The sequence below is a fragment of the Sphaerodactylus townsendi genome, linkage group LG02, assembly GCF_021028975.2.
Source record: "Sphaerodactylus townsendi isolate TG3544 linkage group LG02, MPM_Stown_v2.3, whole genome shotgun sequence".
Taxonomy (NCBI): Eukaryota; Metazoa; Chordata; class Lepidosauria; order Squamata; family Sphaerodactylidae; genus Sphaerodactylus; species Sphaerodactylus townsendi.
In genome coordinates, this window is record NC_059426.1 from 92,191,722 (window position 1) to 92,335,900 (window position 144,179).

Here is a 144,179-nt window from a genome sequence, read left to right on the forward strand (position 1 = left end):
CCCAATGATTTTCATGCATGATCCTTTACCTGGGACTAAAGCACAATCCTTTACCTGGGAGCAAGCTTGGTTGCTGGCAATGGGGCTTGCTTCTGAGTAAACCCTCCTAGGGTCATGATTCACCCGTTGGAAGAGTTGCACGGTTGCTTCAAAGCAGAGCCACCGACTACTACGAAGCTTACGCCAACCATTTTTTTCTAAACTAAAACTTCAGCATTCAGGTTAAATTGCTGTGTCGGCACTTTGCAATAAACAAGTGGGTTTTGGGTTGCAATTTGGGCGCTCGGTCTCGAAAAGATTTGCCATCACTGGCCTATGTGAAACTAGTTAGGTAGACAGAAAGCTATAAAGTCTGTTCCTTTGTTTGAGCACATTGCATCATGATGCGACCACGAGGTGGTAAAGTTTAACTCAGTGTAGTTCTATAGAAAGATGTTCTTAATTTTCTTCCATGTAACCTTCCCTAATAGTTAGTCAACTCTTTGATAATAAAACCAGCAACTGTGTATGGGTCTCTTTTATGCTACTCTGCATATTATATTAAGTTCAATAAGTCAAAAATTGCTGATCCCAAGCAGATCAGCTTCTGGTCAATGTCTGCAGACATCCTGGAAATCCTATGTGTGAATTGCCTTAAATTCCACAATGAAAGAAAGGGGGGGGGGGGATATTGTAATCAGTGAATAAATAAAAGGAACTATGTTAGAGTGTGAGTGCTACTTTGTACCTACACAATTGTCATCTTAAAGTCCATGACTTTTGTCTTGCTGGTGTGTGACCTTAACAAACTACCTGAGTTTTTCCTGAGAATAGGTCCAACCAAGTTAGCCTCTGCATCTAAACTGAAAATTTATTATTTGATATCACAACTGCTAGTTGTTTAGCTGGTTGTCCTTTCATTACAATTTGAGCCTCATCCAGAGGTCTAAGAAGTTGTAAAATATCAGAGTAGTGGCGTAGTATTCATGCAGATCCCAGCAGGGCTGACCTCTGAATCTGACAGATGTTAATTATTATTATAAAAGTAATGCAAATTGAAACATTAACAACATGGTTCTGAATGTATTTTCACACTTTGCAGTCTGGGTTAGAGTTCCAGAATGTTATTGGAAAGAAGGTTATATGAGAAGATATTGACTCTGTGAAGATGGGACAGGAATTTTTTTTAGTCAGCAAAGTTACACATAGATCTTGTCACAGAGTACTTCACTGATAGGCCTTCCCCTCACATTGCAGGCTTACTGACTTTGCAAGAACTTTGATCAGATTTGCTATAGGTCACAGAGGCTCATATTTCCATGTTACACTGTTCTCTTTTGTGCTGCACCTGCCGGTATGCAGGTAGTCATTGCTATAGACTGATAGGAGGGAAGGTGAAAAAAGCTGAAGTTGTTTCTTTGGTCTTAAGCATTGATACAGATGCAGGTTATGTGTGTGTGGGGGGAGGGATAGAGGCAAATGGGAGTATACTTACCCCCATTCCAGATGCTACATAGCATGTATTGAGTGTGTGTATGTGCACACTAAAATCAGTGACAGTAACACAAGAAATAGAGACAAATAGACATATTGTAAAACCACTCAAGATGTGACAGATCAGTGATGTTGATCTGAAATTTGACATCTTTAATTTGCCTTAGAAGCATCGATGGAGAGCCTTAATTTCTAGGGGGTTAACTCTTTCCTCTGTTCAATCTCCCCAATAAAAATCTCCCAGCGTCTGTAGCACCACTGAGGATGGGGGAGAAGAGATAAAGACAACCTGTTAGTTATTTAAGCCGAGGGTGAAACTCCTGTAGTTCCATGAGTTACATTCACATATAACTGACAAGGATTGGGGCCCGTATTAGATGATGACGAAGATGATGATGATGAGGAGTAGTGGTTTGGATTTATATCCCCCTTTCTCTCATGTAAGGAGACTCAAAGGGGCTGACAGTCTCCTTTCCCTCCCCCCCACAACAAACAACCTGTGAGGTAGGTGGGGCTGAGAGAGCTCTGAAGAACTGTGACCAGCCCAATGACTTTCTCAGTGGTGGTACCAAGGTTATCCAGCTGGCATGTGTTGTGGTGCACAAGTTAATTTGCTTCCCCAGATAAGCCTCCACAGCTCAAGCGGCAGAGTGGGAAATCAAACCTGGTTCTCCAGATTAGAGTGCACCTGCTCTTAACTATTACACCATGCTGGCTCTTTTAGAAAAGGATCATACAGGACAGAAGAGCTACAGTCTTCTCCATTTGTACCTTACTTTACTGTTCTTTGGTGCTTCAAGTGAATTTCCCCAGCTCACCTCTGATATCAGGGCCTAGTTGGGTGAAAAAAGTTTCAGGTGTCAAAGTGCAAGAAAATAAGGCAGAAGATAGGGCAGGATTTAGCCCTCATCTGTTCTGTGTATTTGTTTAATAAACCCCCATCACCAGCACCTCCTTTCCATACATGTGGATGGACAAATTACTGTAAATACAGGATGATCCAGCTTTTTATTATTATTTATGTCCACTATCTGCTTTTTATAAGCTTTCTTGCTTTTAGGGGGTTGGAGGTGCATTTTCTTCTATCTGGGTGAGGGCGTAATACCACAGACATTTATCCTAGTTGCAGGGGAGGAAAGTTAACCACCAGAAATGTGTTTCTCATTGCCTAGCCGCTGCTTGGAGACTGTATTTATTTTCCCTACGAGCCCAGTAACAGATTTTTTTGCTGTACCAATTGAGCATGGTGCAGCTCAGCTGGAAAGTCAGAAAGGACGGGTTTCTGGGAATGGCAGGCCTTGTGATTATTGGCAATTTGGCACTTCTTTTGCTGAAGTGGCACTGAGAAAGGAATGGCAGAATGGCATCAGGAATGAGTATAGCACGGATGTGGGTGACTGTGGCGACTCACTGCTGCTTCCGTAGCAAGAGTACCATTTTGCATCCTCATGTGGAAGGAGTCATTCATAAAAATGAAATTTAAAATGGAGGTAGAGGGAGGAACCCTTGTTTATAAACATACTCAATATGTGTATAGTTGTAGGAACGTATGACTTCAGTCTTGGATCATAGACATGGTGTCACAGTTTGCTTCCAGTCACCATTCAAGGTGCTGGTGTAAACTTTGAAAACCTTATGGGGTTTCAAACCAGCAGCACCTGATCACCTACATCCTATTGAACTTGCCTGACCACTACGGTCAGCATTGGATGCACTACTTTGAGTGACCTCACTTTCTAAGGTTAGGCAGGTGGTAATCCAGGAAATGACTTTCTCAGTGGTGGTACCAAAACCCTGGAAATCTCTTCCCAGGGGGATTTGGTTGTCTTCTTTTGTTGCTGCCTTCTACCACTGGGTTAAGATATTTTTGTTTTGCATTCCCTCAGTGATCCCTTCTGTCTGACCAATGTTTTAATTGTGGTTTTTAGTCTTTATATGTATTTTAGTTCAGTTTTAATTATTTTAAAATGTCTGTTTTATTGAAGATTGGTTTTAAATGGTTTTACAATGTGATTTTATTATGTATATTTCAATTTGATAGCTTCCTTGGTAGTTCTCGTGGAGGCATAAAAGATGGGATATAAACAAATAAATCCAATATGATCCCAATGCCAATGTGTGGAAACAACATACCTTAAGGTGGGAGCTCACCAGACTGGACCAAAATGTAACTGACAAGGTTATGCTGAGCCACAGAGCAAGCAACATTAAAGGGTCTGCAACATGCATTAATCTCAAGATGCCTGAGACAAGACCCTATGAACAATAGAAAACAAGGAGCTCCGACTGACCCTCAGCATAAGGCCAATGCACAGGGGAAAGCCCAGAGAGCTGCCTGCATTTGACTGGTTGAAAGGAATAGCTATTTAAGAGTGCCACCTACTGGACCAGTCAAAAGTCACAGAACAACTAGTAAAAAATAGAAGGATGGAGAAAAGGATGGAAGTTTTCATCCCACAGTGACTTCTTCCTTTCCATAGAACAGGGTGTTAGATTTAGTTTAGAGTCATAGATCTGCCCAGTAGTGTGTGTGAGTGCAGTTTACAGAAACTTCCCAAGAGATAAATGTAAAAGGTAAAACTTACATTTATTCAAGCATCTCCAGTTCACAGCTTTGTTCCAGGAAAAAGGTAGATAGAAAGAAACCCTAGTCTAAAGAGATTACTTTCCCTATGACAAGTGGGCACAACTAATGCGCCATCACGTATGTGCAGGTAAGAAGAATGCTACAGTGGGAAAGGCCCCACTGTGGCAGGCTGCCATTGACCGTGCGATCAGGTCAAAGGCTAGAACAGAAGTGAAACCAGCATGGGGAAGAAAGGAAGTTAGTGGGCGGTCTCCTGGCCCAGACAAGGAGGGCAAACAAGAGAGGCAACATCACAGTTAGAGTGATACACACAGCACCCCGCAGTGTCCAGGCATGCAGAAGTCGCTTATTCCAACACAGGGGTCCCCTATGTGATGCCTGTGGATACTGGCCAACCCCTTATCTCGTGCCCATAAAGTACTTTTAAAAAGTGCACAGGGCCACATGGGGCTTTTGAGTGGCTGTGCAGACTTTTAAAAGCACTTCTTGTGCCACCAGATCACAGGTATATTCACTAGGTGATTGAAGTAAGCTGCTACGTGAGGCCTGGCTCTGCTTCCTGTGACAGCTATTTTATGAAGCCATTTGGAGCTGTGCCCATCATGCCATGTCAGAATTCCAAAACTGCACATGAGTTGGAAAGGATGGGGATTCCTGCCATAGAATGACTCCCTTCTTAGAGAATTTTGAGAGTAGAATAGCACAGGTCTTTACATTTTACCTTCCCTAAGGAGCAGAATCAAGGTTTTGCTGCACAGAAAGTACTTCTGTATTGGAAAAAGCATAAACCCTATACATAGACTTCGATAAAGGACAATACATATATCTGATGGGGGAGCCAGTGTGGTGTAGAGGTTATGTTGTTGTACTAAGATCTGGGAAACCATGGTTTGAATTCCCACTCTGCCATGGCAAACTGCTGGATGACCTTGGGCCAGTCACAGTCTTAGCCTCGACCATAGCAAGTATTTGGATCAGAGACCCCCCAAGAAATACCAAGGGCATGACATGGAGGTGTAACCTCAGCTTGTGGGTTCTGTGAGGCAGAACTTGGAAGGAGTTTTGCTACAACTAAATTTTAAACAAAATTGTTTTCTTTTCCTTAACATTTAACACTCATCAAGTATTAACATCTATATATATAAAAAGCTAACAGTATATTTGTTAGTGGTAGTATAACTCAGTAACTGCTGGGCCAATTCCTGTGAAAATTCCCAGCCACTATAGCCAGCCAGGCGAGAGTGTTTTTAGATGTTTACATACCTGAAATTTCACATTTGGCCCAGGTAAAACGCCTTTTTCCTGGCGCTCCATGGTGAAGGACATGCAGCTGCCTGTGTGTAACTGTCACCCTTAGAATGTTCGTGCAGCTTAGAATGTCCACCCAGATGGCCAGATATGAGCAGTGAAAACAGTACATATCTCTCAATAACTTCGGGAAAGTGGGAAGATGGAAACACATACACACACATACAGCCTGCAATGCAGGAGAGGGAAGGGAGGGAGAGGGAGGGAGGGGTGGCATGCAAGGGAAGAGAGGGAGGGAGAGGAAAGGGAGGGAGGGGGAGGCATGCAAGGGGAGAGAAGTGAGAGAGGGGAGAGAGTGAGGGGTGGCATGCAAGGGAGGGGAGGCAGGGGGCTCCAGCATCTTGATGATGACCCACCTGCACCTCTAGCGGAGGGAAAGGGAATGGAGGGAGAGTGGGTCATGCAAGGGAAGAGAAAGTGAGGGGAGGGAGGGGAGAAGAGTGAGGGAGGCGAAGCATGCAAGGGACGGGAGGGGAGGGAATGACCCAGGGCACTCTAGATTCCCTGAATACTGCGGTTACAGTTAAGAAAACCAGGCACGCATTACTCAGGAGTAAGCTCGGTAAAGCAACCGTGACATACTTTGAATGGCTGCGGCAAGCCCCTCTCGAAGGGGTTTCCCCTCAGAAGTGACACCCACTGCCACCAACCAAACTTACTCCCAGGTAAAGGATCATGACCAGCCAGCCTAGATGTATGAGAGGGGTGCCGCTTTCCATTCCCCCACTTCCAGCCCCAAGGGAATGCAGGCACACACATCAATGACATCGCACAGTATCAGGCTGCGTGTTTGCATGAGCATATACTGCTGTCCTCTGCAATTGATTTGCTGCTACTGTTCCTTTCCCATTTCATCACAATAAGCCACAGCAACACGTGGCTGGGCCCCGCTAGTTTAACATAACAATTCAAGGTCCTGTTTAAGTTTCATTTCACGTCCCTCTAGTTACAGTCCAATAATGTCAAGTCCATTTCTTCCTGCAAGTGGGTGGCTCATGAAGACTCCAGATGATTGGTGAACTGGATTCAAGATGATGAAGGTCCCTAAAAGAACTCTCACCAATTACACACAGAAAGCCCTGAAACAATAAATTCTTACATTTACAATATAGCAAAAACAAACAACTTCCTTCCCACTAGTTCCCAACAACATTGCAGTTACCTTAAACAAGGTGTTAAGAGCTTATAATAATCCATCGAAGTCCCAGCCCAGTAGCCTTGCTTCCTTCAACTTCATGAGTTCTGCAGCCTTCTGCTGCTTTCAGTCTCCACCCCTTTCTGGATCATCCCATTCTTAACATAGGGATTACAGAGGAAGGCAATGGCCAGCCACCTCTGAAATCCTCTTGACATGAAAACCCTGCAGGGTCACCATAAATCAGCTGTGACTTGATATCAAACAAAAAAACCCAATCTGGTGGCTTCCCAGTGCAGATAAACTGGGTGTTCATGTTATAAGGGGCAAGTGAGGTATGAATATGAAACAATCTACACTTTCACTCATTTATCTGTAGGTAGCTGCTTCCTGTGTGGGAAAATAATGTGATACATTTCAGAGAATGTCATCTCGTTTTAGAAAACCTAGGCACTTCAATACCAAACCTTTTAGTTCACCACTAGGTGGTGGTGTTCCCAATCTGAAAGGATTTTACTCTGAAAATGGCTCCCAAATTAAATATCCTTTGGTACTTATATGTTGATCGTTCAATGACTTACTCAGGTTGGAATGCACAACAATATTTGATATCCAAGTCATACAAGAATATTTAGCAGTTGAATAGCTGAGAGTTTATGAGAGTCTGAATTCTCCCTAGAAGTTGAAATGACCAAATTCAGGCTATCGTACTCTGGTCACATTATGAGAAGATGAGACTCATTGGAAGAAACAATGATGCTGGGAAAATCTCAAGGCAGCAGAAAAAGAGGAAGACCCAATATGTGATGGATTGACTCTTTAAAGGAAGTGACAGACCTTAGTTTGCAAGACCTGAGCAAGTTTGCTAATGATAGGATATTTTAGAGGGCTGGATTACTACTATTCTTGGATTTCCTTGGTGGTCTTCCATCTAAATACTAGCCAGGGCTGATCAAAATCTGACAGGATCAGGTCAGTCTGGGCTAAATTTAATCCTATTCAGTCCTCCTCCACCCTACCCAATCTCCATATTTAGGCTTTTCAACAAGGGATGTCCTTTAAATTTTTTGAAAGGTTGGATAAAACTTAATTTTAGAAAAAAAATCACTTTAAGGCATTGTGAAGTACAACAGAGACAAATTAAAAGAATTCTGTTGTATAACTTTATTCAAATTGTTTAACTTTTTTAAAAGTTTATTTTCGCAACGAAGTGACTTCAGTGCACATGGGAGGGTGCAACTCTGCTTGTGATTGCACAGGCAATGTTATAAGCCCAGAAATTTGGCTCTTGTTCTGTTGCGAAGTAATCTTGAGACATATGTAGACTAAATCAGTCTTGTATCATAATTAATTACAGACTGAAACATATCTTGAGACATATCTTGAGACATATGTAGACTAAATCAGTCTTGTATCATAATTAATTACAGACTGAAGAGAGACTCCCTCTCAGTTCTGGGACACCCTGAGTAGGATGAAGTGACTGATGTTAACTGTTTAGGCATGACTAGTCTGCTTCTAACATTGTGCTTGCACCAATGGCTGGCATCATTAGAGGCATGTCATGGTGAGATGTGTTTCTCTCTGTGGCTGGAGAAAAACACATTTCACCATGACATGCCTCTGAAAATGCCAGCCATACATGCAGGTGAAATGTTAGAAGCAAAAACGATCAAACCATGGCCACACAGTCCAGAAAACCCACAACAGTCAGTTGACTCCAGCCATGAATGCCTTCAACAATACATTAAACATATTTAATTTATTTTGTTTGGTTTACGCATCAGCCTTTCCTGAGAAATCCATTCTGGAAGCAGTAAGTTTTGTGTGCTGAAAACTTTTACAGATATGAGTACTGAATTCTGGTTTATTCTCTTTCATACTGTTATTTTTTGGCACAGGAATTTTTATTGGGCCAACTCCAAGGCTCTCTAATTTGATCCACTGCCTACAAGAGACATGCAGTGCTACATTTTGGCTAGTGTTCTAGAGACACTGAAGGACAGGAATGATATCTGCTGGGTCTTTAAAACTAATTAGACAGCATTAGAAACATAGTATGAGACAGAGAATGCTTTCATGCCTCTTTTGAATCTTCTATACAGAGTTAAAAATCTAGGAAGTCTACTTTAAAGATTTTTTAATTTGGATTAATAGTTGTTGCAGCTGGCTAGAGACAAACCCAAACTGACTGAGCCTGCTATTTCTGCACGTTTAGGTTAAAACTGCGCCAACCTGGATAGCCCAGGCTAGTCTGATTGCATCAGATCTCAGAAATGAAGCAGGGTCAGCTTTGGTTAGTTTTTAGCTGGGAGACCACAAAGGAATACCAGGGTTGCTAATCAGAGGCAAGCAATGGAAGACTACCTCTGAACATATTTTGCCTTGAAAACCTATAAGGTAACCATAAGCTAGGTGCAACTTAATGATTAAAAAGATTACAATTATAGGATGTGGAAACTTGCTCCCCCGCCCTTCATTTTCTCCCTTTCTCTGTGTTTCTGAAAGTCAAACTCCTTCACCCCCAAGTGCTTCTATCCCTTGTACCCTTCTAAATTTGCAAAGTTGCTATTTAGGTCAATAGAACTGCTGCCTAGAAATCTACTTGTCCTGAGCTCAACAAGGATTAAAGGGGCCCTTTTCTGGGATATGGCTGTTTTCTCACTACTGAATCAGTCAGATAAGCTGCTGAGTTCTGCTGGTGGTAATCTAAGCCATAATACTGCACCCAAATGCAGAGGATATATATGATCAGTATGTTTACACATATTGTACATAAAAAATGGAAACAGCTCAGTAAAGGTGTTGAATAGGAATATTACCATCATTCAATTTTGATCAAGCCTGCCCAGTTGTCATTGCTCAGGCAGAGATTCTCACCTGAGGAATCTACAATAAACCTTTTTGGAACTAAAATATCCACCTGATGAAGTCAAGAAACAGATTAACAAAGTCACAATGGTATCCAGAGAAAACCTGCTGCAGGACAGGCCCAAAAGAGAAAATAACAGAACACTGCCAGTAGTTACATACAGCTTGCAATTTTAAAAAAGTTCAACACATCATTATTGACTTATAACCTTTACTGGATAATGACAGTTCTCTTTCACAAGTACTGGGGTGGGGGTGGGGGGGCTTTTCTTGCCTATAGACAATCCCCAATCTTAAACAATTCCTCTCCCACAATAATGTCACATCTGATTTGCATATGGACATACATACGAATACCAGAGCTTGCAATAAACCCAGATGCCTACTTTGCTGCACATACACCAAGACAATACAATCACTGCACTTAACAATATCAACTATATAACATCTCATGCTTATTCACTTGCTCATCTTCTAACAATGTCTACAATGTTGTATCCCGGGGGAAGGACAAAGGGACCCAGGCACCACTTTGAAGTGTCACATCAGGGGCATATTTGGCCAGTCCCCCTCTCCTCCCCCAGGAGGCTCTTATGCTCCCAGCTGCTGCCCACCCCCTGCTTCTGCCCCCTGCTGCTCGCCTGCTGCTTCTGCCATTTGCCTACTGCTCTTTCCACCCCGCCGTTTGCCCACCACTTCTGCCACTTGTCTGCCATTCCTGCCACTTGCCCGCCTCTTTGCCACCCACTGATGCTTCTGCCACTCATCCGCCATTTCTGCCACCCCCGTCACTTGCCTGCCACAAATTTGGAAGGCCAATTTTAATACTTGCCCTAGCCGCCATTTTCAGCAAGTATGCAATGGACTGTGTATGCAGTTAAAGGCAGGAAGCACAAGAGGAATATGTGGTAGCAATTAGCATAAGCGATCAATAACAAACAACAAGAGAACAACAGACACAATAGGCTACTAAGGAGTTAAGTTTAAGTCCAGTAAGTCCAGTAATGAGCAAGGTAAGTGTGCAGAAAATTGAGATTCTCCACTATGACGGGATTCTTCATGTAAGGGAATCTTTTGTGGTAGTTTCTTCAAGGCAATAGGTGTTTCAAAAAAGGTTAATATGGGATAATGTAGGGCAGGACTATCTGGCTTTTCTTCCCATTTCGCAGTTCCAAGACTGCATCATCAGCAGCGCAAAAAGCCTGCTCAATCATGGGTTTGATTAGCCACTACAAAATCAGTTTATATTTAAAAAAAGAGAACAATAAATATCAAGCAATCTTGGATCTGCAAAATTGGAAGAAACCTGGATTGTCCCATCCTACATTATCCCATATTAACCTTGTTTGAAACACTTATTGCTTTGAAGAATCTACCACAAAAGATTCCCTTTATGAAGAATTCCCTCATAGTGGAGAATCTTGATTTTCTGCACACTTATCTTGCAGTGTTGCTCATTATTGGACTTATTGGACTTACCTGTTTTCGCTTGTCAATTTCAGTTCATTATGTTTGTGGTTTGTATGCTGTTATTATGTTGCTTTTGCCTTCTGTTGTGCCTTTGCTTTGGATATGTGTATTTCCTCTGACTCCTTAATATATGTTGACGCAGTAGCCTACTCTTGTTTTCTTGTTGTTTGCAATTAAAAGCAACCAAGTCAAACCCTATGCCAAAGGATGAATGGATACAAGTTGACATCTGGAGTCACAAAGATGAGAAACTAGTAGGAAAATACTTCAGCTTTCCAGGATATTCAGTGCAGGATCTCAAAAAACCTGTTTTACTGCAAAGTCAGAAATAGATCAGAGTGGGAGATTGCCGAGTTATAACTTACTACAACACTCAGGACAATGAAAACACCATGACTTAACAGAGGGATTGGATTCTTATCTCACACTAAATAAGCCAACATCATTCAGTTTCTGCATCTGCTGGTAAACTCATTTATTGTGCTGTATGATAATTTGTTGCCATTCACAGGTTTCACTATATATGTCAATCCAGTTTTACTTAACACTCAATTACTTATGCATATGGATGCTAACTAGACATTCCAGGCAACAAACTCCCCATCCTCTACCTACTTGTAATGGTTGATCACGTCTATTTCAGTGTATCTGAAGAAATGTGCATGCTCACAAAATATCAAGAGTAAAACTTCGTTGGTTATGGAGATACCCCTAGACTCAAACTTGCTTCTAATAGCTATGAGATTAAATAAAGGCTGCCTTCATACCAAATATTCCTTACGAACAGTTCTTGTTCAGATCTCAAGGCTGTCATCTCTTTCTCTGATCAGTGGAGTAGAAAGTCTCCAGCCCACTTTGCCCTCCCTCCATGAACAATCAGAAGTGCTGATTCTAACTTTGCCAGACTTTCCTCAGTTCTCAGCGAGTCTATAAAAATCATTTGTTTCTATTGTGTGTGGTCCCTATAACTGAGCTTTCTTTCAAATGCCAAATTTTGCATACTGCCAGGGACACCATCATGCACAGTGTGAGTATGTGAAATGCCATCAAGCTGCTTTTGACTAATGGCAACCCTATGAATGAATGATCTCCAGAACATTCTATCATTAACAGCTTTGCTCTAGGTCTTACAAACTGAAGGGCACAGCTTCCATAATTGAATCAATCCATGTCATGTAGGGTCTTCATTTTCTTCTTGCTGCCTTCAATTTACCTAGCATGTCTTTTTCAATGACTCTTGTCTTCTCAAAATGTGACCAAAGTGTGATAGCTTCAGTTTAGTCGTTTTAGTTTGTACGAAGAGATCAGACTTGATTTGTTCTAGAACCTACTTATTTGTCCTTTTGGTGGTATATGGTAACTAGGGTTGAGCAATATTGAAAATATTCAGTAAAATTCGGATTTGGCTTTATTTGGGAGTAAAATTATCTGTATATCCAAATAAGATGAATATCATATTTGGTATACCCGAATATATTCAGATATCCCGAATAATTCAGGTCCATCTGATTTTTTTGTATTTTTGGTATATTTTCCGTTTTTGGCCTGAAGGGAGCGCATTTTGAAGCTAGTGGCATCAAAATTTCAGGGTATCTTCAGGAGACTCTCCTGATGGTACCACCCATGTTTGGTGAAGATTCAGGGGGTCCAAAGGTATGGACCCCCAAAGGTGGTGCCCCAACTCCCATTGTTTCCAATGGGAGCTAACAGGAGATGGGGGATACCTCATTGAGGGTCCATAACTTTGGACCCCCTGAACCAAACTTCACCAAACTTGGGTGGTATCACCAGGAGAGTCTTTGGAAGATACTCTGAAATTCTGGTGCTTTAAATACTAGCTTTAAAAATGCACCCCTGCCAGGCACCCCAAGAAATTTCCCCAGATTCTCCCTTTAAACTGACCTGGATCCATTGCAGGCAATGGACATTTCTGGGTGTACGTATGTGTAAGCAGGGTAAACATTTTTCAAGGTAGATGCACCAAACTTTCAGAGTGGCTTCAGCAGACCCTCCTGGCAAGAACACCCAGGTTTGGTGAACTTTGCTTCAGAGGTCAGGTTTTATGGACCCCCGAAAGGGTAGGGCCCATCTCCCCAGCAGCCCAGCAGGAAATTTGGTGCCCCTTCCCAGAACAACCCCACCCCGAGACCCCAATAAAATCTCCAGCACAGAGCCACCTAGGCATAACAGCAGCCTCACCCTATCCGACACCTCCCACTGCTTCAAGTGGAAGGGGGAAAGCAGTATTTTCCCCTTCAGAAGAACAGCAGTGGCATACTCTCCCTTCCCTAATGCCTTCCACATCCTCAGCAACACCTCCACCTCTTAAAATGAAACCACTGTACAACAATGAAACTTAATGAACTGGGCACACCACAGCAACCTTAATCTACCCAGAGACACTGTCCAGCAGTGCAGGCAGAACACTTCAAGTCAGGGGGCACGTTTGCCAGTCCTGAGTCTCCTTCCAAGTCATCCATGTCACTAGACCACAGTGACAGAAACACAGCCACCAAAACACCCTCTAAACAGCAAGACCTACTAGGAAAACAAACAGAAACCAAAATAAACCACTTCTAAGGAAAATATAAAACTACAAGATAAACTCCTACATTCCTGTTGGGTGACCTCACAGTTTGTCTCAGAACTCTCTCAACTCCACCTAGCTCACAAGGTGTCTGTTGTGGGGAAAGGAAGGGGAAGGAGCTTATAAGTCACCTCGAGTCTTTTTACAGGAGAGAAATGTGGAGTATAAAATAAATCCAAACTCCTCTGCTTCTAAACAGCTTGGAATGAAAGCAATTTAACAACAGTAACACCAGAAGAGATCAGAAAACCATAGTCTTTGCTTAACTAATACAGGCATGTGTGGCATTGGCATAAGGCCTAACCCCCCCACGCACACACACACACACCCCAAAATCCAGACACTTGAAGTGAAACACAGAAAATGCTGCCAGCAGCAATTTCACAAAAGTAAAACAATTTAAAAAATCACAGGTTAAACTCCAGGAACCCCCAGCCTTTGGGGTCTTAACACCCACCCCACCCCTACCCCAATACCAAACAGCATCAGGAAAGCTATACACTTTCAATTGTTAGTAAAAGCAAATGGTTTTTAAAAGAAAAACTTGGTTGGTTAAACTTAAATCAAACCCTTCAGCATCTTCTCCTCTTCAGGCAGGTCTCCTCTGCAGGGCTGGTGTGTCCCATGAAGTCAGGCTCTCAATGACCAGTCACCAGATAGAGGCAGGACAAGTTCAATGGGTCCTCTCTGGATTTTCTTTGCTTAACTAATACAGGCATACCTGGCATTAGAAACCAGTTATCATTAGTGTGGGACCTGTCCTGTTGGGTTCCACAACACACACTCCTGTCCCCCATGCTAACCTCTATGTAAAGCCCTTAGGCCAAACCACTTGTCGTTTGGGAGTTGGTTGTCATTAATATGCAGATGATGCAGATATTGGGGGATGGCTTTCATTAATATTAGTATATATATATGAATATTAATGAATATAATGAATATTAATGAAATATATATATATATATATTTTTCAATGAACACATTGAAACTAAATCCCGGGAAGGCAGAACTAATACTCATCAGGAAGATGGAGGTATTGAAAGACATTATGCTCCTCACTTTTAAAGGCATTATCTGGCCCTTATCTCAGTTAACAGCCTTGGAGTTGTACTGAATCCAACATTATTGCTGACGAAGCAAGTTAATGCAGTTTTTTTATGGCTGATCTGGATCCATGCCATAGTGACAGATTAGACTACAGTAATATACTGTATGTTGGTCTCCCCAGAAATCTACTAAGACAGCTTTGGTAATCTGAACAGGGCCTTCTGGAGGTACCAACCTGCAAACAGTCAAAAACAACAACTGCTGTATATGTGCCTTCTTCATTGTGGTCTCCACTTTGTAGAATGATCTGCCTGAGATCAGAAAGATACAACTCTCATGGTTTCTGCAAACTATATAAAACCAGAAGCGTTTTCTATGCAGGCAATAGGGTAGCACTGTACGAAATAATTCACAACGTTGCTTGGACAAATAATAATAATAATAATGCATTGACTTGCACCCCTCATCAGTGGTGGGTTTCTAATAATTTAACAACCGGTTCCACTGGTGGGATTCAAATAATTTAACAACTGGTTGTTTACGAGCACCATTTTAACAACCGGTTCTGCCGAAGTGGTTTGAACCCGCTGAATCCCACCACTGCCCCTCACCTTTCCCAGTCAGGCTAGGCTGAGGGCAGCTTTAAATAATAAATAGATATACAGTGCAAAATTAAAATATATCATTTAAAAACCGTAACTCCTAATCTGATTTTACAAGATGGCATCCTGTATAATGCAATCACCTCGTATAGGTGGAACTATCCTCAATAGATGAGATTGGTCCAAGAATGGTAAACAGGGAGACAGTCAGAAGACAAGAACTCACAGGGCCAAAAGAACAAAAATGGAAGAGAAGGAACAGAAAAGAAAAAGGAGTGGGGAGGAGGAGAAAGGAGAGGGAGGGAAGGAAAGGAAGAGAAAGGGAAAAGGGGGCTATGGTCTAAATTACCATGTATATATCTTGCCATGAGTAGGATCCAACTATGGTGTTCTGCATTACTTAATGGTCCAGATACAAAACCCTAGTGGAAGGGAGAATACCAGTGGGATATATTCATCCTTGGATACAAACGCTATAGAAATGACAGGGAAGGGCATATTCATCGAGGTGTTGCTATCTACATCAAGGAGGGCATTCTGCCTAATAAACTAGAAACCATAAAAATGACAGACCAACACAGATTTCCTGCAGGTCACTATACTAGCCCCAAAGGTAATTTAGTAATGAGGATGTTCTATCACCCTCCTGACAAGAAGGCTCAAGGTGATCTAGAGATGGTGAATAAAATCAGGGAGCTATTCAAAAGTGATAAAGTAGAAATAATGGGAGACTTTAACTACCCTCATATTAACTGGATAAATGCATGCTCCAGTCAAACCAAAGGGATAAAAATTTCTAGACATCCTCAATGACTGTGCCCTCAAAGAGTTGGTCATAGAGGAAGCAATCCTGGATTTAATACACAGTGGTGCTGCCACCGACTACGATCCACTCCCCCCTGGTTCCCATCCTGCACTCTAAACTGCCCCTAACCCATACCAGTGGCCTCAACGAGCAAGTCTTTTGTTTTACTGTTAGACACTGTAAACAGACGAATCGCTCATGGAGCAATTCTTGTACAATCCCCTCTCTGGCTCCCATCCACAAAGCCACCAGGGGAAAGGGGGCTGTTCCATTTCCTAGGGGGCGGGAAGCATCAGTGGTCCTTGGCAGCCGCAAGGCCACTCGCATGAGAGTGTGCGAACAGTCTCGGGGCTCTACTGGAGCCAAGTACTCCAGTGTGAGCCCGCCTACCCAGCATGTGCAGAACAGGCTTTTCTCATGTTAATACTTTGGTTTTACGTCAGTTCTGTTTTTAGATTTCTGGTTGGTTCAACAACCCTAGTTTTACTGTATTGTTTATCAAGTGTCCCAGTCTATTGATTCTATTGTCTCTGTATAATCTGTCTTGAGTTGCAGGGAGACAGGACAACTATAAAGTAAATTAAAAATACATTAAACACAGTTATATTCAGAAGCTGGTGGGATAATATTATTGTTTCACTGGATACTGCTGACCTTGGAGTAACCACCTTCCAATGAAACAGTACTTCCAACAGAAACTGTAATATGAATTTACTGAACCAAAATTTATCAGAAACTTTTATTGGATTCTATTCACCTATGAACATGATCATAAGAACGAACCTGCTGGATCAGACCAGAGTCCATCTAGTCCAGCACTCTGCTACTCACAGTGGCCCACCAGGTGCCTTTGGGAGCTCACATACAGGATGTGAAAGCAATGGCCTTCTGCTGCTGAAATCAGCTCTTTCTTCCTCCTGAAAAGCATCCCATATCACATTGCAGTAAAACCTCCACAGTTGCTTGTCCTTCTGGCACTCTGCATGCCCTTTTATTTAATCTGTAATTGTTGAGAAAGAAAATAGAGATCATTTTTCCCATGATGATAGAAATACTCAGTTTGACAAAAAGGCATTTAATTGTGCTCTGGTAAAACCACTGTTTGTTGGTAATCTACTTCATACCAGCAAATTATCAAGAGCTTCAGTTGAGGGGCCTCACCTCAGGAGCAGAACAGATGCTTCACATACAAAAGGTCCCAGATTCATTCTCCAGTTAGCAGGTTTTTGCAATTCAAAGTAAATCTGATACTAGTCACACAGCTACCACCCTAGTGGATGCTGTTTTCAGCTCTTCCATAACTCCTGGTAGTATTTACCACATCCTGCTATCACTGCACACCTCATTCTCCCAATACCCACACCACATTGATTAGTACAAATGAGGTGAGGAAATAAAGAACATTGTCCTTATGGCATTAACAGTCACAGTGCTTAACTAAGGCCCAGATTCAAATATCTACTTACTATGAAATTAAGTAACAAGCCACTCTCTCAGTCTAATCTATCTCACAGCATTTTTGTGAGGGGAAAACAGAAGAGAGGAGCGGTATTATGTTGCCCTGAGCTCCTTGGAGGAGGAGTAGAATACAAATGTAATGAATAAGTACTTCTAGAGGTTAAAAGAAAACTTCTAGAAATTAAAGAGGATTAGCCAAACTCATAGCTATCATTGTTTGGCAGTCAATACATGGTTGACATAGACTTCAAATAGCAAGCTTGACACCTTAGAGCAGTGGTGGAAAGGGAAAGGGGAGACAGCAAGGACAGTCAACTCAGTCATGAGTGTCCACCACTCACAATGTTGGTGAGCCTCCTGGCAGCCCAGCCATGCTGCCAAAGGCTGCACTTTTCCCCCACTCACACTGCTGACTGGGAGGAGCCTCAATGTCCAGGCCACTTGTGATCACCAGGACATTGTCACAGATCTTGCTGCAAAGTTTCTCAGCAGCATGCATGATGTGCAGAACACCTCAACTGTCTGTTGGCTGCTGCTGGATCACTAGTTTGGGTTTGGGGAGGCTCAGACTGGGGGTTAGAGTCCTGATGGCTGTAATTCCAACAGTGCAAGATTATGGCATACACACCTTCCTCTTTTATCTGCTGATTCCATATCCCAGTGATGAACTGCCAGACCACAGTGCCTAAAATGAAGCTGGCACCTAGACGGACTGACGTCACTGTTCTACAGCTTGATTCTATTAAGAGTGCGACAAACCTCATCATTCCTTCCCACACCCTTAACAACATGCAAGCTGTAGAACAATGGATTCCTCTCATCGGAACAGATGACAACTTTGTTCCCTGTAAATTACACAGACCATTACAGAACTTAAGTGTTGTCTGGGTTTCTCTGGATACTACAGGAAAGTTGTAAAACAATATGCAACAGTAGCTAGGCTTCTAAATGCACCTCTATCAGGAAAAAAACCTGAAAAACAGAAAGGGTGGATTTTCACCCAATTTGAAAAACCAGTGGAAAGATGAGTGTCTTTTGATGATCTTAAAAATAAATTAACAACTATGCCTGTAATGGGATTTGCAAATGGTGACCATCCAGGAGAAAATGAAACAGAAGATACAGTAGAAGAAATTTAGCACAAAATAAATAAAGAGTTAATGTAAGAACAGGGCCTGATGAACTACATCCCGGGATATTAAAAGAACTGGCAGAAGTAATCTCAGAACCACTTGCTATACAATCTTTGAGAACTCCTGGAGAACAGGAGAAGTCCCAGTGGATTGGAGGAGGGCTAATGAAGCCCCATCTTCAAAAAGTGGAAAAAAGAGGACCCTAATAATTACCATCCAGTTAGCCTGACATCAATACCAGGGAAGATTCTGGAGCAGATCATGAGACAGACAGTCTGTCAGCACTTAGAAGGGAATACTGTGATCACAAAAAGTCTGCATGGTTTTCTGAAAAACAAGTCATGCCAGACTAATCTTATATCTTTTTTTGATATAGTGATGAGGTTGGTAGATGAAGGGAATGCTGAGGACACAGCATACCTTGATTTTAGTAAAGCTTTTGACAAGGTGCCCCATAATATTCTTGCAAGTAAACTAGTGAAATGTGGACTAGACAATGCCACTATTAGATAGATTTGTAATTGGTTGATTGAACAAACTCAAAGGGTGCTTATAAATGGCTCATCTTCAACTTGAAGAGAAGTAACTAGTGGGGTGCCACAGGGTTCTGTCCTGGGCCCAGTGATATTTAACAGCGTTATCAATAACTTGGATGATGAAATAGAGGGCATGCTAATCAAATTTGTAGATGACACCAAATTGGGAGCGGTAGCTAATACCCCAGAGTACAGAGTCAGAATTCAAAATGACCTGGACAGATTAAAGAGCTGAGCCAAAACAAACAAATTAATTTCAACAGAGATAAATGTAAGATACTACACTTAGGCAGGATGGGTGACACCTGGCTTGACTACACTACATGTGAAAGGGATCTGGGAGTCTTAGTAGACCACAAACTGAACATGAGTCAGCAGTGTGATGTGGTGGCCAAGAAAGCCAATGTGTGCTGCTAGCGGCAGGGCGTGGACAGGTCTGACCTAGCAGGGCTCAATGAGCGGCAAGCTCAAGTGTAGTCAGATCACAGTCCAATGGGTCGAGGTAGGCAGCAGGCAAGGCATAGTCAGGTCACAGTCCAACAGGTCATGGCAGAGGAGATCAGCAGTACACCAGGCACACAGAGGTAACAGGAAACACACTTGTTGCACTCAGGCAGAAGCAAGCTCACAGCAAGGCTTATATAGAGAATCTTGTTCAAGGGGCTGGGATTCTGCAAGGAGTTAATCCTCATCAGATGCAGAGACTTCTAATCTCCCTTATCTTGCTGCCAAACAAGCACTCCTTCTGTGCTTCTGCAGTAGCAGCAGCCTCTGCTTCTGTCTGGCTCATCACTGGGTTCCCTACCTGTATGTCATCAGATAGGGAAGGGGTGGGCGTTGGCTCAGCTGCCTGGTTGTCCTCAGGAGCAGCCAACTCTGGCTGCACTGTGTCCTCAGGTTCTGCCTCAGAGTCCTCTGTGTCCTGGTAAGTACCATGGGGCTGGCTCATGACACCATACTATTTTGGGCTGTATCAATAGGAATATAATGTCAAGATTGAGGGATGTAATTGTACCTCTCTATTCTACATTGGTTAGACCTCACCTGGAACAATGTGTACTGTTCTAGGCACTGCAATTTAAGAAGGATATTGACAAGCTGGAATGGGTCCAGAGGAGGGCAACCAAAATGGTAAAAGGTCTGGAATCCATGCCCTACAAGGAGAGACTTAGGGAGCTGGGTATGTTTAGTTTGGTGAAGAGAAGATTAAGAGGTGACATGATAGTCATGTTTGGATATTTGAAGGGATGTCATATTGGTTAGGGAGCAAGCTTGTTTTCTGCTGCTCCAGAGACTAGGACCAGGAGTAATGGGTTCAAGGTGAAGGAAAAGAGATTCCACCTAAACATTAGAAAAACTTCCTGACTGTTAACGACTGTTCGACAATGGAATGCACTATCTTGGATTGTGGTGGAGTCTCTTTCTTTGGAGGTTTTTAAAGAGAAGCTTAATGACCATCTGTTTTGGGAAACACATCTGCCAGGAGTGCTTTGATTGTGTGTTCCTACATTGCAGGGGGTTAGATTTGATGGCCCTTGGGATCTCTTCCAACTCTATGATTCTATGATTTTACTAATGCTAGCCTTACAGGGCTTGGGACTGCTCTTTATCAGATACAAGAAGGGAAAAATCGAGTCATAGCCTATGCAAATAGGGGTTTGAGTCCAGTGAGAGGAGATATCCTGTGCATAAGCTTGAATTTCTAGCCCTCAAATGGGCTAAAACAGAAAAATTTCATTATTTATATGGGGTGAAGTTCAGAATAGTCACTGATAATAACCCCTTACTTATATTCTAGCCACTGCAAAATTAGATGCCACTTCCCATATGTGGTTAGCTGACTTAGCTTTATATGATTTTGATGTTAGTTACAAAGCAGGAAGATTAAACTGTGAAGCAGATGGGTTTTCATGTCGACCCAATGAACCTATAGAGCAGCCATTCTCAACCAGGGTACCAGGGTACCCTGGGGTGCCGCGGTAACACTACCGCCCCCCCCCTCATTTTTGTGGTGTCTCCCACCAGCGCCAGCAAGGACATGGAGCTGGCCCATGGGGCAGGGCCTGCCACAAGGTCAGCAGCCACCACCACCCCCAGTGCTTCCTTTCACCCTGGGAGGGGAAGGTGGGGTGTGTGGCAAGCAAGGACAATGGTAGGGGAAGGTGGAGAGTGGCGGCAGGGGTACCGTGAGATATGAAGAGTGAGGTCAAGGGTACCCTGACCTTGAAAAGGTTGGGAAACACTGCTATAGAGGATGTTAATGAGGCACAGAAGTTTTTGGAAAGAAGAAGAAGAAGAAGAGTTTGGAATTTTATCCCCCCTTTCTCTCCTGCAGGAGACTCAAAGGGGCTTACAATCTCCTTTCCCTTCCCCCCTCACAACAAACACCCTGTCAGGTGGGTGGGGCTGAGAGAGCTCAGTAGAGCTGTGACTAGCCCAAGGTCACCCAGCTGGCGTGTGTGGGGGTGTACAGGCTAATCTGAATTCCCCAGATAAGCCTCCACAGCTCAGGCGGCAGAGCTGGGAATCAAACCTGGTTCCTCCAGATTAGATACATGAGCTCTTAACCTCCTACGCCACTGCTGCTCCTTCCCATATGTGGTTAGCTGACTTAGCTTTATATAATTTTGATGTTAGTTACAAAGCAGGAAGATTAAATTGTGAAGCAGATGGGTTTTCATGTCGACCCAATGAACCTATAGAGCAGCCATTCTCAACCAGGGTACCCTGGGGTGCCGAGTAGCTGACCTGATTACAAGGACAAAAGAGTAGCTGACCTGATTACAAGGACTAAAGAGTAGATTACAAGGACTAAAGAGTAGCTGACCTGATTACAAGGACTAAACCTGAAGGTGAAAGCAATGACATGATATCTCAAACAGAATATAAGGCCATTTGCCAGTCAAGGAATGTATACCGTGTTTCCCCAAAAATAAGAGTGTCTTATATTAATTTTAGCTCCCAAAGATGCGCTATGTCTTATTTTCAGGGGATGTCTTATTTTTCTGTGTTCTGTTCATTGGGCATGCTTCCAAACAAAAACTTTTGCTACGTCTTACTTTCGGGGGATGCCTTATATTTCACACTTCAGCAAAGCCTCTACTACGTTTTATTTTCAGGGGATGTCTTATATTCGGGGAAACAGGTTTTTGCTCACACAAACCCCTGATGGGGGTAAAGAGGAAAAGGACAATGGAACAATGGCATTGATAGAAACTTCAGATTCTGATGAGGATGCTATACCACCAGAATCTGAAGATCCTAGTGCATTACTGGGAACTCCTAGTCTACCAGGGCTTCATCATAATGAGTGGAAGAAACTTCAAAGACAAGATAAATACCTGTTGCAGATTATTCAGTTACTGAAGAGCCTCTTAGAGGAGAGACAGCAAGAATGGCTCCTGAAGGTAGATTATTGTTGAAAGGATGGATCCGATTACATCTGAGGGATGGAGTATTATATCAATGGGTACAGATAAAAGATGAAATTGTTAATGAGCGGGTGGTCTCATACACCCACAGAGCTCATGCAAATACAAATACAAATACAAATACAATACCTTTAATGGCATATAAAAAGTGGTAAAATACAAATTAGGTTAAAACCAATTGACTAAAATTTCCACAAAGGTTTCACCCTTAATCCAAGTGCCTTTGTTAAAAACCTGGCAACTGATTCAGTAGTGTGGGGATGATGGTCACTAAGCAAGTATGAAACTATTTCCTTGTCTGATCTCACTGAAAATTTCTTCAAGATGGCCTCGAGAAAAAGCAACCGATAGACTGCCAAATCTTTACAATGAAGGAGCACGTGTTCAGTTGTTTCAGGTAGGCCCGCTGCGCAGGAACAAGTCCTGTTCTCCTGTGGGATGCCATGATATCTGCCTCTTGTTTGGGCAGTCGGTAGCACATTAAGCCGAGCAAGCATAAAATATCTACGGAGATGTGGATTGATTAAATTACTCAGATATTTAGCCATAAAACCCGGCAATGGTGGTGAAATGCCATAAAATGTGGGAGAACAAGTTCTGCAGGCTCCAGCTGTGAGAAGCTGCCCTTCAATGTCAAGAGTACGTTGTTTCAAAACTCCGAAAGCCTGTCTTTCGTCCATCAGTAGGAGTTGGTCAAAAGATACACCTATGTTGTTTATTTGATTGATAATTTTGGTGTGCCAGGTGGAGTGGAAGTGGTCGCTTAACAGAAGATATGTCAGACTGCCCGGGAGGGCTCTAAAATGAAGGCGAAGCCAGTATTTAAACAAAGAAAGCCAAACCCGGGAAAAAATCGTCTTGGCTCCGGTTTCTAAACAAAGAACTTGATACGTGACTGAGTTTGGAAGACCCAATAAACGACGAAAAAACAAAGATTGAACACTCTCTAATTTCTCAGCGGTTTTTGCTCCCCAGATTGGAGCTCCGTAAAGTAATTGTGGCAGTAGTTTTAACTGAAAAACTTCCATTGCGGCAGGAAAAAATTGACCGCCTCTGGTGTGAAAAAATCTGGATATTGCCAACACTTTGGTTTTACTTGTATTGAGAGTCTGGTGGATATGAGAGGTCCAGGTTAAGGAATACAGGATATAGTTGGACATTTAGGAGTGGAATGTACACTGGAGCTAGCTAGAAACAGATTTTATTGGCACAGGATGGCTATAGATGTTGAAAGGAAGTGCAGAACATCTGAAAGATGCATTAATTGCAAGGCCAAAGCAGAAAAGGCAGTTTCCTTAGTAAATAAAAAGGTCTACATCCCAATGGAATGCCTATGTATTGATTTCTTAACACTGGAGCTAGATGACAAAAACACTAGAAATATTTCAGTGATCACAAACCACTTCACCAAGTACACTCAAGAATATCCAACCAAAGATCAGACAGCAAAAACAGTTGCTGGTGTCTTATGGGAACATTTTATTAGCCACTATGGATTTTCTCAGAGATTACATAGTGGTAGGGGAGCTAATTTTGAGTCCAATCTTATTTAAGGACTATGTAATTCGTGTGGTATTAAATCCAGGACCACCCCTTACCATTGTGTAGAGTGATTCAACAGAACATTATTGTCACTGTTTGGCACACTGGAAAAATCACAAAAAACAAGAATAGCAAAAACATGTACATGCATACAATTGAACACACAGTGACAGTACTGGTGAATCACCCTATTTCTTAATGTTTGGCAGACAATCAGTTTTACCCACAGATATATGTTTTGGACAAGAACAACAGTCACAGGAGAATTAATCATCAGCAATATGTACCAGATTTAAAAGAAGATTAAAGCATGCTTATGAATGAGCTACTCAAGAGGCTTATAAGACACAAACAGGCAATTTAAAAAGATGGGATGCTCAAGTAAAGGAGCAGCAGTGATGTAGTGTTTAAGAGCAGGTGCATTCTAATCTGGAGGAACTGGGTTTGATTCTCCACTCTGCCACCTGAGCTGTGGAGGCTTATCTGGGGAATTCAGATTAGCCTGTACATTCCAACACACACCAGCTGGGTGTCCTTGGGCTAGTCACAGTTCTTCTGAGCACTCTTAGCCTCACCTACCTCACAGGGTGTTTGTTGTGAGGGGGGAAGGGAAAGGAGTTTGTAAGCCTCTTTGAGTCTCCTTGCAGGAGAGAAAGGAGGGGATATAAATCCAATTCTTCTTCTCTTCCTCCTTCTCTTCCTCCTCCTCCTCCTCCACCAAGATGTCACATATTTCAGGAGACCGGGTTTTAGTAAGCAATTTAAACTTAAGAGGCAAACATTAGCTAGCTGATCAATGGGAACCTCAACTACATATTGTATATATTGTAGTGAGACAGATGAATAATGGGATGTTATGTGGTTTCTGGGCTGTATGGCTTTGTTCTAGTAGCATTTTCTCCTGGCGTTTCACCTGCATCTGTGGCTGGCATATTCAGAGGATCAGATGAATAATGATTTGCTGGTATATGTGGTAAAGTCTGAATCTGGAGATGGTCCAGATCAGCGATTCCCAACTAGGGTTCCGTGGTACCCTGGGGTGCCATGAGCATGTCCCAGGGGTACCGCGGCAACACTACCAGCCCCCCTCACTTTTGCAGTGCCTCCTGCAGGCACCGGCAAGGATATGGAGCTGGCCCAGGGGGCAGGGGCCTGCCACAAGGTCAGCAGCCACTTCCTACTCCCACCCCCGTTCTTCCCTTCACCCTGGTAGAGGAAGGTGTGGGGGGGGGTGGCGGCAAGCAGGGGAACTATGAGGGGAAGGCTGGGGGAGGATGGCGGAGGTACCGTGAGATATGAAGAGTGAGATCAAGGGTACCGTGACGTCAAAAAGGTTGGAAAACACTGGTCCAGATAGAACACTTTACAGAGATATGTTCCGTCCATGTGGTTTCCTTTCTCCATCTTTTGACAAGAGTTTGAACTATAGCATAGGTTCTAATGAGGAGTTCCTTAATCAAAGTGATGCATTGCACAACACACCATTTTCGTCTCTATAATCTAGAAACTAAAGAATATTCACCTGCTAGACTTGACTCACCAAAAACAATGCACAGTGAGCCTCAATCTACAAGTGGACTAAGTGGTTTGGTACAGAGCAATCCAGAGTATACATCTGAAGATTTTCCTGTAGAATTGTATGGGGGTGTTGATACAGATGATGAACAAATGGATAGTGAAGTTAAATGCATACTAAATTCTTCCATACCTTTGCCTAGGAGAACAATGAGAATGAGAAAATTTCCTTGGAGGTTTAAATACTTTGTTACTGAATTTTAAATATGTTACCTCTGTTGGGGCGACAGAATTTTAGCAGGGCAAAATGTAACCCAGATATGGGATATTCCCATATAAGGAAGAAAAGGCGCAATTCTGCCAGATTTTTTTGAAAGCCTGAAGCTGTAGGTAGTTCGCCTCAGAAGCACTCCAAATTTTTAATGAACTATATAGTGATATTCCAGGTATGAAAATATTTGTACTTGATTGCTGAAAGGGGGAATTGTGTTTATATTGTTGGCTAATAGTTTGTATTTTGGTTTTCTGTTACAAATGTTGCAACAGATGTTATATGAATACTCCCAGACTTGTTGGAGTGCCTGAAGCTATAGGTAGTTCACCTCAGAAGGACTCCAAATTTGTTATGAACTATGTTTTGAAATTCCAGGGCTATATTGGAACCCTTGAAGACAAAAACAGACAGTTCAGCAAAGGTAAAGCAACGCAGAAAGCCGATCCATCCACAAAAGACAGAAAAGGACTGAGATTGCTAGTCTGAGCACAACAGGCCTGAACTATATTATTGTTGTTTTTATATTTGATTGCTGTTCTGTACATTATTTTTTATGAAAGGAAAAAAGAATAAGTTGGAAAAATTTTTTACAGTAATTTATCTAAGTGTTGAGTGTCACAAGGTGGGATCACACTTTGAAAAGAAACAGAACTCTTTTAGTTTTCAATGGAGAATGATATCCCTCTTGGAATTTAAGTTTGGTGACACACGGATCCGATGCTGTCCTACATTCAATACACTCTGGTCATGTATTGCTCTCCACTCCTTGATCCTCTGATAGGTAATGTATCACCTGAATCAATTCCCTCTCTGCATTCCTGTTCTACTCTATTTTTCCTAGGCTCTATGTTGTTGAAACACTTTGGTTGATAGTAATTATTTTTTATTGTTCAATAAGACCCCCTCTGGTTATACACAAATCTCGTTAGGTCTAATCTCCTCATGAAGAATCCCATTGTACATGGATGGAGAATCCTGCTGGTGCCCACCTCTTGCTTGCTATTTTTCTAATTTCCCAAATTATTAGATTAATTATTAAGAGTTGCCAGGCGAAGTGGCTTTGGCTTTTGGACTTGCTTCATTAGCCTGCTCTGTTTCTGAGCGGGTAGCCTTTGATAATTTGTCACATCACTGGGGCATGGGTGATGTGTGTCACGTACAGGGAACACCCTAATATTAGGATGTCTTGAGTAAATACTTCAGCCAGCACGTCGCACCATCTGTGGCTGAAGACCGTTGCCCCGTTGGCTGGTTATCCAGTCGGCACCACTTGGAGGTGTGGGGGTCAGATTTTTGACAGCCAAATAACAGCCATGGAAGTGAAGTAAACTGGCCCTGATGACATCCCAGTCGAAATCTGGAAGATGCCTAGAGAAAATGGTGCCACATTCCTAGCATCACTTTTCAACTGCATTACTGCAGAAAACAAACTTCCAGAAGCTTGGACCATGAGGACAACTATACCAATTTGGAAAAAGAAAGGAGATGTCTGTGAATGCTACAACTATCTACCAATCAGGCTACTTTGCCATGCCATGAAAACGTTTGAAAGGTACTGGATCAAAGGCTCAGACTCCATGTAACAATCACATCCAACCAATGCGGTTTTGTCAAAGGAAGCAGAACCACTGATGCATACATGCTGCACGACTATTAATGAAAAGACACAGGGAGAAAAATAAACCATTGCACATGACATTTTTAGACCTTGAAAAAGCATTTTAGACCTTGAAAAAGCATCGAGTGCCACATGCACTTATGTGGAAAGCACTCCAGTCACATGGTATTCCTGAAGAGTATGTTCGATGGGTACAAATACAGTACTATAAAGCCACCAATCAAGTTCAATGTCCAGCAGGGATTTCACCATCATTCACTATAACTGTTGGTGTTCATCAGGGCTCAGCACTTTCACCTCTGCTATTTATTTTTGGCCTGGATACAGTAACAGCTGATTTACAAATGCCACATCCTTGGATACTGCTTTATGCAGATGATGTGGCTCTTGCTAACCAATCACATGCAGTTCTTCAACAACAACCACATGAGTGGAACAACAGATTAGCTGATTATGGATTATGGCTAAATTTACAAAAAACAGAATACCTTGAATGTGGCCCTCAAACAGATGGAACAATCCAAATTAACGGCCAGTACTTGAAGAAAACCACTCAATTTAAATATCTCGGGTCCCAAGTCTCAGCAGATGGGGATACCCTACCAAATACTCGATCTAGTGTTAATGCTGCATGGATGAAGTGGCAGCAAACCACAGGAGTCCTGTGTGACAAAAGAATACATGAACATCTGAAGGCAAAAGTGTACACCACCGTTATCCTAGTGGCTCTATATGGAACAGAATGTTTGCCAAGAACTTGGAAACAGACTCTTCATGTGATGGAAATGAAGATGCTCTGGTGGATACTTGGCCTGACTCCTTTCGATCATGTTACAAACGAAGTCATACGACAAAGAATTTGAATTACACCAATTACAAAGAAAATGAGGTAAACATGGCTCCAGTGGTACAGGCACACTATGCGCATGGAGGAGACTTCTGTTGCAAAAATGGCCCTAAACTTTGACCCTGGAGGCCACCCCCTACGTGGAAGACCAAAAAAAGGTGGATGGACAGCACTGCTGAAGTCATGCATGCTGTCAACCTAACCCCTGAAAATGCCCAAAATCGAGCTATTTGGTGAAGAAAATGTCAGTGCTAACCCCCTCTAGGGGAATACAGCACAAGAAGAAGAAAAAGAAGTATTATTAGATTAATTATTACACCAAGTCAGGTATTGCTTCCATATGGGAGGGTACATGGCATGCAGCCTATAGCAGTCGCCAAGCTCATTGCTGTTTGGCCATCCAGCAACAGCTGCCAGGACCAGTGTGTGATGGTCCCTGGCCCAGAGAGCAGACCAATGGCACTGAGAGGTGGCAGTAGTGAAGCATGATATTCGGGCCACACTGAGAGAGCGCATACAGGAACACATGCAGTGCACGAGCTAGCCTGTCACCCAGTCTGGTCAGTCACCCTTATGGTACCCTTGCAGAAGATTGATTGTTCAATGAATTCTCAGATTCCTCTTGGGCTTAGAGATATCCTAGGGGCTCCTACATCACTTCAGCCCTGCCTAATTGAGTCCCAAGGCAGTCCTCCTTGGAACAGGGTACCACATCTGATGGCCAGTCTGCCTCACAGTGAGCCCATGAGATGCACCTGGCACCCTAGGTGCTCAGTACACCCTCAAAGCAAAGAGGCCCTTTCCAGTTTCTTGCTGGCTCATTCCTGCTTTTTATGGCAGCAAATCCCCAGACACATCATCTGGCTTGTGAGTGACACAGGAAGAGCCTTTAAGTTCCTCTCATCTCTTGTAGTTGGAGCCCCACAGATTAAGATGCACAGCACTAACACATGCTACCATTGCCTAGATGCCATAACAATACTGCTCTTAAAGTCCCATGCCTTACGCCCTGTTGAATGAGTTGTAGGGCGTCTTGGCTAGGAGGTTTGAGAGGCAAGGGGGCAGTGATTAGGTGCTGGGGAAAGGTCTTGGCTGCCATAAGGAAAGAGATGATTGGTCATGCCAGTAGTTAACATCCGGAACCCCTCTGGACCTTATTGGTGTGGCTGTGCCAGGGGGACTCTTGAGTTTGTCTTCCATGGGTGCCTGTGGGTTACTGTGTCCTTTTTGGTGGCGTGACTTTTTTTTACAGTTGGGAGGGGGGCATTCCTGGGCTGAAACAACTCTGGAAGCTAACTAACTGCAGCCATGCCCCCAGGCTCTCCCACAGTCATGCCATAATGTGACCGCTATGAGACTATGACAGCAACAGGGAACAGCACAGCAGTGCCGGGGGCTTGCGCCAGAGTAACTGAACTTTATCTTGGCGAAAAATGCTTGGTTGACTGATTCCCTTTGCACCTCCCCCCCATTGCATTATTGGCTAGTAACCTATGCACACTTAAGTGCATTGGATATAGTGAGACTTACTTCCCTACATGCACTGATGGTGTAATGCAGTGATTCCTAACCTGTTGTCATACAGAACCACTTGGTATGATAACCTAGCTTTTTTAAAAAAACCGAGCGTGCCAAATTCAGTAAAACTGCAAAACACCCTCAGAGACTTTCCGACCTACTTTTACACCAGGATCCATGGGTTTTTTAAAGCTGGTGTTAGTAGATCATTTTTGAGGACCACCGACTTGGCGCGGGCTCCAAGATAATGGCAAGGCCAGAGAGACGCAGCAGATACACCCGCTTCGTCCGCTTTCCCTCCCTCTATTGGCCAACGTTGCGGTGCAGCTGAGAAACAAGTAAGTCCCACCCCCACGAATTGAACCGCTGTTCAAAGCCTCCTCTGCATGCAGCCAATCAGCAGCAGTTAAGGTGAAGCAGAGTGGCATCTTTCGGAGCCTATGGCGGTGCCGCAGTCATATATCGGGGAGCCGCCAATAGCGAACTCGTTTGGCGTTACCGCAGTTAGCGGCCTCGGCAGCACGCGCTCGCGAGCGGCGAAGAGCGGTTTTCTCTCGGGCAGGGGCAGCAAAAGAGCGAAGGGAGGATTCCGAGCGGGCGGGGCCAGCCGGCGAAAAGGGGAGGGGGTGGGGCCAGCCGGCAGAGGCCGCCACGCAGGGAGGATCCGCTCGTTGTGCGGCCGCGCTGTCCTGAGGTGGGGGCGAAGCCAGTCCAGTACTGAGGAACCCTCGGGAGTGGCGGAAATCACGGTAGATGAAGGGACGGGTGACCGACCGTTGGAAGGAGGATGGGAGGGAGCTTTTTTGATGGGTGGTCTGTTATAGGATGGGGAGGGGCAGGGGGATGGAGTTTGAGCGGAGGGAGGCCCCTGTGAATGGGGAAGGCAGGCCGCTGGTGGGGGGCGAGGCTGAGCTATGGGCTCGGTGCGGCCCCGGGGGTTCTTGCCAGGTTTGGGGATGAAGGGGGAGGACCACAACACTTTCTTAGTATGCTACGTGACCCCGTCATAGGCTCCCCCCGCCCTTTCCCAGGTGTTGAATGTCCTCCACACCACCCCAGTTTTAATAGCGGGGAACCAGAAGCTCCAAGGCTGCTTGTGTGGTCTTGAATAATGGGGTTGGCTTGTTCAGTGCTGCTTTTACATGTATCTGACTAGAAGAGGCACTTGGCTGGAAGTAGCCTTCGTGCTGTCTTTGGTGGGCTGGATACTTGGATTTGTAGCGCGCCCAGGCTCGGGGAGCGGAACTTGCGGTACGCGAGGCGGGCGGGCGGGCGGGCGGGCTGGCTCCTGAGGGGTGAGGATGTGAGATGAAGTGTGTCTTTAGGGAAGGGGGCAGAGGCAGCGCCTGTGGTTTCAAGCAGCGTCATGACATTGAGATTGCTGTGACAATGCTGAGGGGTTCCCCCTCCTTAGGAACTGATGCAGACACTCAGAAGGGGCCTGCGACTTGTAGGGGAATACCTTGACCCTGTAATATGTAGTTGTATAATAGAGCTGTCATGAGATGTGAAGCTGAGGTTCTTAATTGCTTAGTATTATCTTTTGCTCAAATCATGCGGTTTCCAGTCAAAATGTTTTATGGGATTTTTCAGTGAGGCACAGTAATTGGCATTCACTTTCCATAAGATGAATGTGTGGTCTAGCGGGGGTTTCCTTGTCTTGTTATGACTTATTGATGGCTGATGGTATTGAGAAGCAAACATGTGGTATTCCTGAAAGGTGGCTTTTCCTCTGTAGTGGGGAGATTCCAGCATTTCTCTTTCCCGGTGCAAGTGTTGAGCTGACTTGGCTAATCTAGGAACATAGTATTGTTGTCACTTACTGCTGTTGTGAATATTTTGTGTACTTAAATATGCATCCAAGTATCACATACTGTGCTTCTTGTGTGCCATGTTGCTAGTCCTCTAGAACTTGTCAGAAAAGAAGACATACCTCTTTCAGTATAGGAAATATAACTGCATGTAACAATTTCCTGGAGACTTAACCATGTGAAAACATTTATCATCTAGAGATTGTTATGCTTGCAGATAAAAAAATTAATACGGTATTAGAAGCATGGCTGCATGAGTACGTGTTGGACAAAAATATACAAGAGTAGGCACTATTTTTATTACCCCAAGTGGCCAGTATCACTTTTAAAAACTTTTAATTTGTTTATGAATCTTCATACACTACATGTTTATACAAACTTGGCCATGAAGTCCTGATCAAACAGTCCTCATAATGAGATGCTCTTGGGATAAGGAGAGTGTTTCAGAAAAATGATGATTGGATACATTCTTAGGGGGAATTTAAACCCTGGAAAAGTAGAACCAGTAAACACAGACATATCTAGAGGCTGGATGACATTTTGGTTTGCCAAAGGTGGGAGAGGCAAGAATAAGGGCTGGAAGGGAGTGGGAAGGTTAGGGGTCTTTCAGCCCCAGTTACTTCCTGTTGGTTAGCCAGTAAGGTGTTTGGGAATTAGTTGGTTGGTGGGATCTTTGGGAGTGGTTTGCGTCTGAACACTTTCTGTATATGTTTTCAGGTCCAAGCTGCATGTTTGCTGGAGGAGTGGCTGAGGGAGTAATTAAAAGTGGCTTAGGGCTGGGCAGTATGGAAGAAAATCCCCAACAAAGAGGGTTGGAGGTGGAACTAAAAGGGTACAGAAATGGGTGCCAGTGACATTTCTCTTCTTTCTCACAAATCCACATGGGTCTTCCACTTTCTTTCTGTGTGTTTACAGGAAAATATATACATAGGAAAAATAGTTTTCCATATCATAAGGCTTGCCAGTAGTTCTTGGAAAACAGTACTGTTGCTGTGTTTGGGAATTAAAGACTTCATTCCACCCTTCTTTTCATCCCATTTTACCTGTTCATGAACTTCTGGCAGGTAGAGAACTTTTTGAGAAACAGGATTGGCAACAATGTAAATATTTAAGACTTGCTTCTAAAAATTGCTTGTAACTTGTTTGGTGCAAACATGTGATAATGGTGTTTAACATTCCATTACTGTGTAGCTTTTGTGGTACTTTTTCTTTGATGTGTGTATATTGTATTCACTGATTAAAAATGTCTAATGTTAGTAGTAGCAGTCCTGTCTAAAGTCTTTGGTCATTTTGCATAGGCTGCAGGGCTGTTCGACAGTGGAATTCACTGCCTTGGAGAGTTGTGGAGTCTCCTTCGTTGGAGGTTTTTAAACAGAGGCTGAATGAACATATGTCAGGAGTGCTTTGATTGTGTGTTCCTGCATTGCAGGGGGTTGGACTTGTGGCCCTTGCGGTCTCTTACAACTCTATGAGATCAATGCTTTTGATAATTCAGATATTCTCTTGCCATTCCATATCAGCATGGTGTATTTGTGTACTTCTGGGTGTTTCCCAAAGTTTCACTGATCTTTCTCAAACCTGCTTTGCTCTGAAGTTTTGGGAAAGGTCACAGTTAAGCTCAGATGGCTGTTTTGTGGGTGTGAAAATTTGGATTTTGTGGCCCCCGTGGCAGCCATTTTTTCAAACCCTATCCCTGTAGCAGCCATTTCGTCCCCCGCTCCTGGTTTTTATACAGTCAGCACTAGAATGTTATGTTGATATGCAATAGCATAGCAGGTTTCCTGAATTCTGAGCCCTCATTTAAGAAATACAAAAGCCCTAATGGTCCATGGAGTGGCTATGGCTATCTCTGGGGATTGGGGCAGGAGAACTCCCAGGAAGTGTGCCATGTGGAAAGCCTGTTGCTGTTGCACTTTGTTTACAGCTGCATCAGTAAGGGGGAAACAAGAAAATCCTATCCCTGTGTGAAAGCCACCTTTGACAGTATGTTAACTGCATTTCCATGTACAGTGATGTAGAATCAAAAATCACTTTGATCTTTTTCATGTGTTAACAGAATATTTTAAAATATACTGATTTTGTGGTGGCTGAAACATGTTAGCAGTATAAACAGTAAACTTGTTCAGTGTTGGATTTTCCCAAATTAAAAAAAATACAATACTTGGACTTTGATACTTCAGATATGATGATGTATGAGAAAGTAAATAGAATTTCTGCAATGTGCAGTGTATTGCTGTTATCTTTGACTGGTAACAATACATTTCTCTTTGTTGTGCCTATACTTGAATATTCTGTATTTATAAATGCTTCAAACTTACTGTTTGCTCTTTTTGGCACTTTTGATATTTTCCCACCTTGATTACTGATGATTGTGTCAGGGCTTTGATTGCTGTTTGGAATAGGGAGATGGTCCAGGTTGTTGACATAATTGCCCCTAAGTGCCCTTTCCTTTTGGACAGAGCCAGACAGTCTCCTTGATTCATTGTAAAGCTGATGCCAATGACACAAGAGGGTCAGTGACTAGAGCACCTTTGGTGGAAAACTCAGACTGATCATCGACAGCTTAGAGCTCAGAATAGAGCCTATTCTGTGGCAGTGATGATGGCAAAAAATAATATTTGTCCATCACCACTGCATCTGCACAGTTATCCAGCTGATCTCTTGCATGTGGTTCAGGAACTCTGGAACTCTTACATCATAGCCCCAAGGACTTAGACTGTGACCACATAGCCTGTGGTGACTGATTTGTCATTTGCTTTGCAGACAGATTTATTGAGATCCGCACTGTGCTAGATACCAGTTTGGCTGCATGTCCAGATCATGTTTTTTGGCATCTGCTAGTCTGATTTGTATGGATGTTTTTTAGTTTGTGGATCCCGAGGATTTTGACAAGATCCTTAGAGAGGTGAAACCTGTTCTCCTTTTATTTTCTGACTGGTAAAAGCTGCCAATAGAGGAGAGGATAAGGAGACTAGTAAATGCTTCCTTGAGAATGGGATTTGTGTCATCTGTGTTCAAGGAGGCAGTGAATAGACCTGTTGGGGGGATGTCCCTGAGTGTTTTATTTTAGAAAATTTCCAACTAATCGCTAGTCTTCCATCCTAGAGCTCATTATGGTCTCTAAGCTCTGGGGTTTCTTAGAGACTGATTTTCTGGACCTTTTTCATTCTGCCTTAAGGCTGGGGTTTGCAGTAGAAATTGCTTTGATGACCTGTGTGGAGAACAAGATGGGTGAATGTGACCCTGCTAGTTCTTCTGGATTTTTCAGCAGCTTTTGCTGCTATCAACCATCGTATCATACTGAGCCACCTATCAGCACTGGGATTAAGGGGCACTGTATTATGGTGATTCTAGTTCTATCTAGGGGAGTTGGTTTCAGAAGACAGTGAAGGAGGATTCTTGCTCTGCCCTATGGCCATTGAGCTGTGGGGTGCCAGGAGTTCATATTACCTTCAATGCTATTTAGTATCTATATGAAGTTACTGGGAGAACTCATCAGGATGTCACCAATAAGTGAATGATACTCAGCTGTATTTTTTCCATCTAATTTCGAGGAAGCTACTAATGTTCTGAACTGGTGCTTGGAGTCAATATTGGACTCAATGGGGGTGGACAAGCTGAAACTTAATCTTGATAAGACAGAGATTCTCTGGGGACTTGAGATTCCCCTGTCTTAGATGAGTGATGCTCCCCTTGAAAAGCCAGGTTCACAGCTTGGGAGTGCTGTTTGTCACAATGGTCACCTTAGAAAACCAGGTGGTCACTGTGACTTGGAGTGCATTTGCCCAGCTCTGGCTGTAGCATCAACAGCATCTGTTCCTGAGTTAGATTTAGCCACAGTGATCCATGTCCTAGTCACATCTACTTTGGAGTATTGCAATGCACTTCTCCTTGGGGTTACCCATGAAGAGTGTTCGGAAGCTTCGGCTAGTTGCAGAACGCTACAGCTAGACTGCTAGGTGGGACCATATGTTCTCAATACTACAGAAATTATGCTGGCTACCAATTTGAGCCCAATTCAAGGTGATGACTTTTTCTTTAAAAGTCCTACATTGCTTTAGACTAGGGTATCTGAAGAATCATCTTCTTCCTTCCATTCTCACTGGGAATAAAGATGACGGGGAGATGCCCTCCTGACTGTCCCACCAATTAAAGATACTCTTTTTGGTGAGTACACAAGAAAGGGCTTTTTCTGTGTCAGCCCCACAATTATGGAACAGCCTCTCCAGGGCAGTAAGCCTGGCCCCTTGCTGTCAATCTTCAAGAGGCAGTTGAAGACAGTTCTATTTAGCAGTAGATTTTGATTGATTTAGTTTTTATTATTGGCATTCTTAATTGAAATTTTTAGTCTATAGCTTTTTAGTCTATAGCTTGTTTTTATTTGTGTTTTAAAATAGTGTTTTATTAGTATGGTAAGCTGCCTTGAGTTTCACAAGGGAGGAAGGTGGCTAATAAAAGTTACAAATAAATATTTAGCTAATAAATTATTAGCTAAATAGACAGTAGAAAACAAATCACAGAGCTTGATTTTCTGGTGATGACTAATTAATTGGTACCAAGTTATGTTTTTAAAGTTTGCATTCATTCTTTAAAGAATTTAGCAATCTTTCTTTTTTTTCCCCCCTCTGCCCTCTCAGCAGTGAACAGCCATTGCCCCAAACTGGGTACATCCCATGTATCAATTCTGCTCTATGCAGATGACGCTGTCCTTCTCTCTCGATCCAGAGTTGGCCTCAGACGCTTAATGAAGCGCTGTGTGGATTACTGTGAATCCAACAGACTGACAATAAACTATGAAAAAACCAAGGTATTGGTCTTCTCTAGGCACTTTAAGAAGCTCACATGGGCAATGAAAAGCACCCTAAATCCCGAACAGGTACAAAGTGCTATAAATACCCTGGCCTCTCATTCTCCTCTCTTTTAATAACCTTTCATGGGCAAGTTCCTTGTGGCAGAGGGGAAGGCCAGCTCTCCTAGCTAAGCATCTAATAGTATGTCAGCACTACTAATGCTTTCTTTACAGCAGTGGCCACTCCTTTATCCCTGCTGCCCCTCAAATTTTCTGTAATGCCAAAAGTCGCCTCGAGATTGTTTCTTTTTTACGGAGTCCCAAATTCTAGATTCAAGCTATTAACTACCTCTTGAATTCTCTTCTAATCCAAATTTTTTTCACATCGATAACTGGACTCCCAAGTAAATTATGCGTGCCCTATGCAGCCCCTTTTTTTGTCTGGAGTTAGGGTCAAAACTCCTTGGAATCAGCCAGCTTTGGCTGAGGGACTTTTAGATTCTGGCATGAATCTCATTTTCCCCTCGACCGTGAATCTCCCCGGGTCCAATCAACAGCCTGCTCTCTGACACCCATTCCAACCCCCCCTGGTTTCCAGTAATTGAAGAAAAATTGCTCTATATCGGACTTCAAGGTCAGTGGATTCACTTTTGCCCTTTGTCCTATTCAGAAGCTTATAGGAAATTAAAAGGTCAACTATTGGATAGAGAGTTCTCCACCTTTAATCACTGCAGCCAAGGAAAACGTGCTCCCCCCCCTGTATTTCTCCTCTCTCTCCCATTTGAACGGGGCCACTCTAAGTAACACTACCTGTATTTTGTTTAATAAACCCTTGGTTCAAAGGAGAACCATAATGCTCAGCTTTTGTATAGGTTCAATGTTTTCATGCCTTCTGTCTCTTGTTACATGGCAGATTTAATAAGCAAGAAAAAAGGCTAAAAAGATTGTGCCTCCATGTAACGATGGCTCAGTTGAAACTCTGGCTCCACTCAATTACTTCTAACTGTCTCAGATTCAAGGAAATCAGATCCAAGTATGTGAATCTCACTCCCTTACATTTACCCGACCTCCCCGATTTATTTAGATTACACTACTTGTTGGACAACCCTGATCCTTCTCTCTGTATGATAGTGGCAGACTTTCTCCTGGAAATTACTAAATGCCAGTAGATTTCCTTTGTCCTAACATGTATATCCTATGTTGTATATGCTTTTTAATCTGTTTTTATTATTGTTTTACTGCTGTCTATGCCAATAAAGGCTTCTTTTTTTTCACAGTTTTTACTTTCCTGAAATCTTTTTACTACCATTTCTTCCACTGTTCATTGCCTCATAAGTAGAATGTAGCCCTGGTGTGAGTTTGCTTTTCTCTTGTTTCTTCTTCTCTTGTACATTTTGCAAGTGATGCTACCTAAATCAGAAATCAGTGTTGGGTGATGGTGGTGATTCTTGAAAGTTTTGCCATTCTTAGCCCTACTAGTAAGATATGTCTGTAGCTTGGAGGTGCTGCATATTGTAGCTTTTATCAGGAAGGAAAATACTTCTATTAGTTGCCAGCAATGCACTCATGAAGACATATTGGAATATCCATGTAGACATTAACTGCCTATGGGCAGCAGTACTGCTGTTCCTAAAGTCAGTCCAAGAACACTGTATGAAGTTTATTTCAATGATGAAAGAGAAACAGTTTCCTCCACCTGATGTGAAAATACTTCTCAATAAATATTTAACTTGTCTCCTAGAGTGATATTCCTGTTTCTAAACTGAAAATAGGGAGGAGGCAAAATCTCATTTTTACCTCCCAATCTGTTGTTAATCACAGGTGGGTGGGAATAGTTTCCTAGGTTGATTAAGACTTGCCAAGTGATGTGTAAAGTGTCTAAAGTAGGACTTAACAGTTCTGGTGATCATGGTGTGTTGAAAATGCCTCACTGTGCAAAGGTAAACCTCTGCTCTTTCCAGAGGAATGGTATAAGAAACTGCCCTACTCCATTGACTTTCCAATATAAATCCAGGTGTACCAGAAATGACAGGTAGCTGGCGATTCACAGAACAATGCCACAGAACAAAGGGCGCTAGGCCATGATGATTTTCTTTCTGATGAGGATGCAGACCTGATTTTACTGTTGCAGCCAGGATCTCATGCACAACAAAGTGACCTGGCACACATTGAAGGAGCAGGGGAACTGGCTCCAGAGTCTCAGCCAACAAAACAAAAGCAGCTCAACACTGCTGAAAAAAAAACATGAAAAGGGCTTCTTTGATAATAACGGCCTGAATGGCTGTCAGTTCGGCCCAGACCAGCATCGGTGCTAGACCTTGCCCCCTGAGAACAGATTGCTTTAACAAGGTAGCAGAGATGTAAGACTCCAGGAATAATGTACTTGCTCACATGCCCCATCCGAGGTTGTGGATAGGCAGCCACAAGGTCCTCCATCAACATGGGTTCTTGATGAACAAGGACAAGAGCAACCTCATTCCATCTCACGAGGGTTCTTCACCTCGGAGCCATCATCGACACCACCAGGAATGTTCTCCTTCTCCCAGAGGAAAAGATCACCAAGCTTCAGAGGATGATAGCTTCCCTAATGCAGATAAGATCAGCCTCACTTCTTTTCCTAGTCAAGCTTCTGTGGGTTCTCATAGCCCAGGGGTCTGCAACCCGCGGCTCTGGAGCCGCATGCGGCTCTTTCATCCTTGCACTGTGGCTCCCTGAGCTTGGGTTCTCTCAGCCTCCTTCGGAGAGTTGCCCTAATGGTTAATGGGAAAGAGTCCCCGTTCCTAGAGAGGCACAGCCCGCTACGGCTAACCCAAGCCACTTCTGGCTTCCCTGTCCCAGCTCCCTGGTTGGCTGATGATGGGGCGGGGCGGGGGTGGAGCACCGCTGGTGGATCCTCTTGAACAGGTGAGCAGCGAAGGGCAGGAAATGGGAGGGAGGTGCAGCAGCGCGGATTTTCAGCGCAATCCTAACCTCAGTTCACACACACCCCCCTTGAATGGGGGGTCAGGGGTCGACCCTGCTTTGGATGGCCTCGTTTCCCCCTCCCCGGGTCCTTCTTGGGGGGCGGGACCACATGGGGGACCCCAGCAGCGCCACCTTGGGTTGCAGCCCCCCCAGCAGCCCCACTGAGCTCCAGGGGCTTTCCTGGCGGATGGCGGCCTGGCTGAGTCCAGGTGAGAAATACGGTGTCAGGTTTTAAAGGATTTATTACCTGCAGCCCTGAGCCCTCTGGGGAAGGGCAGTATAAAAATCCAATAAGAAATAAAATAAATAAATAAAGGTTGCACTCGTCGGGGCTGTTTGATGGGGAGGCGAGGGTGGGTGGGAATTGTTTGCTTCTGCATTGCCAAGGAGATAAGGAGGGCATGGGGAAAGCCTTGCACATGGATCTTGGAAGGTTTACATCAGAGTAAGACAGTGGAGGGTAAGCTTGTAGATCGTGGAAGGGAGGAAAGCCAGGATCATCCTCAGTCATGGTTGTCACGGGTTGCCAACTCCCGGCTGGCAAATCTCAGGACATTTGGGGGGTAGATTCTCAGAAGCTGTGGCTTTTGGGACCAGGACGGGGGCCATGCCCAGTGAGGAATGGCTGTCGAGTCCACCCTCCATGGCAGACATTTTCTTGGGGGGAGGATTCATCCCCCGTGGAAGTTGACAAGCCCATTAAAAGGCACCAATTTTGATCCACCATCCAAGTGGAATTTGCGGGGGGTTCTTTTTTGGGGGGCATAATCAGTGTCTTTCAATACAAGAAAAGAGAAATGTGTGAAATGGGGGTTCTATTGCTGGTCATTTGAATAATGTACAAAAAACAGGCTTTTTACCCGCCCCCCTTTTTGCTTTGATGGGTAAAAATGGGCCCCAAAAAGGGAACTTCTCCCTGCATGAGAATATGTACAGTGTTATCTTCATTTTAGATGTCAAAAAGTATTTGCAGCTCCAAGTGTTTTCTTTCCCGTGGAAAACAGGTCCAAATGGCTCTTTGGGTGTTAAAGGTTGCCGACCCTGTCATAGCCTCAGTGGACATGATGCAATGGGGGAGATTCCACACTTGTCCCCTGCAGCAATTCCTGTGACCCTATCAATGGGACATTATCAACAAAAGGTACTGGAATCTACTGATACCCCAATCCCTCAAGGAACAGGTACGATGGTGGCTCCACAGACCGCATCTGAACCAAGGCAATCATTAAATGACGGCCAATCAAGTACAAATATTCACAGACGCCAGTCTACTAGGTTGGGGAGCCAATACTGACAAGGGAAATGGTCATCCAATCAGTCCAAACTACCCATCAACATCCTAGAGGTCAAGACCATTCTGATGGCCCTCCAACATTTTCAGATTGCAATCATGAACCAGAATGTCTTAATCCACACGGACAACATTGCGGCAAAGGCATATATCAAGCACCCAAGGAGGCTCAAAATCATAATGCCTGAACGGAGAGGCCAGTAAGATACTTGCCTGGGCAGAGATCAACCTCCTGAGTCTGAGGGCAGAGCACATCAAGGGAACCCTCAACCTGAATGCAGACTGGCTGAGCCGACAGGCAGTATCTCCAGCAGAATGGACCCTAAACAAAACAGTTTTTTGAACCATAACCCGCAAATTTGGAATGCCAATGGTGCACCTCTTTGCAACAGCCAAAAATACATAACTTCAGAACTTCATGTCCAGGTTCTTCCACCCCAGAGCCCTTGCGGTGGATGCGCTCTCAGCCCAGTGGCCATCAGGTCCTCTATACACCTCCATTAACCCCAAATTTACTCAGAAAAATCATGACAGAGAAAGCTCAGGTGATTCTGGTTGCCCCCTACTGGCCAAGGAGACCTTGGTTCTCCACAATCCAGGAACTAGCGATGAGCCCTCCCTATCAGATCCCGGTGATGCCGGACCTCCTATCTCAGGACCTCTGACTCATCCCAACCCAGAGTGGCTCACCTTGACCGGCTGGCAATTGAGCAGCAAAAACTGGTCATGAATGGTTATTCAACAGCTGTTACCAACACTCTCCTGGCTTCAAGAAGGCCAGCTACACTTCACATTTACAATTGTGGAAGGCATTTGTCAGGTGGACCAAAAGAAAACAAATTGACCCTGAAAATCCCTCTATATCATCAGTTCTGGACTTCCTTCAGGAAGGATTTGAAGCGGGACTTCGTTGTAACACCTTAAGACGTCAGGTTGCTGCCTTGTCCACAGTCTGGCAACCCTTCCACGGTTTTCCAACTACACAACATCCTGACATTCTCCGATTCCTGAAGGGCGTTCAGCAGTCACAACCACCAATATGCCACCACTTCCCTTCATGGAAACTTCACACAGTACTCACGGCATTTACAAGTCACCTTTTGAGCCAATCCCAACCATCCATCTGAAGTGTCTCAGGATGAAAGTCCTATTTTTGGTTGCCGTCACCTCTGCCAGGAGAGTTTCAGATCTCCGGGCTCTGTCAATCAACCCGAACCTTTGTGTGTTCCATAAGGACAAAGTAATGGTCAAAATGGACCTTACACTCAAACCTAAAGTCAGCTCCACGTTCCACCTGCCTTCATTCTGTCCACAACCATCACTTCCTACAGAGCGTTCCTGGCATACCTTAGACGTTAGAAGAGCAGTCAAGGCATTCATAATCAGGGCAGAGTAAATACGTCAAACATAGACTCTCTTCATCAACACGTCTACTCCTGGTTAGGTTTGCCTATGTCCATGGCATCCATTAATTCCACCCTGAAGGCCTGTACTATTAAGGTGCTGAATATACCAGTTCCATCAGGTATTACAGCTCACTCCACTCACTCTGTGGCCGCCAATGCAGCCTTCCAGCATAGTGCTGCAGTGGAACAAATTTGCAAAGCAGCCATTTGGTCTAACCCACGGAAGTGTTCTGGGCCCATAACCTGTTGAGGGGTGCGGTACTGAAGCGGGGTTCACACCCCAGATAGCAGGGATGCGCAACACTCACACTGGAACACACAGCAGGAACTGAGACGCACACAGCTATATCAGCTTCCCAGAAGCAGTCCTCCTTTATTAGGTTCACAGCAATGTTGCTCTCTCTGACAAAGTGCTTCACCAGGCGACAAGAAGACAAGAGTCTCACAGTACATAGCACACTGCTGCATTATATGCATTTCATCAATCAAGCAGAATACCTTTCCAATTAGCTCCAGAAAGAGGCTGTCATAAAGAGGTGGTCATATGACACCTGTCATTTAGATTTTGTAGATCAGACATTTGTCCTGACACTCTGGGGGGTGGCTGAAACCATCTTTGGACGGAGGGTTCTTGAACACATCATAGACACTTAACGATAGCCCATCCTAATTAGGGGCACTGCTTTGGGAGATCCCATCAAGATGTCCTCCGCCTCCAAGAGAACGATCCATTGCATACTCACTGTGAAAGGGCCTTCTCTTGGTAGGCAGGAGGACATCTTGGCCTTCCCTATGCATCGTTAATGTCTTGTATGGGTCCAGGGAACTTCTGTCTAGGAAACCCTCTTTCAGTCCAGTTATGTACTGTCCTTCTACTAATCGGTTGTTTCCTGTTAAAGTTGATGTTGACTTCTAATGCCTTTCTTCAGTTATCTGTTATTGGGAATACTTTACTTTTTTTATTGACTACTCAGTCAGGTGAATACTGGCTACGATGGAGTCCAAGCCTAGATGGAATTGTTTTTCCTGCCTCCCTGAGATGGGGTGGAAATCACCCATCAGGATGTAATCATGTCTACCAAGAGAAGGCCCCTTCACGATGAGTATCCAATGGACTGTTTTGCAGGAAGCGCTGTAAGTGGTATGTTTCATGACCTGGCAAGAGACGCACTTTTCCTCACTGAGGTAGAACATGAATAGATCACTTAAACTAGAGGTAAATTGGCTCGACCGGAACAGATTGGACAAAGTGGTTGTTTGTTTAGTCCGGAGATATTCCAGATTTTGTGCTGGAGCCAATCATAGCCGCAGTGAATGAGGAAATGTATAACTGTAATAGAAGTTGTCACCATTTCAGACTCAGTTTGACAAACTGCCTTTTAATATTATTTCATTATTTATTTTATTAGATTTACCGTGTTTCCCCGAATATAAGACATGCCCATAAAATAAGACGTAGTATAGGTTTTGCTGAAGTGATAAATATAAGGCATCCCCCGAAAGTAAGACGTAGCAAAGTTCTTGTTTGGAAGCATGCCCATTGAACAGAACACCAGAGCATGCAGCTGTGGAGTGGCCCCTGGAGGAGGTGCAGCAGCAGCAGCAGCATTTGGCTTTTTACCCCGCCTTTCTCTCCCATAAAGCCGTGTTGGTGAACCTTGGGGCTACCAGGCGGTGTTGGAAAGGGCAGCTGCTTTGCGCACATCAGGAAAGGTCATCGTGCCTCTTTTCTCCCCCTCGTCTTCTACTTGAAAGCCACCTTGAGTCTCCTTACAGGAGAGAAAGGCGGTGTACTAATCCAAACTCCTCTTCTTCTTCTAGTAAGTTTAAAAAACTTATATTATTTTGAGATGTTGCTGCCTGGCCCCCGAAACTAGCTGGCCGAGCGGCGAGTGGCGAGCGGGCACTCAAACCTGCTTCCAAGGGCCCGCCTGGCCTCCGCTTCTGGCTGGTGGGGCTCTCCGGCAGCGGCAGCGGTGATGGCAGCGCCCATGCATGGGGGCAAGCTGCCTTCCTCCCCCCCCCCCCAGCCTGCAAGGCTCGGGCTCACCTTGGGGCCTCTGCCGCCGCCCCCTCCGCTGTCCTTTCTGCCTCTCCCACTACTGCTCCTGCTGGGCGTGTTGGGTGCCCCCATCTCCCCAGGAGGGATGATGACAGGGCCCCCTGGTGTGCTGAGGGAGGCCATCGAGGCAGTGGTCAGGAGCTTCGCCAAGATCACGCAGGGATATGGTGGCTCCTTCTTCCTCCTCTTGTTTACCAGTCTGCTTCTCCTCCTCCTCTTCCTTCCCCCATGCCCTGCATTTGCAAGCACCTGGGCTGGGAGGTGCTTCAGCTTGCAAAAAGAGCCCAAAGTTGCAGCCTTTCCCTGCACCCCCCACAACGGCCGGGGGGGGGGGGGTTGCAACTTGCAAGCATTGCCCCGTGGTTTGCAAGTGGCACTGGAAGGATGGCTGGCATTGCTCCCTCCCCCCCTTTTTGCAAGGGATGGCCGGAGATGCAAAACTGCAAACTTTCCCCCGGGGCTGGGGACGTTTGGGTTGGTTGGAAAGGCTGGCCCAGGCGGGGGTTTATTTTGGCAATGGGTCCCTCCCAACTCAGTTGGGTGCACTGCTTGCAAGGCGCGTCGGGTCGGTTTCTGCATGCACGGCTGAAGTGGGGAAGGGGGACCAAACAGCTCCCTCGCGGTGCTGGATTCTGCAGCGAGTTTGCACCGCTGCTTAGGCCAGTACGAGAATTAGTGTACTTTTAGGCCCCGTTGGAAGAGGCAAACAGTGGCTTTTGAGGTTTAGGGCGTGCTTGTTCATGCAGGAGACACAAAGCTGGATCAGTTCACCAGCTGTGGGGGGGGGGGGCGCAGACGGGATTCCCTGCCCCGGACTTAGCGGCCTTGGCCTGCAGCTCACATCAGAGCCCAGCAACAGCTCAGCCCAAGTCTCTGAAGTCTGCCAAGAGCTGGAGGAAGGGTCACTGGGCTGTCAAGAAAGCGGGCAGGCTGAGGCGAGGGAGGCTGGAGGCGTGCAGCCAGTCCAGCTGGAGGGGAGAGCTTGGGGGCGAGCTGGAGGCGCTGGGGTGGAGGAAGGAGAGCGAACAGAGCAGGGAGAGAGTCAGAAGGAAAGAGAAAGAGAACGGAGCAGAGAGGGAGTCAAAACGGAAGAAAGAGACGCAAGGGGGGAGAGAGAGAAGACGAAGCAAGACAGGGAGAGAACAGAGAGAAACTAACAAAGAGCAGGAAAGGGCTACCAGGAAGGGAAGGGGGAATAGGAAGCCTTGAGAGTGAGAAGGAGGGGAAAAGAGGAGGGTATCTAGGGAAGAGCCAAACCCTCGGTTGTGCCTCTTCAACAGCTCCCAGGACATCCTGCTGACTGGAAGATGGGTGGGACTGCAATCACGCTGTGGCTAACAGCCTTATTTAATGACAGACCCCCTAAAACCGGGGTCTTAGATGGGGACAAGACCACCCCAGATAGTGAAGGAGGGAAGGCACAAACCCCACCTGTGGGACCTGGGGAGGCACCACCCACACCAGCCAAGTAAAGTACTGCTACATAGAGAAGGGTCTTCTCTATGTAGAATTCATGGGAGAAAATAACTGACAGTTGCATTGCAAATGCACTATGAGCAGACTATCTTGACAAGAAGTACTCATTTAAGGACTGTGCTATTGCTAGACATGAGAGATTTGGGCCAATGACTCTGAAAGAAATGAAGTCACAAGAAATTCACCAGGAAATTCAGGGTTTGGATTATGATGATGATGTTCCAAAAGATGATGGCATGACTGTCATTAAATTTTGCTTTGTGTTCATAAATATTGGGATTGGTAAATGTACCATAAATTGTTGTACAAGGAAATAATGGTACTGGTAGTAACAAGAAATTCTTGATAGGATTCACAGTTTGTCTGGTTATGCTGGTTTGTGATGACAACTACTGTACAGTATATAATAAATGTTCATTGTTTTGTTCAACAATACATACAATCTTCTTCATGGAAAACTAAGACATCCCCTGAAAATAAGACATAGTGCATCTTTGGGAGCAAAAATTAATATAAGACACTGTCTTATATTCGGGGAAACAGGGTATGTCCTGTCCTTTCCTAACAAGGGTCAGGCTCAGGGCAGCTGACAACATAACAATATGACAATGTATTAAAATACGTAATACAATTAAAAACCTCGTCAATTAAAATTCTCGTTGGTGGTTCAGTATCTGGGTGATCAACTGGGGAGAAAGTGACATACAGGGAAACAAAGACAAAAACTAAACCAAACTAGCTTAGAATCAGAATAAATTAAATTAAATTAAACAAGAATAGGAATAGGGAGGCCAGCATAAAAATAGCTGTTGCTGTCTCATCCATAAGCTTGGCAGAATATCTCAATCTTACAGGTCCTGTGCAACTGAGCTATATCCCTCTGGGCCTGGACCTCAGTTGATATGAGAGTTCCATCAGACCAGGACCAGTGCAGAGAAAGCTCTGGCTCTGGTTGAGAACAGCCAAGGACCACTACAAGTTATTCCCAGTGGAGCATAGAGCTCTCTGGAAGTTGTAATTGGAGAGGCAGACCTGCCGGTATGACAGTTCCAGATTGTTTAGGGCTTTAACAGTTAACACCAATACCTTAAACCTGATCTGATGTTCAACTGGGAGCTAGTGCAGCTGGTGGAGCAGAGGCTGAATGTGAAATTCTTAATGGTGTTCCTTTAGGGATCCTTGTTGCTGCATTCCGGAACAGCTGAAATTTCTGGAGCAGCCTCAAGGGCAGCCCTACATAAATATGTTAGTAGTTAATATTGTTTAAAATGCTTTCTTGCAGACATGGCTTACCCATGTAATGAAGTCTCTTCTGCTTTGGTGGCAGTTGCTGCTACAGTAAACTTTAAGAAGTCGGCACAGCCAGTCAGAAGCCTTGCTGAGCAAATCCCCCACTTGCCTCCCCACTTTCTAAAAATACCTGGGTGCCAAGAAAGTGTCAGTGAGCGCCATGGTGACCATTGGCACTATGTTGAGGACCCCAAATCTAGATTATATGAATGTACCTGGGAGGCTAATTATAAAGCCCTTTAAGCTTCTTTTGAGAAGTGGTGAAAATTGTTCTAGGCAATAAACAATTTTCTGCCTTTTCATTAGAAATTATTTTCCTAAGGAAAACTTTTTCCTGGTTGATCTTTTCAGGGCGTTGTGTACATAAGTTGTTCAGACTGAATCCACCACAAAATCAGACATTCTTTTCATGACCTATTACCCTGTGAAGGTGTGTGTGCATCAAAGATTACACTCAACAGCTGGCCTAAGGATTATATCTTGTTTGTGTATGTTTCTCACAGTCTGGGGTCCTTCAAAGGTAATTACAGACCACTCAGGCAAAAGTGCTTCTACTTCTGTGACTTCTTGTACCATTGTGTGTGTGTTTGAATTTCTGTGTGGCAGTGACTGAGCTTTTGCATCTGAATTCATTAGACACTGCATTCATAGATTCTGAATTTATTAGACACTACATTCATGTATAGCTGATTGGGCAAAGAATCTTAATATATGTGGTCTCGCTAAATTTTTTTTCCTGATTGGCAATTGGTGTTCCCTCTCTGATTGGATGTACCACTTTCTAACATGCCAACTTTGGCAGAGTTGTCTTCTTTCCTCAAGTGAGAATAGAATGCTAGGTATATTGAGAATAAGGCATCCTGGACCCATCCTTGGGTCTTTACAGTTATAATTGAGTCATTTAAATTCACTTTATTTTTTGAATATGTTTTCCATAGCACAAATCAGACTGTGGACAGCCATGAAAATATTTGATGCAAAGATACTCGGAGATCCCACCACATTGGTGATTGAAAGAGCTACCTGTTTCTTGCCGCAGGATGATGGGGAGTACTGTGGCAGAATGTCCTCTTCTTGAAGTAGAGGAAACTCTCACAGAAACTCTGTTTTTTAAAAAACAATTAAAAGGGGGTGGAGGGAATGGGGAGGGACCAGAGGCATAGCTAGGGAACATGGAGCTCGGTGCAGAATCTGAGTTTTGTGCGGGGCATGTTTGTTTGTTTTGTATTTTTGAGGGTTTTTTCAGTTTTTGGCCTGCAGGGGGCACAGTTTTTAGGCTAGCACCTCCACACTTTCAGGGTATCCTTAGAAGACTCCCCTGATGATACCACCCAAGTTTGGTGAAGTTTGGTTCAGGGGATCCAACGTTATGGACCCTCAAAGGTTCAGCTCCCATCTCCTATTAGCTCCCATTGGAAACAATGGGGGAAGGGGGCACCCCCTTTGGGAGTCCATAACCTTGGACCCTCTGAACTAAACCTCACCAAACATGGGTGATATCATCAGGCGAGTCTCCTAAAGATACCCTGAAATTTTGTTGCTGCTAGCCTAATAACTGCGCCCCCTGAAGGCCAAAAACTGAAAAAACACAAAAAAATACTAAAACACAAACCTGAATTTTTGCACCCCCCATGAGCGCCCAGTGCAACACGCACCCCTGGTCCCCTTGTAGCTTTGCCTCTGGGAAGCACTTAGAACTTGCCAATTCAGATATATTCTGTTTCAGAAGTAAGATCAGTGAAGCCTTTAGAGTCAGAAGTTCTTGGCGGGCAAGACCCCATATCCTTTTTGGATTTGGACTTAGAAAAAAGGGCAGGAGTTGGGAATTTTGTCTGAGTACATGCTTGGGCATTTTGTGAGCAGGGTACTGGACTAGAGGCACTTCTTTTTTGATTAATAAGGGCTGCTTTTCCATCTTGTACTCAGTAAACTGTTTCTGGGGCTCAGAATACAAAGCTAACTGTTGAGGAGAGTTAAACAATTGCATTTGATTTCTGTTCAGCATACCCAGCACACAAAGCCTTTCTACTCAGACTCTGAACTACAAAGAAAGAGTTTTTTGTTCTGCCTTCTGCAAAATCTAATGCAAAAGCTGGGAAACCATCCCTTCTTTTCCTAAGCTCCTTGCAGTTCACAGATAACTTGAGGGAAAAGATTTTCATCCTCACTGAGTTTTTACAGAAGGGATAATTAGTTCATGTCTGCTTTCTGTAGAAGATGAGAAGCCGTCCATTTCTCTGCACATAACAACATAGGCATAGGGGTCACTGTTAATGTTGTGGATTTGTTTTAGGAAGACTATGTGGAAACTGATAATGTCACTGGGCCAGTGAAAAATAAATCTGAGTCCTAGATATTAGTCTCCAAGATCTGCTAGGATCTGACCTGCTAAATACTTCACTTAGCACAATCCAGATATGGCTTTTTCCTTGTCCTCTTGGGGAGGGGCAAGAATACTTTTAAGTAGGGTTGCCATCTCCAGGTTGCAAAATTCCTACAGATTTGAGGTGGACCCTGGGAGGGCAGGGTTTGAAGAAGAGAGGGACCTGAGTGGGATAAAGTGTTATAAATCTGTCTTCCAAAACAGCTGTTTTCTCCAAGGGAACTTGTCCTCTGTAGTCTGAGGATCAGTTTATCTAGGAAATCTCCAAGTTCTACCTGGAGTGTGGCAATCTGAGTTTTAAGGTAAGAGCATGGTCTGCAGTTTCTTTTTCTGAGTCAAGCCAAATACAGTCAATTACTTAAGAGTGGAGGTATTTGCTTTTGAGCATTAAATTTGAGAATTTTAGTCAACTTTTGTTAAAGGGAAACAACGTGGCCTATCACATAGTTCCTCAGCCAAGCTTCCAAACATGTCATGGTTGTTCCATAAACAATTTTACCCATTAACAAGGGATGATATTGATTGTAGTTGTGTATAAGTACTTCCATTCAAAGTAAGGAATAAGTAGACATTTTCCTTCCTTCTGTCCTGGTTCTGTTCAAGGGCTTCCTTCGATTGTGTTTTGTTCTGTGTTCCCGCTTGTATAGCTACTTAGGATTTCATTCCATATAGTTGGCATGGTGTTGCTTACTTTCTCTGAAGTCTAATTAACTCATTTAAAAATAATTACATCAGTATTGAAGTCAGAGTGGTATTTCCTGGATGAATCATTCAATTATATAAACGTTAGCCATAAGGCACAGTTCAAAATTTTAGCTGTCAGATACTAAATAATCTAAAGTATGCAAATTTCTGATCAGGCAAGAGTCATCTGACTATGTTACTTTCTGAAGAAAATTGACTTTGATACATCGAATTAACCCATGACACTGCCTAAAGTCTTCCATACACCATTGCTGCCCCTTTGGCATATATCTGTTATGTTAGGCAGCTGTTCCAAACTACACTTACCCTTATAAAACCTGCTGGTGCTGAAGGTCAGTGAAGTAATTCCATTTTTTCATAGGTGCCTTATTGCTTTAGAATTTTCTCTGAAAACCAGCTTCTGTTCTTTGGCCCTCTCCATTTCCCCTTTGAGCTGCTTCACTGTGAACTGTTCACTTCTGTGTATTCATCCTTCTAGTTCATTGGGCAAGCAGCAAGTGGTGCATTCCATATTTTATGGAAGCCTCTGAAATGAAGCTCTTCATTTTGGGTGAAAATCCTTCTAGGTTGCTGCACTCATTAGCTGTTCAGCTGATCTCCAATTGACAGCAGTTAAATGTTTAATGAAGCCAGGAGTACTGCAGTGTGAATGGCACCTTAACTTTTATCTTGTTATTCGTTAGCATAGGTACCAATGCTTGCCTCCCAACCCTGCAGCAGTCAATGGCAAACCTAGCAGCATACCAAAGGTTCTGCTACTGGCTTCATATTATAACAATAGGCAGATGGAATTCTTTTCAATAGTTGATGTTACTCTGCTTTATCTTATTTTTTAATTTGTAGCTGTAGACTGCCTGGTATTCTAGGACAAGTCAGAGCTGTTCAGTGAATTATTTATGTTTATAGGAATTGTACCCAGTATGTAAAATATTTAGTTTTTAAAAGTTAATTTCCTTAAGTTTGTTTTTTTTATAATTAATGTGTCAGATTTGGTAGTGATTAATGCTTTCAAAATACTTGTCCATTATTTGATAATGTTGGACCAGTCAAATGACTGACCAACTAACCAATCTCCTGTTTACTCATTCATTTACTTTATAAATAAACTACCTTTGTACCTGAGATTCAGGGCAGATTACCAAATAAAAAGCAATGCTATCAAACAGCATGAGACAACCAATATGCAGTGCAACAGTACTAAAGTTATGGTCCCTGAGAATTTAAAGGTAACAAGTCCTACATATGGGCACAAACTGGCCAATGTAGCGGTAGCAGAGAATGGTGTCGGGGGAAAACTAACCAGCTGACAAAGTATACTATAGAGCTCTCTGGAAGACCTACATTGAGGCACTTATAGGAGCAAAGAAATAATACTTCTAGATGTCTCCCAACCCTCTCCAAGGCATTCATCTCTATACTGAATAAGATATTATATACAGTTTGGCTGTCCTCCTGGATTCCTGCTTAACTATGGAGACCCAGGTAGCGCACACCACTTGAGTTTAGGGTTGCCAACATCCAGGTGGGGCTGGTGATCAGTTGGAATTACAACTACACTCCAAACATCAGTTCTCCTGGAGAAAATGGCTAATTTGGAGGGTAGACTCTGTGGCATTAAACACCTCTGAGATTGCTTTCTTCCTCTGATCCATCTGTAAATTTCCAGGAATTTTCCAACCTGGAGCTGGCAACCCTAGGAGGAACTGATCCCTATAGTTGACAAATCTGTTGTGATTTCAGGAGCTCTTCAGAGTCCGCCTGGAGTTTGACAACCCTAACAGAACCAGAAGAAGTAGGAAGGCTATGGGAACTTTCAGGAAAGAGGAAGTGGGAATAGTGGAGGAGGGGAAAATGAGATGCCTCCCACAAGTCCTTGCGGGCTCACATTTGTTTTTTTTCTATAATGCTGTTTGATACAAATTGTGTTAAGATACTGTGTAACTGTGGTAACTTTTCCTTGAAACTTTGATCTTCATAGAAGTTCTTCATCTAATACCAATCAGTTCAAAACTTGACTGTAGAACATCGCTGGTCTTCCTGATTTCTAGGACTGTCAGGAAGTCTGACTACTGACAGAACCTTATGTTTAAACCATTCTTATATACAGTTCAAATGGGATGCATATTAGGTATGCAAATTTTTAACAAACTCTAGGAACCAGGGGAAGGATAACTGTGGTCATACCTTCTCCTGCTCCCTGAGCACGGAATGTTGCTGTTGGCTCCACTAACAAGGTGGGCAAAGTCATGGGGAGATTCTGGAGAGTCAGAGGCGAGGATGAGGGGAGTATCCAATTCAGTAGAAATATTTCCTGTGAGTGGACACTTTGTCGAGGGACTAAACATAGACAAGAAGTGAATTCTGATCTGTTGAGAAGTTTTGCTCTTTTTCATATACTTCTCAACTGCTCAGTTTAATCATGGAAGTGTAGATGTTAAGCAGCAACTAACAATGTGGTAGAAACACTGAATTTCAAGCGTTGAGAAAGGAAAGTTATTTGTTCCCTGTGAAGCAGGCAGCTTTTGTATCCTTACACAGGCTTTTGCTATTCTAAGAAAGGGGAAGGTAGAAGTAATGGTGAAACAGCATGCCTTGCATAAATGGAGGAGATGTTTCCCTTTATTTTCTATGTATAGGGTTGCCAGCAAGGATTCTACTGAAAGTGAGAATGTTTGCAGAGTGGGGCACTGAAGCAGGGTATCTTGACTTCCCTAGTTCCATGATTAAGTTTTGTGCCCAGATATGTGCCCATCTTACAAGTTAAATCCCTCACACATAGACCCTTCATCTTGCAGATCTATTTATCCCTGGATAATATTTTTCTGAAAGCAATTTAAGCTTTTTGACTTAAATTTGCCTTCCCTTCATTTTTAGCCAAAGCTCTTCACTGGTGAGATTATAGATATGCTTGATGAATGGGTTAAGTTCTCACTTGCAACTCAAGACTTGCAAATGGACTCCTTCCTCAATAGCTACTGCAGATCTTTGCATAGTACAAAGCCTTCAGTGCCTTGTAAAAGAAATGGAAGTGTAGTAGAAGAAATATTTCTTCCCTCCATACACAAATGCCCATAAATGGATGGGAAAGTAGACTCTTAAAAATTTCAAAAGTAGCAGCATTGACTGGATTTTTAGACCTTTGCCTATTTGTGCTTTGAGTAGATATGGTGATTTTCATAACAGTGTTGTCATGTAGGTCAGTGTGATCACATCATAAGCCTGCATACATGTAAAGTTTGCCAATTGACCAATTCAAGCCACCAGCTTTGGGAACTCATCATGTGTCTTTTGTAGTCCAATCTTAGGCTCATTCCGCACATGCAGAATAATGCACTTTCAAACTGCTTTCAGTTCTCTTTGAAGCTGTGCGGAATGGCAAAATCCACTTGCAAACAGTTGTGAAAGTGGTTTGAAAATGCATTATTTTGCGTGTGCAGAAGGTGCCTTAGATACAAGTTGGCTTGGATACTAAGATGCCATTCTTTCAGTACAATGCCAGTTTTCCAGCAGAACAGTATTTCTGTTTTCAGAGGATGGGAGAATGACTTCTGCTAATTCCTGCTTTCTGTAGGCTGTTGTATGCTCTCTCTCTCTCTCTCTCTCTCTCTCTCTCTCTCTCTCTCTCTCAAGTCACTATATGTTTACTTCCCATTTGTTGTGGCAAAAAGCAACTTTGTGGAGGGTGGATTTCCTTTCATGCAGTTCTCTGGATTTAAATAGTAAACTCTTCCTACAAGCAGTTGCACTTATCTGATTGAGTGCACAACTGCTTTTAACTTTGGGAAAAAGTACAGACGATTCCATCATGGTTCTGCTAACAGCCTTATCTAGTTTGACCCAGTGATAAGAACTGGTATCAGGTCTTTATAGTCATAGGAGGTTGTAACTGCAGTATACTTTTAGCATCAGATCTTAACATTGTATATTAATTGACATAGTTTCATCCATTCTTTAACCATTGGCATGTAACATAATGTTGTATGTGAACAAATATGCAGAAATGAAATTAGGCTTTGTCAGAAGTTGCATCTTGGCCTCTAGAAACTGATTCATATTTTATCATAAAAGGAGAGGTTCCATTCCTACATTTTATAAATCATTGTAGCGGTAATTAACCAGTAAGGTATGAGTGGCAGTAAAGCATTTATTGACACACCAGCTCTTTGTCCATGGACAAAGAACAACAATGTACTTTCAAGTTACAACTCCGTCTACAGGGCTTTCCAAGCAAGAGATGAGCAGAAGTGGCTTACCTGGAACATAATTTGCACTACCTGTTTTGTAATTGTGTCATAATTAAGATGGAAATTAATCCGCATAGACTGTGTTGACACTGATAAAGCCGTAGGCATAATTTCAGTCTGAAGTCAACAACATTCTGAACCACTAGCAAACAAAAAGGTTAATGTTAAACTTAAGTGTAGGGATGATTTTCAAAACCTTTTCTCTAAAAAAAAGTGAAGGAAAAGCTATGAAAATTTCTGGATGCATTCAGATTAATGTTTTCTTCTGCTGAGGAAAAATGCTACTGAAAGTCATTGTTTTTTATTCAACTGAAAACGTGTGAGTGATGGCACCCATGTGAAGAATCTATTTCATTTTTGAACAACAGTAAGAATGGTTCCCTGCGTTTTCCTGGGGATTCCTGAATATTATTGACAAGACTGCAAAATGCTTTGCATGCTTAAAAGATTGTTCCCTTTTCATTGTAATTACTGTAATTTTAGGGAGCTTCTGCTGCTTGGTTCATACTCTGGTTTCAGTGTAATTAAAAAAGTTATAGTTCTGGGCAATCTAAACTTTCCAAAATATACATTTGTTTCCATTATAAACCCTTAATTCCAGTGTGATGTTCAGCTTTTCTAATGGCAATGCTGTATATTTTTATGGACTGTAATTTGGTCTTGAAAAATATAGCTCCTCCAAATAGTATATCCATGCCCTTTTATAATTGTAGGTTAATTCAGGGTTATATAAGTGTCATAGATTGTATCATTTGAAATAGAGAAATGCAGCTTATTTCACTTGATCAAATCCACTGTGGCAAATTGATTTCTTCAATAGCTCCAAATGTATAAATTCTTCTGACACAGCTTCAACTTTTTAGGCACATTGTCTGGACCTTAAATCCACTTCTGAGTCATGAATGGCTTAGTGACTAATGTAAATTCTTGTTCGGTTCTGCTTTACTCATGTGCATTCACACAGCCTGTTAATACAATTTCTGGCTTATACATATGAGTGGTTGTGTGTAGTGGAATGCCCCCCTACCCATGAAATAGCAGCAAGTTTATTTTTTGTTAAGGAGAGAAACCCAGTGCTGATAGTATGTATTACTTAATGCAAAAGTGGCACTGTGATCACAATCATGCAAAAATGTGGAAAAGATACAGTGTTATATGGTTCACATATGGATATAAATCCTAATCTGCTTTTAAATTCTTTCAAGGTCATGATGGTATCCATTCCAGAATACTATGAAGGCAAGAATGTCCTTCTCACAGGAGCTACTGGTTTCATGGGAAAAGTTCTTCTTGAAAAACTGTTAAGGTCTTGTCCAAAAGTTAAAGCAGTTTATGTGTTGGTGAGACACAAAGCAGGAAAGATGTCTCAAGAAAGAGTGGAAGAAATGATCAACTGCAAGGTATGATTCCATAAATGATCATATTCTACATGATGAATGTGTGTTGTCTTTTTACTAACAAATTTCTGAATCAGTTTTCTTTGCAATACAAGTACATGTAATGGTGCTAGTTAAAAGTAGCAGCTAAGTAATTTGATCAGAGGTACACATGAGACCATGATTTCTGGAATTAGAGTGCTTATTCCTGGCCAACATGTACATAATTGCTTTGCATTCTGGTTATAAATATTATTCTCTAGAAATCATGAATTATTTCTTGGCTGCTTACCTGATGGTATGAAGTGAACAATATTTGGTTCTAGTATTTTATTGTTTTTTTCAATCTTTTGCCCTGCAACCTGAAGACAAGTCATATTATTTGATTTCACAGCTGGTTTATGTGATCCTGGTGAAGCAAAATACTTTCCTACATGACCTTGCATGGGCTGTACTGTCACCTGTGTAAAGGATCAATGTGTGCTTAGTTATTACACCAGCACAGTGTTGGATCTCTAGCATGCAAACTAACTTTGCATGGATTATAGCACAGTTTAAATGAGATACTTAGCTTGTTCAAAGGTACACATACAATCTCTTTATCTCACTATATCATGTTTAAAGTGAGCTTAATCCTGTTTGAAGGAAACTTGCAGCCAGAATGAAGTGGCATGAGAACTAGTGACGACCACCACCGATAGGACTAGTTTTGCAAATCTGAATCTGATTGGCATCTCACCTCAAGCAATCAGCTTGCTGCATGCCCTTCCTGAAGTCTTCATTTCAGACATGTTCTTTGTCTGCAAAGCAGCTGTCTACCTCATATAGACAGTTCCAGTTTAGGAAATTTGGGGGTGGAGGGTGGGGTTTAAGGAGAGGAAAACCACCACCAGGTTTAATACCACAGAATCCATCCCCCAAAGCACATTTTATCTCGGGAGCTAATTTCAGTAGTCTTGGATATTGTCTGTAATTCTGGGAAAGCTTCATGCCCCACCTTGTGGTTAGCAACCCCTAGGGTTGCTAGGGTGAATATGAAGTTCTTTAATGCGCTCTTTACACATCTATAGCAGGTGCTTTATTGCTTATACTGCTGTGACTTTACCTGATGTCATTCCAGCAGTCCATATCCAAGAACAGCCCTCTTCCACTTAGCACCTGTATTTGACTAGCTATTGAGTTACAGGCTGCCACTTAGTAATCACTGGGTAGGGCTATATCTACATAGGTGTAGGTCGGATATGCTTGAATGTTCTATGTAAAATGCTGTGTGTTAACAGAGGGTTGGTGTAACAGGGAGAGACATTTTAGCTAAGCTTTTTGTCCATTGTAGTAGGGGAGCATTAAAATAGGGAAGAGCGTAAAAACGTTATTTTCCAAATGCATGCATTGTACAGTGGAACAGCAGTGGCTCCTTCTCCCTCCCTTACCCACCTCCAGCACCATTATCTCTCATTATCATCTACCACTGTAGATGTCAGTGATGGTGTGTGGTCTGCAAAAATGCAGGCAGTACTGTTCTTTTGAGACATTTCATGCTTCCTCTCAATTTTTTCAGATGTTTCTGCATACCTGGAGGTCCCCAAGATGGTAAAAAATATCTGCTTTTTTCTGTACATGGCCCTGACCTGCAAATTTCAGTATTCTGAGACAGAGCCATGTACAGAAAGAGATTGGCTGACACCTGCAGAGTACTATATTTTTTTTCTGTAGAGAGCATAGCACTGTCTTGTTTTTTAATATTCTGTTTTGTTTTGCCCTGCTCCTTGTTCTGCGAGCCTTATTATACTAAGGTTTCTAAACATCCTGTGAATATTGGTGATGTGGGTTTTATGATGACTGTAGTAGTCTACCCAGTGGTGGGATTCAAAAAGTTTAACAACAGGTCCCGATGGTGGTGGGATTTAAATAATGATCATTTGAAGTATAAAAAAAGCGATATACCGAAAGGTAGTGTATTATTTCTTTAATATATACATATACACACACCACAGCCTACAAAGCTTCCCATCCATTGATGGATGTTTGCTTATGCTGTATATCGAGGTTTGCTTTCCAAATGTATTTGGTACTTGGTGGGGTTAACAAGGTTGTTTTGCTTTGACAAGATGACTCAAGGGAACCTTTCAGCTAAGTAGTTGCACTTAATATTCCACCTTCAATTTGATTTACAACTTTTTATTTTAAATTAATTCTTATGTTTTGCATCTTTGAAGACTCAGCAGAACAATCACAAGTGTTCTCCTGGATGGTGTAGGCCATCTTGTTTGGGTTGTTCTCTACCGTCAATCAAGGAGGCAGGAAATCTACTTTGGTCACTTCCTGTAGGCGGGTCATAGCTGTCTTGTGTAGTCGTGCCGCGAGGTCAGCGTAAGAACGAGACGAGACGCGGTGATTTCATCTGGTGGAGAGCGCCAGCAACGGGAGCGCGGGTTTCCGTGTTCCTAGCGACTCTCCCGTATGCTGGCTCCTGGCACCTTTTATTATGATTCTAGCGGGGGCGTGTAGAAGGGCGGAACGGGGGGAATTCTGGGAAAGCGGGAGAGCGGGGGATTGAGAGATCATCATGTGATGCATGATCTCACCTGGCTGCTACGTGCGGAGAGGAGCATCGGCATCTGGGCCTAATCCTCACCTGGGGGCAAGGCCATTGTCCCTTTGTCCGGGACACCCGGTGGTTGTGAGCCAGGTAGTTCATGACCTGTGACTCATCGGGGGATGAGGGGTGGGGGAGCGGTGCGACCAGAAGGCCGCAGGAGCGCCGGTGTGCCGGCGCTCTACTTACGGTGCTGCTGGGTGAGCAGTGCATCCCTACAGTCTTGCCCCTCAGTATCTTCCTGCCTCGTCAGGGAGTGCAGCAAATTCAGCAGAGCTCTTTGCTTATTGATAGGCTTCCATGTCCTTTTGAGGTTCTAAAAAACTCCTTTTCTGCATGTCTCAGAGAGTTTGTAGTCTTTTTTTTTCCTTGTAATCTCTATTGTCTGTGGTCCCTGCCCTCCTTGTGTTTCCCTCTTCCCGCCAAAAAAAGCCTTCCTTCGAAGCTGCTATGGCGTTGGCAGCCAGTCTTTTCTCCTCACAAGGAGGGGATTGTACGGCTTTGGCAACGGAGAACCACAGAGGAGCAGTGACCAGGTCTGCCAGCTCGAGCCTCCCGCTCCTCCCTCGGCGCAGCCGTGTGGCTGAAGGAGGTGAAAGTGTGTGCACCCGGCTGGTGCCAGGGCAGCCGATGGGGGCTGGCCAGCTGGCCTCTTCAACATCGCCCTCACCGCACAGCGCGGTCAGTGCACGCTCGACCAGCCCCTGTACCAGCCTGGGAGGTGCCAGGGAGCGATCTGGGCATGAGAGCCAGCCAGTCCCAGAGCAGCCGTGGGCCTAGCCAGTGGAGGCCTTTTTTCGCCATCATCCTCTCGGCGCTTGCGTTATCGGCGCTGCGCCGCCTCGACTCAACCTTGTACAGGGTGCCAGGGAGCTGTCTGGGCTGTGGGGGGCTGCGGGTTGCAGCCGATGAAGAGTCAGATGGACGCCTGGCGGCAGGAGGAGCCTCCCAATCCAGCTGGACTCTCCAGGCAAGAGGGAGAGAGGAGGGAGGGAAAGCCAAAACATGCCAGAATGCCGATTTCCTCAGAGTGCAGTGCTTTCTCCCCTCACCAGCTGGAAGTCTTAATGCGTTCTCTCCACCAGGAAGGGAGGTCTCTAAGCAGCTGCAGCCATCCCCTACCCTCCCTCCTTACAAGGCTAAGGCCTCGCCTTCTAAATCCAGATCCCCGTCTCCTCCTTATTTAGGGATAGAGACTGGTTGGGTTCCTGTGTATAACCCTACAGGAGAGGCAGGGACATACCCCCCTCTCACAACCGCACGTGAAGGGATTGGTAATCTGTTTCTCCTGTTCAGGGGAGGACATTTTACAGATATCAGTGTTGCAGGTTTCCAGAAACCCCTAGCTCAGTCCCCAACCAAAAAGGTCCAAACTGTCAAATGGAACAGCTGATTTGGTGGACGCAAAGCCAGTTGCTCAAAGCGCTAGGGAGGCCCCAAACTGTCGGGGCAGCTCATGTATTACAGGTAATCTCAACGGCTCAGGAAGGAATCGCCAGTAAGATTTATGGAGCCTGTGGACGTGGGCTGGGAAGTGACTCTGATAAACCCCCCAGTTTGTACAGAAGATCGGAGTGTGACTGAGGCCGAAAAATTAAGGTCAGAGGGAGCAGTAGCCCACCCTGAGGTGAAATTGGCTGGAAGCCCCACAACATACAAGGACTTCCATGCGGAAATTGGACGGGGGAGTCTATGGAGGGTATTTAGATCCCAATTCTATTGGGAATGCTGTGAAGCTCCTCACAAGCTAAATCTGTAATGAACGAGAATCTCTGGAAATTAGGAAGGCTTCAAAAGCCTCTTACACTCAGGCCCAAAATCCTCATAGCCAGTGCTGTAGGAGACTGAACAGGGACCCCTAGAGGAGTGGGGTGCAGAGTTAACTGAGTATCAATCTCAAGCCTAGCTTCTGTTAGGGCTGGAAGGCAGCCATGCAGTTTCCATGAGCAGTGATGGGCTGAGAGTGTCTATGGAGGGAGAAGGCTGCGCTGCTGTTTGGGAGGAAGCTAGAAAGTATTAAATGCAGCTGTTGTCAGGAGTTAACGCACAAAACCACAATGTCAGCCCACTTAGGCATTAGCAAAACCTGACGTCAGGGGCAGCAAGCTATAAAATTCTATTGGTCTAGCAATGGGGAAGGACATCCGTGAATTCTGCAGAAATCCTGTCCTACGTGGATGACAGCAGGTTGGCAGCCAAAGTATAAATAAGCAGAACCTCCTTTTTGCATTCCTGGGTGCAGGTGGAGGCATTTCCAGGACCCAACGGGATCCAGCCTATAACTGCCCTGGCTACACTGAGTATAGGGCGGGACAAGAGCCCTCATAGCCCTGAGGCCAGCCATTCATGTGGGTCCCTTCTGAGGGACACCTTTGAATCGCTTATCTGGGGTGTCCTTGATGTTCTCTTCACTGTCCACTTGAGACCGGTCCCCCCAGTTGGGAGTGGTCATTTCCCACGGGACATCTTACTAGGAGCATTTTGTAATATCCTATGGGGTTCCATCTGAAGCATTTCAGTGAGGGGAGATGGATCTGGCCTCCGGGATAACCTTTTCAGAGCCAGAAGACCGTGGGATTCTGAGGTGGTGAGGACCCAAATTCCTCCAGTGCAGCGAAAGCCATTAAGGGTTTGCCCTAGGGGCCCTTCTGCCTCAGTTTTTCCTAGTGGAGGAGGAGATCTCCTATTTTTTCCTTTTGCCTGATGGCAAGTTCGACAAGACAATGGGATGGAATTGCGGCAAACAAAAGTTTCCCTTCAGTATTTCCCCCAGAAGCTTCTACCTTGGCTCCTGACCCACCTTAACTTAGTCTTATCAAGACCCACTGAGTCGAAGGGCCAGTGGCCTGCTACGTTCACTTGGGTGGTCTGGGTCTGGGAGGGACAGAGGGGGGGAGAACTAAGGGATCCCCTGGATGAGAAAGGCATCTACAGCCTTAACAGGATCCAATGAGGGCGCCCCTATAGCTTCTAGGATCCTCGCCCCTCTCAAGCGACAGCGGTTAAGAATCTACTATCATCTGGCAAAAGTGCTCTTCTAACATCATTCCTCACTGAGGGACCAGGGGCCTGTGAAAGGGTACCAAAAGGTACTCATTGGCTGTCACCTTCTTAGTGAATGCCACCCTAGATGCCTTCTTAGTGTAATGCCACTCCTAGATGCCTTTTGACCACTTCACACATATAATGGCAGGGGTCCTTTTGATGGAAGATTAGCCACCTACTTTGGTTTAAGCCATGGCGATGCTGAACCCATTCTAAGACAGTGATAGTTCCAGTTTTGATTCTCAGGGGAGTGCCCACTTCTTTGGTTCGGAGTTTGATAGGATCCCTGGTTGAAAAACAAAGATAACAAGAGAGCCATGCCCGGATCTGTCAGGTCAGAACAAAACCTAAGTCACAGCCATTAGGGCCTCTCCCTCATCCCTCCCCTTTCTCCTGGAGGGAAGGACAGTGGGCTGTAAGCAGACGGCATAGAAAGTGGGACGAGGAAAATCCATGCCGCCCAGTGGGTCCCTAACATGAAGTTTCTCTTCCAGTTACTCCTTAGAGTTCCGCATTTTGTTGCCACAAGACAGGTTCCTCCCTTCCACCGATCAGCTTCACCCCAGAGAAAAAACAGTGTGACAGGCTCAAGTGGGCAATACCTCTTTCTCACCTTAATCCAGGGCCATAGGAGTCCATGCTAGTTGGACCAAAGTGGGAAGGGGAGTATACTCCCACTTCTTCACAGCCCTTAAGAAAAACGTGGGGATGTCCCCAGTGAAATCCACAATTCTGGTACACTAAACATTTTAACCGGAGTTATTTATTTCTAAATATTTATATGCCACACTCTGTAAAAATACATTCAGACTTTGTCTGGGAATCTTTCGTACAGCAAGTGTAAGAGAGAATGGGCTACCTTTGGCAGCCATTAATTTACATAGGACTAAAGAACTGATTTTAGAAGTAATAATCATTAATTCTCAATTCTAAAAGGAATGTTAGTTCCTCAACTTTTGAGTCAAGTTAGTAACTAATTAGCATTACGGCATGCCGAGGCAAAGTTTCAGTCTAACTCCACCTGAAGCGTTGTAGGGTGGCTCTATAAAGGCTGGGCTTGAGGACCAACTTGTGAGGTAATCTAGGATGACATCTAGTGACAGAGTCTCTCTGGTGTGATTAAGCTTCCCCTGCACCAGCAAAACAAATGCTTTCCAGGAAGATCTGTGAGATCCCTGGTGGTGGACGGACAACATGAAGCTAGCAATGTCTGCAGTCACGCGTTGTTTGAATAACTCTTCTTTCTCCACGCTTGCATTCTGTTCCTTGTTCTGTTCAAGAACCATGCGGTCAAAGACTGAATCCAGATGCCACAGATGTCACTATAGGTGACCCTGGGATAACCAATCTGGAACGGGTCGAAAGCGATTAAGAGCAGTGGTTTCTGATAATCCTCGAACCACTAGAAACCATGGGGAAGGGCCAGTAGGGTGCCATCAAGATGACCAGCCACTTGCTCTCTTGTCGTCATCGTGATCCCAGTGGTGACAAGTCATCATCATATCCCAGTGGTGACATCGTGATCCCACATCTTACCTCAGGTGGGGATACAAACAACAAGCCCTCAAATCCACTATCCTTATTAACAAAAAAATAAATATTTTAAGTTCAAACCACCCAACAAACAAGGAGGTGGTTCATGTCTAACTTTATGCTCCAACCCTACTCCATCCCAGGGAACATTTATGGCACCAACTGGATGTGTGTTGGTCCCTGAGGAGCCTCTCTCATATGCAAGAGGAAAATATCGAGAGAATGTGAGTCCCCTGTGTATTAAACATGGTTCCCTCTAAAAAAATTTGGAGTGAGAGTCATGTCCCTGTGGCTGCTCGCCAATTCCAGCATTAGGGCATGTGTCATTGAGGCAACACACAAGATCCAGCTGTCTACTGGTACCCAGTGGCATTCTGACGCCACTAGCGCAGTGGAGTCGCGTGGCCGGAGGCCAGCCACTCAACGCAGCCTTGGTCAAGCACGTGGTCCCTTTAGAACAGATATGTAGGGGTGGCCACTGCGGCCTCCCCCTGCCTTCTTTGTGAGGCACTATAGGTTGACCTCTCTGGATGCTGTTCAGGCCTCCTTTGGAAGGAGAATCTTGGAGTACATTATCGGAGATTAACAGAACCCACCCTACAAGGAGTCACTGCTTGGGGAGTACCCAAACAAGATGGTTTGACACCATCCAGGAGAATGACCCATTGGATACTCACCGTGGAAGGGGTCTTCTCCTGGGTGGTTGTAGGCCATCTTGGTCTCCTTCCTGTCTCTCTAGATTCTTTCTCTGGTAATGTGTTTCATACATAAAATTGCAAGGTTAACATTCCAAGATAGAGTTTCTGAGCCTGTGAGAATTCCTTTGAGCTTTGGTCCCTTCCAGAGTTGTTAGGTTAGGTTTGTTTTTTCAGCATGTTATTGTGTGTTTGGTTGTGGTTCCATTGTTCTTGTCTCATTTTGGTGAGTCTGATCCTCGGCTAGTCAGATACTGGGGCAAGACAGCTACGACCCGCCTACAGGAAGTGACCAAAGTAGATTTCCTGCCTCCTTGATTGACGGTAGAGAACAACCCAAACAAGATGGCCTACAACCACCCAGGAGAAGACCCCTTCACGGTGAGTATCCAATGGGTCGTTTCGATCACTTCTAAATTCAGCCTTAGAGTTCATAGCTGGATTAGATAGCCAGTATAAAAACAAACACTTTTTTAATGCTTTGGGCAACAACTTGGTGAGCTTTGTAGCTTTTAATTTATTGTGGCTTTTGTTTAAAATTATTGGGTGGGTGGGATGAACAGTATTGCAACCCTCCATAATTTATTCTTAGATATCTTTTAAATTAGTCCCTGTGCAAACTCGATATCTGTATGTGTTTTGCAGGATTGGGATAGCCTTAGCCAAAGGCTCAACATTCGAAGTGCCAGGTTACTATGCCACTTAGAAATTTCATTGTGGCACCTAGTATGCTGCTGTGGCATCTCTGAGCAATCCTTGGAAGGTCAAAGCTCATTATCATTTTGCAACGGAATATATTCTATTGTATGACATAAAAATAAATGTGCATGAAAATTTTTTCTAATTGTAAGCTTTAATATATGCCTTTCAGTGATAGCAGATAACTTTGCTTCGTAACCAGTTTCTTTCTGTACTGGCTTTCTGTACTGGCTCCATACTCAGTTACATGGTGCTTTTTAAAACAGTGATGAAATTGAGACAATGGTGTAAAGTTAATTTAGGGTTGAAGGTTAGATTTTTGTTGGGGTAAGGCAGTCATGGTTAGTTATGGATACTTCATTGCTTCTGTTTTGCTGTACTAATACGATTATTAGAAGCTATTTAAAAATTAAGTTTTATTGTAGCAAGAAAAAGCGTTTTGTATTTTAATGACCACATTTGCTAAGGCTGAAAACTGTGGTTGGCTCCTAGATATAAGGAAGATTTGTCTACACTAGCCTGTGTTTAGTGGTACCTTCACCTTGTTGATATGAAGAACTTAACATTTTTGTAGGGCCTACAGTGCATAGAATTTGATGCCTGGCTGTTTCATAAAAAGAATGCTGTTTCATAGAAGTAATGCTGTTTGCATGTACTCTGGGCTCCACAAGTGTTACTTTCACTATGTGAATTTGGGGAACAATAGAACAGTGTCCTGTACCAGAAAAAAATAGAAATTTGAGGAAACTATGGAAATATGTTTTCTTGTGATATCTAAACTTTAAAAATATAAAACTGCATTACACATTACTCAGTAAATCAAATCACAAGCCTTTATTGGCATAAAATAAACATACAAAATCAGCATACAAAATTTGCCCATTATTGCTCACAATTATAGACACTGGTACTAAAATACTAAATACTAAAATATATACATGGTCCTTCTGTAACTATAGGACATTCCTTCAGCTAAGTTAACTCACTTAAACGTCATCGGATACTGACAGAAGCTAGAAAAATTACTGCTGGCTATATGTGGTCATAATACATAGACATTGGTTGGTATTCATCTAGACTTACGTCTATTATTGTTAGCAGAAATTTTGCTACATTCTCACACACTGTGGGATCCCATGTTGTTCAAAAGCATAGGTATCTTAAGAGCATCAGTTAGATTGTTATACAGAAATGGGATAAGGATTACGAGATTGTGACATTCTGATTTTTTTGCAAACCTTACACAATGAAAGAGGGTATGATCGAGTGTCTCCACCTGACCCATATTGCATGGACATAGCCTCCTCTGTTTATCAATTTGTTGATATCTGCCATAGAGCAGCATAGAAGGCATTAGATTGAATCTGGCCAGTGTTAAAGCTCTTCTTAATTTAGGGTTGGTGATCCACTGTAAATAATTGGCCATGTGTCCTTGTTCAATTGGAATAAGCAGGGTCAGGGGGGAACACGTTTTCCTCGCAGCTGTTATCATATCTCAGTATATTATATGGTCCTATATAAAATTTTACAAACTATAATTGCCTTCGTTTATAGTTACTTATTCAAGCATTGACAAATATACCAAGGGTTAGATATGAAACAGTAACATACCAAATACCAGTGTACTTCAGAATATGCCAGTTGGGAGAATAGGATAGAAAAATGAACTTTAAAAACAGAATTCTTCAACATGGTGGCAAAAGTGTTCAAGTATTTTTGTAGTTGTAAGCTGATATTTTTATATAATTTTAACATGAATCCAGAAATTAATTTTTTTGCTAATGTGTCAAAAAAAGAGCCACTAAAACTAATCCCATGAGCCCCAAGGAACGGGGTCGAAAGCTGCAGTACTGTAGTCAAAGCTCTGCCCACAACCTGGGTTCCACCCTGACTGAAGTCAGTTTCAGATGGCTGACTCAAGGTTGAAAAAGAGGAGGAGTTTAGATTTATACCCTCCTTTCTTTCCTGCAAGGAGACTTAGGTCGATTCCCCACTTAAAAAATGGAGGTCGATATGCACTGGTTTGGTTTGCTTCGGGACCTTTTGAGCGCGGTTTCATGGTCCCCACCGCATCTTCTGCCCCCTTGGTCCAATAGACGCGGCAGCCACGCAGCAGCCATATAGGACTTTCCACTGATCCACTCAGGGGCTGTCCTGATTGGCTGCTGCACTGTGCTGGGGCGGGTTTTTTTAATTTTCAAAAGGAAGAATCAACGTCTCCACGAGCATGCGCAGATTAGCCATTATAATATATAGCTTTCCCGATGAATCCACTTCTATTTGAGCAGAAGTCGATTTTTGGTATTAAAAATGAAAAAAAAAACAGGCTGCGCGCGCATTGCACACCCCCCGCCGCAACCTGATTGGACGGAAAGCTTCACGTCACTATCAGCAGCAGGAAACCAAACCCGGAGTCACCTCTTGGACTTCCCCACTGCCCCACGCTCGGCGCATGGTTTTGAAAAAGGTGCACTTCCAACCAGGATCTGAAATGACGCGCGCTGAGGGGTGGGAGGAGCGGCAGAATCGGGGTCTATGCGTTGTTGCCGCTGGTGTAGTGGGGAGTGCTGCAGGGCCCTGGGATATTTCCCACGAGGAGCGCACATCTAATGGTGAGTGGGGAATCAACCTTGAAGGGGCTTACAAACTCCTTCAAACTCCTTTCCTTCCCTCTCCCCACAAAAGGCACCTTGTGAGGTAAATGGGGCTGAAAGAATTCGAAGAATTGTGACTAGCCCAAGGTCACCCAACAGGAATGTGGGAGCGGGGAACCAAATCTAGTCCACCAGATAAGACTCCACTGCTCAAATCCAGGCTTCCATTGTTCTGAAGTTGATAAAATGAGGGTCCAGATTGCTGGGTGTAAAGTGTAATCTGCTGGGGAAGACAGTGGCAAACCAACCTGTAAACAAATCTGCCTAGTATATGTTGTGATATGATGTCACCTTGACCAGTTACATAAAACTAGAATGGAAAATCAAACATATTCAAGAGAGCTAAACACAATTTTCTTTCCATGTTGTATATACATTCCCCTAATGCTGTTACCTTAATATATTCCATACTTTGTTATACAGTTACAAAGGTATTTTTGGAACAACTAAAAAATATTTTAAAACGTCCCTTTTCACTCATCCAAAAAAGGGATATTCTCTAAGAGGTATTTCTGTTTTTTAATTGGACAAATCTAGAGTACCAAGTTTCCCCTGCTTTTCAGGAGGTTTGTAGTCCTTCATATCTCTGCACAGAGCATGTCTTACATTCATCTTTCCTTCTGGGTATCAACCTTATATCATTACTGATCTGATTGCAGCAGTCCATGTAAAGACAAAAATCTGCTGGTGTTCATTGCTCTTGTACCGACTTGGGTCACATATGATACCAAAGTCTAGTATCACATAAGCCAGGGGTAGGGAACCTTTAACACTCAAAGAGCAATTTGGACCCGTTTTCCACAGGAAAAGAAAACACTTGGAGCCGCAAATAATTTTTGACATTTAAAATAAAGATAACACTATATATATTGGGGATTTTTTTACCTTTTACTCCGCTCATTCTGAGAAGCGCATGGATGTGCCCGCCCTGCTGCCTGCAGCGCAGGCAAGGATGAAGTCGGCGGCTCGGCCTTGTCGGCCGCGAGGAAAGCACCCGCCCCGCTCCAACAGGGCGGGCAAGAGGGGAAGCCCGTGGCGCAGCCCAGCCAACCGTGGGCAGTTGGTGCGCCTGTCCTGCTGCCTGCAGGGCGGGCAAGGATGGGGCCGGCGGCTTGGCTCGTGGAGCCACAGTGCAAGGGCAGAAGAGCCGCATGCGGCTCTCGAGCCGCAGGTCCCTACCCCTGACATAAGCAAACATTTGGCTCAAATACTCAGATTGTCTTCCTTCCACAACAGACTTTATTTTGCCAGTTCGGAAGTAATGGCAAACTGGCACTTGCTCTTGAACAAAAAGAAACAAAACATCAACAGTTGAAGGAATTAAGTGTATGTAAACCCAGAGAAGTTCATTCACAGAAAGCCAAACAGTGGTTTGTATTTCAGTGGAACTGGTCCTCTTATTTGTATTTGTTATATATTCTTTGAATTCCTAATACAAAAAACTCAATTCTCATCTATAATTACTCTTGAGTTAGAAATTACTTAGATTAGATTTCAAAATATGTTAAACGTAAAAAGTTCCAATGTAGTTTTTTATTGGCCTGAAGTAGTACTTTCAGAAATACATACATTTACAACAATATTTCTAATATTTTTAGTTAAAAGAATAAATTGTATTGATATATATGTTGGCAAGCTTAGAGGTTGGGATAGCCTGCAGTGTATTATATTCCATACGATAACTATAGTAGATCAACTTTAATATGCAACTTATCCCTGAAATCAGGCTCCATCCCTGAAGATGGCCAATGTCACACCAATCATTAACAAAGGATCTAGGGGGGACCCGGGAAATTACAGGCCAGTCAGTTTGACATCTGTTCCTGGTAAATTAGTAGAATCTATCATTAAAGATAAAATTATAAAACATGTAGAAAAGCAAGACCTGCTGAGAAAGAGGCAGCATGGCTTTTGCAGAGGCAAATCCTGTCTTACAAACTTACTAGAGTTCTTTGAGGGTGTAAACAGGCATGTGGACAGGGGTGAACCGGTGGACATTGTCTACTTGGATTTCCAAAAGGCTTTTGACAAAGTTCCTCACCAGAGACTGTTGAGAAAACTCAGCAATGAAGGAATAAGAGGGGAAGTCCTCCTATGGATTAAAAACTGGTTGAGAAACAGGAAACAAAGAGTGGGTGTAAATGGGAAGTTCTCACAATGGAGAGATGTAAGGAGTGGTGTCCCCCAAGGTTCTTTTTTGGGACCAGTGCTCTTTAACCTATTCATAAATGACCTGGAAGTAGGGGTGGGTAGCGTGGTGGCCAAGTTTGCAGATGATACCAAATTATGTAGGGTGGTGAGAACCACAAAGGATTGCGAAGAGCTCCAAGCGGACCTTGATAAATTAGGTGAGTGGGCTCAGAAATGGCAAATGCAGTTCAATGTAGCAAAATGTAAAGTGATGCACATAGGGGCAAAAAATCCAAACTTCACATACACGCTACAGGGGTCAGTGCTATCAGTCACAGACCAGGAAAGGGATTTAGGCGTCTTAGTTGATAGTTCCATGGGAATGTCAACTCAATGCATGGCAGCTGTGAAAAAGGCAAACTCTATGCTGGGGATCATAAGAAAAGGAATTGATAATAAAACTGCAAAGATTGTCATGCCCTTATATAAAGCAGTGGTGCGACCGCACTTGGAGTACTGTGTCCAGTTCTGGTTGCCGCATCTCAAAAAGGATATTGAGGAGATAGAAAAAGTGCAGAGAAGGGCAACAAGGATGATTGAGGGACTGGAGCACCTTCCCTATGAGGAGAGGCTGCAGCGTTTGGGACTCTTTAGTTTGGAGGGGAGGCGGCTGAGGGGGATAAGGATTGAAGTCTACAAAATTATGCATGGGGTAGAAAATGTTGACAGAGAGAAATTTTTCTCTCTTTCTCACAATACTAGAACCAGGGGGCATTCATTGAAAATGCTGGGGGGAAGAATTAGGACTAATAAAAGGAAACACTTCTTCACGCAACGTGTGATTGGTGTTTGGAATATGCTGCCACAGGAGGTGGTGATGGCCACTAACCTGGATAGCTTTAAAAGGGGCCTGGACAGCTTTATGGAGGAGAAGTCGATTTATGGCTACCAATCTTGATCCTCTTTGATCTGAGATTGCAAATGCCTTAACAGACCAGGTGATCGGGAGCAACATCCTACATGTGAGCTCCCAAAGGCACCTGGTGGGCCACTGCGAGTAGCAGAGAGCTGGACTAGATGGACTTTGGTCTGATCCAGCTGGCTTGTTCTTATGTTCTTATGTTCTTATGTTCTTAGTATGTACAACAGAGGTTTCAACTTCAGTTAAATACCATCCTCAAGGTACTTTGTGCAACAAAATGATACATGGTCCCAGTATTTCAGATACGTTCTTGAATATCTTGTGGTATTATTGATGGTGAATATATTGCTTGGTATAAAGTGACTGTATGTAATTTACAGCCCAACCTAGAGCCCGGAGGCTGTGGCACCACAGAGGACTTTTCAGTAATGCGGAGGACTTTTCAGTAATGCGGAGAAGCAAAAACAAAAACCCTTCTCCAAAAAAAGCCCTTCATTGGGCTCAATTGATTTATGTCACCCAAAAGGGTAACTTGAGTCCAAGCCCCGGGCACCAGCATCCTGGGAGGCAAAGTTGGGATGGAAGCTGACTAATGTATGTTCCACCCCTGGCCATGCCTCTGAAATGCCCCACTACACCGTCAGAGCCAGTGTGAGGTGCAGGAGTGCTGACACGGCACTCTGTCCTGTGTCTGACCATCGTGGAGGGCTGCAGTGGTTGCCCCCCAATGGATTTGCCCCTCTGCTTGGATTAGTGCCCCAGTGAGGGCAAATCCATTGGTGTAGGGCCCCACCTCCTCCACAACTCCCTTCTCTCCCCCCTCCCGGATTGGGCCATTAGTCTTCAAGATCAATTAGCTTACAGTATTCTTATTCCTCCTCTGTTTGCTTATTTAGACAAGGGCACTTTCTTTTCCTGGTTGAGGTGCTTTTCTTATTAGGTGTGCCAATAACAGCACTGCTGCATGTACCTACTTATTAGGTGTGCTAATAACAGCACTGAAGCAGAGGGTGGTATACTCCCCCACAAATTGGCTCACCAAGCTTCTTGCAATGTGGTGAACCAGCTAGTGGTATCCAGCTTTGATCTCTGTGTTTTCTGGGTGTTGATCGAAGACACAGATACACAGAGAGGAGCACTCCTCCCAGCTGCTTCACCACACCACTTGCAGTGTAGCAAACCAGAAAGGGAAGCAGAAAACACACCTGTCTCTCCCCTTTCCCACTTCCACTCCTTACGGTTTATGCCAGATGTGAGCAGAGCGTGCAGTCGTATTACATTCAGAGTTATCCTTTTACCTTTAGCCTTTTTACCTTTACCTTTCATTGAAGAGAAGTTATCTTACATTTGGGTCATCCTTTTCCTGGTATACACAGGAATATCATACTGGTTTCATATTAGAGGCGAAGGTAAGAAATAAAGTAAAATATTTTAGGTAGAACCATGTCAAAATAGTTCCATGAAATGGTCTGAAATATTCACTTTGTGTCTTGACTTTGAGACTCTTAAATATTTCTTTTGGCAGCTCTTTGACCGTCTGAGAGATGAACAGCCACAATTTAAAGAAAAAATTATAGCAATCCCTAGTGACCTTACAGAATTAGAAATGGCCCTCAGTGAAGAAGACAAGAAGACTATCATAAACTGCACTAATATTATATTTCATTGTGCTGCTACTGTAAGATTCAATGAAATTCTAAGGTGAGTGCTGTAAATTACATGTAAACAACCTTTCTCTTGTAATTTTTTTCAAAGAGTACACCTTGTCTTACATTGACTTAATACTTTTGGATTATGATGAGAGCAGTAAACTCATTTCATATGCTGTGATTCACATTTCCCCCCTGGAACTTTAAAGGTATTCACCTAATTTTTAAAATATTTTGCTTAAGTAAAATAAGGTTTGCCAGTTCTGAAATGCAAATTAAAGGGTATTCCTCACAAAGTTATTTGAATTATTTCATTCCAAAGGGAATTTCATATACTTAGCTTTTTCTTTGTAGTTGGAAAATATTTAATTTTATTTCTAAGTTAGGTGCTGCTTACAAATGTAAAATATTGAAGGCACAGAAAAATAATTTTCCAGATAAAACAGATACTGGCCTTTTCGACATGCACAGCTTACCACAGATTTTTCCAGTGGTCAAATCTTGTCTCTTGGAAACTTTTTCTGTGAAATCATTTTGCACAGCTCCTTTCCCCCTTTAGGGTTTTTCCATTGTCTCTTCAGTTGCATTTATTCCACACACTGCTGCTGAAAACATATTATTCTTGATGGTGGTGGGATATAATCTGTTTCAAAAGAATGACCCTCCCCCCTTTATATCTTTTGTTCAGGCGCTCTAGCATTACTACTGAAGTGGCAGTTCAAAAATGTCTCAGCCTCCGTTTCTACTATTGAGAACCAGCCTCACAAAATAGAAGCCAAAACAACTCCTGGGGCACACACTATCACTAAAGGAATAGAAATATGTAACCCACACCCAAACACAGAGCTACTTTTTTTCAGCCAAATTTTATCTTCATGGTCATTACTATAGCAACTCCTCATTACATGCAGCAGTTATTCTTAGTACTTTTTTCAATCCCTACCACTTCAAGTTTGCCTTTTGTCCTAACATTGCATTGCTAGTAGGCTTGAGTAATACCAAAAAAATTTGGTAAAATTCAGATTCGGCTTTATTGGGCTTTAAAATTATTGTTAAAGCCGAATAAGCCAAATACCCAATTCGGTACACTCAAATATTTTCGGATTTTCTGGAAAAAAAAATCGGCTCCATTAAAATTTTTAGGGTTTTTTGGTTTTCAGCCTGTAGGGGACACATTTTTAAGCTAATGGCATCAAAATTACAGGGCATCTTCAGGAGACTCTCTTAATGATACCATCTGGGTTTGGTTCAGATTTTATTGGGGACTTTGGTGGGGGTTTTGTTCTGGGTAGGGGCACCAAATTTCCCACAGAGCTACTGCTGAGTCTCCTCAAAGGAATCAGCCAACTTTGCTAAAGTTTGGATGGTTGGGGAATCATTCTGTGGGCACCAAGTTCATCTTCAATTGGCTACCAGTAGCATTTGCCCCTCCCAAACTAACATCACTGAAGTTGGCTGATTCCTTTCAGGAGACTCACCAGCAGCCTTGTGGGAAATTTGGTGCCCCTACCCAGAGCAAGACCCAGAATCCCCCCCCCACCTCAATTGAAATCCCTACCACAGAGCCAGCAAGTCTCACCCCATCCCACACCTCCCATTGTTTCAAATGGAAGGGAAAATCCAGCATTTTCCCCTCCAGAAGAACAGCAGACGGACGCTCTCCCTTCCCTAATTCCTTCCACACCCTCAGCAACACCTCCATCTCTTAAAATGAACCCGCTGTACAACACCTAATGCACATGACAGAACTAGGTACACCACAGCAACATTTAACAACCCAGACACTGTCCAGCAGTGCAGCCAGACCAGATCAAGCCAGGAGGCACGTTTGCCAGCTCTGACTCCGACCAAACCATCCACGGCACTACACTACAGCAACAGTTAACAACCCAGACACTGTCCAGTGGCAATGCCATACCAAATCAAGCCAGGGGGCATGTTTGCCTGTTCTAACTCCTACCAAATCATCCATGGCCCTACACTACAGCCACATTCAACAACCCAGACACAATAACTGGAGTAAATATAAGTTAACATACCTACTACTGTCATCCTTCAAAGTTGTTGCTGCAGCCACATCCCAATGTAGTACTGTTCCTTGGAATGGAGGCCTTAGAAGGTGAGAAAGAGGGGGTTTCACCATGTGGACTGCACCCTGATCCTCCTCTCTTGGCAGGCTCACACACCGTTACAGCCTCACAGGTTGCACCTTAGGTTTGTTTAGACAACTAACTGGTCACCTGTTGTTACACCTATCTGAAGTTAGTTTCCAACTACTCTGACCTGGAGATGGAAGGTGAAACTTGTTAAAAGAGGGGAAGTAGCTACAGTTTATTCTATGTCCTATTGTAATAGTACTGAAAGCTTCCTCAAATTCCAAAGGAACTTGGAAGGATCTGCTCTAAAAACTCTGAGGTCTAAGTAACTTGTGTCTGTCAGCCCACCTTCACCTGTGGCAAAGATGGGACTGAATCCAAAATGGCTATTTGTGGACTATTTAACTATTTGCAAATACAAAACCTTTACTGTTATTGAACCTGCTGATAGCCTATTGTGGGATATTGAAACCCTACAGCACTGATTTAAAGAACTCTAATGAACCCTATCAGATCCTTTCACTACTAAACTCTAGTTAAATCTTACAATTTCCAAAACTGTGGCTCACCTCAAATACTAAGAACCCAAACAAATAACCAAAGTAAGACTACGTCACCTGAGCCTGAAATAAACACAACCCCCCATTTGTCCTCTAAACTAAAGTGGGAAGACCAGCAGACCTAAAAACAAAAACCTGAACTGAAACAAAGAAAATGCTGCTAGCAGCAACTTAACAGTAAAACAATTGAACAAATCGCAAATTAAACTCTAGAAGAACCCTGGACCTTTGGATCTATGCCCTCAGCCTCCCTCCACCACAACCAAACACCAAAAAACAACAAGAAAGCAATAAACTTATGTTACTAAAATCAAATGTTTTTTTAAAAAAACTAAACTTGGTTAATTAGATTAAAATCAAATCAAAATTAGATTAAAATCAAATCCTTCTTCGTCTTCTCTCCAGGCAGGTCTCCTCTGCAGATTGTTGTGTCCCATGAAGGCAGACTCTGACCAGTCACCAGATAGAGGGAAGGTTCAAGGCTCTTGAACTATCACTCTACCTCTCTGGAGTCTCTGGCGCAGAATGGGCTGGGTAGGAACCAGCACTGCAATTTATACTTTTGGGCCAGTCAGGCAGGCAACCAAAATTCAGGACTCAGAGTTTTAATATCTCAGGGAATAAAAAAAACTTCCCCTATTGGCCAAGGGGCAATGTTGAGCAGTTGCACTCATACTTCATTGGCCAAATTAAACTTTTCCCCTTCTCCTGTGTTCTGTCCCTCAAGATGCAACTCTGCAAAGACTTGGCTAGATAGCTGGGTCTCTGCAGAAATGAATTGGAAATCATTAGCTGCGTCACACTCAATTCTCCAATTTGTTGTCCTAGTAACAAAATTACAAAACAACAGAGGGAGAAAATGCAGCCTGAGGCAGCCAGCTCAAACAGTACCATTGCTGCTGCTGGGCTTCAGTCTACCCCCACCCCCACCCCCAAATCACACCAGAGAGACCCAACACAAACAGCAATGCAAGGCAAGTACTGGGGGCGGTTTCTCTAGTTTGAAATAGACGCTAGGGAAACTTTGTGTAAAGGCAGTCCAAGGCACCTTGCCACTTTTGATGCTCCCGTAAACTTTAAATCCCTGAATCCTGCATTCTGGTTTGGCTTATATTCAGGCAGCATCAGCCTAAATACAAGTCAAAAAAGCCGAATCTCACTGCAATTCAACTTTTTTTTTTTTTGCTATTCAGGCATACCAAATCACCAAGCCTATGAAATTGACAACATTGATCCAATTGCCCCCACTTCTTTGTATCCCTTCCTGAACTTTAAAATGGAAAGTCTAACACAGTCAGAATAAGGAGGATAGTGTATTTTAGAAGCAATTTAAACTTCATAACTCTGAAAATTCTGAACTCTTCATGATGTAACACATTATAGCAAATTAATTGTACAGTAAATATATATTTGAAAAACCTGTTTACAGTATACATAGGAATTATGTATAGTACTCTATTTCATCTTACTTGAACATTTTGAGTAACTAAACCCTTGCCTTAAAGCATTTCACATATGCCAAAAAAGAACATTTTATAAGATTTTTTTCTAGTATTCTCCCAAATGTTCCTATTTTCCATTGGAAAATTTGAAAAACTCCTCGGGAAGGTAATACATTTTTCTTGAATTTTTACTGGCCTTCATATTTGTTGTGCTGTTGGGGCAGTCAAGTATAAAAATATATTCTAGCTAGAGGCATAATAATGACAAAAATAAAGGTGTTTGCTCTCTAACCAGACTAAATATGTGTATGTTGTTAATTAAGTGATTTGGATAATTAGTACATTAAGAACAATAATTATCATACCAACCAGATCTAACTAGGTCCCCAACTGTTACTGCCAGCAAATCTCTACCTTTCCTAATCTTGAAATATCAGAACATCAGAAGCATGATGCTGTACCAGAGGTCAATACAGGAAAATTTCTTACCCTGTGAATCTGGACACATAAAAATAATAGTTCATGTGCTTCTCCAGTGGCATATTATAAAGATATACATACTAGTGTCATTTCACCATTGCTGTATAGATTCCCAGGTCGCACAAGACAGTTTTATACTTCTCTGTTGCTTATGGATTCCAATTCTATTATAACATACAATGTTGTTAGGTTTTGTGCAGCAGCACTTAAAATACATAATAGGAAGGTCTTTGCCATAAATCAGGCTTAATGAACATTAAGCTTGCTATCTGATAGTGCACTGTTAATTTTAAGCCCCTTCCCTTTTTGAGGTTCTAGAATGTTTGGTTCTTTTTAATGTTTTTATCCCACCCTCTTTATGTTTTTGTATTTTCCTGCTGTTCCCATTCTTTTGTGCAGATTATTTCAGATGCAGATGTATTGTTCTAATATATGATTTTATACTGTTGTATTTTAGCCACTTTATAGTGGAATATAACAATAATAAAGATTGATTTGATTTTGATAATAATTATTAAAAGTAGAAATACGGTTTACAGTGCAATCCTGTGCAGAGTTACTCCAGTTTATTCACATTGAAATGAATAGGCTTAGACTGCAGTAATGCTCCTTATAATTGCACTTACATGTTTATATTGCTTGTCCAGGCTTACAAGTTTGAATCTTGTTAATATCTGGAAATTTTCACTTTTAAAGCCCATAGTTACAAAGTTCCATGACACTTCTCATCCAAATATAAATGTTTCAGACATATAGTGTTAGGGGCTGAGGAACCTTGCTCAATCTCTGTATTTTCTGATACTTGAGTTTAAATGAATTTGCTGTATTCTCTTGGTGCTTCTGTTTTCCTTGTCACAACTTTGTTGAAACAGCCATCCCAGAAATAATTAAGTGATTCTGGCTGCAGTAAGGTATCACTAGTATATTTACCCGCAATTAGTTACACAAACCTGGTTAATCTACTAGACATACATTATACACCACAGGTAGTTCACTAATGCTTCTTGCCTCCTTTCATGCCTCCACAGTTTCTGGGTGCTATACTGAGACTCCATTAATTTCCAGATTACTTGCTATTGGTTGGTTGCCAGGAAACCTTGGATAAGCCAATCGGCCGCCACCTCCTAATTCTTGTTTAAGGATTTTTGTTGCCCTTCCCCTTCTGTCTGCTTTGCTGAGTTCCAGTGCTACTCAACTGGAATAAACTAGATTTTTCTTTTCTCTCACCATACTGTTTTTACTTCCTTTTATATTTTGTCTGTAAAGAGGCCAAAATCTCTGAAGCACATTGTTGCTTGATGAATCATCACTAGCAAGGAATGGATGCAGGCAAAGAAAGTAGAGGGAAGTAAAGAGTAATTGTCTGAGAAAATACACTCAATACTGGAATGCATTAGGATTGGCAAGGTTTTCCATGCTAAATGTTGGGGGGCAGTGATGCTGAATAAACTGGGAATTCTGTATTCTCTTTTCCCCCCGATTTATATCATGACCTCCCCAACAGAGCTCATGGCGGCAAACAGTAAAACAACCACAAAACAATTTAACAATCATAAAACCAATAGACCAATCACAGATGGCAAAAAAGCTCCCCCCTTCCACACCCATGGGAGGCCAAAGATTATAATAGGTCAGGCCTACTGGCTAGATGGAAATGCCTGGTGGAAAAACTCCATCTTACTGCCCCTACAGAAACTGTTTAAGTCCTGAAGGGCGCTGATCTCACTTGGGAGCTTATTCCACCAGGAAGGGGTGGAAAAAGCACTGTAAAAGCACTAGCCCTCATAAGCCACCCAGATATCTTTTGGGCCAGGGACCTCCAGCAGGTCTTCCTCTGGCAAGTGGAGGGACCTCACAGGGCAATAGTTTAGAAAGCTGGTTTAGCACACAGCAAGCCACAGTGTTCTGGGCAGCCTGTATCTGGACAATGCCATAAACAGGAGTTTTAGTTTAATGAAGTCATGGTTTATAAATTCAGGTTGATCATTTCAATGTAGCTTCACCAGGGCTCTGCTGCCTCACTACTGAGGATTCTTGAAAGTTCATCATATGCGTAACCTGCTGAAATTCTTGCTTGCTTCACATTTTCATACTCCTAGTCAGTTTCCTTTGTACTAACATCTAATCTGAATTTTATTTACTGTCGCTGCTACCTAAACATGACTGAAATAAGAGTTTGACTCATTTGAAAAATAATTAAGAACACACAACAACTGAAGCCAGGATGTTTGTTTCAATATTCTTATAACAAATATATATCTTAATCTAGAGATTTTCATTAATACAAAGTATGATTCTTTTGTGTATATTATTTAGCTGCCAATAGGAGGCCAATGTTCAGTTCATAGGTAAGATCTGTCTGTTTCTGGATAGTGGCCTGTAGAAGAAAAGGAAAATTTGTCATTTCTCTAAGAGTTCTGCTTTTCCCCACTCAAGACAATATTAAGCTGCCTTCTATAGTAAGATTATTTGGACTGCAGTGTAAATGAATGCAGAGAAGGTTAGACATGAGCCACATACTACTACTGGAAACACTTGCAAAACCAATCACATCCTTTTGCTTTCATCAAATACAGTGTTAATACCTAGCTTGGACTGGCACACGTGTTCAGGGAACACCTAGGAAAAATAAAAATCCCAAAGGAATGTAAACATGTATAGTTATATGAACACACAGGATCTTGGGTCTGGTTATCTAAAGTCCTTTAAGACAGACTCAGTTAATGTTTGCTTGTTGCTTCTTTCAACAGAGACGCTGTTCAGCTTAATGTAATTGCAACACAACAGCTACTTTTCTTAGCCCAGAAAATGAAGAATCTGGAGGTGTTTATTCATGTTTCAACAGCATTTGCATACTGCAATCGAAAGCACATTGAGGAAGTCGTCTATCCACCCCCTGTTGATCCCAAGAAATTGATAGATTCCTTAGAGTATGTGTTCATTACTTCTCATCTTGAATGTACATTTTGAACAGCAAGAAATGTTGGGAAGTTTTTGTTTTAAACAAATCTGGAATGAGATAAGTTGAACATGCTTGGGTTTTTTGTATTTTGCTCATATGTGGTGAAAATATTGAAGATGTGATTAGAAGGAATATGGATAATCCATAGATATAGAGCTAATGTGGTATAACGGTTAGTGTGTTGCACTGGGGTTTGGAAAGTTCCCCTTTGAATCACCCACTTTTCCATGGCAGCTTGTGGGGTGACCTTGGGCCACTCACTCTCAGCCTAACATATCTCAGAAGATTGTGAGGATAAAATGAAGGAGAGGAGAATGCTGTAAGTCACTTTTGGTCCCTAATGGAGAGAAAGTCAGTCTATAAAGGAAATGAATTCAATGAAGGTGATAAACTCTTCATTTTACATTTAAGTAAGGAACTTAATGTGTTGTCAATTCTAAATGTCTGACAAACAAATTGCTATACTGTTAAAAAATCAGGAACATACTAGTCAGATGTTCATTTGAAAATTGTTATACCTCCAAAGCAGATGTGGACAACAGCACTTTCATCAGGCACACTACATCAAAATACTGCACAACTAGTCATCAGACTAGTATACTTAGATTTAACTTCTATTTGCATAATATTTTCCTGAATTTGGATGACGTTTCAGAGCTGATAGACATTCTAGATGTAAACTGTAATACAGTGGGTAGGGATGACTATTTAACAGTTGACACAAGTATAAAAATATTTATTTTGTTAAAACTTAAATCCCAGTTTATCTCCTCAGTGTCAATGTAGTGAACAATGCAACATTAGATCATAAATGCACCAAATCTAATAGTTAAGTTAATAATGATATGCAATTATATATTACAAAACATACAGAATTGAAATTGGAAGTAAACACCAATCTTAAAAAGCTCAAAATTAAAATAGACAAGCCTTAATTTTTATTTGTTTTTTGTCACATTAGCACAAATATTTATTTATTTTTATTTCTTAGATTTGATAAGGGCTCTGGGCAGTGTACAGATCAACTGACAAAACAATCAACAACCCACAATAAAATAATAAATTACACTTCAGTTAAAATCATTAAAACATCCAATAACTCAAAAGCATTTCCATTCCAGTAATTTCAGTAGCCCAGCTCAGTATAACAGCAATCATTAACAGGTGTAATTCCAGAGATGGAATGGAATAGGAGAGACGGAATACAAGGGATGGCACCTCAGCGGCTGGCCTCCCCAAAAGCCCGACGGAACAACTCCGACTTGCAGGCCCTGCAGAACTATTCTAGGTCCTCCAGGCCCTGATGGTAGCGGGGAGGTTCTCCCCCACTCATGTTTTGAAAACACCATCATTCTGATCCATGAAGTTCAGAAACTTTATTTTTAGAAAGGGGAAGATTATCCTGTTTTGTGTAGTCCAATAAATTTAATGCATGAATTTAAGGCCCCATCCAATCGGACCTCTTGCCAATGTTGCACCTTAATTTTAATTTAATTTAAATTTTATACTGTTCATGCTGACCCTCTTAAATACCAAACAAAACATTCAGGAAAACATCAAACATTGACATGTCTTATATAAGCTTCAGTTTGAATACTTTTGAGTTACCATTATATCTGTACAGTACACTCCTTTTGATCTATTCTGTGGTTTTCTCACTAATTTATTTGGCTTCATGTAGAAATTATTATATTTCTAACTAGAAGAAAACTTGAACTGTCATTAAAATGTCTTTTTTAACCAAATCGCCAGGGTAGTATTTAAAACATGTATACCCCATCTCTCCATCCTAATGTTGCAGGCTATAACAAGTAAACAGTGGGGTAAAGCAGTGGCATAGTGGCTAAGAGCAGTGGCTAAGAGCAGGTGCACTCTGATCTGGAGGAACCGGGTTTGATTCCCAGCTCTGCCATTTGAGTTGTGGAGGCTTATCTGGGGAATTCAGATTAGCCTGTACACTCCCACACACGCCAGCTTGGTGACCTTGAGCTAGTCACAGCTTCTCGGAGCTCTCTCGGCCCCACCCACCTCACAGGGTGCTTGTTGTGAGGGGGGAAGGGCAAAAAGATTGTAAGCCCCTTTGAGTCTCCTACAGGAGAGAAAGGGGGGATATAAATCCAAACTCTTCTTCTTCTTCTAAAGATTTTTAAATCTTCTAAAGCACCCAGCGTAAAATGGAGAATCTTCTAAAACATGATAGTTTAAAACAGGACAGCTATGCCTTACAAGAATAATACTAATTTTGCCCAAGGATTGCCAATTCAACATCAGGCAAGCATCTGTGAGAGAATTCTGCAGTCTGAGTGCCACCACTGGAATCCATGGACTTCTTAAAGTGTGAGGTGCACAGAATTTGGCATCTGATTATTTCTTGGGCAGATTCATATGAAAGGAGATAGGATAATGTACTGCTAATTGAGTGGCTATTTGTTATGGAGATATAGAAGAAAAAAATGCCCAACAGCCTGGGTATTACATGTGTATCGATACATTGGTCTAAACATCAGAATCCAAATTTAGTCTAGATTCACCCAATTAAACTATAACAGAAAAAGTAATGCATCAGCTTCAACTGAAAACTTTAAACAGTAGTGAAAAGCTAAAAAGTAATATTTTCCTTTTTCCTCCCAATACACAAATTGGTACACTCACTGGCTGCTGATTTGCTTCCAGGCACAAAGTTCCAATTAGCATTTATAAGCCTTTATGGGGTGTGGGACCATGTTATGAGAATTATCTTTTTATTTGTTTTTAGAAATGACCTCAAAGCTCCTTAAATAGCTATCAAACTAGACAACCATTTCAAAATGCTCTTTCATTTTCTGTTTTAAAGTGGGTGTGTGAATGTAATTATGTATAATTCAAAAGCCCTTCTTGGGAATGTGTGAGTAGAAGGTCAGAATATAAATATTTTTTAACATAAATGTTTTTCTACAGGTGGATGGATGACGGCCTAGTGAATGATATTACTCCAAAACTGATAGGAGACCGGCCTAATACTTATACATATACAAAGGCCTTAGCAGAATACATTGTACAACAGGAAGGTGCAAAACTAAATGTAGCCATTATAAGGCCATCAATTGTGGGTGCCAGCTGGAAAGAGCCTTTTCCAGTAAGTTATTTTCGTTATCTTAAATTTCTTGTTTAAATACTGAATACCAGCGTTTACAGGTCAACAAAGACAATTGAGTGGCCAAGAGTCCATAGAGCTATGTGAAAAAGTATTGTCTGACTGTGGATCTACATATGTCTTGTTTAACTCAGTTTGTGTGTGAACAGAAGCCCACATGATATATGTTCTGAGACATACTCTATTTGGTAAATAATTCATGTGTGTTTGACCCTGAGAAAAGTAGTAATGTACAATCACGGGTTGTAATTCTATATGATCAGCAGAAGATATGTGATCCTTGTCAAGGTAGCCCAGTTATCTTCCTCCTAAATGGTTTAATTAGACTTGAGATAATTTCCTGTATTACAAATTGCTCCAACTGTAGCATTGAAAGAATTCATACTTGTCAAATGGCAATTCTGAAACTAATATGCCCACAAGGCGTTTTGACTCATAAGCCAAGAGAGATAAACCCTTAGCATATTTACGCTGTTGGGGACTAACTTGCAAGAGTATTCTTATGAACAAAAGTAGTAGTAATTTGTGCCCTGTGCCTTGGGTAGATTTTTGCTAATAGGCAAAGGAAAAATCTCAGTGCTGAGCCTCTCCTCAAGGCAGAAGCAGGTTAGCACTTTGCTCAACTGTTTTGCTGAGGACTAAAGTAGCTTCAAAATTGTTGTATTATACAGTGCTATATGCTTCTTTTCAAAAGGGGAGTGAACACAGCAAAATCCCCACTTCCCATGTACTATTCAAGTAATTTGTTTTAATATTTTTGCATTCATAGCTATTGTTTGAAGAAAGCACTCTGCTTGATGACAGTACCTTATCATTTTTTTTAAAAAATGAAGAATGTATGGTGAGAGGATTTTAAACCATTTTTGTTGTTACTAAGATAGCTGACAAAGACTAATGTTTTAATAAATGTGAGTTTTTAAAGCACTCTGAGGAAGGTAAATTACAGTTTACTCAGGTTCGCATGAGAGAAATAAAATTAGACTAAAAATATAATTTTTATGATAATTCTTGTAGTTGAACCAGTAAGCTTTTCTCTGTTTTTGTTTCCCAACAGGGATGGATTGACAACTTTAATGGACCTAGTGGCCTCTTTATTGCTGTAAGCAACTTTTGAAATGTAGATATGTGTTTTGTCTTAGAGTGACATCCAACTAAGAGTGACTTCAAATAGTTTTCTGACTGTGTATCTTCTGTTTTAAGGCAGGAAAAGGAATTCTCCGAACAATGCGAGCCTCCAACAATGCCGTTGCAGATCTTATTCCAGTAGATGTAGTCATCAACGCAACAATAGCTGCTGCATGGTATTCAGGAGTTAATAGGTATAGCAGGTGACAATGCAGTTTTCAAATGGGCTAATACATTTATAGTCATATGATACTGTAGTACTGTTAGCTCCAGTTTATAAGTGTAGGTTCAAACTTGTAAGGGATATGTGGTGATGCTACTTACTCCCGTAGGCTCAAGTAACCAGTTATTTGTACTGCCCTAAGCCTTAATAATCATTGCAAGAATATGTGTGTCTGCAGATAGGAAAGTACTACATAAGTCTCCAGATGTCCACAGAGTACAGCACCCTGGGGGTACAGGGCTTGGATACAGTGGGACATGAAGTGTTCCTCCAAGAAACCCCTGCACTGACAGCCAGTATGACATCATAGTTGGAGTGTGAGAATATTATTGGGGAGAACTGGGCTCAGATCCTCTGCCATGAATCTCAATGGGTGACCCTGAGCCAGCCACACTGACAGTCTACTTTACTTCAGGAATGTTGCGACTATAAAGAATAAGCACCTTGATTATATGAATTTTTACCCCAGGCCTGTTGGTCCTGGCTTCAAATCAGGGAAGAGGCTTAAGATGAGAAAAAGATGAATCAGTAAATAGTGTAATAATGAGAAATAATCAAAGAGAGCAACATCAATAAAAATTGGAAGTGTATTTGAAAAGTCACAGATATAAGTAATGGATTGATTTTGATGTTCAAAGAATAAAGAGTAAACAACTATGCAGATTTAGCAATTTTAAGAGTTTTTCTTGAGATTTTTTTGATCATTGAGATTAGCATTGGATTCTTTGCTTGGCAACATTTCATCCTTCTTGCCCCATCCACTAGGAGACTTTTTCTACCTCTAACATGGAGCTCCATGAGATTCTGTCTTATTTCAGATGGTAAATAACTGACACTGTTAAGAAGGATCTTCCAGTGGCAGAACATTATTAGCACCCCTGAATGAGCCTGATGACCACCTAAGTGTTTATGAAATTTAGTGTATGAAAGCTGAATCCAATCAGGAAGGAAATTATTAGCAGTTGTTGACAGCTGTTAGGGTAGCCTTGAGTTTGAAGTGACTTGATGGCACTTAACACAGACTCAATTATTAACAGGGATTACAGATAAACCAGGATTTAGGGGTCTATAGCATGACATGGAATTGCATTTGCCCTTTGCCCTTTGGTGGGGAAGGAATGCTGATTCAGTCCTCCTGAGTTCCCTATAAGACCTCAGACTGAAGGAAGGGGCTTTAGCGGACCTGAAAGAATCCACTGACACATTGTGCCCGGAGACGTTTGAGGCTATCGTTCTCAGTCTTCCCCTTTCTTGTCATGTGACATTCTCACTATTCCTATTCTTGCCACTTGTGACAGCAGGGGGAAGCCTCTCTGTTGCGATAATATCCACTTCACCTGTGTTTGTAGTCGCACAAGTGCAAACCTCCAGTGCCAGGGCAGCAATGCTGCTGATTAGTGTTTTGCCTTTGCGTGTCAAGAACAATACTATTTACGGTCCCCACAGGTTCTCTTCTCTTCTGCCTGATCCCTTGTTGTTCTGGTGACAATCTGTTCCCATGGACTTCTCTTTTCTGATGTTTCCCTTATCTCCTTTTGTATTCCATGTTAAACATGATCTGTCATCCAGAGTATGCTTCTAAATTCATTTGGGGAAATCTGGTCAACATTGTCAAATCTGAATTGAGGAATATAACTAGCTTCATTATTACCCAAGCTGGTAAAGATAGCGCACAAAGCTGAGGCCAGATTAGAGCCAAGAAGTGACAAACTTTGTCTGGGGGTGGAAAGTGGATTGGAAATGTGAGTCTGTGACCTGTTCCTTACATTCATGTTATCCTGAATGTCTGCATCAGGCCACCCTGAAGGAACAGTTTTACTGGCTTTGTGCTCCTGGTTTCTGCTTGATGTTTTCACACCACAGATGACTTGTATAACAACTGCATTTAAATTGACTTTGAGGTACAAAGTCTGGAATAGAATTTAAATTGCACTCTGATTTAAATTGCACTGTGATAATCCTTGCATGTTCCCTCTATCTCAGTCCTGGACTGCCTCATAACTTTGCTGCACCACCAGCCTGGCCCAATAACTGGTCAGATCCTCCCACCCCTCCAACCTTGGTTCTTACGTGCCCTTAGTCCTAAAGGTACTCATTCCCTTTGCCAGCTGCAGATCGTAGTGGCCATCCTGACCTATTGTGGGAGTTCGTGATCAGACCCTTCCCACTGGGCATCTGCTGTCCCAAGCAACTTTCTGCCTCCATTGTTCGCTTTACCCTTTTACAAAGGCCTGACCCCTCTGCCCACAGGTTGTCATTCATCCCCTTTGACCATTGTGCAGTTAATATGTTAACAGTGAAATGCCAGTTGAACATAGCTGTTCTGTAGTTGCATGACTCTCACACAGATAGTAGATTTTTTGGAATTCTCTGGAGGGAGGAGTTTAGAAGGAGTGGAATCTGATCTGCATAAAAAGTAGACAAGTTCTTTTAAGAGACTTTGAATCCCAGGAATTCTAGAAGTGCATCAGATTTGAAAGAGAGAGAAAATGCTGTTATGGGGAGAGGGGTCTTGCCTTTTTGGGGAAACATGGGTCATGTGATGTAGGGAAAAATTGATTTCAAGAATGCCACCTGGAAGAGAAGAGTTCAAGAGTTCAAGCACAAAAAGCTTGAAACTGAAATTTGATTTATTGTGTCTTCAAAAATGCTCATAAGTTGAAGATTTGTCAGACATAGGAAAAGCAGATTGGATTTTTCTTTCCTTTCATTTTTTGCTTTGCACTTGTTTGCTCACTCCATAGGATTTCATGTCAATGGTTTTAGTTACAAGTGAAGTTTAATTTTTTTATTTTTATGAAACTGATACTTTAATGTGAATACTCTGACCCAGATACAAAGCTAAACTTAGTCTGTTCTAACCAGAAAATCCAGAATGTGGCTGGAAAAAGCCTGAAGAAGACTCGTTAAAGAAACAGTTTAATACCTTCTGGTGGCAGAAGATTCTTACAGTTGATGGAAGGCTGGGAGAGATATCAGTCAGTAGTATCTGCTAATGTCCAATTGTATCTATGTTTGAAATGACTAACTTAAGGTTTTCAATGTTCTGATGTTTTTCAGACCAAGAAATATAATGGTATACAACTGTACAACAGGTGGCACCAATCCTTTCCATTGGGGTGAAGTTGGTATGTCATGTTTTTTTATCCATGTTTGAATAGTATTAGCTTATTTATATTAAAAAAATTAAGGCAGGGTTTAGGTACATTCCAAAATTTAGAATTTTTAAATATAGAAACTTTAATAAGTTGAAATAAAGAGTTCTTAACCGCACAGCTATATGTTCTAGTCAGCACTGCTATATGTCTACTCCATAGGCATTTGTCCATATTCCAGACTCCTTTAATGAAGTTATAGCATTAATAATCTCATCACTTATTGTTAGTAACATTTGAGAGGGAAGATGAGATTAGGAATGAGCTGTAATCCAGAAGAATGCTGGTTGAAATCTTGACTACAAATCCCACAGGTGGCCTTAGGCAAACTGCTGTCAGAGTGGCACTCTAAACAGTGTTTAGAGCTGTTGTAGGAAGTTCTGTGGATACTGAAGGTTCTATACACATAAGTTATGGTGTTCTTTGTGGTCTCCATTCATTTCCTTTGCATAGGTTCTAAGCTGGCAAGTAGAAATTCAAGAATCCTCTGACCCAGACATTGGCATTCAAATCACCACTCCTTGAGGGAAGGAGTGAAGATGCTCTCCTTTTAGTAGCTCCACATTGGTCCTTTGAGAAGGACCTCAGAATTTCTTACCTTTAGCTTTAGTCCTAAAAAAGTTAGTGCAATTTAGTCAACTTTGTCATTTCCTTTTCCCCTTCAACATTTATCTTTTTTTTGCCCTTTTTTGCCATTTAAGCTGGTAAAATTGCCAAGTTGTAAAAGTTATGATGCTGCAGTAAAATGGGGACTAGAAAAAATGCCTCTGAAACTGTGGAGGATTCTTTTGTCTCCTTCTCTTCTGGTATCGGCTATTCCTGTGCATCTTCTGATATCAAAACGACCTTTTGTACTAGATCTGTCCTTGTCATTCCACCGCTTGTGATTGAGCCCATGCTCAAACCGTTCCAATACTTGGGGTCAGCATCAGATTCTGCTTTTTCAGATGCTGAAATGGAATTCCCAACTCCCTTCTTGGTGTCTTCACTCTGTTCCCCATATATACGTCCTGGTTCTCCTTTTTGGGAATACCTTATAATTCCCAAGGTATTCCGTAGTATACTAGGGAAGAGAGACTCTCTCAATGATGACGTCTATAGAAGAAGTTGATAATATGACCATAGAGACTGGTCTTTCTCATACAATATTAAGGTCTGGCAATACAGACACTCATGACACTCCTCATGACGCTCATGTTCATCAAGAGACTGCTGTGGTCATGTAGTATTGCAGTGGATATCAAACTTGTGTGCAAACTGTGCACAGCCACTGCAATGTTTGTCCTTCTTAACAACCTTTTGTTTCAGCACCTTGAATGTTTAGTGTACCTTCCCACTCTTGATCAGTTTCAGTCCTTGCATTATGACCATTTCCAGTTTTTCAGCTTGCATCTACTGGCACTAATGCCATGTTTTCACATTACCTTCAACATTATCCCATTTCCCACTTTATCACCACTGTCTCCAGTATTCTTTGCAACTCCTGTACCTGTGGCATATATTCTTTTTCTTTGATACTGATGATTGATTGATTGATTGATTGATTGATTGATTGATTGATTGATTGATTGATTGATTGATTGATTGATTAGGGGGCCAAATTAAGTCTGCTGCTTCCCATGTCTATTCAAAAGATGAATTCCTTCAACCTCTTTAAGTTGATCTTGCCCACGATTATTACTGAGTTGCCTCTAGATTATATTGTTGGATAACAATGTTCTTCTTCCTCTTTAGAAGATCATAAGCATTATGCAGACTTAGTCAAACATTTTGATGCAGTTCTAAAAATGCAAGTACACCAATCTCTGTTTAAAGTCACAGAGACAGTGTATGTTAGTTTAGTTTGAGGTTACATCACAACAAAATTAATGATTCTAGCAGTACTATTAGAAATGGTAAAAGGTGTTCAGCCAAAGCTGTCTTTGGTAACTACATACAGAGGTTAGATAGGATGTATTAATTTCATGGATTGCATGTTTCCCTTTTGCCTGTTTAGCTTCCAACTCAATTTTGTTTTATTCATCTTCCAGCAAAGCCCTGGTTTGGCTGTGACTAGTACAGAGGTCAGACATTGCACAAACTGTGTTCACTGCATTGTCTATACCAGGTCTTGATACCATGCATTCTAGATGGTTTAATTCCCTCCTGTGGGGCTAAGTTACCACTTGTGTGGTACATGCCAGATAAAGTACAGTTCTTTTAAGACAATCTGGGTGGAAGGTTTTATGTTGGCAAGATAAATTGGTACCATTCAGTATCCTTGTACATCGAAAACCATGTCTACATCTTTTCACACTTCATCAACTTGCTTGGTTATGTCCCTATTTCACTCAAGATACCTGCTTGTTAATATAGGGCTTTTCAACTTTCTGCAGCTTTGATGCTAGAGAAGATGAATAAGGACAAAAAGACTGCATGAAACCTTGCAGTTTTAAATATTTATCTCACTTTTCTTGGCAGCAGTCTTGGTCATGATTCGTAATATGTCAAACCCCCCCCCCCCCCCCGTTTATCTTCAATCTCCACCAGGAAAAACAGTAACAACGCGCACGCTCCGGCAAATGGGGAGGTGGGGAGGCCGGGCCCAGGCCTAAATAGGCCGCCCGGCCCCACCTCCCCAGATGACGTAAGGGCGCCAAGCGTCACTGCCTGGCGCCCGAGACCTACCGGGCCCCGCGTTGCTGGCAAGCTAAAGCCTCGCGAGCCCAGAGGAGCTCGCAAGGCAGGGGGAGGGGAGGAGGCAGCACCATGGAGGCTGTCGTTTCCCCAGCAGTAATGGCAGCCGCGGTAAGTCACGGCTGTTCCCTAATGTAGGATCCACCACTTCAGACACTTGTCCTCACTTTCATTTGGGTAAGATAGTTCATAAAATTTAATGCTGTTTTTTTTAGAACACTTCATATCCGAGTTAAAAGCACCCCCACCCTTCCGGAAGAGGCCCTAGAGGACTAATTCTGCCTTTTCAAATAATGAGTTTTTCCCCCAGTCATTCATAGCCCTGGAAAAAAGAAAGAGAACTGTATTTTGTGCTGGAACTAAGGGATCAAAAATGTTCCAGAAAACGTTTATGAAGGCTTTCTGTGCTCATATTCTTCAGTTTTTTAAAAGTAATTGTATATAGTTCATATTGGTAGACCTTCAGGATCCTTTGTCCATATTATTGTTAGGCAACAATACAGAATATGGCTCCCTTTCATCTCAGCAACTGCTTTGTTGCTTCATCACATGTATGACAGTAGTAGTAGTCCATCAGTGGTTATTGATGTTCTTCACACTATTTTATCTTGACCAGGTGCCAGAACCTCAGGTTCATTAGCTTGCTAATCTCTCATGTGTGGTTCTGCATGGAGATCACAAACAAGAAATGCAGATTACCTGCAAGTGAAGTACTTCATGTGGTCATTTGTGTAATCCCACAAGCCACTCTCCTTTCTGGTAGCCTCTCAATTTCCACATTGCTGGTGTGATACATGCTCTGTTTTGAAATAACTGTGGGATTGAACTCAACTGTCCCACAAGGCATGTGCAGAAAGGCAAAACTGTCATCAGAGAAGGTATTTGAATACCAATTTTGGGGCAAAGACTCTAGAACCTTTCAGGTTTGCTTCCATGCCAGTGTAGAACCTATGTGTGTTGCTGTACAGATGATCTATTAAACACTAGTTAAAAGGTAGCTGTGTTTTTTTGCAAGATAACTTTTAAAAATACAAACAGCATACTTGAGAGCAGCTGTTGATGGCAGCTTCTATCCAGTTATTTTACCTTTTAATAATTACATGACTGTTGAGATACTGATTCAAGATTAAATTCATTAGATTTTGCTAGCATTTCCTATTGTAAAATATTCCTATTATAAAATATCATTTATAGTATTTTGAATGCTAAATAAATACTCTGCACTAGATATATCCCAAATGCAGAAAGATGACTATAGTCTTTAGTCAGGACTCTTTATATGCTGTGATTCTGTGGAAGTGAAGAAAATTACAAAATGTGTTCATAGAAAAATCCCACTTCCATTTCAACAATTTCCTAACTCATATGTCATATGAAATGTCAGGCCATTGTTCTCTCTTGCTCAGTATTGTCCTGTCTTACTGGTAGCCACTGTCCATAATTTCAGACAGAGATCTTTCCCAGTACCAGATACTTGCAATCCTTTAACTGGTAGTACCTAGGACTGTATCTGGGTCTATTCTGATGCACAACAAAGATTCTGAAGCAATACCTGTGGAAATCTCAGAAGCCAAAATGATGATTAAAAGATTTTCACTGATTAAGTAGGTAGAGTGATTAGCAGTAAGATTCTGCACAAGGTGGGAGACCAAGAGTCTTACTTTTAAGCCAGCTTAATATCTGTAAGACTCATTTGAGGGGGCAGAGTGTAGAAGCTGGATAAAGACTGACTTGATGTAAACTGTCAGGTTGACACCATTATGTGCATTGGGAGAAAAGACAAGTATTTTGGATCAGGGTAATGAAACTAAAACTTTTCATTTCTGTAAGACTCTAAAACTATGGAGTGCTGATTATATAGTCACACTTAGAAGTCTACTTTTTCCATAAGTTGTGCTTAACTTCCATTTGAACTGTTTACTTTTAACATCTAGTTCCCATGCAGTTTATAGTAGTTACTATGGAACTGCATGTCTCCCCTGCTCAAAAAGTGCAGCCTACTGAGCAATATTACTATAATTTCTTCATTAAAATATTTTGTTCAAACTGATAAATCATTTATAGATTACTTATTGCTTTATCTGAACCATCCTATTGGGAGGGGGACTTGAGTATACAATAGAATGTGGACCATTTTATTTTGTCTGCCTTTTGGTATCAAGAGTTGCTTTTATTGGCTTGCCATCCAAGATCTTATTGTAAGTGTAAGAATCTAAAACGAAAGTGAATTTTTAAAACATAGCTGAAATATTATATTTCAGCTAACATAAAATGTTGAATTAAAACATTGTAATGTAGTACAGTCACTATTTGATGCACAGCTGATAAGTTATAAGTTATAGCCTATGCAGCTATATTTTCAATTATTTACTAACATGGGGTTAATAATTAAATAGGAAGAAAGAACACACAACAGAAGGAGAAGCTGCAGTAAGTAGGAAGGACAGAACTAGTCCTATATGTAAGATGTACTACTTAAAATAAACAATGTAAATGAATACGTTTTAGAGCTGTCAGTTAATGAAGAATATGTAATAGCAATATGTGTTTAATTCAGTGAGCAGTACTGTATATTGTGATGTCCATGGAAGTCCATTACATCTACATGGCTATTATCAAAGCTGTTACACAACTTTTCTTTCTTAGAATACCATGTAATATCTACTTTCAAGAGGAATCCTCTCGAGCAGGCCTTCAGACGGCCCAATGTAAATCTAACCTCCAATCACCTTTTATATCACTACTGGATTGCTGTAAGCCATAAGGCCCCAGCATTCCTGTATGATATCTACCTCAGGATGACAGGAAGAAGCCCAAGGTAATGGTGACTAGCTCTGTCTTGTGTTTCTCTGGCTTTATGCAAACCCATATTTACACAATAACGCATATTAACTAAGTTTTCTTTCTTTTTGAATATGGTGGAATGGTTCCTTTATGTCAAAGGAACATGAATTCAATTCATGAATTCAATTCTGGCAACAGTAAAAATGGTGTGTTCTTCATATTTTAGCAGGTACTGCAATCGAGATGTCCAGTGCAGTTTGAATTCACTGTAGGCACATGCTTTGAACAAGAACTTCTAAAACCATTTGACCCTTATTTTTCCTACAGAGTGTTACTTAAATTTGGTATTCAAGAGGAACCCCTTAGAACAAGCAATAAGGCGTCCTAATGTTAAACTCCAGTCTAATCCCCTTATACATCAGTATTGGACAACAGTCGGTCACATACTTCCTGCGTTGTTACACGATGTTGTTCTCAGGTTGACAGGTCAGAAACCGTGGTAAGAAGGAAAGGGCTAACCTTTTTGCTAGAACAATGGTGGAGGCTTGTTGATGGTATAAGATCAATGGCATGAGCTTTTTCCTTAGATTTACTAATAGAATAATCAACAATAACAGTAGAAGAGTATTCTGTGGGATTTAGTGGTTGCTTGAAGTTTGCAGTTATAGCAAAACCTGTAAATCCTGGCAAATTACTTTAATCCCTGGAATTATCCCACTCTAGTGCTGTTATTGAAATTATAAGCTGAAGTGCACTGGGAGAGCAAAAGATTACAGATACCAAAAGGGTGTGATCACCTGTGGGTTTTTATAGATGATACCGACCTCTTTGAACACATTGTTTTGTCAGCAACATTCGGCTTATAATTATTCTGGCTACATTTTTTTAAGTAAGCTATTTGCCCATTTAGCCAGTCAAGAACTGCATAATTGATATTTGGTGGTTCCTACTTTAAAGGTTTTCTTTTTTTATGGCACAGATTTCAAGCTTTCTTTTGCAGAACCAATGTTCAGATTGTGTGACCACTACCATTGATCTCTGATGGGATAGAAAAAAATGTCAGCTTCTGTTCTTTTCACAGTAGAGTGTGGGATGGGTAGAAAAGGAAGCATTGCTATTTTTTTTGAAAGTATGACAAGGACATGACATATTAGTTTGACTGCCATTGATTTTTCAGAATTCTAGAATGAAACCTACTGAAAAATTGCTATGGTTTTACCATGTCTGGCCAATCATTCACCATGCAAAGGAATTACTTGTACCTTGTTTGGTGTAGATAGTTGCTTCCACTGTTATTGCAGTGCCAAGGAAGGACAGGTGATGACCCTCATCTTTGTTGGAGTGTCAAATAAATTCCACTTCTTGTGTAACTTTTCTCCTTTGAGTAACTTACATATCTAAATACAAGGCTGAATAATATTATGTATTTTTCACAAGTCTTAGTTTAATCTTGCTTAATTGATTTGTGTAATTGAAAGTCTGTAACATAGTTCTGTAAATTCCTTCCAAGGTCAGGAAATCAAAGGGCATATTAAGCACATTAGGATCTAGTTTGAAATAAAATATCAATATTTAAAACACTGAAATTGTAAAACAAAAAGGTATACATAAATGTCTTTGCTTTTACTGATATGTGATTTTACCATGCAGATGCCCAATCTGATAGTGCACAGATTGCTACTGTTGTTGGAACTTGGCTTAATTTCAGTAGAAGTAGACAGGGAGTACCTGATTGGGTCTATATTAATATCATTGCTTGCTGAAACTTGGAGGATTTGATTGACTAGCAAGTCGATCAGGTGTATACCTCCAGGTGGTTGGTAGAGTAAGGAATAAATTCCAACTGAGGCAGTTAAGCAAAGGCTTTGAACAAGTCCTGGAAATAGTGTCTGCCCAGCAAAAAACTAGGAAAAGTGCATTCAAAAGGCATATTCATTCTTATTAGTAAACAAACATGTTTTCCTTGTATTTCCTTATGTTCTTGAAGACTTACACTACCTGTGTACTTCCTCAGCACAAGAGTTTCTATGTCAGAGGACTGGAGAGATGGAGGAAGCGGTATAATTCAAGTTTGAAATAAATTATTGTCCTTCTCCCTCAAGGACAGTTTAAATCCATACACTTGCATTCAGTATCCTGAAATTTGATATGGATGTCTGTACTTTATTTTAGGCAAGGTAATCTCAGTTGGATCTCTAGGGAATTTGGCTAGCTTTCATTTTCATAGCCCATTTGACCTTTTTTTAAAAAGGAGTGTGCATCCTAACAACTTCAAACAATTTTTTGGTTAATGAGCTTCAGATTCTGCCTGGGAAATCAAATATGGAATCAGATAGTATTCTTAAACTCTGTATCTAAATGAGAACATAAAGTAAAAGGAATGATGAATGTTGTTTTTATCTTGTAACATAACAGTTTAGCAATGTGCTGACAGAACTATTTTACATCTTCTATATTAAGGTTGAGTGATAGTCACTCCGGTACTACTCATGTATCTATTATGCATAGTAAATGCTGGGACATATTGGTACAAGTCAAATTCTGTCCATTTCCATTTTTCTGTAATGTAGAACAATATAGCTAGTTGGATAGTCTTTCAGTTAAAAATTAAAAAAAGCTAAATGGGAAATTACTTAGTAGCCCAGTCTAACTTTGCAAGTATTTGTTGCTATATTGGGTTATGACTAAGCATACCTGAGATTCAAATCTTCATTATGCCTTAAAGATTGGATGATATTGTTCTCTCATCCTAACCTGCCTCATAACATAGTGAAAGTAAACAGGGTGTTGATTATGTGTGCTGTCGTGTGGCTTGAAGAACGCATGACATAAAATGTTACACAAACCGCTCATAATTTAAGATTCTTGTGGTTAGTTGAAATTACCATCAGCAATATGTTAGCTGTTATTATAAGTTATAAACTGCTTAGATGTTAAATTCATTACCAAGTTTAGAGGGGGAATCCCATATTTTCTGCCACTATCTGCATCATCTAAACATCTAAATTACAAGCAGCTATTCACTATTGAACAGGAGGGAAATATTACAATACCTTAGTATTCCTAAGGTATTTAGGAATCTTAAGAATTTTAGTTTAATGTCAAGTAATTTTAGTTGGTTTGTAGCTGATGCTAAATATACAGTTAGTGTGAAAAGAGCATGATAGAATTGTGGGAATTCCTGCAGTGTGTCATTGTAAGAAGCCTGAAAAGAGGCTGTAGAGGAAGGAAAGCATTTCCTTCTTAAGATACTCATATTAATATAATACTTTCACTAATATAACATATTGTGACGAGCATCCCCTCACTTTCTATAATTCTTCAGGTTAGGAAACCTCACTAACCAGGCTTGTCAGATTTTCCTATTTTTTTCCCTTCGGGAACTGAACTGCTTCAGAAATGGTAGCATTTGGTGGCAAGAAACACTTTCCCTCAACCCTGTTATACTTCACAGAAGGTGGAGGATACCCATTGTCTTTTATTTATTTCCAGGCACTCCCCTCAATAGGCACACTAAAAGAAATATACTGAAGCAGAAGTAAACTTAAACAGTAGCTCAAATTTATTTAACAGAGGAGATGGCAAAGAGAGAATAACAACTTGGAGATGAATAAGGATGAGGTAAATTAGGCAGGAGGCAAGATAAATATATATACACATTATTCACAAGAGAGCTTGGCAGAGAGACGTACAGTTTTTTGGTTTGTTCAGCATAGCACTTGAGATTACTTAGTTCAGTTTAGTTTAGATGTTAGTTTCATAGGCTGATTCCGCATGGGCCAAAAACAGTGGTGTGAAAACGGTGTGAAAACAGTATAAACCCTTTTACACAATTTTAAACCCTTTTACACCATTTTCACACCGTTTTCACACTGCTATTTTTGGCCCATGCGGAATCAGCCACGGATGGTTCACAGTTTGTACAGTTCCTTTGCTTAGATGTTCTTGCTTATGGCCATTCACATACAGGGACCTAACACTGACTTGGTACTTTTTCACTGTACCCTCACACAGCCCTCACAGTTGGATAAAACCCTCAAAACATAACATAAACTCTCTATGGAGGTAAACTTAAAGCAAATCTCTATACACTTAGAATTCTTCTCTCTTGAAGCATTCTTATCCTGACTTATATGGCCTTCAACTTGACTCTCCAATAAACCCTTCCTACTAGTATATGATGTCTGTGTATGATTATTCTTAGACAGCACTCAGCTGATAACCAGTAGAATCAGTCACTTTCCTTGTCTGATCTACTTCCCCCAGAATTTAATTTTCTCTCAGAAAGTTTTTAACAGCCAGATTGATTCTGACTAAAAGAGAGTTTTTGTATTTATACTCCACTTTCTCTCCTGTAAGGAGACTCTTTCAAACACCTTCCCCTTCTTCTTCTCACACTTTGTGAAGTAGGTAAGGTTGAGAAAGTTCTGAAGAACTGTGATTAGTCTAAGGTCACCCGGCAGGAATGTAGGAGTGCAGAAACAAATCTGGTTCACCAGGTAAAAATCTGCCGCTCAGTAGAGTCCATTTGTTCTCAATCACTACACCACGCTGGCTCTCAATCTCTCATAATGTACTAACCTCTCAGAATGTACTCAATCACTACCGTGTTTCCCCTAATATAAGACAGTGTCTTATATTAATTTTTGCTCCCAAAGATGTGCTATGTCTTATTTTCAGGGGATGTCTTATTTTTCCTGTGTTCTGTTCGTCGGGCATGCTTCCAAACAAAAACTTTGCTATGTCTTACTTTCAAGGGATGCCTTATATTTCGCACTTCAGCAAAACCTCTACCATGTCTTATTTTTCGGGGATGTCTTATATTGGGGGAAACAGGGTATACCACGCTGGTACTAACAACCTCTCAGAAAGTACTTCCCTCTCTGCATCATGCAGTTACTTGCCCAATCAGAGTGCAGGAGGCCACAGCAAAACTTGTCCCTAGGCCTTTCTGTGCCTTATTCTAGAGATAAACAATATTTTGCTTAAACTGAACTGTACTTTAAAAATCATATTTCTACTGTGTGTCACAAATATCAAGCGTTTTCTTCTGCAGGAGAATATTTAACAGCAAAATGTCTTCCTGGATTATGAATCTTTTTGCAGCCTTGTCTTGATGTAGTTTGTAGCTGAAAATATGTAGTATTGTGAAACAAATGCCTATGCCTTATTCTTCTAGCATTGAAAAATACCTTACAGTCTAAAAATATTCTTGAGTATAGAACAACTATGACAAGGGAGGAACTAGAATTAGGAACTAGAATAAGCAAACCCTGTCATGTTCAAAACTTGAAATCAATATTGAAGAAAGTAATTATCAAACTTTCTGGATTAAGTGCATAGCTGTTGTCAACAAAAGTCAATACTAAGTTTGGATCCTATCCCTTCCTTCTGCTGTCAGCCCTCTTTAACCATTACAGAGGCAGTCTACTGAGAAGTGTGCATTCCTCTGGCATAAGGCATTTCCATACATGCAAGATTGATTACTTTTAACAGACTGAAAAGTGCCTAACGTGAAAGGCATGTACTCCACTGCTGAGAACTGCTTCCACAATAGAAATGATGCATTCAACTGCAAGGAAGATACAGAATCCAAGCCTAGTAAATAAAACACATTGAAGAAATGATTGGTGTCTCTCATCAATATCTGAATGACTTCTCTACCTTCAATAGATATGCATGGGAATAAGGCTAGCACTGACTTCTGTTATTACAATTGTACAACATTATGATAGTTTCAAACTTTTCAGACTCCTCACTGGATTCATCTGTTAAATTCCTGAAGGTTTGGAAGAAACTAATGTGAAATTATTGATCTTCTAACTGAAATATGTGGTTTGTCACTGATAATTTCCAGACCTTCAGTAAACATGTCACTGACCTTTAAAAAGGGATCCCAGAGATATCTGGGAAATTACAAGGCAGTTTGTGTAACATCTGTTCTGGGTAAACTAGTAGAAACAGTTACTAAAGGGAACCATTACACATACAGAGCGGGGAAACTCTACTGAGGGAGAATCACAGGGCTTCTACAAAGCAAAGTCCTGCCTTCCCCATCCTTTGGAGTTCTTCAAGAAGGCTCACAAGTAAGTAGATAAAGATGAAATTTAATAGACATTGTGTATATTCGCCTCCAAGAGTTTTTTCCACAGACAACCATCAAAAGCTCTTGAGTAAATGTAACATTAATGGACTAGCTGTGCAGAGTTCCCTTGTGAATTATTTATTAATAAATAAGAAATGGAGGAGTCAGTGGAAACTTTTCTCAGTGGAGGGGTGTGTGCCACCCCCACCCCCCCATTGATTTGTATAGGACTAGTGCTGTTTGTTTTATTTACTTAATTTATTCCCTGCCTTTCTCCCCAATGGGAATCCAAAGCAGATTTCATTGCTCTCCTGTTCTCCATTTTATCCTCACAGCAGCTCTGTGAAGTTGGTCAGGCTGAGTGTTCCAAGGTCACCCAGCAAGCTTCCATGATGGAGTGCAAATTTGAACATAGGTCTCCGAGATCCTAGTTCAATACTAGCAAATACACCACACCTTCTTTCATTTAGTTCATAAATGTTCTGGTATCTTGGGTGACCAGTGAAGTAGCCAAGTTTGTAGTTGGCACCAAATAACCATTGCAAATTATGAAGAACTCAAAGCAGATGTATTTAATCACTTGCTTTTCTCACTGAGGTTCATGGCAAATTACGAAATATAAAAATAAGGCAATCTAATGGTATAAGATACCTGAAAATAATGCAATATGACTTTCCTTTGCACTTAAGTTGCAGCTGACATATGGTGACCCCATGAGGCTTTCAAGACATAAGATGTTCAGAGATGGTTTGCCATCACCTGCCTCCATGACGTGGCCATGGTATTCCTTGGAGGAGGACCGTCTAAATGCTAGCTGGGGCTGACTCTGCTTAGCTTCTGAAATCAGATAAGATCAGTCTATCCTGGGGCTATTCAAGGGTATGCAATAGGACTAGGCTTCCCAAATTGCAAAAAAGTACCAAACTGGAAACCAACAGTATACAACATACCATAAACAATGTAGAGAGTGAGTTACAAAAGTAGAAGAAAATGTATGAGCACATTGAACTGTGCAGTAATCTACAATCCTGTACCTTTTCTAGAAGTGTCCTCCTGAAACATTCCATTTAATTTCAGCCCTATTTCCTTTATAGAAATTTCCTCCTGAACACTTGCAGAATGATAGACGTGTGGGAGCTACAACAAAAAATCTGGTATATATGTGGTTGCTGTTCATAAATGTGGAGAAATGGGTTCCTTCCCCCCCCCTCCTCTTCTCCAATCAGGTATCATAGATTTGGAGGACTTAAAAGATGCCAGAGGGACATCAGGAAGATCTACCTAACCTAGGGGGAAAAGATATCTTGACCCAGCCTGACCAGGTTAAAAGAGGGTGGGGCCAGGGAACTGATAAAAGTGCTGGGAGCAGAGAGACGGTCTCTTTCTCCTTCTTCTGGGTCACTGAAGGGAGCAGACCGTTTGCTGGGGCTGTGCAGAGAGCAGCCATTTTTTAACCATGTGCTCACCCAGAGAGCTCACTCAGCCTGCCAGGTAATGGGAACTCTCTGAGAATTGCAACCTTCTGAGTTTTAAGTACCTACCCCATTTTCAACAACTGCTAGGGTATGTTTAGGGAGAGGGACAGATGATTTGTGTTTACATCTCCTTTGTTTTGGAAACCCTTGCTCAATTTGGTGTAATGCCAAAATATACTTGCGACCATTTTATTTTTAATAAATACTTTTTACATCTTAGATGTGGGGAACAGTTTTCTGTATTTCGAATGTCCCACCATCTTGGATGCACTATCTAAGCAGGAGGGGGAGGAAGGCTGATAGCTGGCAAACAGCTTTTCCTCCGGGATTTCCAATCTGCCCTGTGGAACCCAGGAAAGGGGAACCAGGGGAAACTGAGGCTAGGTCTCATGGTTGGAAAGGAAGTTGGGGAGCCCTGACCTTCCCCAGTGGTCAGTTCCTCAAACGGTCAGATGGTGGCAATGGTTTACCCAGAGAGAAAGCTAGCCCTTCCCAGGAAAAGTTGGCAACCCCTGGGAGAGGCTTGGGAGTGGTATAGGGTCTGCCAGGCAAAGCAAGCCCATTCCACGGCAATAAGTATTTGTTGGGTGGCACTTTCAGAAGGTTTTGCTCAGATGACCCAAGCTGTTGTGGGGGAGTGTAGCAGGAGAGGCAGTCCTGCAGATATGTAGGTCCAAAGCCATAAAGCGTTTATAGGTACTAACTCCAGACTAACAGGTTAGTAGCATAGTAAATGAGGTTTAATGTAAGTATGTAATAGAAACCAGGGCTAACAAAATCTGACTTTATATATACAAGAATGGATCTGGTGGTAGTGGTGATTGACTGGGAAAAATATTTTGGAGCCTTGATGGATAGTTAAAAATGTATATTAAGTGTGTGACAGTAGAGAAGAAACTAATTGAGTGATAGGGGTTGAAAATAAAACTGCCAGTATTCCAGACTGAAAATGGTACAGCAGAAAGCAACTAAATCCAGATTGGAGTTTCTTCTCTACAAGGAAACACTAAAGAATTCAGGTTTTCAAGTTCCTATGATTAAGGAGGGTCATGTTAGAGGTTTATGGCATCAGGCATGTTGTAAGGAAAGATAATCGGCTTTTGTGGTCCTCTCCCAAAATACTTGAACTTGAGGATGCCTACTTAAGTTAATGAGCAACACTCAGAATATACAAAACTTCTCTGCATAATAAGGAAAGTACTTTCAAATATACTTGCAAGACTCTGCAATAGGAGTACGGTGATGGCCACTAATTTATGCAGCTTTAAAGATGGTTGACAGTTGTGCAGGATTGGTCCATCATTGTGGCCATGATACTTCTATATCGGGAGGCAGTATACTATTGAATGTCAGTTGCCGGGGAATACCCACCTGCTGTAGATTTTCTGGGGTGTACGGTCAGCCATTGTGGGGAAGCCAGATGTTGGCTGGGTGGACAGTGGTTACATCTGGCATGACTGTTGTGTTTTCTTCTTTGGTTTGCTGTACTGCCCCTTCTATAACACTGGCTAGTGCAGTGGGACTATGAATATTTTGATAGAAACTTATGGCCTCCTAAATTCAGTCGCCTTTACTTTGTGGCAGAAATGTGCCTTAAATTCTTTTGAAGGTATATCAGTGGAATAAAGCAAGAAGTCTTCAGTTGAGAAGAGATTGAAGTGGTTCTCTTAGCATATTTTCTGTAACTTCAAATGTATTTTAATTCATTGTTTGTTTTTTCCAGTGTTACTTGAAATAATTGATTATGTACAGTATTTTTTCTGTTCTCAATTTTGTGCTTATGAATATTTGGGAGGAAGAGCTCTGGCTAAGCTCTTTATAATATGGGTGAGAATTGTGTGCTTTTCCTCATTGTAGCTCACCAGTAATACTTAAGATAAAAACTTATTAAAATAAATATCCTCTTAGCAAAAAAATTGTGTTAGTTTTATTACCTTGTATTTTTTTCTGGTGACTAGTTACTAGTATGTGGTGCCTTCCTTCCGATACCTCTCCGCCAAATGTATTTAAATTTTCCAACACTCATACAAAGTAGAATTTGGAGATCTTGCTCACTATATATATGGCCACAGTCTGTACAGAACAAATGTAACTTTCCAAAGGCTGTTGCATATTTGGTGCTGATTTTATTTTTTGCTGCCCTCTTTCATCCTTCCCGCTGTTTATTATCAGTGTGTTCCATTATAAGGATCAGGTTGGAAATGAACCATTCATAATTGTCATACATGGAAAGCTATAGTTAGCAAATGCTGGGGGAATAGGTTGCTATATTTGGTCAATCAGTTTGAAAGAAAACATGGAACAGGCCACACAGACCCCTGCCATGATCTTTTACAAAAGTAAGAAAAATGTGTAGGGTTCAAACTTGCATATTCACAATCTTCTGGGTTCAAATTCACTCTAATAATATTTGAAAGTCTGCTTTCAAGTTGATCCTAATAACTGAATGCACTGTATTCTGATAAGGTACTGATGGTTGCCCAGCAAGGCAGTAAACATTGATAGAATATTTCTGCATATTAAGTAGTAAATATCCAAACTGGCACTGCAGTGTACCAGTTGGGGTAACCTGAAATAATACCAGGAAAAAGATCTTGTGGTAAAAGCTATTCTGTCACTTTTCTTCTGTGCTACTAGAATAATGAAGAAAAGGATGTGCTGCAGAGAAGACTCTGGCATCTGATAGGAGTGTGAATCTGTAGTACAGGTAGTCTGTTTGGTGGGAAAGCTAGCCTTCCATGTGCACAAGAGAGAGTGCTTCATTGTCTAAAAGCTTCCAAGTTTTCTGCATCTTAACCTTTAAAATCCAAATATTGTAGGGTTGAAACTTTTATGTTCACGATGTTACAAAGTTTTTATAATTTAAAGAAAACTATTGGACATTGTTCCTTTTCTTCTTGAGTCCATAACATCACTCGAAGTATGTAAAATATTATGTTTGTGATGTGGACCAAAATACAGCTGCCGTCTTCTCTTACTATTTTGTTTTTTTTAAAAAGACCTATGCAGAAATATTCTATGTTAAATGTACTGTATGCTTTAATGTGATGGCCAAATGGGAAGCTCCTGTATTGCATCGTATCTGCTGACATTAGGATGGTGGTGGTAGTAGTATATACTTTTGAATAGCACGTTCTCTTTAAAAAATGTAACACCATTTTCCCTGAACTATAGGATGATGAAAACAATAACACGCCTTCACAAGGCTATGATGTTGCTAGAATACTTTACCAGTAATTCTTGGGACTGGAATACAGACAATGTAAATATGCTTATGAGCCAGCTGGGTCCTGAAGACAAAAAGGCAAGTAATTTTCTAAAGTTTTCTTGTTAGTAGGACATTAAATTGTTGGCGCATGCGCCCTTTCTTGAGCCATTCTGCCAGGACTGGCAGAGCCCCACAAACCTGCCAGGCATACTAAAAACTCCCAATCAAAGTAGATTTCACAAAATAAATATTCATGTAGTATTTATGTAGTGATCCCCTGATGGTTGCTAGTTGAACAAAGGGTTTAAAATTGGTGTTTGTAGGTCCCACTCCCCATTCCTGGTTGGCACAGGCATGATTGGCAATGGGCTTTCCAGGGCTGGCAGAAGCCAGCATGGATTCCCAGATCTCCAGACAAACAGGGGTCTTGTGGTTTCAGTTTACAGATATTTAGCAAAATTTTCACATTACTAATACATTGATATATTGATGTATTACAAAATTAAACAAAAAGTAATAATAACAAAATAAAAGCCACTGAAAGCCACTTGACCAGAGAGCAGAACAAAAATGGAGCTTGGAGGGGACAAGGAGAGGGCCAGCCAGAAATGTGAGAGGAGAGTAAGATGATGCAAGTGTAGGAGGACACAGTTATATGTGGGGTAAAGGAGAGAGGAGGCAGGAAAATACCTGAAGGAGGCATTGCACATATGTTTTCTTCACTTTTCCTGCAAAGTGAAAAAAGGTCAGATTTTCTCTGCAACTGGAAAATGCTGGACTTCTCCTTTAAAAAGCATTTTTCAAAGCATTTGCATAAGGGAAAATCTAACCTGAATGATATATTAAAACTGTTACATAATTAAAAACCTGATCCAAAGCAAAAAGCAGCTTGAAGCAGGGAACACACTGATGCATCATGGGCCATAATCTATGCTTCTCTTAATTCTTGGCCTTTAAATATTTGTATGGCAAGTTTATTGTAATACTAACAGTTTTATTGTATGGCAGGTATTTAATTTCGATGTTCGCCAGTTACATTGGGCAGAGTACATGGAAAACTACTGCATGGGAACAAAGAAATATGTTCTGAATGAGGAAATGTCTGGTCTCCCAGCAGCTAGGAAACATTTGAATAAGTATGTTTATTTTTTTTCTCTATTCTGTTGACTAATACATTTTTCCTACTTTGCATTGGACAATACAGCATTTTTCTATTTTGCATTGGACAATAAATGCTCATATTTAGAAGTTCATACATGCTGAGATACTTTAAACAATTGGGATGGGTATTACCAGCTGATGTAATCATAGAGAAGTAACACTTTTTCGCCAATGTCACCACTGCTTCATACGTCTTCCAGTGAGTTCTATATAGTCCAATCCAGATGGAGGGGGCTGGATAGGCTGTGTGAATGGGACTGTGCCCCGCTGATGCATTTGTCTTCTCTGCTGGTGTAAGGAACACCCCTGCTGGCCAAGAGGGAAAAGAACTCTGTGGCAGCGAAACCAAGAAGTGGGTGCCACCACAGAGCAACACTAGCACCCAAGCAGACACCTTTGTGAGGAGGTGGGGTGGACCAGATGTTCCTGGAGTTGGAGTTGACTGTATTCAGCTTCCACCTGCATTCCATCCTGGGAATGCCACTGTTCAGAGCCCGCTGACTTATGTCACACAAAAGTGTTGTGTAAGCCTGTTTGGACTATAGGGCAATTCAGGTGGCATGAGGGTTTTTAACTATGTTGCCTGAAGACTGTGTGGAGGTGGTGCAGAGCTGCCTTCACCATGGCATACCTGGCCACTTCAGCACCCCTGCTTCTGGATTTCACTGAGAGGGTGTTTTGTCAGATTAATTATGAGGTTTCTTCCAGCATTACTCTAGACATTTCTCAGTCCCCTTCATGTCACTCAGCTCCAAGGTAAACCATGGAACTTTACATTCTAAACTCCCACTGCAGTCTTAACAAAGCATGCCCCTGGAATCCTAAAAATCCCCTTGGAATTTTCAGGAATCCAGTAGGATACATGAGCCTCCATGGCTGAATCACTTTAACTGCCCTGCCCTGCCCTGCCCTGCCCTGCCCTGCCCTGCCCTGCCCTGCCCTGCCCTGCCCTGCCCTGCCCTGCCCTGCCCTGCCCTGCCCTGCCCTGCCCTGCCCTGCGTGGTACATAACTACATTCGCCTTTGCCTTAATTTGATAGTGCACCATATTGCAATACTGGGCAGTTAGTGCAACTAAAGCTGAGCTAGAGTAATTTGTACCAATGAAGGCTGTTAGTCACAAGACTGAATTTCTTACAAAACTTAGAAATACATACACAAGATATACCTTTGAGGTTTTAGCACAATATACAGTTATGTGGACCTTATTCCTCAGCCTCCACTATAGCACGTAGACAGTTCAAATACAGTATCCAAATCTGTGGGGCTTGTCACTCAGTTTCCACTGTGACATTTTATCATACCTGTAATGTCTATGGCAGCATAACCTAACACACATACTTATGTCGTTCTGCAGATTCTTAGATTTGAAATGAATACTATCGAGCTAGTGAACTCCTAGGTGATTCTTGCCGTCAACGTTTCTTCATGAGCTCAAAATATTCTTAGTGCTCCCAGTGCCTCTCACACTTAACCATTTCACAGTATTTTGGACAGCATTCTATGGCAGAGTCTCTGGTTGCTGCTTGAATGCCTTATGAAATGTTGAGGTCAGGTATCACCTAGGAGCTGACTAGCTTGATAGTGTTCATTTCAAATCTAAGAATCTACAGCTAAAGAAATTATAAAATCTTGAGCCTACTCTGGCGAGGAACCCTAGACATGTGTTGAAATCTCCCAGTACAATCAGTCTAGGTGTTTCTAATTGCAGAGTTGTTTTCTAAATAAATACATCCATGTCAGTGATTAGGCCTCTTGCATGTGGAGAAGTTTAAGCTCTGTGTTAAAACTTCTGTGTTCCTATCTTATTTGCCAAGCAGCATCATATATTATTTTCCACACGTTTCTTAATTTGTATTTTATTTATTTTCCAGGTTAAGGAACATCCGTTATGGCTTCAATACAGTGCTTGTTATTCTCATTTGGCGTATCTTCATTGCAAGATCACAAATGGCAAGAAACATCTGGTATTTTGTTGTGAGTCTGTGTTACAAGTTCCTTTCTTACTTCAGAGCCTCTAGTACTATGAGATACTGAAGAGGACAGTTCTAGTGTTAGGACATCTATGCATATGGTGGTCTAATGGCACAAAGCCGTATAATGTACCTACTCATCTTGTCTTTTGTAAAAACATGAAATATTAGATCTGGATTGTGAAATACAGTACATGTGATGCTTAATTGTGTATTTCTGTGAAGATTATATGGCTGGTTCTGGAGCAATCTGTCATTCGGTAAATATGTAGGTTAAATATCCAACAACAGATTTTAATATCTCTGTGAAGTAAACCTTTAGGCCACTGACCAGTGTAACTGTGCAATTCTGGAATGCATTGAATTAAAATCTGCCTTAACATAGAAAACTTAATTTTTATGGCAAATAAGCTCATTTAGTTAAGGTGAACCAATTATTGACTTAGGTGATGGACTTATTTATTTGAGACTTTTAAATTGCAATGTCCTTGTAAATGATTGTGAGTTTGATTTTCTGTAGTCTTTCATTACTCTCGCTTTTTTCCTGGTGACTGTAAAGATGTGAAGTTAATGCAGTGAGATCTTCCTAACTGAACCCATTTTGGTCTGCTTTTGGAAGTGTACCTACTGATCCAGGCTGACCTACAGAAGGATGAAATGATTATCCATGATCTGGAAGGGCAGATTTTTGTCAGCACAGGCACCCACACTGCTGTGTAACCGCCCACCCCCTCCAGTTGAGAAAGCAAGTGCGAACAGTAACTTTCTTCACATTCTCCTTAACTGTAATTTATAAGAATTGTTTGTGTGGCTGAGGGAATAAACAACTTTGTTCCTTAGAATAAATATAAACAAGAGAAACATATTTTTATAGGTCAATGACATTTTTCACAGTGACACAAGAAATCAGGAACTTCTGAAATCCAGAACTTCTGAAATCCAGAACATAAGTCTGTTTAGGAAGCACTGTACCCTCCCTATGTTACCCACAGAATTTTGAAATTGAATTCTCAACCACTTTCTTCTAAGCTCTAAAGTCAACATGCATATTCTAAATAAAACTTGGCATTATTTTCAGAAATTAAGGAGACACAATATCGAATAGCTATTACTTAAGTAAACATGAATCCATTTTCAGCATGTTTAATTTGTTTCCACAAGGAACAAAATATAGAAATCCTCAATAAAAGATGAAACATTATTCAGTACTTAAATTTTGCTGTACCACTTATTTGCATAAAATTCTGTATGAACATAAGCAAACCTTATTTGATAAAACTAGCATTCCTCTATGATAGTATACTGATCAACCTGTACTATAGCTGTTTTGTTTTATAATCACTGTCTAGGTAAATTGAGAATAAATTTTGAATGAACAATATAAGAATTACACAAAGGCCATTTCTTATACTCAGCTGCTGTGGAAGTCTAACTTCTTTCTTGCAAGGGCATCAAAATTTGGAGGAGCTTCCTAGTAGAAAATAAAATTTTCTCCCTTAGAACTTAAATGATATCTTAAAAGTTATGCGTGCTCTTTCAAGAGACAAAAATGTTGCATGGTCAAAGATCACACATTAAGAAGTGTGAGAGACTTCTGTGACAGTGATGGAATGTACAATAAATTCTGGATTTTGTGAATTAAGATGTTACAGTTGGGAATATTCCTATTATGTTACAGCTGCTTCCTCTTTCCCCTCCACCCCTTAAGCTTGAAATTGGTTACTTAGCATTTGAGCATGCCTGTAGACTTTTTTTTTTGCACAATGTGCCTGGAGTACTGCAACCCACCATGATCTCTGTGAATGTGGCTTAACTTGGTGAAAGAAGCATCTGTTAGATGTTTGGATGTTATGTTCACTTCCCTCATTGTATCTTGTTCATTTGGAATTTTGGAAATACAACTGATAAAATGCCACTGTTCATAACAATGCAAAAGGGAATCAATGATTAAACGAGTTAGGCAGTTTTCTTTGCTAGATTCTAATATCTAAAAGCTGCCATCTTGGAGTCCCGAATTTTGAGCTTAATTGGAATATTTTCCTCATACATTGAATTAACACCATGCTGTTTCACAGTGTCCTGGCATTCCACAAAAATCATTACAGTTAAGATACTTTCATAGCTGGATCTTGTAGCGTTGCAGTTCAAATTATCAGAATTGTTAACTAAAACAAATGGCATCTATAATTTTGTGTATTAGAATTCTACTCATTGACTTTAAAAATAGTGAAATCCAAAGTAACAGAAGAACAGTCTAAAACAGGTGATGGTTAAATAGGTGTGCCAGAATTTAAAATTTGGGACCACAGGAAGAACATTACCCTGGGGTTCTCTGATGTAGAGACTGATTCTGTGAACATTTTAAATCACAAACTTTTTTAAAACAGAAATATTGGGTGCCTTTGTTTGTAAACCAAAAATAAACAAATTCCTGAATATGATGTTTGTTGAATGTATCAAGTTGTGTAAACTGTATAGAAGTACTAATAGAAATAATATTTTGATGAAATATTATCAGTAAAACCACCATCCAAACATCTTGGAGTGGCCTGCTTTCCAGAAATGAGAAAAATACGGAATTAGTAAATCATTCCCAACTGTTCTTGTCACCCTTAAAAGTTTTTTTCCTGTCTTGAAATATTAAAGAAGTGCAAGTACAGAAGTACAAATTGTGATCAAATTCTTCCATGATCAAAGGACCTTACCATATAATCCCATGTGAGTTTACTGTGTATCCAGTGTGTGTGTGTGTGGGGAGAGAGAGAGCGCGCAACTGCTTTGCACGCAGGTGTTTCAGTCAAGTTCCCAGGTTCCGTCTACAGCATCTCCAATTAAATGATTAAAGTCATTAATCGGGGTATAGATGGTATGAAAGTTCTGTACAAGGGATCCCAAAAAGTTGTTACCAATCAAACTAAACAATCTTGACTGTGATAAACAATTAGTCTGCATCAGCATAAGGTATTTTAATCTGTTCATATAATCAAAAGTCCAAAAGTGCACTGGTTGGTTTGCATGCAGACATGCTGTTTATTTACTACTCTGTCTGCTTTTTGCAGTAAAACCTGAAATTGACAGTTGCATTCAAAATTGACAGTTGCACTCAACAATTTATTTTCTGTGTTATGGTAGAAATATATGAAATGTCTACATGACAACTTGATCTTTTGTACAGATAGTGTCTTCCATGTTTTTCAGGTACTGTAGTACATGAATAAATATGCAATACATTTCCCATAAGTACTTTTTCTGGTATGATGACTAGGAGTTGGATCTCATCTAAAATTTTTCAATATATAATGGGTAGCAACTTTTACAATTGCAAGGCACCTCACTTCTGTTCAATAGTAGGATCAGATACATTCCAGATCACATGGACAGGATGCCTGTACTATGCATTCCCACCTCTTCCATTAGTGGGAAGAGTGTTGGCCAAAGCAGATCAGAAATGGACAAATTTAATTCTAATAGCACTCTTGGCCACATCAGATATGGTTTCCAACAAATGTTGCAAGGAACATGGATAAGGTTGTCTTTGAGGCCTCAGGAGGTGTTACAGTGGTAGGGCTCACCACACAACCTGCAACATTTGCACTTAACAGCTTGGAGGATTTGTCCAAGCAGCAGCACTGATCTAAGGATATAGAGGACATTCTAGTTCAGTTTAGGAAACTGCTGGATTTAAGGAAGAAAGGCTTATCTTTTTCTTCTGTAAAAATTTACTTGCAAATTTACTTGTAAAAAGTTGGCTGCAATTTCGGCGTATCATAAGGGGTTTCATGGCAGTACTATATTTTCCATAATATCACAAGATTTTTGAAGGGACTGTGCAGTGCATATCCACCAGTGTCAATCGTGATCCCACAGTGGTCATTATCATTAATGTTAGCACAACTAGTAGGGAATCCTTTTGATCTCCTAGTAACTATCTCATTGCCTTATCTATGAAGGGCTGCTTTTTCAAAGCAATAACCTCCGCAAGGAGGGTGGGGGAGTTAGCAGCATTGGATATTGAATCACCCTGTTTAAAGGGTGTTTGTGGAGAAGGTGATGTTAAGGCCATCTATGAAGTTTCTTTCTAAAGTGGTATTGAAGTTTCATATGACACAAGAAATGAACTTTCCTGTATTTTTCCTAAACCCACAGTCACTGGCTTACATAATCTGGATGTCAGGCAGGCTTCACTGTTCTATTTTGCACAGGACACATGCTTTTAGAAAGGATAAGACTTTAATTGCATCTCATTTGGGATGTTCTAAAGGCAAGAGAGTCTCTTCTCAAACTTTGTCAAGATGGATAATAAGTACGATTAAATTATGTTACAAGCTGGACAAAGTTCCTTGTCCTCTGTTACTTCAGGCTCACTCAACTAGAGCTCAGGCATCATCATCACTATTTAAGAATGGAGTGCTCATCCAGGATATCAGCAGGTCTGTAACATGGGCACCGGTTGATACATTTGTTAGGCACTGCGTGCTAGACCTGCAAGAAAGAAGAGACATGGCAATAGGAAAAGCAGTACTGCAGTCTATGTTTACTTAATATGTGAATTGTTTGAATAAAGGATTATAAGTTGTTTGTGGACGAGATGAATAAATATGAGTGTTCAGAACTCATCCCACCTCCATGATGTCTGTAGTTTGTTAAAATCCCAATATGAGATTGCACAGAAGCCCAGTGGTGAAGACAGGGTTATACTTAGTTGTAACTGATATTTATGGAGGTCTTTTGTGAAGGCACACATTCCCTTTCCCTCCTCCCTGCACCGCTTTGAGTTCTGCAGAAGTGGTTCTTGTGGCAGCTAAAGTGGAACTGAAGGAGAGGGCAGTGAGGCGTTGGTCTTGTGCATTTGAGTGGGAAGCATTCACATGACCAACTGCCATCAGAAGGCCCTCTACCATTAAGCTTGAGATATTTACCATGTCTCAGCCTGCACCTGCACAGTCCCAATGTGTGTCTGCACAGACAGCTTCAGTGAACATCAATTACAGGTAGGTGCAATCCTGTCTTGCAGTGTTTTTCCAAATTACTTAGCTGAATTGTTGAGGTCTACTACCTGGAAGTATGAGGTTGTGGTTTCCAGCTACAAATGATCTTGTGACATCAACACGTGTGGTTTTCCTAGTTTTAATATTTTATTTGGAAAGAGAGTCCTACTCAGTTATTTTCATTCTCTGTGACTCTCATTTAAAGCCATGTACATTCATTTTTAATAGGAATGTGCTGCACTTAGTTTAATAAGACTTTCTTGGTGCATTTGGTTACATGCCTAAAAATAAATAAATTCTGGCTTGCACATTCCACCACAGAAGCTTTCTTAGGTAAGGGAAGAAGGTGGCCAGCATCTAGTCAGCATCAGTAGTTTTGCATATATATATATTTTTTTCCAGTGGAATGACTTCAGCATCACAGTTCTGCAAAATTTTCTCTAGTAATGATCCAAATTTGCGTTAAAGGTAAACCCTAATTATCTGCTTTTTATAAGCCAAGGATTGTAGTATTTAGTATGAAGGGAAAGTAAAAGTTGTGATTTTAAATGACTAAAAGGAAAATCTGATGAGTTCTCATTTTAAAAAGCTATATATTTTCTAGGACAAACAGGAGTAGCAGACATCATGCACTGTTTTCTTAAGCTAGTGGCTACCCTTGTCAAGGAACTTTGTCTAATTATATCTGCATTTAACCTTTACCAGAAAGATTGTGGAGCATGTGTGATCCAAGAGCAAAGCTGGAGTGAGTTTTCTGCAACACTGACTCCTCAGTCATTTAATGTTTAGACAGAAAGAAGGAAATTACCTGCTAGGAGCTGGCACAAGTACAAAAAAATGACACCAGCAGTTACTTGTACACCTTGCAGATAGTCCTTTTGCTCAGAACAAAGTTACAGGCGCTCGACATCCCAAACAGAAGGTTTAGCCTTCTCTTGACTACTGTGTAACTGTTAAAAAAAATGAATTGTTGACTTACGAAATGTTTGTGCTCTTAGATTAGTATTAGTAATTAGTAAGCTACATGTAGCTAATGAAGCTGGACACATGCTTGTATAGCAAAATGCTTCAAAATTTCAGTTACCTCCAAAGTGATGAAGCTGGAAGTTTATATCCTTGCTTTTTCACAAAGGGCTCCCAGTAACTCATTAAAAAGATGCAACAACATCAAATCAAACAGTTTGCATTAAACTTTGCAACCAGATAATTAAAAACTTGAACAGAGCAGATTCTGCACATATAAATATCATCAGGAAAAACACCCTTTATTTTCCCCTTGAAGATGATGCCCCTTGACCTCTGCTGTAACCCATGAAACCTAATCCAAGCTATCAGTGCCATAGAAGGTGGCAAAACCAGCAGAAATCGGTGAGACAAACTGACCTACAGTTACCATTTGTTGGAGTGATTTCTATGCCATCTCTTCAGACAACTTGCTGGAGAAAGCTTACAGAGTAAAACATAACACACTACAAAAGGAATTAACAATTAATAACCCATTAATAACAATTAATAACTTGGATCAAAGAATGGATGACCCTTATCAACAATGAACTACTCACTCTAGAAGACTACGAATTACCCTCAGGGTGGCACAGCCAACTTTGGCCAGATCAAAAGAAAAAGATTGCAAGGACTACGGTATTCAAAACTCATATCAGAAAAGCACTTCTCAAAACATGGCACAAATATCGAAAGATATTTTATAATAAACTTTCAGGATGAATTTCCAGACTGGAGTCTTTGCAACTGAAAACAAACACCTTAAACCAAAAGACACTGTGTTATAAAGATATCCCAATAAAAGAAAAATCTGAATGCAATATAAAAAAGAGAGAATCTATAGTCATTGATAATTATGTATGTCATTGATATTATTGTTGTTATTATTTTTATGAGCAGCAGAAGGCCATTGCTTTCACATCCTGCATGTGAGCTCCCAAAGGCACCTTGTGGGCCACTGCGAGTAGCAGAGTGCTGGACTGGATGGACTCTGGTCTGATCCAGAAGGCTAGTTCTTATGTTCTTATCTTCTTGTTGTTGTTGTTCTTATTATTATATAATCAACTGCTCAGTTACTATAAAAGAGACAAAATTTGGGAAGGACATGCAGTTAGACAATCGGTCCCTATACTGGAAAAACATCTATAAATTTACACCTTCAGTAGCTATAAGAGAAAACAACCTAAAATGTTTTATTGTTGGTACCACACACCACAAAAATTAGCGAAAATCTATAAAGGTTACTCAGTGAGGTGCTGGAAGTGTGGTAAAAAAGTTGAGTCATACATACATGCATGGTGGTCCTGTAAAACAATTTTTAAAAAAATTGGTTAAAGATTCACAAATACAAAAAAATTCTGAATTTAAAGTTTGACCTAGATATTGGAACTTACCTTTTAAGCCCTGTTATTTCAGACTTATATCTTTCAGCTAATAACCAACATTCTACTATTTATCATCAGCAGCAAGATTACTTCTGGCTTACAAATGGAGAACATCGTCAGTACCTTCAATTGAAAATTGAGTCCACAAAATACAAGAAATGCATACAGCAGATATTATGGCGCACCACCTATATAATAATAGCAAAGAATGAGTTAAACAAGACTCTCATGAGGTAAAATGGGAGCCTTGGAATAACTATATAAAATGTAAATATAATATATGAACAATCGTAAGAGATGATGAGAATTGTGATTTCTTTGCCTATCAAGTTATTGTGGTGAGTCTATGTTAATCTACTTACTGGTCTTTATATAGCTTAGAATAATAATTGTATTAGATAGATGGTGGGAAATCCCCAAAGACTTTTAACAGCACTTTTCTGTCATACGCACCTTAATATACTCTCTTCTTAATACTATATCTCTTACTAAATTACTATTTCTATCTTTGTAATTTCACTTGTTAAACTAATTATTGAAATTACTATGAAAATCTATGGAATAAACATATTATTTAAAAAAACCCCACAATTAATAACCCATTAAAAGCCAGTCAGAGAATAAAAACAGTATAGAACACAGGAGTGTAAAAACTCATAAAAATATGAACAGGCTATGTAAAAACTATGTAAAAAAATCTATCCCCTAACTGAAAACCTGAGTGAAAAGAAATGATGTGACCTGGTATTTGAAAGAGAATAGGGCAAGCATATGAACTTAGGAAGAAAGGGCATTCCACAGGTCAGGTGCCACTAGAGGCATACTGGGGGGAAATGGCACCTAGGACAACAGTTGCTCAGGGCACCTCACCCACTGCCCCCCCACACACACACATCCCTGCACCCCACTTACCTTAGTTGGCAGGGCCGAACCTAGCAGTGGGTGGCTCAGTCAGGTGCCGTGGCCACAGGCCGGCTCCTGCCCAAGAGCCGGCCTCCCTGTCAGCAGGGAGGCTGGAGAGGGCTGGAGCTGGCCTTAGGCATTTCCCTAAGCCACTAGCTGTTGAAATGTGGCCGCAGGCCGGGTCCTGCCGGACAGCTGGCCTGTGGCCACAGCTCACAACTCAGGTGGGCGCCTGAGGCCGGCTTCTGCCTCTCCGGCCTCCCTGCTGACCGGAAAGCCGACTCTCGGGAAGCAGTCAGCTTGTAGCTTGTAGCTGCGGCTTGGTGGTTCAGGCGGGCACATGAGGGTGGTTCCTGCCCTCCCTGGCCTCCCTGCTGACAAGGAGGCTGGCTTTTGGGCAGGAGCCAGACTGCGGCCGCGACTCAACAGCAGGTGGCTCAGGTGGGCACCTCGGCCACAGCCAGCCTCCCTGTCGGCAGGGAGTTTTGGGAGTGCAGGAGCCGGCATCAGGTGCCTGCCTGAGCCGCTCACTGCATCTCGGCCCAACCAGGCTAAGCAGCAGATGGCTCTGATGGGTGCCGTGGACACAGCTGGTTTCCCTGTCAGCAAGGAGGCTGGGGAGTGCAGGAGCCGGGCTGCAGCCAAAGTGCCCACCTGATCAGCATGGAGGGAGCCGCCAGGCACTGACCGGGATCTGCAAGGACCTGACTGGCGCCCCCCCTCACCCACATAATCAAATGGCATGCATCCAGGGATATGGGATACCCCATGTCTCCATTGGCGGTACGCCACTGGTAGAAAAAGCATTGCATCTGGTTGCCACCTACCTTACTTCTGAAGATAGGGGCAAAGAGAATAGAACTTTTGAGAAAAAGCTTTGTTGGACGGCAAGACTCATGGATTTAGCCTTCTAAAAACTCCCGCTAGCTATTTATGTCAACTCTGCATAGGAAGACCAACTTAAAAACTGTTTTGTGAATTCAAAGAAAGCTCACAATAAGGTGCAATTGCAAAAAAGAGTCAGTGTTGTTTGATGGTTGATGTTCAACTAGAATTGGGGAAACATTCATTTAAAAAATCAGCCAATGATTCTCAGCCTAACTTACTTCATAGAGTTGTTATGGTTATGAAACAAGCAACTGAGCTATATGTGGTGTCCTATGCTCCTTGGGAAAAAGGGTGGAATAAAACTGTAATAAAAACACTCTACGGACCCACAAAACACACTAAAAATAACAACTAAGGATAACTGCCAACTGGTGGAATTTCAATATTTAAAATGGAGACATGGGCTTGGTAAATTGTAATTTAGGTTCCCACCCTGACGGTTTTAGATTCACAGAATTTCCCAAAATCAATAATTAATTACTTGATCTGGTTGGTAGGCAAATTATTATTCTTTTGATCAAACCAAATCTTCCCAGGGGAGACTACTCAAGCCTACTCAAGTTTCCAAGCTAACAGCAGCCATTGAGACACAAGAAGCTACCAAAAAAAATCTCATGGCAAATCATGTTTTTTCACATGTTAAATGGATACTGCCTGAGCAGTCAACCAAGTTGTTTCAATTGAGCTCACTACTATTGTTGCATCTGTGAATTGCCTTACTTTCTGAGGTGGACTTTCTTCATTCATGCCAGCATTCTTGACATATTGGCTGAAAAATACATGAGAGACAACAGAAGAGAAAGAGTTTCGGCAGGAATCAATCTCTGAGGTACTTAACATATGGCTGAGGGGATTAATTTCTACCTCACCGGATACTCCTCTGAGTCATTTTTCTAGCCAAACATTGACCTTCAACGTGGCTCAGAAGGCATTGTTTAAAAGTTGTGTCCGTTGTGCCACTAACATGGCCCATTCTGATGAATACAACTGCTGCCTGGGCAAGGAGCATAATGTTGGTGCCTGCAAAGCATGCTAACAATTCACACCAAAGGCAAAGGACAACAGGACCTCATGTCTTAAGGCAGTGTTATAGGAAAAGCCTCTCACCTCATCGGATAAACAAGCCAAGTTGGCTCCCCATCTGAGTATGCTCCCTAGGTAAGTTTTAAGCTGAGAAATGAATCTCTCCATGCAGTCCCCAGTGTGTGTCTGCACAGAAGACAACTTGATGAATGACAGTTGCAGGTACATGCAACCCTGTTTTCCTGAGGGTCTCCCAACCCTTGCAAGCAGGTGGCTGAAACAGAAAGTGGTAGATGGAAAGATCAATCCATTGGAATAAGTCTGACTGTCTTTTGGGTCCAGCCTGTGGTTTCGAATGTCCTCAGAGCAGATATCTGTCTCATAATTGCAGTGGGCTCATCATTTAATAGTTGGCTTTCTCTGAATACACTATTTTAGCTGTAACATTGGGGTTTAATTCCACACTTATACAGGCACGTATTAGATTTAGAATGGTTTTAACTGGATGTAATATTTGCCATGTGGTTAATCCCAAAAGACAACAGCTACAGATTGACTCTGTACTTTTTAGTTCAAAACCCTTTATCTGATGCTTTGTGCATGCACAAGTGCACATACACCTTCACAAAGGTGTGTGCTTTCTTAGAACCACTAATTCTTAACATTGCTCAGATTTATTGTGGTTCTCATTTAACCCACCCTGCGGCCATTAGCACAGGTGGGTTAAATGAGAATCTGTTTCAGGTGGCACAAAACTACTTGTTCTTTGTTATAGCAGTCTAATTATGCGAATCCCTCTGGAGGAAAGGAGGATTATGTTTGTACATGTTGAAACATGCATCAGGATCCAACAAATAAGGATTTTAGTTCACTGGAACATGGTTGAATAGATTGCATCTGTGTTTATAAATCAGTTTTCAAAGTATGATATTGATAATGCCTATTTCGTACCTGATATTCTTCCTGACAAGTTTCTTGGCAGTCGGTATTATTTGATTTCTAGAACAAAATCTAAATCCAGTAGCAAAGAAGACCAACAATTTTTTTTTCCTCCAAGGAATAAGATTTTTTGAAGTACACTTGCTCAATTGCAAATGAGAATGAAGATCCATTAGCCCATGTATCTGCATCTGGAAGAAGGAAAGTTACACAGGTGGTCTAGTTGGGATCAGGATGCAGATGCACAATGCAAATCAGTCTGATTAGAGCTAGAAAATATGTATAGAGGTGGGAAATGCAAGAGCTCAGGATCAGTAGTGGGATAAGAGGTCCCTTATTCAGCCCTGGGTTCATGGTCATTAAGTTGTTAATGAATTGCAGGAGTGTTGGCAGGAGAGGGATTGTCACCATTCTCTCATGGCAGTTTGAGCATTGGATTGGATGCAGCTGGGGTGGCAGAGTCTTCCCTGGTCTGGGGACCCCTGTAAGGGATCTTCAGGGTAGGCTCCATCTGCAGGAGGAGACAGCCCCAGGGGAGTCAGATCTAGAGTCACAACTGGAAACTAGCTCAGAGAATGTGGGAGCAGATTCTGAACCACAACCAAGGACCATCTGAGAAGCTCCACAGCCTCCTGGTGGCAAGGCAGTTGCAGGGAGCCTGGCTTGCTCACCCCCTGCATCCCCCAATCCCCGTGGATGGCACAGGATAAGGCTGCATGGTGACCTGCAGGAAGGAGGTGTAGCACATGCTTGGTAGCTCTGCACCACCCTAGCCTCAATAGCAAAGAGGAAGGCTGCCTTGACAGCCAGGCACCAGCTATCTCCAGCTGCTTGGGCAGCATCCTGTTAAAAGAAACTGGGAAACAGAAGGCTATGTAGAAGCAAAAAAGTCTGCTTGCTGCTGCCCTGTCTGGGTTTGTGTATTTTGTCTACTTTGTTCTGACTGTGGCCTGGATTCCTGGATTCATGTTATCCCTGTTTGGAATTGATGTTCGTGAGTCAGGACTATCTATGCTGCTCTTGGACAAGACCTTGGCTGCTGAGTACCATCTGTGTGTATAAATACAAGCATATTACATACTTATGCACTTGATATCCCATGGTTGCTCTGCCAGCAGACAGTTGGGAGATTGGTGGAGTCATTGGCTGGGCAATCAGGTCACCTGATGCTGGATCTGTGCCCTATGCTGCCCTGGCACTCCTACAATTGTACTCAATAAAAGCTTTTGCCTTTTCCTCTCCATTTAACATGGTTTGTTGGTTGTTCTTCTCTCTCACTCTCTTCCTCACCCCCTCAATCTGCAACCATACCATCTCAGGTAGTTCTAGCTTTAATCAAGCTGACTAAATTTTATACTGTACATCTGGATCTTGTACAAGTGACCCCTCCTGTCTTCTGCCCCCGGATATAAGGGCTGGTGGGATCTTCATTTTCATTTGCATCAGAGGAAAGGGCAAACTCTATGCTGAGTATAATTAGAAAAGGAGTTGATAATAAAACTGCAAGGATTGTCATGCCCTTATATAAAGCAGTGGTGCGACCGCACTTGGAGTACTGTGTTCAGTTCTGGTCACCACATCTCAAAAAGGATATCGAAGAGATAGAAAAAGTGCAGAGAAGGGCAACGAGGACTATTGAAGGATTGGAGCACCTTCCTTATGAGGAGAGCTGCAGTGTTTGGGACTCTTTAGTTTGGAGAGGAGACGGCTGAGGGGGGATATGATTGAAGTCTATAAAATTATGCATGGGGTAGAAAATGTTGACAGAGAGAAATTTTTCTCTCTTTCTCACAATACTAGAACCACGGGGCATTAGTTGAAAATGCTGGGGGGAAGAATTAGGACTAATAAAAGGAAACACTTCTTCACGCAACGTGTGATTGGTGTTTGGAATATGCTGCCACAGGAGGTAGTGATGGCCAATAACCTAGATAGCTTTCAAAGGGGATTGGACAGATTTATGGAGGAGAAGTTGATCTATGGCTAGCAATTTTGATCCTCCTTGATCTGAGATTGCAAATGCCTTAGCAGACCAGGTGCTCGGGAGCAGCAGCAGCAGCAGCAGGCCATTGCTTTCACATCCTGCATGTGAGCTCCCAAAGTATCTGGTGGGCCACTGCGAGTAGCAGAGTGCTGGACTAGATGGACTCTGGTCTGATCCAGCAGGCTTTTATGTTCTTATGCTCTTAAGGGTGCTTCTACTCATGAACATTTACATCCTGGGAAATCTTGTTGGTCTTAAAGGTGCTACTGGACTCAAATTTTGCTCTACTATGACACAATACGGCTACCAAACTGAAACTATTTTTTTTTCAGATTCCTGTCATTCTTTGCAAAGCATGCTTGACAGGTAGGAAGCTCTGCAGGATAGTGAAGAACAGAAAGAAAAGGAAGTGAAACAACCAGTCGGGTGGTGTCAAAACTGCATTGAAGTTGAAGAGGAAAAATAACTTTTCTGTGGTGCAGATACTTCTTCAAATTGTTCACAATCATGAATCATTACATATATCTCCATAAACCACTTCCTCCTTGTAAAAATAATTATATATATATAAACCTTTAATGGCATAATTAAAACAACAGCAGCAATATACCAGCAACAATGGCAAGCTCAGTGTAATGATACAATCTCCAGTACAGTTACAACCGTTTGCTGATGACAGAGCACAAAAAAGTTAGCCAGCGCTTCCAATACACTTGCAGAACCACAATCCAGCATCGTTACCACAATTGATAGATCAGTATTATCAATGGGAGATTTTAACCATGGGCCTAGATATTAATTCCTGGCTAAACTGTGCAACGGGCCGTGTAATATCACGTGTTGGATTGATTCTTCGTAAGCTGAACTGCAGGGACAAAATCTTTCATTAAAAGGCACTTTCTGTATTCTACCCTGAGTGGTAGCTGAAGGGAGAATATTGCACCTGGCAAGGGTCAGGGCTCGTCGCAATTTGGGTTCTAAAACCAATATTTGGCCATGGTATATGGTTTTAACGGTATACCCAAGTGCAAAGGAGAGCAGCGTTTATTAGCCTGCTGCATCAGGTGACTATACTCGAGATCATACAATCTCTTTTTGATAGTCAGCTTTAGCTCATTGGCATTCATTAAAGCCAATGCATCCAAGGATAGACTCATTTCATGGATTTTTGCCTCAACAAAGGACCACCACTCAGTTTTGGCTATGAAAGAAAGAGCCTGATAGGTGAAACTTTTGTGACAGTTGTTAAAGCACAATTGTATCCAGAATTGGAAAGTCATGCACCATGCTCTTGTATGGAGTAAATGTTGGCCCACCTCCAAACAGACCGCAACATATGGGATCAAGTGAGGTAAGCCGAGTATGCTATAGAGAAAACATGACTGAACTCTTTCCATATCGCAGCTCCATGTTTGTATCCACAGTGGGATTCCGTATAGTAATTGCATGATGACTTTAGCATTAAATGCCTTAATGGCTGCAGGTACAAATTCATGACCTTTGGTGCGAAAATAGCGGCTAATGGCCTTGCAACTAAGTTTGCTTGATTCAATAGCCAATTTCCTTTGGGTAACCCAAGAGGAGTTGTAATTTAAGTGGAGACCCAAGCATTTAAAAATGTTTGACCTGTTGTATAAGCTGTTCATTATTTTATTGGCCAACTAAATGGTCTCCAAGAACAAGCAAAACCATTATTTTTGACTTTTAAATTAAGCATCATCAGGTTATTATGACTACAATATTCAACACAGCATACCAGTAAGCTGCCTAAGCCAGCTTTTGTATGGGAGAGTAATATAGCGTCATCAGCATACAAAAGTATAGGTATGGTCATATGATTCAAAGCAGGGCAGTGCGAGGAATCCTCCAGCAAAAAGGAAGCCAGCTCACTTTAAAAAAGATTAAATAGGGTCGGGGCCAAAACACACCCCTGTTTGACACCCCTGTTAATTGGTATATAAGGACTAAGTATACCATCAGGAGAGCATTTGACTTGACATTACTAGTGTAAGTAGCCTTCTGTCAATTCCTAGATTAACAAGTTTTCTCCACAGTAGATCTCTGGAGACAGAGTCAAACGCCCCCTTTAAGTCCAAAAAGGCCACAAACAGGGATGATTTGCTTCCGCTAGTGTATTTTGTGATGCGAGTCCTAAGGATCAAACAATGATCTAAGGTAGATTTTCCATGTTGAAATCCTATTTGTTCTGGGCCAATGATTTTGTTTTCTGTAATCCATGAAGAGAGTTTATTGTGCAAATATTTTGCATATACCTTGCCAGTGATGGACAGTAAACTAATAGGACGGTAATTGGAAGGGAGCAAAAAATCTCTCTTTTTGAAGACAGGAATTATAATTGCGTGGGTCCAATCTGATGGTACAAGAGCTGTTTGATTAACAGATGTGAAAAGATCTGCTAGTACCAGGGCCCACCAATCAACAAAGGTCTTAAATAACTCTGGGGGGAACCCATTGGGTCGTAAAAATAATTGTAATGATAGGAAAACTGATCAGTATCTTATCTCCATATATGTTTGTTAGCAGGGAAAATATAGCCACAATTGTGCTTAAACTGTTTGCTTCTATTAAAATTTGAAGTAATTCCATATTTCAGATTGTGCTGTAATTGTGATGATGAAATTCACTCCAACCCTTTCCCTTCCCTTCCTCTCCTTCAATAGGAGGGTCTTTAGCAACCTTTTTACAAGGGTGTTCATAGCCTGCCCTCTCCCATGATCTCATTTGTAACTAATGACTGTTCCTGCATCTCCAAAATAAAAATGTGTGGAGGGGGGGGGGAGGTAAAACTCTTAAGAAAACACACAATCCGAATACAATTGCAAATGAAAATTAAAAGATGGATGGAAATTCCTTTCCGTTTTTCCTTGAGTTCCACCTATTTTCCATGCTTGAAGAAAATAGATAAACTGGGTTCTTGGAGCCCCTTGGAGGAAAGGCAACATGATATAGCCCACTCTCGGAAGCTAAGCAGTGTTACCGCAGAAGGCAACGGGTCAGCCTACCAGCTCCTAGCGGGAGAGGGGTAGGGACTTGCCAGGAGATGAGAGGTTAAGAATAAACAAACTTTATTCAAACCAACAAAGCAACTAGTAGCAGTGGAGAGGAACTCATGTGTTACAGATTCCAAGACCCCTTTTATATAGCAGAATCCATGGGAGAGGAATTTATGGGTAGTGTGTCATAAAACATCATAAAACATTAGAGTGCGTATGTTACAAAGGCTTGACACATTTCATTGACATTTTGACATTAAACATCCTTTGTTATCAGTCATTCTGGCTCACAATGACTGGAATAACATAATAATTCAAATATTATTGACAGATATATTGATGCTTTGAAATGCAGCTGTCTCAGTCAGCAGCCTTGGTTGGGAACACTCTGTCCTTATTAAGTGTTGTTAATCTGTTACATCACTTCCCCTTATTCTGACTGGACCTTTATCAGTTTCACTAAGACGTTGCTGTTCTCTTAGACTTAGGCCCTTTCTACATGGGCGAAAAATCCTGGGATAACCATGGGAAAAAGTCCATGTTGGGGGGAACTTCTCACGGTTTCTGCCCATAACATGGGTCTGACTCACCCCGCACCTGTGCTAATGGCCGCAGGGTGGGTTAAATGAGAATCACATTTTGTGCGATTCTTTCATTTTAACATGCCTGTCAGCCACAGCCGAGCAAAGAGCCGCCACTGTGAGCCACATAAAAATATGAAAATCACACAAGGCGCGATTCTCATCAACCCCTTCCCTGGCTCCCATCTGTGGAGTCAAGCGGGGAAACCAGGCCATCTCATGGCCCGGGGGGTTGGTCCTGCCTGCGCTTTGCATGCAGAACAGAGAAGCAAGAAAAAGAAAAAAATCCACGCAAAGGTGCGTGCCCTGGCCAACACACTGGCTGTCCCCGGGACAGCAAGCTATGCAAAGGGGCCGGGGTGACGGTGGGTTCATGTAACCCACCCTTCCCCCACTTTTATTGGCCTGTGCAGAAAGGGCCTTAAAATTGGTTAAGCAATGGCAGCATTTCATTCATAATTGAACAGAAGGGCAAAAGCCCTTCTCTTTTTTTTAATTGCTTTCCTTAACATCTTAATTGCTTTCCTTAACAGCTGGCTACAAAAACATTATTTCTTAAGCAAGCAAACTAAATCTAGTATCACGCTACAAATACAATTAAATTGAAATCAAACATCGCACTATCTAATAATAGTATAATAAGGCAAACTTAAAATTTATAGAAGTCAAAACTTTAAACTAGGGTACAGACTGGTTTTTCTTGAGATCTTATCAGATATACAAAGGAAATTTACAACAGGCGCCTGGATTCTTCTGCCCTCCCAAAGAAATCATTTCTTTCCAGCATTTCTTTCCAACATTTCTTTTCCATCAATATATTTATGGCAACCTGTGTACGTGGAAACCATCCCATACCATTCGGGGGTGAAACTCCTAGGCTTAAGCAGGATTGGGAGTCCTTATTTCTATCATGGCATTTCTGTGAGCCAGAACATGGGTAACTAATATTAAAAATCTGTCATGTGGCTACAGTAGGATCCATACATAGATGTAAGACCACCAAGGAGGACTGCAGAGGAAGGTAATGATAAACCACACTCATCTTGAAAGGCACTTGCTGGGGATGCCATAATTTGGTTGGAACTTGAGGATGTATGTGGAGTCCCTTAAAGACTAACACATTTTATTGCTGCATAGTCTTTCATCAGCTAGAGCCCACTTCATCAGGGAGGAAGGAAACCATAAGGTAGTAGAAATGGGTCAACACCCCATTTATCTCTGCCTATGCAAGAAACAGTGCTTCATCTTTTTGTTTCTCCATTTCCAGTTAGACAACCTTTGGCTGAGGAAAGGATCTATACTCTTGCTACACTGCCATCTAAGCTCCCCAGTGGCATCCACCATCGAACCAGAATGACTATGGAGAGTGGGATGGGCCATACCAAATCCACTGAGCTCTTCAGTTGTTTGTGGGGATAATTAGCGTGTTCTGCTTTATCCTTCAGCTCCTGGTAGTTCTGTTAGGCAACAGGAGTGTATGGCTGGGCTTAATCCAACCTCCTCCCAAATGAAATTCGCCTCCTTATTTCTCATTCCTAACAGTGGATTGCAGTACAGATTTAAACCTTTCTAAGTCTGTTGACTTAAGTGGAATTAGAAGGGCACATTTGTGGGAATCTTCCATTTTCCTTTCACTCATCAAATTTGTCATGCAGTGAGTTAATCTGCAACAAAATGATGCTACTACTAAAATATTAGAGAGGTGTGTTGTCATGAAGTGAAGTGCGATGAATGAACACAATTCAGAATTTAGCAGCCATCCTGGTTTTGTTTTATAGGGCAGCAATGAAGCATTGGCTGAGACCTGAATTACAACATTGAAGACATAAAGGTGTATTCAGGGAGGATAAAGTTGAAGAGGGCCTCAAGTAGAAGTCTAAGAGGTGGCACATATCCTAAGTAAATAAACAAAGATAGGGTTGTTTGGGAGGTGGGGGGGGGGGGTTAAGTCTCTTATTTTGTGCATGTATTAGCTGAATGGTATGATACACTGGCAAAGTCTTTAGTTTCTGATTAGATGAAATAATATGTTCTTTCATCTTTGAACACTTATCCCTTTAAGGGTTTCCATTCTTTTGAAAAGCATTTTGCAATGTTCTACCCAGTGGATTTTCTGCTAAAAATCTCATCCCCTCAAGCTGTTTCCCCCCCCCACCCCCCACCCCCCGTCAGTTGGTTAAGAGGCAGGTATGTGGTGTACATACAGCTTTACTTTTGAAGTTATTTTTTACAGCTGAGATTGTTGCCTGTCAGAGTAGGCCAATGAGCAGATGCAATTGATTTCAGTGCAGCTGTTACTGCTGCAGCTTCGCCACAGAATGTGAGCTGGCAGAAGTTCTAGGGAGGAACAGAAACAAATGTATTTGATAATAATAGGAAGGTTAGAGATAATTATTTGATGCTTTTTTCTGAGGGCATATGTATTTTTTGTTGTTCTTTTGTAAAATGAACTCTGTGTCACCAGCACCTAGTTCTAGCATGCTTGACTGGTGTAACAGAATTGCATGACTTGGCTTGAGACTTTTAGAACAACATTGGTAATAGCGTAATCTTTTGTTTAAGCCACCTCCTTATTTCTATTGTCCACTACTGCCACAGATAGCAGAGGTGTGTTACTTTCAAAAATTGCTTCCAAGTACAGTACTTCCAGGCAGCAACATTTAAAAAATATTTATATCTTTGAATATATCTTTTGGAATGTAGTTTTGTGCATGTGCAGAGAATATTTTAGCAGTTATTGGGCCAGGGTAGGAACTATGTGTGCAATTTTCAGCTATTCCCTCCCACCAGCAGTTCTCTGTGACACCCTTCCCCCTCTCTATCTTTTGGAGTGGAAGATTCTGAGGCAAGAGAGACTGCATCTGGGAGGGATCCAGAGATGGGATCCAGCAGGTTCTCACAGGTTCCCGAGAGTAGGTTACTAATTATCTGTGTGTGCCAAGAGGGGGTTACTAATTGGTGATTTTGCCACGTGGATTTTTGCCTTAGGTACGCCCCTCCTCTCAGCAGTAGCGCGCAGAACTTGAAGCAGTCTAGCAGGAGGTGCACCGGCGTGCGTGGCAGCCTGCACCTGCGTGCATTCGCTTTCCTCAGCCTAAGCGACCGGGCAAAGCAGTGGCTGCCCCTGCCACAGCTGCTCCACCCAATTTCAGGAATGCCCCGCCCTTGGAATGCTTGGCCATGCCCCCGCCGTGCCCCGCCCAGCCCCATTGGCGCTACGCCACAGTTTGAATCCCACCACCATGGGAACCAGTTACTAAAATTTTTGGATCTCACCACTGGAGGGATCAATAGCACTCACCAACCCCCCTTCAAATACAGACAGAGAGAAACATTTTGCAAATGCATGTTTCTTGGGATTCAACCCAGTATCAAATTTGAAATATAAATGTTATATAAATGATACCATTGCGTTTTAAATATTCTGTAGAGTTCAAGATTTTTCTTATCAAAAAGACTATTGTAAAACTAATCAAGAAGTTGGAGCCTGTAAGAAAAGGCTAAAGCCTTAGAGGCATTTTTACTTTAGTAAAAATAAATTATCACATGGAAACAAGGTAAAAGTATATTAAACTACGCATGGAGTGGGATAATTTTTTTTCCCTGTTAACTCTAGCATTTTTGGTCATTCAAGGCATTTGATTGGAAGCACATTCAGGACAGACAAAATGATGCACTTTCATGAAACACATGAAATTGAGGAATTATCTGTCATGATATCCTATACCAGCTTCCCAGATTCACTTGCACTCCACTTGCACTGTTGGAAAGAGAATGCCGACCAGCTGGACCTTTGTTCCAATCCAGCAGATCTGCCGTTCTTTTCTTTTGGCTGGTTAATCTAACTAGAGGCCACGAGGCAGGTTGACTTATTGAGGGATATAGAGCTATTTCTCATATGTAAAGTTAGCCCAGAGCTTTAAAAACATTGAAGCCCTCCTATGGCAGTTAGCCACAGTAAAGCACCAAAGGACCTTTTGGGCAAAGGGGCAAGAGTTTTCAATCAAGGAGCCTTTTACAGACCTGGAAAAAATTGTCCTGGCTGCTGGAAGTATATAAAGAAAGGGAGGAAAAAACGCCAATAGTTTTTGCTGTTTGTATATATAGTTACCATGGCAATTTTGTCTATGACACAGAAAGGAAGATAAGTGATATCTAAGATGTGAAAGTACATAAATACTTGGTTTGAAAGTGGTTTGAAAGTGACACACCTCTGCTATGTGTGGCCAGTAGTGGACAATAGAATACATCAGAAAATATAAATATACATAATAAAATATGATATGATCTAAAACCTGCACATATGGCACATAATTAAATCCCGATGGAACTTCTGGATCCCCAAACCCACAAAACATCACAAAGGAGGGACAAAATGAGGGAAAAGGAAGGAGGGGAACGGGAAACAAAGGCTAGCAATAATAGAACCATAACCTACTGCTGTCTTCAATTATAGGCCTGGTGGAACAACTTTGTTTTACTTCAACTTTGTTTTTACTTCAGGGCGGATAGAGGGGAACATGCTGGGCCCTGGTTGAAAGAGCCCTGGCTTTAGTTAAGGACAGCCAGACACTTTTTGGGCCAGGGAGTATCAGCAATTTATTACCAGCTCTCTGGGGGACCTTTTGGGAGAGACAGTCTCGTAGGTACACTGGTCAGCACCTAAACCTTCAATATGTGGCTTGCCAGGAAGAAAGAAAGAGGTAATAGTGTGTGCGTGGGGGGGGGGGAGGGCGGATAGAGGGGAACATGAGGTGCCCCCTGTAAATGCTTGAGAATGCCTCATGGCCCACTAATTGGCGCCAAAAAAGAATTGTTTGGATTTGTACCCCACTTTTTGTCAACTATAAAGAGTCTCAAAGCAGCTTACAAACTACTTCCCCACAACATACCGTGCGAGGTAGTTGGAAATGGGAGAGTTCTGAGAGTTCTGTGACTAACCTAAGGTCGCCCAGCAAGCTTTATGTGTAGGAGTAGGGAAACAAACTTGGTTTGTTTTGACACAGTTGGCCATAGTTTTCTCAGGTCTGGGTTCTGGGACCCATGGCAAAACTGTTCATTTTCCCAAGTGGGGGTTCGGAGTCATGAAAACAGAAACTTGGTTCAGCTGGAAAGCCAACCATTTAGCATACCTGCCAAAGAGGGACTGTATGCTGACAGGACCCATTGACAGAGAGCAGAACAGCCTCACATGGACAAGGTTTCTAACCCTGGATAAGCTTTCACTTCAGCAGGCAGAAGTATTAAAAGGTGAACTTCCTTTTGTTCTGGGTTCAGACATGTAAAAACCCAGCCATGTGATGTGGAGATGGGGCAGAATAACTTTGCTCTATCGGAAGGTAACTAGAATGATTTAATGTAGTTAGATATATGTTTTCCCTTTTCTTTCCTTGGACCCCTTCCGCACATTCAAAATAATGTGTTTTCAAACCACTTTCACAACTGCTTGCAAGTGGATTTTGCTATTCCGCACAGCTTCAAAGAGCACTGAAAGCAGTTTGAAAGTGCATTATTCTGCGTGTGCGGAATGAGCCTTCAATAGGTATCTCTTACTACGATGGCTATTCCCAGGTATATGCTCTAGACTAATCTTTAGTAATGAAACTTCTTTCCTGTTTTAGAAAGCAGACTGTGCCTGAAATCCCACCCACATGCTTAGTTTGATCTTCCACACGAAGGACATTCACTGACAGAGGGAGGTAAGGTAATAGGGAGCGCTGCCCTTGGTACTTGCTCAGAGTTAGCCTTTGCCAGGGTCCCCCAAAGCACTGGTTTACTGATAAGCTGGGTTTTATGTCTGGGGGTGATGGCAGAAAAAGGAAACATGTTTTTACATGCAGGCACATACAACACCCATGTGAGAGGACGGGGGCCAGGGTGGGAATGTGACAGGGCAGCCAGAGAGGAAATGAAGAAAAATTGAAAAGAAGGGGGCAGATAAAAGTAAATTGACTGGTTGTAGGAGGGAGAGAAGGAAACATGAAAAGGGAAAGGAACTATGGGGGTTTTGAGGGAAGAGAAATATTGGGGGAAGGGGAAATAAATCCCCCAGAATTCTTTGCATTTATCCTGTGTGTATCTTTCATTTGACTAATTCATACTCTCATTTTCTCCTTTCAGATTTTAATTTCTATAATGTATGGAGTCTGTTCTATATTATAACTTTCATTCATAGAGTTTCCTTTAAATTGTTCCTTTAAATTGTTCCTCTTAACTTGTATTTTACAAAAGAAGCTTATCCATAGTCACACTGATTTGCTTTTTGTGTCTTGGCATTTCTTTGACACATTCATAGACACCCACACCATTCCACACTGATGCGTGTAGCAGGCAAAGCCTTCACACAGATGCCTATGAATGAAAACCAATAAATGTCTTTTATAACAGCATTGTTAAGGGTTTTACACAAGTTTCACAACCCTGTTGGAATGTGGACTGACTGGCTTTCCTGTTCAGTATGTAACTGGTTGGAAAGACATCCATAAAAAACAACTGGGCAATGATAACTGGGACAGAGGTCTATGTTGTTTAACTGCTAGATCAATTCAAGGTGATGTATAAAGCCCTATGTAAACTAGAAGCAGGATATTTAAGTACTGATGACTCCCATTTAGTTCAGCCTGGGCACTTATGGCCTGTTCGGTGCCTCAGAAATGTGTACATGGAAAAACAGTATTCAATTATTTTAATAAATAAACAATTTTAAATCACTTAAAATAATACTGTGTGTGTATATATATAAAACCAGGGAGAACCCATTGCTTCTGAATTTAGTGGGATATAGAAATTTTACTATAGCCATTTTCTCTAGCCTTGGTCTGTTTCCCCCAGGTGGCTGAACTGTTTTCAGAAAAAGCTGTGTCACTGAGAGGCCTGTAGCCGGAAATGTCCATCAACGGCTACTAGTCATGGCAACTGAAGAGAACCTCCATTACCAGGCAGCAAACCAATTAATACCAGTGCTTGGAGGCAGCAGCAGGAGAGGACCTTGGGCTCTTTGCCCTGTTAACTCTCCATGGCAACCATTTGGACACTGTGCGAAACAGGATACTGGGAAAGATGGAACACAGGTCTGATCCAGCAGGCTCTCATGTTCTTATGAGTGCCATCAAGAAAAATGTGCCGTCATCTTAAATGTGTGTAGCTCGCCTCCACATGGGATCTGGGAATCCCCCAGAATTACAGTTCATCTCCAGACTACAGAGATCAATTCCCCTGGAAAAAATCCAATCAGGAAAAAGATATTACCCTACCAGGAATAATAATATCTCATGTGATTTCTGTTGGGGAGTTAGCGCAAGAAGAGTAAATCCACCTAACCAAGCATCATGACTTGACCCAGCTCTTTCCCATTCTGAAACAGCTTTTAAAGAAAATGAAAGATGTTGGAGATCCACTGATGGATGTCCAGAGTCTAATCTAATTTGTATCCATAAATATGAGTACGTGTATGTAATATGCTTCAAAAATTAAAATATTTTGCACAGTTATATACTTCCATTTTGTTTCAATATAATAAAAGGCAGTATAATACAATGTTGAAAAGCTATCCACATGGTAAATCGATGCAACGCATAGTATACTACTGCCATCTAATGGAGATTATAAAGGCATAAAAGTTTTAATAAGGTGTGAGACCTTTCCTTTATCTGCACTGTCAAATAAGTAGTGATGCTTTTCCCAGTGTTGGATTCTCATGACTTAAGATAATGAAAAATGTAGAAATGTAGAAATTAAAGATTTCTTTCTAATGAAGATCTGTAATTCATATAATTAAACCGCAGCAGAAGGCCATTGCTTTCACATCCTGCTTGTGAGCTCCCAAAGGTATCTGATGGGGCACTGCGAGTAGCAGAGTGCTGGACTAGATGGACTCTGGTCTGATCCAGCAGGCTCTTTCTTACCTGAAAGGGTTATGATATCCTGTTTTCAGGGTATCCCATGTCTCTGAGCAGATGCCATTTCATCATGTGGAGGTTGCTGGGTGCCGTCTGAGCTGTTTGCTATGGTCGCAGGCCACAGGCCACAGGGAGACTGGGGAGGGCAGGGTCCAGTGGCACCTGTCTAAGCTGCCTGTCTGAGTCTCCTGCTGCCGAACCCCACCCCCCAGCCTCCCAGCAGTTCCGGTAAGTGAGGTGGGGGGCGTAGGGGCGGGGGGCACCTGGAGCAGGTGTTACCCTGGGCGCCATTTACTCCCGGTATGCTTCTGCCTGTTTGTCTTCTTGGGGGCTTATGTGTAAGGGTGCCCACAATGTGGATCCTTCTTGTTCTCACCTTTCCTCCAGCAGCCACCTAGTGCAGCCGAACGATCTTGGCTGCTTCAGAATTGCCCTCTCTGTCTTCTTCTGTCAATAGTCCTTTCTGCTAATGGAAGAAATTCCTATAGCACATAAGTCATGCCTGCTAGGTTCTCCTTCCTCCTGGCCACTCCCTTCTATGATGAGTAGCACTAGAACTGTGTTTGTATGTTTGCTCTATAGGATTCAAGTCTGTATCTCTGCTGATTTTATGCAAACTGATTCAGAGTTAATTTGAGAACTGGAACCTACCTTGTTAAGAAAACCTGATGAATCTGAACCAGAACAGAACCCAAAATAATGAATGGTTCAACTCCTTGCTTCAGTATATATGTAGTGGCTATTCAGACACTCTGCTTGTCTTTTTGCTGTTTGAATATGTGTTATTTCTAAATTTCCAGGTCTACTACCCTAAGTGTTTATCAAAAGTTAATACCTTATAAAGTCAGAACAGACTTTCTGTGAATCCAACTCCTGTATTTTTCTTTATCAGATCATTTACAAGCCTCTCCAAAGTCCTATTGATAGTCAGCAGCTAGTAAAGCAGAGTAATGCTGTTATGAACACTGATAAGTCCTCCAACTGGTTAATATGAAAATGAACATTTTTTAAAGTCTTATAAAACATGAGTGGGTGACTATACCTCATTGTCTTTTCCTATCTGACTTTCTTTTTCTGCAGTCCTTACTTTTTCTTTTTCTTCTTTTAGAGATCCTGACCTCTGATTTCCACTGCCTGATCTGTCGCCTCTTTACATTCATTACTGTGCATTTGTACTACTGAGGAATAGGGCAGTATGTTTGCAAGGGAAGACCTCTGCAAACCCTGAAGAATGTGTTCCTGCTTCCTTAATTCTCTCTCAAGTGTTTCCAGATTGGCATATGAGCTGCTAGTAGCACAAAAACACTGATGCTGCTTTAAGCAATGGAAAGTGTAGTGTGTTGTTGAACCTAGAGAAAGAGGATCTGGGAGTGTCTTTTTCTAGTTAAAATGTGCAGACACCCTAAATGCAATGTACTACTTTCTTCTTCAGCAGTGCCTCACATACCTTCACTAGTAAAGTGTATCATAAGGACAAACTAGACAGGGTGTTGGAATGAGGGACACTATAACATATTTGTTAATGTTCTCAGCTCTTCATCAAGTGACCAGCTTCTATCATGGGCCTGGAAGAACTGGAAATAAATGTTGCCATTAACAAGGGGGAAAATAAAGAGGATGGGACAACTGAACTAAAGTGATGGCCATGGAAAAGAGTAGGCAGAGAATTGCTCCAACCGTGCTCTGACACTGTTTTTTAATTCACAAAGGCTCAATATTGGCAAGGTCTTCCAAGTTCCAGGATGTATTCCTGTTACCTATGTTAGCCAAAGTTCGTCATTGCTGACTGACCAAAAGAGAATGTGCTAATGAACTGGCTTTAGTTCTTCTTCCTCTTTGAGAACACTGAGACAACTTGGCACACTTTGACTGCCCATTGTGGCCAGCTGGACACAGTCCTGACTCATATCTATTTTATGAGGCTCCCAACAGGGACATACTTTTTGAGAGAGGTTGTGTAAAGACATCAAACAATGTGATCTTTTTGAAGCCAAACCCTTGGTGTGTATACAGAGTACCAGCCATCAACAGCTTCTTGCTGCCGAAACTCTAGGCACCCTTCCATAAAAATCAGCATGCAATCTTTCCAGGCACAAAGGGTATCATTTATATAGCGGCCTTTCGGACTATGATGAGGAAAAAGGCACAAATATTGCTAAAGCAAGCAAGGAAACACAAAGCAAGGAAGTGTTGCCAGAAGATGTGCAAGTGCATGCATTTTTTCCTGCTACTGGAATGAGTGATGGAGCAATTCTTGCTTTGTTGTTCTTGTTGTTGCTACATCTTTGTATTGTACAAAGTCTTAATAAGGATAAATCGCAGATTCAATGAAGATTTATGTTGGGGTCCAATACATTACAGAATTCAAAAATTCTATTCTTAGCTACGTATACACAAACATACCTTATATAGTTTCTAAAACAACAGATCAAGCAGTACAAAATGCAAAATAAAAGGACTTTCGATCCTCTACCTTTTCTCTTTGGAGACTTCCTTCTGGGCTTTACCTGCTATGGTGCTTGTTTCCTCCTGCTCTACACAATTTGGGTCTCATTGATCCACTGGAATTGCACAAATGGAAGTGCTTGAGTTGAACAGCAGAGAATTGCCCCTGCAGTGTCAGGAGAGAAGCAGTGACAGAGCAAAGGATCTAAACCAGTGATTCCCAACCAGGGTTCCGTGGTACCTTCGGGTGCCGTGAGCATGTCCCAGGGGTACTGCGGCAATGCTACCGTCCCCCCTCACTTTTGTGGTGTCTCCCACCGGGACCAGCAAGGATATGCTGGCCCAGGGGGCAGGGCCTGCTGCAAGGTCAGCAGCCACTTCCAACCCACCCCCACCCCCCATGCTTCCCTTCACCCTGGGAGGGGAAGGTGGGGGTGGCAAGCAGGTGAACTGGGAGGGGAAGGTGGGAGGAGGATGGCAGAGGTATTGTGAGATATGAAGAGTGAGGCCAAGGGTACCGTGACGTCGAAAAGGTTGGAAAACACTGATCTAAACTAAGGTTGCCTAGAATTTAAACAACAACAACAACGCTGCACATAATACATGAATAAGAAAAAAATAAATCATGAAAAAAGACAAAAAAATTACTATTTACAAATAAAAATTACCAAACAGGTTAATCCAGCAACAGAGAAAGAAAAATGAAATGTGATCAGCCTAATTAAAAAAAAGTCTCCCTTCATATCTGAATTTTTTTTTACAATCCCTAGTTATAGGTATGCTTTCATGCTTGCCAGGTTGAATAATCTGCTGACACCAGAACTGAGAAGACTATTTGGTAAGATTCCATTTTCAGATAACTTCTGTGACTGTGTAACGGGTAAAATAGAGACTGCAGATCACCTTTTGTTATTATGTGATCAATGGACTGTTCCTAGGGCTGTCTGGATTATTACTATTTTATCTAGATACTAGCTTCCTGTTAAATCCTGGGTGATATCCCTATTGCTAGAGATTTCAATCCAGGAATAACTAGATCTGTTGCACCCCCCCCCCCTCCGCCAATAGTGGTCTTTTAAAAAGTCCTATTAAAATGAGTTTTACTTTGAGGCTCATATAAAAACTGTATAGGTTTATGTATCTGTTTTAGTTATGTGTTAATTATAGGAGATATGTATTTTACTATTTTGCACTTGAAATTCTATTTTACCTCTAAGTCACTGGTTTATGTTTAAGATTCTATAACACTGTATGCTGTTTTATCTTTCTCAAGACCTTTGGTCATATGAACTTAATAATAAAGATGCCAATTGGAAGTCAAATAACAGTAGGAGCTCTTACACTCCCAGGTAAAACATTTCCAAATTGTACATAGAAGTCCTATTAGATATTCTGAAATATAACAATTTCTTTTTTTCCCCCAAAACTAGCAGCCCAAACCAGATGACTAATGCAGGTTGTGCTGTGCTGACTCCAGTGAGCTTCCCTAGTGGCACAGGGAGGAGAGACACTCAAAAACCCTCCTTCTCACTGGCATTTCCCCATTGGAGGCGTATGCACTTATGCCACGCAAAAGGGTGGCATAAGTGCAGAGGTGGGGACGCAGTGCAACTGGAGCCAAACCTGGTGTGGAAACTGACCAGCGCCGCAGCATTCATCCCTTGCACCAGCAGGGTGGGCACCCATGCCAGCACAGGGCTGTGCCTGTTCCAGAAGGGGATTCACTATCACCACAGATTAAGCTCCCATGTCAGAAATCTGAAACTTTTTCACAGCTTCCACCATAAATCAAAATAAACACCCTCCTGATCATATCCTTCACAGAGTCTGTCTCATGTCCTCTGAAGAATGCATATAGATCTCTATGACACTGGACACCATCGGTTCATAACTCTGAATTAAAATTCCTGCACATTCAGATACATTAATGTATAAGGTAAAATAAACTAATTGCTTTCTGTTAGCCTAGAATCACATGAGCTTCTGGAAAGATCTCTCCTTTCTTCTTCCAGCAAAAGCGGAGAGGCAGATACACAGGCACTGACTGCACAGACACCCACACTGAGTACTCGCATAGGCAGAGGTTTCGGTTCTTATATTTAGTGTAAATTCATTTGTCATCTAGTGAAGTTCTTCAAAACAACTCACTCACATCGCTTTCCTATTATTTACTCTACTAATTCACTGCAATACAACAAAAGATTAAGGACACAGAAGTTTCCACTGCATATACTTTTCTCTGTGATGCAAAGTGAGTTGTTTATAAAAAGCAAGTTCCTAAAGAAGCAAGATGTCAGATGAAGAAGCCTCAGTCAGCACCATTCACCCAGCAATGACTGAGTCATGTTTATCAAACATTAGTGCAGTACAAACCCCAAAATATTATGCCCTGGCAAGAAGTCCCTCTCTACCTGCTCTTCCCCGGTTGGATGAGTTAAATTTTTTGATCTGGCAATTTCATATGAAATTTCGTATCTTGCTATTCAGAATCTTTCCCATGTGATTGAGCCAGAAATGCCCCCAAATCCCTGTGAGTTGGAACTGTTTAAAATGGTTGATTCCAAAGCATGATATCTCTTGGATTCAACAATAAGGAATGAGGAGAGTGCCCTTATTATAAGCTGCAAATCAGCCTGCGATCTTTGGGAAGGTTTGGAAGAAAAGTACTGTGGAAAATCAGTTAAGAAAATAAGACTTCTAGAAAGAAAGCTCTACAATGCAAGAATGAAAGAAGGGGGCAATCAAAATGAGCATTTAAAATGGATGGTTGAAATGGCTATGCAAATCAGGGCAGCTAGGAGTTATAATGAACAGCTTATCTGTTTATGTTGTTATTATGTTATTCAATATTATAGTTGCTTTCACCAGCCCACAGGCATAGTGAACAACACTTACTGCTGTCTTGCTTCAGTTGATATGACCTCTGGCAAGGAAAGAACTCTAAAATAAAAAAAAATCCCACACACTGAAATTAAGCAGAACTTCAGTTATCTTTTACAAAGTTTTTAAATGTGTGAAACTAACAAAAGTTCCAACAGCCAAATTTCCTGAGACTTTACTTTCTATAAATAAAACAGTGCTGTATGTTGCAGGAATGCCCAAGTCTATTAAGAGGACTAAAGGTCAACATTTCTGAGATTTTGCACATTCCTTTAGAAAAGCAATCTAGCCTCTTAAAGTTACAGCAATTGTGTTAATCTTTAGAGACATTTTAATTGTCTCACAAATGAATTATACTATAAAGACACAGTATCCTTGGAGAAACTATTCATTTTGTTTCCAGGGAAGAAACTGAATAATACTTTTATTTAACAGTAATTACTCTCCTCTTGGATGTACACCTTAATGTGGTGAGGGAGGTTGTCTGTGTCAGAGAAGGTAAGAGCAGCACCATATGGAGTTTAGACTCCAGCAGATTCACTCAAGGCAGAATGCTCACAACTGAGATACCAGACTAAGATGTGTCCAAGATTTCAGGAATCAATAGCCACATCAGCAGAGGAGAAAAGACAGTTCCTTCAAGCAATCCTTGAAGTTTAGCCAACTGGGCGGCAGCGGCAGCAGCAGCAGCAGTGGTGGAAGGTGACACTGGATCTAAAAATAGGCAGCAGTGACACTTCAGCTAACCATGGTTAGTACTGCACAGAAGGCTGCAATGGTAAAGCACTTCTGATAATTTCTTATTTCAAAAACCCTATAATAAAGCAATCACAAATGATAAAATATATAGTACTGGAAGATGGAATCCCTAGGTCAGATAGCACTCAATCAGCTATTGAGAAAAAGCTGAGGACAACTACAAATTATGCTATTCTTAATCATGGAGCTGCACTAAAGCCACAAAGATGTACAATTGATAACATTAAAAGATGCAAAAGGAAAATTCAAAACTGTTTGTTGAATATAATAGGATTGTGCCACATAGAAGAAGAAAAAGTGTTTGGATTTATACCCTCCCCCCTTATCTCTTGTAAGGAGACTCACAAGGGCTTACAAACTCCTTCTCTTCCTCTTCCCACAACAGATAGATACCTTGTGGGGTAGGTGGGGCTGAGTGAGTTCTGAGAGAACTGTGACTAGCCCAAGGTCACTCAGCAGGCTTTGTATGTAAGGGTAAGGAAACAAATCCAGCCCACCAGATAAGATATTTGCTGCTCAGGTGGAGGACTGGGGAATTGAACCCGGTTCTCCAAATTAGAGTCCGCCTGCTCTTAACCACTACACCATGTTGGCTCTCATAAAAAATATGAATCAACGGAAGCTTGAAATTGTCAAACAACAAAGGGCACATTTAAACATTGCAATTCTAAGAGTGAGTGAACTAAAGTGGACAGGATTAGGACATTTTCAATAGAAAATTATAAGGTGTTTCACTCAGGAAATGGCAACACTTTGCTTCAATAGTGAGGCAACAAAGCAGGGGCTGTGATTAAAAGTGTCATTAAATAGTATCAATCAGACTTCATGGAAAACCTGTCAATATAACCATCATTTAAGTTTATGTTCCAACTACAAATGCTGATGAGGAAGAAATTGAAATCTTTTATGCAAATGTCCACTAAGAAATTGATGACACACCTTAATATGATGTGCTGATAATCATAGATGACTGTAACGCAAATGTAGGAAACAAAGCAGAATCAAATATTATTGGCAGATATGGGCTAGGAGAATGAAATTAAGCAGGAGAGTGACTCATCTAATTTTGTGAAGGCAACACTTTGTTCATTGCAAATACATATTTCAGGTAACCAAAGAGATGATTATATACCTGGATATAGCTAAAGTGATATAGCTAAAGTGATATAAAAGTGATATAGAAATGTGATAGATTACATCATCAGAAGCAGAAGATAAACTTCTTTCTCTCTGCTAAAATGAGGTCAGGAGCTGATTGTGGTACAGATAATGAATTGTTAATATTGAAAATTAGAATAACATACAACAAAAACATCAAAATATAAATACAATAATCCCTCCCACATTGCAGGGGTTAGGAGTGCTGCACCCCCTGCAATGTAGAAAACTACATAATTTTCCCCTCCCCAATCCCTTTCCCCGCTCCTTGCCCAAGCCGCACTCCTTGGGCCACGTTCTTCCTTACTCTCTCTGATCTTTCTTTCCTCCCTTTGGCCCTCTAAGGTTGCTGCTCTGCATCACTGGGTCATCTCACCTGCCTACATTGGCTCCCGCCATCAGCCCTGCTGCCTCCTTGGCCTCTCCCCTGCCCCAGACCTCCAGGTAAGTGTGGCTCTGGGGTTGTGTTGGGTGGTGACTTTCCACCCGCAATATGGGACATTGTGATGTGGAAGGGATGACTGGAGTGCTAAAATACAATCGAAAAACTATTCCTGAAGTTTAAAGACCATTGAAAGAACAGATTTTCATTACTAACTTTAAGTGAACATTATCAGGGAAGAATGCACAAAGACTACTTCTGCAGACAAAAAAAATGAAACATCTTGATGGATGATTGATGACATTCTTAAAATTGCTGAAGATAGATGAGAAGAAAAAATTAAAGGCGACAGAGGCTATTTTTTCATGGTGAAATTGTACCGTTGTTAGCATGGGAAATACTCCTGTGCAGCTGGGAGTTTTTCACAGCTCCCAGTGCTGCAGCGTGTCTGCAACGTTGTTGCCCCGATGCTGCCCCGAAGCATTGCCTTTGCTCCGCAACTTTCAAAAATTGCCAAAGTTGAGGTTCTTTTGAAATGCCCCTATGTTACTCCTGTGGCTTCTGTTTTGTGTTCAAAGTCATTTAAAACTTAAAGTGAGTGGGGGGAATGGTGGAAATATGCCAATCAGAACATGGGAAATGGAGCTCTTCTGCGCATACGCGGTAGAGATTGTGGAAGAGCTTGCAGCACAAATGGAAAAACACCAGGCTCCTGAAGAAAGAGCTGGGGCATGACGCACCAGCCCTGCCAAGACTCCTGGGGAGAACTGGAGAGCCATGAAGAGTTAGAAGCAGGGCAGGTGCCATGGCGGGTAAGCTCCTGGATGTATCACAGGGCATTTTGACAGTGAAAAATGAGCCAGAAAAAAGAATCAGAAAAAGAATCAGATATATAGTTCAGAAAAAGAATCAGATATGTAGATATTAACAAAGAGCCTGATATTGTGGTGTTAAAATGTTTTCCTGTATGAATGCAAAAGAAAATTAGTAGAAAGATAGTAAACAAACTTGTAAATCTAAGGGCCCCAACTAGATGTGATTGTGTCTGTGTGTCTGACCCATGATGGCACTGCCATTTTAGAGGGATTTTTAAAATGCCACAAAGGCCTAATCGTGATTTGGCCTGCACTATGGGGGCCTGAAGCACCCTTGCTCCTCTAACCTTTTCAAGTGTTGTCATGGGGTAGAGGATGGGGGACAAGGGCAGATAAGAACACAACCTGCTGTGCTTCAAGCCTGATCAAGATGAGCCCCTCATGGCATTTTTAATGGCAATATTGTTAGCCCACCCCTCACACCGCTGAAATATGGATCTCATATCATTTTTCTGTACAACTATATTGGTAAAAACCAATTCTCATATTTGTGTGTGTAGGTAGCAGAGTGTCCACTCTAAAAGCAGACCTAAGGCAAAAGGTCTGTTTGCAAGATTAAATCAGTGAATGAGTTACTCCAGGCAATAGGAGCTGGAAGCCTCATGGACCACGGACATATCTTGATTACCATATCCCACTAAAGCTGTTCTGATACAATGAATCCTGGAAGACTCCCTTATACTGGACTTTATATTTATTCTACCTTTGAGAAACCATTTCCTCAACAATTGTTCCTTCCTTGCATTTCCTCTACCTCTAGATACGATCTCCCTAACAATCAATCCCTTCCTGATCCAATCAAAGCCTCAGCCGAATTGAATACTTGAGCAGGAACTCCAAGGAGTTACTGTGCATAAAGCCTTCAGAGCTCCTGATGTAATCAAGGAACAATTGACTTTATTATCCCAACACTTCGCAACAGTAGATGAGCCTTTGATTAGCTCAAGCCAGCAATTCCAGCATGGGAAATCCCAACAGATGCAGGAAAACAAAACTGAAACTTACCTGAGCTTGCCCCACCTGTGCAAAGGGGTATTAAAATACTGTGCACCATAACCTCAGTGCTCTTTACTGGCTAAACCTCTCTTGGTATAATTGGTTGGAGATGCGATATATTGTCCTTCGCTTGGGTTGCCATGCTGGCATAGGGATCCTTGCCTTCTTCAAGAACTTCTTCAGCTGAATTTAGGTAACGTATAAGTCCCCTGCTCCCTTCCTACTCTATCATCCAAACCTATCTGCTTCCTCCCTGTTTATAGCACATAGGAACTGTGTGTATGCTTCTTAACGTCTCACTGTGTGATTGTTTGCAAACAAAATTTATATAAAACTATTTTAAACTACAATTTGGCCTCTTGTGCATTCTCTGTAGTATGTTTCAAAAGCCAATTCTGGTATAGTTGTCTAAAAGATCCCACCTAGCCTACCTCTCGCACTGCCAAGCTGAGTAATTCCCCATCGCTATTTAAAAATAAGTTCTTATACTGTTAAGCTGGGTAACAATATTGTCCACAAGTCAGATCTATAGACTCTGGCATGTCTAGTATGGCCCTAATTTACCTGCTATGCCAATTCCTTCTTTTGCTTCTTTCCTCTCCTCCACTAAATTATGAGTGAACTAAGCACATGCTACAGCCAAGAATCTGTTCCCTGTCTTAACACACCAAATGTACACATGAGCACATATACTCATTTTGATCCTTTGTTCTATTAAGATATAGCACATAGTGTTATAATGCTTAAAACAAGGTTTCAAAATCCACATCATCCCAAACCCCTCCCCCAGATTCCAGGGCAGCAGGAATATTAGCATTGAATAAGTGTAAGAATGAAAGAGCACTTGTTGCTGTCTAGCATTCTGTTTCACACAGCAGCAAATCAGAACCTCTCTTTGTTGTTGTCCTTGAGGACTGATATTCATAATTGCTTCTGAGAGCAAGCATGGTGTAGTAGTTAAGATGTTGCACAAGGATCTGGGAGAGCTAGGTTCGAATTCCCACACTGCCATGGAAATTTACTGGGTGACCTTGAGCCAGTCATACACTCTCAGCCCTGACCCTAGAATGTATTTGGATGTCAGACCTTTAAGGAATACCAGGGGCATGGCACAGGCCAGTCAATGACAAACTGCCTCTAAACATCTCTTGCCTTGAAAACCATGCAGGGTTACCATAAGTCAGTTGTGACTTGACGGCAAGAAAACATTGCTTCTGAACATACAGTTATTGTGACTAATAGTTATTAGTGGCTTGTCATCCATAAATCTGTTTAATCCTCCTTTAAATAAACTAAGCTAGGGGCCATTGCTACATATTGTGGCAGTGAGTTCCACACATTAGTTGCTCTTTGAGAGAAGAACTACTTTCTTTTGTCCCGATTTTCCTGTTCATCAGCTTCCTTGGGTGTGCCTGAGTAATGGGAGAAGAACAAAACGTTTTCTGTATTGACTGTCACAGAGAATGAAGGCAGCATGGTATAACCCAGTGTTATCAGATCTCAGAAGCTAAGCAGCTACTTGGAAGGGAGACTCCAAGGAAGACTCTGAAGAGGAAGGCTATGGCAAACTTCCTTGCTTCTAACTTGCCTTGAAATCCCCTTGCAGTGACTTGATGGCGTCTTACACACACATATGTTGACAGTCACCATCCAAAGCATCACTTTGTAAACCTCTGCCATATCTGCCTTCAGTCATTTGTTCATTTATAGCCACTTACCACTACAGATTTTGAATTCATAGGTTGCTTCTGTGGATTTCACAATTAATATTTCATTCAATAAATAAATAAAATAAAATTTAGATAAGGTTGCAATATTTGAAGGAGGCAATACTTGCTGACAACCGATGGAGGAGGCCAAGAGTATGATGGATGCTTTTGGACGAGCTCAGGATCACTTTATACTCCTTGCTGCAAGAGTGAGAAGAATGAATAGCAGAGGGAAAGAACAAAGAACAGTCCTGCCCTACCCACTCACCACACCATCCTGTTCCAGAGAAAGAATGCATGGAACATGCTGCTCTGAAGTTGCTTGCTGTTCCCCTCCCACCCCCAGATACACTGCATAGTAAGTGTTGCCTTTCTGTATCAGAAATTCTGATCTTTTCCTCAATCATTAAGGTGTATGACCGTATCCCATGACAAAGGATACAAAACATGTGACAGTGAACTTGAATATAGCAATAGAAAACAAGCGATGCCATCCAAAACAGAGTTACACCCTTCCAATACTCCATTAGGACGGAACTGAAGATTTATGGTCTTGAAAGACGGTATTAATGAGGCCTAAGAGTTTAGATTTATATTCCACCTTTCTCTGCTGTAAGGAGACTCAAGGTAGCTTACAAGCTCCTTTCCCTTCCTCTCCCCACAACAGACACCTTGTGAGATAGGTGAGGCTGAGAGAGTTTTGAACAAACTGTGACTAGCTCAAGGTCACCCAGCAGGAATGTAGGAGTGTGGAAACACATCTGGTTCATATAAGTCGAATTTTTCAGCACATTTTTGTGAGGTGTATTTTAAAAAAATATTTTAGGGTTTTTATTTTGTCGGCTGCCAGGGGGCGCATATTTTTAGGCTAGGGGCACCAAAATTTCAGGGTATCATCAGGTGACACTCCTGATGATACCAGCCAGGTTTGGTGAAGTTTGGTTCAGGGGGTCCAACGTTATGGACCACCAAAAGAGGTGCCCCCATCCCCATTGTTTCCAATGGGAGCTAATACTAGATGGGGCTACATTTTGAGGGTCCATAACTTTGGACCCCTTGAACCAAACTTCACCAAACCTGGCTGGTATCATCAGGAGGGTCTCCTAAAGATACTCTGGAATGTTGGTACTACTAACATTAACATTCCTCCCCTGACAGGCACCTTCAAATTTTCCCCAGATTCTCCCTTTAAATAGGTTGCTTATTAAAATAGGTAAAGTTATTAATTGCTGTTTTAATGGGGTTTTATTGTAATTATTGTTTTATTGTGTTGTTCACCGCCCAGAGCCCTTCGGGGGAGGGGCGGTATATAAAACCAATTATAAATAAATAAATAAATAAATAAACACACACCCCCAGTGGATTTAAAGGGGAATCAGGGCTTACAGAGCTAGTTTACTGTTTTTCTTTGAAATAAATATTCAAAAACATTTAACCTACTGATGCTTCAATTAATGTAATTTTATTGGTATCTATTTTTATTTTTGAAATTTACCAGTAGCTGTTGCATTTCCCACCCTCAACTTATACACGAGTCAATGTGTTTTCCCAGTTTTTTGTGGTAAAATTAGGTGCCTCGACTTATATGCGGGTCGACTTATACACGAGTATATACGGTAAACCTCTGCCACTCAGGTGGAGGAGTGGTGAATCAAACCTGGTTTTCCAGATTAGAATCCACCTGCTCTTAACCACTACACCATGCTGGCTCCAGAGGGACATGCTGACAAACAGCACAGAGAGACATGCTGACAAAGTTGCCCAGCAGAGTGTTTGGCTCTTTTAGACATAGACAGTACATGAAAGAAACTTTAAAGAAAATATAACAGCTGAATGAAGGACAGATTGTGCCTTACATAGCTAGCTTGCTACAAACTACAGCTCAGTGTTTGAAGAGTGGGAGTTGAATTACTTTCAGTTCAGTCCTTTTTGGCCAGCTGGCTTTAAGATTTGGGCACCTTCCTCCAACTTTTGTTTCCCTTGTCATTAGTGATGTCAAAGGGCCTGTGGATGTCCAGGACTATCACACAACCAGAGAGCAATTTGAATAGTAATGCAGCTTACTTGCAGTAATTTACCAGCTTCTCGGTGCAGATTGTACCAGGGAACCACAGCCTGGGGCAAAGATTATGGTACATTCTTCAGCAGCTCATTTTCCACTGCATTCAGGGTTACAGCGAGGGAGAACTGCGCCCAGGGCACACGCGTGCCTGGGCCATCATGCCCCCTCCCCTGCCCCGTTGGTGTTATATCATTGACTGCATTCCCAAAGAAAATAATACATGACATAAGTTATCACAGGTTAGCAAAAAAGTTCATCCCTTTCAATATCAATTTTTTACTCTTTGTTTCCTCC

At 41.8% G+C, this 144,179-nt stretch overlaps 1 protein-coding gene across 4 annotated transcripts; it reads left to right on the forward strand.

Annotated features, from left to right (window-relative positions):
• The first annotated feature begins 30,201 nt into the window (after nt 1-30,201).
• On the forward strand, nt 30,202-108,676 carry FAR1 (fatty acyl-CoA reductase 1). Of its 4 annotated transcripts, none has more exons than XM_048483960.1 (12): nt 30,202-30,506; nt 55,384-55,578; nt 71,354-71,529; nt 78,806-78,985; nt 81,955-82,132; nt 83,205-83,249; nt 83,351-83,478; nt 86,559-86,626; nt 92,441-92,612; nt 102,848-102,977; nt 103,890-104,017; nt 105,916-108,676. In XM_048483960.1, the coding sequence occupies exons 2-12, from the start codon at nt 55,387-55,389 to the stop codon at nt 106,076-106,078; spliced, it is 1,560 nt and encodes a 519-aa protein (XP_048339917.1). In that variant the 5' UTR covers nt 30,202-30,506; nt 55,384-55,386; the 3' UTR covers nt 106,079-108,676. The 4 variants fall into 4 exon arrangements, with proteins under 4 accessions (XP_048339917.1, XP_048339919.1, XP_048339915.1 ...); XM_048483962.1 differs by having other exon boundaries at nt 30,203-30,506; nt 83,351-83,469; XM_048483958.1 differs by lacking the exon at nt 92,441-92,612 and adding an exon at nt 91,976-92,147 and having other exon boundaries at nt 30,206-30,506.
• Nucleotides 108,677-144,179: the final 35,503 nt, after the last annotated feature.

Coding starts and splice junctions, on each gene's coding strand:
- FAR1 (XM_048483960.1), top strand. CDS start 55,387: ATGATGGTATCCATTCCAGAATACTATGAAGGCAAGAATGTCCTTCTC. Junction 78,986..81,954: donor AAATTGATAGATTCCTTAGA/GTATGTGTTCAT, acceptor GTTTTTCTACAG/GTGGATGGATGACGGCCTAG. Junction 86,627..92,440: donor TTTCCATTGGGGTGAAGTTG/GTATGTCATGTT, acceptor TTTTTCCTACAG/AGTGTTACTTAAATTTGGTA.